Source organism: Bos indicus x Bos taurus, chromosome 18, assembly GCF_003369695.1.
Source record: "Bos indicus x Bos taurus breed Angus x Brahman F1 hybrid chromosome 18, Bos_hybrid_MaternalHap_v2.0, whole genome shotgun sequence".
NCBI lineage: Eukaryota > Metazoa > Chordata > Mammalia > Artiodactyla > Bovidae > Bos > Bos indicus x Bos taurus.
Genome location: NC_040093.1, coordinates 8325489 through 8463458, shown reverse-complemented (window position 1 = coordinate 8463458; position 137970 = coordinate 8325489). Strand labels below are relative to the sequence as shown.

The 137970-nt window shown below is 51.1% G+C and overlaps 9 protein-coding genes and 1 non-coding gene across 15 annotated transcripts; 2 read left to right on the top strand and 8 right to left on the bottom strand.

Annotated features, from left to right (window-relative positions):
• Window positions 1-2576: 2576 nt before the first annotated feature.
• On the top strand, window positions 2577-18636 carry SIGLECL1 (SIGLEC family like 1). Its single transcript, XM_027514513.1, has 8 exons — window positions 2577-2746; window positions 2885-2982; window positions 12312-12377; window positions 12939-13037; window positions 14196-14471; window positions 14586-14691; window positions 16646-16799; window positions 17875-18636. The coding sequence occupies exons 1-8, from the start codon at window positions 2577-2579 to the stop codon at window positions 17914-17916; spliced, it is 1011 nt and encodes a 336-aa protein (XP_027370314.1). The 3' UTR covers window positions 17917-18636.
• Window positions 18637-46745: 28109 nt separating this feature from the next.
• IGLON5 (IgLON family member 5) lies at window positions 46746-61447 on the top strand. The gene is made up of 8 exons (XM_027514977.1): window positions 46746-46858; window positions 54786-54864; window positions 55717-55949; window positions 57503-57622; window positions 58846-58980; window positions 59215-59335; window positions 59896-60050; window positions 61150-61447. The coding sequence occupies exons 1-8, from the start codon at window positions 46780-46782 to the stop codon at window positions 61236-61238; spliced, it is 1011 nt and encodes a 336-aa protein (XP_027370778.1). The 5' UTR covers window positions 46746-46779; the 3' UTR covers window positions 61239-61447.
• A 1869-nt stretch (window positions 61448-63316) lies between these two features.
• Window positions 63317-79833, bottom strand: VSIG10L (V-set and immunoglobulin domain containing 10 like). The gene is made up of 11 exons (XM_027514974.1): window positions 79727-79833; window positions 76979-77112; window positions 76065-76898; window positions 75370-75663; window positions 74937-75221; window positions 73414-73668; window positions 72733-73011; window positions 72026-72319; window positions 65824-65937; window positions 65489-65643; window positions 63317-64979 (listed from the first exon to the last, which is right to left on the bottom strand). The coding sequence occupies exons 2-11, from the start codon at window positions 77016-77018 to the stop codon at window positions 64920-64922; spliced, it is 2610 nt and encodes an 869-aa protein (XP_027370775.1). The 5' UTR covers window positions 77019-77112; window positions 79727-79833; the 3' UTR covers window positions 63317-64919.
• Window positions 79834-79839: 6 nt separating this feature from the next.
• On the bottom strand, window positions 79840-92489 carry ETFB (electron transfer flavoprotein subunit beta). Its single transcript, XM_027514976.1, has 6 exons — window positions 92357-92489; window positions 86616-86774; window positions 86295-86453; window positions 85499-85561; window positions 83694-83852; window positions 79840-80053 (listed from the first exon to the last, which is right to left on the bottom strand). Exons 1-6 carry the CDS (start codon window positions 92411-92413, stop codon window positions 79883-79885), a joined length of 768 nt encoding a protein of 255 aa, XP_027370777.1. The 5' UTR covers window positions 92414-92489; the 3' UTR covers window positions 79840-79882.
• On the bottom strand, window positions 79843-95397 carry CLDND2 (claudin domain containing 2). Its single transcript, XM_027514978.1, has 9 exons — window positions 94343-95397; window positions 93846-93983; window positions 93514-93633; window positions 92357-93301; window positions 86616-86774; window positions 86295-86453; window positions 85499-85561; window positions 83694-83852; window positions 79843-80053 (listed from the first exon to the last, which is right to left on the bottom strand). The coding sequence occupies exons 1-4, from the start codon at window positions 94605-94607 to the stop codon at window positions 93228-93230; spliced, it is 597 nt and encodes a 198-aa protein (XP_027370779.1). The 5' UTR covers window positions 94608-95397; the 3' UTR covers window positions 79843-80053; window positions 83694-83852; window positions 85499-85561; window positions 86295-86453; window positions 86616-86774; window positions 92357-93227.
• Window positions 95398-96634: 1237 nt separating this feature from the next.
• NKG7 (natural killer cell granule protein 7) lies at window positions 96635-99394 on the bottom strand. Its single transcript, XM_027514973.1, has 5 exons — window positions 99097-99394; window positions 97899-98081; window positions 97675-97821; window positions 97438-97572; window positions 96635-97270 (listed from the first exon to the last, which is right to left on the bottom strand). Exons 2-5 carry the CDS (start codon window positions 98053-98055, stop codon window positions 97212-97214), a joined length of 498 nt encoding a protein of 165 aa, XP_027370774.1. The 5' UTR covers window positions 98056-98081; window positions 99097-99394; the 3' UTR covers window positions 96635-97211.
• Window positions 99395-103584: 4190 nt separating this feature from the next.
• LIM2 (lens intrinsic membrane protein 2) lies at window positions 103585-110830 on the bottom strand. Its single transcript, XM_027515320.1, has 5 exons — window positions 110690-110830; window positions 110038-110218; window positions 105623-105772; window positions 104166-104300; window positions 103585-103934 (listed from the first exon to the last, which is right to left on the bottom strand). The coding sequence occupies exons 2-5, from the start codon at window positions 110210-110212 to the stop codon at window positions 103873-103875; spliced, it is 522 nt and encodes a 173-aa protein (XP_027371121.1). The 5' UTR covers window positions 110213-110218; window positions 110690-110830; the 3' UTR covers window positions 103585-103872.
• Window positions 110831-111022: 192 nt separating this feature from the next.
• C18H19orf84 (chromosome 18 C19orf84 homolog) lies at window positions 111023-113097 on the bottom strand. The gene is made up of 2 exons (XM_027514972.1): window positions 112941-113097; window positions 111023-112252 (listed from the first exon to the last, which is right to left on the bottom strand). The coding sequence occupies exons 1-2, from the start codon at window positions 112973-112975 to the stop codon at window positions 111553-111555; spliced, it is 735 nt and encodes a 244-aa protein (XP_027370773.1). The 5' UTR covers window positions 112976-113097; the 3' UTR covers window positions 111023-111552.
• Window positions 113098-114282: 1185 nt separating this feature from the next.
• Window positions 114283-114355, bottom strand: TRNAG-CCC. The gene has a single exon. It is a non-coding gene; the product is annotated as a tRNA-Gly (tRNA).
• A 5018-nt stretch (window positions 114356-119373) lies between these two features.
• LOC113876114 (sialic acid-binding Ig-like lectin 10) lies at window positions 119374-127301 on the bottom strand. Of its 6 annotated transcripts, none has more exons than XM_027514970.1 (11): window positions 126918-127294; window positions 126675-126755; window positions 126208-126582; window positions 125759-126043; window positions 124716-125111; window positions 123321-123368; window positions 122932-123189; window positions 122562-122846; window positions 121960-122053; window positions 121687-121834; window positions 119374-120284 (listed from the first exon to the last, which is right to left on the bottom strand). In XM_027514970.1, the coding sequence occupies exons 2-11, from the start codon at window positions 126709-126711 to the stop codon at window positions 120024-120026; spliced, it is 2187 nt and encodes a 728-aa protein (XP_027370771.1). In that variant the 5' UTR covers window positions 126712-126755; window positions 126918-127294; the 3' UTR covers window positions 119374-120023. The 6 variants fall into 6 exon arrangements, with proteins under 6 accessions (XP_027370771.1, XP_027370772.1, XP_027370770.1 ...); XM_027514971.1 differs by having other exon boundaries at window positions 124716-124979; window positions 125064-125111; window positions 126675-127293; XM_027514969.1 differs by lacking the exon at window positions 126675-126755 and having other exon boundaries at window positions 124716-124979; window positions 125064-125111; window positions 126918-127293.
• Between the last annotated feature and the right edge of the window lie 10669 nt (window positions 127302-137970).

The following is a 137970-nucleotide window of genomic DNA, read 5'->3' as shown; positions in this document are numbered from 1 at the left end:
TCTTCTCTGGGGATGTTATGTAGCAAACACACCTCTGCATCTTGAGAAAATACCTTCAAAGGCATCCGCACAGCTCTATAACCTGCAACCACCGCAACTACAGACAGAAGGACCTTGAAAAGCTGAAAAGACCCACCTCTCCTGTCCTGTCTCAGGAGAGATTCAGCAACAATCACTTCCTACCTGGAAACCAGCCTGTGAACTTATTTCTTGATTGTTCTCTCCTTAGAGAGAGCTCCTCACCCTCAGCTCACACAGACCATGTGAGCTGACTGACTTCCCCAGTCCAAATCCAGCTAAGCCAACCCTGCTGCCTCTCCTCAGATTGAAGCTGGGCCTCAGCTCTCACAAATGGACCAGGAGCCACGTCCTTAACCCAGGCCTCCCCTTAGAAGCCCCTGGAGAACTTCCTACAAACCACACTGATGCTCCCTCAGGACCAACAAAGAAATCTGTAGGGAGGGCACCGGGGAGGTTATCGCTCAACACTGGTCACGTGATCCTGATAGGAAACCAGGTGGAAACCACTTGGATAAAGATTCTTTCTGAACCAGTTCAGTGTATACAATCCCGTGAGGTCAGGTCCCCCTCTAAGAAGTTATGAATCTGCAGGTCTGAAGTGGGGCCATGAAATGAGTCTTTAGCAAATTCCCTGTTTGTTCTGATGTTTCTCCCTCACGGCCCACATTCAGGAGCCCTGAGGTCGAGCCCTTACACTCAGCACACCTGAGACTTCTCTGTGGGGTAGGCTTTAGGGAAGGGATTTCTTAGAAAGTCAAGGTGAGAACCAGGCACAGAAAGAGGCAGTAATTGGGATTCAGGCCTTTCTAAGTGACCCTGAGTGAAGTGCTGTGGGCTCCCAAGGCCAAGCGTGGATGGGTCCATTCAAACCAAAAAGACCAGGATTCTAGTGAGCGCTGTGAGGGTGTCATTGAAGGGGGGACTGTGAAGTAGACCCTGGGGTTCAGCAAGACTGCTGATCTCAAGGAAGGGGGTCACCTAGTGCAGGTGCTCACAGGACTGGCTGGTGTGAGTTCAAGGACCTACAGGCTGTCTGCTCCCCAGATAGATGCTGAGGCAGCAACAGCATGGAGCAGTTCAGGTAGACTCTCAACAGTACTCTGTATGATCCTTCTTATTAGAACCACCACAATGTCCCTTCAGTTACAGAGAGGGAAAAAGATACAGTGTAGAAATGGTGGAAAATATATGACATTATTAGAGATTTAAAGCCAGTAAGGAAACTAATTTCTACAGATGCTATCTCTCTGTGCTACCAAGTAGTTTATTGTTGTTATCTCTTCCCTGAAACCTTTAATAAGGTGGGAGAGGTTAATGGTGGTGGTGGGTTAACACTTCATTAAAATAAAAAATAAAAACCATTCACTTTTTATTAATTAGCATGTCTTAATTTCACACATAGTTGAAATAAAACATTTTACAATTCACTGTGTGATCATTGATTAAAATACAAATTACAAGTGTAGAGAAAGCTATTTATTTTCCTGATATAACAATCCGAGAACTGTGATTTCTGTGGTTGACAAAACAGAAGCTAGTAAACAGACATACACTAATTATATGACTTTTTCAGGAAGGGTTTCCCATACATTTCTAGGTTATCACAGAAGCTGTCTTTATTTCAATGTTGTCAACTAATGTTCATGACTTCTGGTGATATTATAAACATAACATCAATATTTTAGTGAGCTATCATTGTGTTCTCCTCACAAATCAAGTGACATAACTATTGAAAATTTAGAACCAATCTGTCTTACTTTAATACATGAAAAGATTCCATGATTACTTACATCATGGTGACGTCCAAGGATATTTGACAAGAATAACAAACACCTCCAGTTAGATGTTCATTGTACATTTTACATTACGGTATCCATCTCCTAATGGAGAATAGATATAAATGGTTGCAACACAATATAGAAGGGCTTCTCTTCTCTGAAGCACAAACCATCAAAAACCTACATTTGCATACACACTAGAAACGAAGCATAGTATGGATTATTTGAGAGTTGAATGACATTCATTTTGGTTTTCAAATAATTTCACATTATGTCATTATAAACAAGGCTGCTGCTGCTGCTGCTAAGTCGCTTCAGTAGTATCCGACTTTGTGCGACCCCATAGACGGCAGCCCACCAGGCTCCGCCGTCCCTGGGATTCTCCAGGCAAGAACACTGGAGTGGGTTGCCATTTCCTTCTCTAATGCATGAAAAGTGAAAAGTGAAAGTGAAGTCACTCATTCGTGTCCGACTCTTCGCAACCCCACGGATTGCAGCCCACCAGGCTCCTCCGCCCATGGGATTTTCCAGGCAAGAGTACTGGAGTGGGGTGCCATTGCCTTCTCCATAACAAGGGTACATCGCTAATAATTCTCACTTTCTGAGCATCAACCCTACCTCTCAGGAGCCAGACTAAACTACTCAGTCACTGACTGGCTGGGAGGCGGGCCCGTGCAGTCGCTGATTGGCTGCCGGGTATACGCTTACGTCACACGCTCAGGAGGCACGCAGCCAGGATCTAGGGTGGTTTCCACACAGCCTTCTTTCTGTAGATACATGGGTCGTCGTGGGGCCTCACGAGGCCTCACGGGGCTGCACTCCGGCTGTTGGCTCTCCTGTCAGTTGTTGAGTGGAGAACCTGCGCTGGCACTGGCCGAACTGGGCTTCCATGAGAGTCGGGCATCTCTGTCAGTCACTGTGACCCTTGGACAGTTAGGCGGCCGGAGGTGGGTGAGGCCTCCCAAGGTGGCTGTCCGGCCTGAGAGGCCCCCGGGGCCAATTCTGGATCAGGTTGGAAGGCTCCCTGAGAGCCAGCTCACCAGCTAGTCAGTCAGTTCGCCGCAGCCTGTCTCTGTATTCGTCAGCCTGCCACCAAGTGGGTCACCCGGTCAGCCTGAAGAGCAGCCAGAGGATTACCAATCTGCCAATAAGACCGTCAGTCTCTATGTCAACGGAGGATCAGGCTAGTACCCTGATGAGTCTGCAGTGAGTCCCCTCATAAATCATTTAATCGGATAATCCACCCCCTTCACGGCCTGCCCTGTTAATCAGTCCAATTAGGCTCCCTGTAAATCAGCCTCCTAATAAGCTAATCCCCCTACCAGGCACTCAGTCATTAGTCACACAGTTATCCTGCGTGTAAGCCAGCTAATCGGTTTCACTGTTAGTCCTTGATTTCTCTTGAAATTCGTTTTACAGCTCCTAAGTAGGTCAGTCATCCAAAAGTCATTCCCGCCCTTACTAAGTCTGGAAAGGTCGCTGCATCTCTTGCACTCTGCTTCGGAAATATACAGACAGAGGTGTGCTGAGGTCAAAGAACCGTCTGGGGCCCTTGGAACCAGAGACAAAGGTAAAATTGAGAGGTGATGGATGAAGGGAAATAGAAGGAGAGGGGGAAAAGAGGGTGCATGAGGAGTCACTCAACTCACCTCTAAAGGCTGGCAGAGAGGAGCAAGAGGAAATCAGAATTTTAGAGCTTGGCTGATCATTACATCTCAAACAATCAAGCTCACTCATATTATAGATGAAGAAATAAAAGGAGGGACTTCCCTTGTGTTCCAGTGGCTAAGACTCTGTGCTTCTAATGGAGGGAGGCTCCGTTCGGTCCCTGGTCAGGGAACTAGATTCCATGAGCCACAACTAAGATGCCATGGAGTCAAATAGATAAATATAGATTTAAAAAAAAAAAAAAAACAAACCAGAGAGGGTAAAATAGTTGACCAAGGTTCTTTAGTGATTTACTGGCCAAGCCTGGGCCAGGACCCAGACAGGGCTCATCCCAACACCCAAATGCAGTTTTAAATTGGAGAAAGGAAAAGGGAATAAAAATGGCAGTGCAAAAAGGGAATGGCTGTAGGGTGTGAAGAAGAGAAAATACCATCATTTCAGCCCAGAATCTATCCTCAGTACAGTAAAGATCTCCAGAGCTGCCCCCCTGGGCTAGGCCATCATCACACTTTCTGACTGGCTGCGTGGTCTCCCACTGGTCTCTGTGCTTTCGCTCTAGCCCCTGATGTGGTCCATTTTCCACACAGCAGCCAGAGGGAACTCAAAACCAAATTAATCAGTTTACAGTCACGCCTCTTAATACACTCCAGTGGAATTGCATTCATATTCCTCCTTATGCCTTTTAGGAGCTGAGCCCACCTGGTATCTGACCTTGTCTCATGCCAGTCTCCCCCACCCCTCACTGCACTTCAGCAGCTCACTTTTTTTTTTCTCTCTTAACCATGCTAAACTCCTCAAGCTTTGCAGTTGCTCTTCCCTCAACCTGCAATTTTCCTTCCCCCAGCGTGGCCTGGCTTTCCTTCCTCTAGGTTTCTGCTCAAATGTCACTTCCTCCAAGAAGCCTTCTTTGACCACCCTATCTAAACGATTTCCCCATTGTCCCCCATCCCATAATTCCTATCGTGTTGTCCTGGGTTCTTTTTCTTCATTGTATTTACAGTTATCAAGTTATGCTCACCATCAGCTTGATTTTTGAGGACAGGGATTGTGTCATTCTTGCTTACTGCTAAAACCCTAAAATAGTCCCTGGCATAAAGGAGATGCTCAAACATGTTGGTTGACTGAAAGAATGAATGAAGAGTGCCATCACCAAGGCATGTGCTCCTTGGGACTTCTCTGGTGGTCCAGTGGTTAGGACTCTGTGCTGCCGATGTAGGGGGCCCGGGTTTGATCCCTCCTGGGGGAACTAAGATCCCACATGCTGGCTGTGTGTCATGGCCAAAAACAAAAACGGCGTGTGCTTCTTGAGAAAGGTTCCTGAGAAGGGGAAGACTGCTCTTTGATGTAGAGTTTCTGTAGAGTCGTAGGGGATGAGATCAGACAAGGAAAGGGAATGGAGGGAATGGACCATGTTATGCAGAACTTTGCCTTTTACTCTTGAGTGAGATGAGAACCGTTTGGAGAGTTTTGAGAAGAGAAGGGGGCAGGATGATACTGAGGTGTTGATGGAATCCCTCCAGCTGCCATGCAGGGAGTAGCATGTACAGGACACAGATGAAGCAGCCAAGCCAATGAGAAGATCATCCCAGCCATCTGGGTGAGAGGATGGTGGTTTGGGCCAGGGTGGCAGCAGTGAAGCTGATTACAAGTGGCCAGACTTTGAATGTATTTTGGAAAACAATACCAACAGGATTTTCTGACATATAAAAGAGTAGTCAAAGTGGACTCTGAGGTCTTGATTCTTGATTTCTTCCTGAACGTGATTTTATTTGATTTAGAGACATATTTCCTAAATTTTAGGTGATTGACTTTTTCCTTTTTATGAGATGAGGGCTGTGTTGCTGCGTGTGTGCTCAGTCTTGTCCAACTCTTTTCAACCCCGTGTACTGTAGCCCACCAGGCTCCTCTGTCCATGGGATTCTCTGGGCAAGAATACTGGAGTGGCTTGCCATTTCCTTCTCCAGTGGAGCTCCCCGATGCAGGGATCAAATCCACGTCTCCTGCATTGGCAGAAGGATTCTTTACCTCTGGGCACCTGGGAAGCCCTGAGAATAGGGCAGTGCTGTTTAAACATTTAATAGTAATTTGTACAGTACCCATAGTGCCAGTTGGCCAGAGAATTTGGGGGAGCTTATAATCTCTACACTCTTGAAAGTTGGTGTGGAAAAAGAGAAACGAGTTTTAAGTTCATCTCTAACTGTATTTGCTCAGCGACTCTGGGAAAATCACTTATTTGTCTGAGTTTCCATTTTCTCCTCTGTGAAGAGGAAATCATAACACTTAATTCCATAGGGCTTGTGGAAATAAACGAAAACCACCCAAATGAGAACAAACAGGCTGTTGATTCAGACTTGCTGTAGTGAGAGAGCCAGCCACCACCATTTGCATTCGGCAAAGACTACGAAGCCGGGCAGGGCAGTGGGAGTCCTTTAGAGTGGAAAAAAGTGAAGGAGTGTCAGCAGTGTTGGGAGACGATTTTAATCATGAGAAAGATGGAGGGTTAGCAACTTCTGTGGTTGGATTGGAAAGCATATTTGGTTTTCTTTGGTTGGTTCTGAGCTGGAAACAGTAAATAATAAGGAACCTGATACTTACGGGGCAAACTCTGACTGTTCTAGGCTAACTGTCACTGCAGTAGTGGTTTGGTTTCTTGGACTAGTTGATGGTAATTGAGGATCAGAGTCATATATGTCATACGGCTGAGACTTGAGAGTCATACGTAGTCTGGCTATTGTTTCTGTATATTCAATCTCTCAGGTTGTTGACGGGGATGTAAATGAGACTATGTGTATGTGAAATTGACAGATACATAGTAAACAATAAATACTAGTTTAAGTTAAAGGTTTTTAAAATCTCATTATGGCCTAATTAGGTGATTCTTTCTTTTTTTCCACTTACTAATCCATCTTTGCTTTCCAAGTGGCTCAGCCTGCAATGCAGGAGATGCCAGTTGGATCCCTGGTCAGGGAACTAAGATTCCACAGGCCCACGAGGTGCAGCCAAAACAAAAATAAATAAATAAAACTTTTACATAAATGAAATGATTAATTTTTCATTTCTCCTCTGTCCATGGAATTCTCCAGGCAAGAATACTAGAGTGGGTTGCCATTCTTCTCCAGGGGATCTTCTTGACCCAGGGATCGAACCTGGTTCTCCCACATTGCTGGCAGATACTTTACAGAACTGTATAAAAATGGTATATAAAAGAGCATGCACCTACCATCCAGCTTAAAATTTAAAACACTCACCCTTTGTACCCCTTCCCCAACCATATCTCCCACTAAAATCTAGCAATCACTGCTACCTTGAATTCAGCACACATCATTCTATGTAGTAAGGAAGTTAATGGAGCCCAAAGAGAGGTCTGGCCTTTGCCCTTGGATTCCAGGAGGTATAATCTCTAAACCCTGGGAAGTCCTGCCTGATGGAGAGTCTCTGTTTGCCTGAGGTCCTGGCGTCACACTGAAGAGTCTTCAGCTGTGATTAAGGGCAGGAGCTGGCCGCACAAGACAGTTTAACAACGTGATTTCCAGTGGGGGCTTTGGATCCTGTGGTATCAGTTCACCTTCAGAAGGAGCAGGAGAGTAAAATCTGCCACAAGGGCAGATGCCCTCATGATGAAGGTCCAATAAAAACTCTGGTCACAGGGTTTGGGTGAGCTTCTCTGGTTGTCAGTCTTCTGGGCCTGTTGTCAGGCATTAACTCCAGAACAGTTAAGTTGCTCTGTCTCTGACTCCTTGGGGAGAGAACAGGAAGCTGTCTGGCTGGAACTTTCCCAGACTCTGCCCTCTGTGCTCCTTCTCTTGGCAGATTCTAATCTGTGTCCTTAGTTGCAAAAAACAGTAACCTAAAACAGCTTTCAGTGAATTCTGGAAGTGGATTCTTTTTGTTTCCTATTTTTGGCTGAACCCTGCAGCATATGGGATCTTGGTTCCCTGACAAGGGATTGAACTCATGACCCCTGCATCAGAAGGGCTGAGTCTTAACCACTGGACCACCAGGGAAGTCCTTCTGTGAATTCTGGGAGTACTTCCAGTGAATTATCAAATCTGAGGGTAGTCTTGAGGGCCCCCAGACTTTCAATAGATGTCAAAAACGAGGGGCTTTTAGGGACCCCTGCAATCTGCAGTCACTGTCAGGAATGAGGCATCTTGCAGACCGTTCCCTAGCTTTGCTGCTGGCATAGAAATGAAATCCACTAGAGCAAACAGGACCCACTGAAGCACATCATTTGGGAAAAGGAAGGATGAGGACACGAGGTGATGACTCTGATTCCTGGGTGGCCCCAGGGTTACTCAAGGGTTGCTGAAATACAACTGTTCTGTAATTAGTTATAGGAGGTTAAGGGTTACCTTTTTTTAATGATGGATACAACATCCAAGAAGTTGACTCACTGGATGCATAAGAAAATGCAACATAACAAGAACAAGCTAAATGCATGATCCTGGGTTATTTTTATCTGTAATAGCTAACATGAAAGAAGAGGAAAAGGCCGGGCTGGATCCTGACAGCCCAGTTTGGGTTCTGTCCAGCCCAAGATAAAGCTGTTAGCCTCGGGGCTGCTGCTACTAAAGGAAGCGTTCTGTTGAAACCACAGGGAGCACAAAACATTAAAGCAATTTACCAGAGAATGAAGAAAGATGAAGGGGAGAGTCCAAGTCTGACAGGGTGGAAATCTTTAAACAGTCCTTAAGAAATGGGATAAATAGGAACTTCCCTGGTGGTCCAATGGTTAAGAATCCTCCTGACAGTTCAGAGGACACGGGTTCCAGCCCTGGTCCAAGAAGATTCCACATGTCAGAGGGGCAACTCAGCCTGTGCGCTGTAACTACTGAAGCTCGTGCACCTAGAGCCTGTGTTCCACAACCGAGAAGCCACTGCAATGAGAAACCACGTGCTGCAAATAGAGCAAGCCCACGTGCAGCAAGAAGACCCAGCCCAGTCAAAAATTAATACATTAATCTTAAAAAAGAACTGGGATAAAGGGGACATTGATGGGGTCAAAACAAAGGTCTCAGTGCAGCACTCTGGGAGACTGGGTGGACCCGTGGGAACCCTGGATCGTCCCCCAGCATTGAAGGACCTCAATCAAGTCTGCTGTATCTACCTTAGCTTGGGGGAATTTAAAAAGCCACAAGACAGATAGGACAATGAGAAATCTGCCTGCAAATCACCTGAGGTGATGGTCCCATAACCTAATCAAGATAAAGATTCATTAAAGGGCCTGGGTTCCTTGGCCCCACTTCCAGTGGGGCACTCAAAGCCACATGCACATTAGCAATAAAACAGAGACATGTTTCTGAGACTCCTTAACATGGGAGCGTCATGCTCTGTGACTCTAAAACTTGTTCAGTCACTCAGTCATGTCTGACTCTTTGTGAACCCCATGAACTGCAGCATGCCAGGCTCCCCTGTCTTTCACTATCTCTCAGAGTTTGGTCAAATTCATGACCATTGAGTCAATGATTCTATCTAACCATCTCATGCTCTGTTGTCCCCTTTCTCCTTTTGCCTTCAGTCTTTCCCAGCATCAGGGTCTTTTCCAATAAGTCAGCTCTTTGCATCACGTGGCCAAAGCATTGGAGCTTCAGCTTCAGTATCAGTCCTTCCAATGAATATTCAGGGTTGATTTCCTTTAGCCTTGACTAGTTTGAACTCTTTGCTGTCCACGGGACTCTCAAGAGTCCTCTCCAGCACCACAATTTGAAAGCATCAATTCTTTGGTGCTCTGCCTTCTTTATGGTCCAACTCTCCCATCTGTACATGACTACTGGAAAAACCATAGCTTTGACTATACAGACTTTTGTCAGCAAAGTGATGTCTCTGCCTTTTTGATACGCTGTCTAGGTTTGTCATAACTTTCCTTCCAAAAGGCAAGCATCTTTTAATTTCATGACTGCAGTCACCATCTGCAAAGATTTTGGAGCCCAAGAAAATAAAATCTGTCACTGCTTCCACTTTTTCTCCTCCTATTTGCCATGAAGTGATGGGACCAGATGCTAGTCAGTCCTAATAGGAGTTACAGTTGAATGGGGAAGCTATGGAAATTCAAGAATTGATGGGATTACTGTGGGAGTTTAGAGGAAGATTGGAATGTTTAAATAGATTTCATGGAAAGTCATTGAATCTCCTCCTTTACCTCAATGTATTAATAAATAGATACCTTGTATGACTGGGGAACATTTCCCCTTTCTAGTATTATTAAACAGGAGACATATAAATCCTCCCTTCAACCAAAATTGATTGGATATAATAAAAGGGAACCAATAAAACTGCCCAAACCCACACAGGTTGTTAATTTGAAAAGTACAGGATGTCTGGCGGAAAAAAGAAGTTAGAAGCCCAGTGTCTGATTGGCCTATTTGGATTTTGGGGGACACACACATATCCTGCATCAGGGATTGTTGCTAGCCCCTGTCTATAAAATTACTGGAAAGAAGTCTCGGAATCCTTATGCAGACCAGAGTTTATGGCAAAAGCCAACGAGCCCCACAGTGGCGGCTGCTGGAATATTTTACCAGAAATCAATTGAGACCAACCCAATGTCTGAGGACATAAAATAACCCTGGAACCTGAAATACTCATGTCTTTGGTAATGCTTGATTAAAATGCTAATAAGGAAGGTCATGCCCAGACGTATTTCTTCATTCTGCCTCTTTCCCAGGAATTATTGCAGAATTATTGCAGAAATGGCCCAGAGAGGAAAAGCAGTTGTCTGTGGTTTCCCAATGAATCAGTGTCATAGCTGACATAATCGGCACTCAAACCCTGGGCTCCTGCTCTGAAGTCGGTGCTTTTCAAAAAAACAAGTGTGTGTGGGAGCAATAGTTTCAAGGAAGGTGAGATTGATGTGAGCATTGTATCAGTGACTATCAAACAAGTTCATTTCTAAGCTCTGCACAGGGCACAGGGGTCTATTTGATACAGGATTGTCAAGGTTGATATAGGTTGTCGAGAGGGAGCTGGGTGGGGGAGGGATGGATTTGGAGTACAGAATGGATAAACAACAAGGTCCTATATTCAATATCTTGTGATAAACCATAATGGAAAAGAGTCATAAGAGTCGGATACAACTTAGCAACTAAACCACCACTATATATATATATATTGTGTCCATCGCTAAGTAGTATCCGACTCTTGCAACCTCATGGACTGCAGCCCACCAGGGGATTCTCCAGGCAAGAATACTGGAGTGGGTTGCCATTTCCTTCTCCAGATATAAAACTGAATCTCTTTGCTGTACAGCAGAAATGAACATTAAATCAGCTATACATCAATTAAAAAAAGATGTGCAGAGCTAGGCCGCGCAGGATTGGCATAGCAGCTCTCCAAGGCCGTCAGGGAACTAGGCTTCTTGAATTGCTCTGTTAAAGCATCCTTAAGTGAACATCAACCATGAGTGGCTTTCTTCCTCATGGTTACCTCATGGTTGCCAAATTGCTGCTCCACCTCCAGTATCACATCCATATTCAAGGAGGAAGAAGAAGGAAGTGACAGGAAAGAGGAAAGGACAGTATCAAGAAAGCAAAAACTTTCCCGAGAATCCCCAGCTTATTTCCACTAAAACAATGTCACACGGTCCCCTCTTAACAGCAAAGGAGGCCAAAGTATTGCTTTAGCGGGCAATATTGCATCCCTAAACAGGTTGAATTTGTGAGTAATGAAAAGAAGGGTAAGTTACTCTCTGGCATCTAGACAAAAACAAATCACTCTGCCATGAAGAAAAAGTCACTTCTCCAGAAAAGAACAAATAACCCCTACTTGATAGGGGCTTCCCTGGTGGTCCAGTGGTTAAGACTCCACCTCCCAGTGTAGGCAACACAGGTTCCATCCCTTGTCAGGGAACTAAGATCCCACCTGCTGCGGAGCAACTACATGCCCTGTAGCCAGCGTGCTGCAACTAAGACACAATGCAGCCTTTTTTTTTTTTTTAATCACTTGGTAATTCTGGGAGGGGAGAGATTACCTACTTCTGACTGGGTGGGGCAATCAGGAAAGGCTGCATCAAGGAAGCAGCATTGAACTCAGTTATGAAATTGAAGAAGGATTTGAATGTGGACAGAGGAGAACTACAGAAGGAAAAGCTGGGAAACACAAGAGTCCCTGATGACGGGAGAGCTATGTTTAGGGTGAAATTTGGAAAGGGGAGCATTGGGAAAAGGTTGAGAAAGACACAGGGACATAAGACAAGGGTGATGCAAACTTGTGGGGACCCTCATTTACAATGCAAGAAGGTTTGGAACTTTTCCCATCAGCAGTAGGAACCCCCATCCGTTTTTATTCCCCCCAAATGTTAAATCGGTCCCATCCTCTCCATCTCTCACAGCCTGTGCACCAGCTCCAGCCTGCCATTCTTCCCCAGTCACCACCTCTCTCCCCTGACCACCTGGCCTGCGGTCACTCCCCCTCCAGGCTATTTTTCACCAGGGCCCCAGGGGGACATTCCAAACCCCCAGACCTGACCCTGTCTCCCTGTGGCACACAGTTTATGAGGTACTGGTAAACTTGAGAGGAAGCCTGCAGACCTGGGACTAAAGACCCTCCTAAGGGGGCTGGGGAGGGGAGTGAAAGACTGGGGCGGGTGGGGTGCGGAGGGAGACGTGCCTTCGGGGCATCACAGAGCATCACGGTGGTGCCGTCCTGTCTGCAGGCCCTCAGGCATCACATCCCACAGAATTCCTGCTTCTCAGAGGGGACGCGCCTTCAGGATGACAGAAGAGGCCGAAGCCCCCGCTGGCTAAGAGTTCTTTCTGCTCTCCCCACCCCCGCAGCCTCTTCCAGGTATTCATCACATCACCCCTTCTGAACCAGACAGCTCGGGTTTCTGGGCCTGCTGTGGTCTAGGCCCCGGGCCTCTCCTGTGCCGAGAACAACTGCTGCTGCTCATGGCGCCGCCAGGGCTCCGGCTGGGTGAGTGGGAACAGACGCAGTGCTGGAGGGGTCTGAGGAAGCCGAGCCTCCAGAGCCAGGGCTGGGTGGTGACGTGAAACAAGAGGGCTTAAGGGTTTAGGATGGGCCTCCCTGATGGCTCAGCGGCAAAGAATTTTCCTGGAATGCAGGAGACAGCAGGGTTGTTCCCTGGGTCAGGAAGACGCCCTGGAGGAGGAAACGGCAACCCACTCCAGTATTCTTGCCTGGGAAATCCCATGGACAGAGGAGGCTGGTGGGCTACAGTCCATAGGGTCGCAAAAAGTCAGACACGACCAAGCAGGCACGCGAGGGTGTAGGGCACCAAGGAACCAATGTGGGTTAAGCATCTGTGGGCCAGATTCTGGCAGGAGTTGGGGGGGATTGGGGAGGTGGAGGTGGGGGTGGGTGGCCTGGGCCAGGCAGTAGAGTTGAGGGCGAGGGTGGGGTCTGAAGATATTTGAGCACAGGAGCTGTCTGAATATTGCTAGCATGCTCCAAGTTCCAAAGTTAGTAAGTTTTTTTCAGCCTCTTTTGATCACTCTCCATGGCCTGCTTCCCCAGATGGTGAAAATAATGTGGAGGTCAGCAAGGGAAGTGGAGGAGAGGCCTGCAAATTCCTCATCGCCTCAAGTGACCCAAATGGAAAGCCCAAGATCAAGGGCAACTGTTCAGGGGGAAATGACCCCTTTCCTCCAGTAACCCCAAACAACTCCAATGACTAAGTACATGGAAATGCTAAGGACCAATTCCTCATTATTGGAGACCTTGAAGAGCGTGACTATCCCTTATTAACCCACAATCTCACTGGATGGACCACATGTCCGACCTGTTCTACGGAGAGTGAGGTGGTTTCATGGTGTTCTTACTCAGAAATAAGCATAGCAGTCTTTGCTTAAGATGAATGCTCAGTCCATGTCCACCGGGATGGGGAAGAGGAAAATCTAAAAATGTTCATTGAATGGGTGGTAAGTGGTCCTGAATTGGGGCAGGAACACAGTAAACCTCAGGCATTCATTGTATGCCTTTTCCAAGCAATGATTGTGTGAGACGGGCTCAGGAAGTCTCTGTTTTCCAGACTAGGGAAGAGTAGAAGGGGAAATGACTTGCCAGGAGCATCCAGACAGTGATGGAGGGAAAAATCTGACCACAGGTGGAGCTGGAAGGGCCAGAGTTGGGGACCCAAGGAAGAGAGTTACTGAGGTTGGGCAGTTTAGCCTGGTGGCGGTGGATAGATGAGGGATCACAGGCAATGCAGATCCTCAGGAGACTCCTCTGCCATCGGTCTGGAGAGTGTTCGGTTCAGGCCAGACGAGGAGAAAGGGTGAAGGGCAACTGGTCTGTGAGGCCTGACTCCTCTGGACTTCCAAAAAATATGTATATATTTTAATATATAATTTTGTTCACTTATTTATCTTTGACTTTCCTGGGTCTTCATTACTCTGTGGGCTTTTCTCTAGTTGCAGTGAGTGGGCTTCTCACTGCGGTGGCTCCTCTTGCTGCAGAGCACAGCACCTAGGGTGCCTGGCCTTCAGTAGTTCTGGCTTATGGGCTCAGTTGTTGTGGTTCCCGGGCTCTAGAGCACAGGCCCAGAAGTTGTGGCTTAGTTCTTCCATGGCATGTGGGATCTTCCAGGACCAGCAATTGAACCCGTGTCTCCTGCACTGGCAGGCAGATTCTTTACCACTGAGCCACTGGGGAAGACCCAGAAAGTCTCTCTGAAGTTCCTGGTTTATCACAAATAAAGAAAAGGCTGGGTCCTGGAGGAGGCAGACAGGGAATCAGTATGCTTGCTGACTCCTGATCCTCCCTCCCTCACAGCCCCCACCAGGCTGCTCGATTCCTCTTGCTCCTTGAAGAAGACTCTGCAGTGCAGCTGTTCCTTCCGCGGGACCCCCATGCCCTCCGTGCAGTGGTGGGTTGGGGGCACTCCCGTGGCCATGAACCACACAGGCTTTCGGGTGACTTCTACCACGCTTGGCCCCTGGGCCAACAGCACCATCCATCTGACCAAGCTGCCTGAAACGGGCACGAGCCTTCTCTGTGAGGGCAGGAACCCAGAGGGAACCCACGCTCTGACCATCCTGCTGAAGTCAGGTGATGGTGGAGGGGCCCCATGTGGGTGGGGAAGAGGGGGTGGGCCCTGGGGTCTGGGGAGGCAGCTGGGAGGTCCCCGGGGAGAACCCCTTCTCATGAGCTCTCTACCTCCAGGAAGGAGTCCTTTGGTTGCCCAGACTTTCATGAAAGGGCTGATTCGGGGCGTGTTCTACGGAGCCATCGGAGTCACACTGCTCTTCCTCTGCCTTGTCCCACTCATGTGAGTACTGAGGTTAAGATTCACCGTAAGCTTAGTACAGCTTTAGGTAGCCTGTCTGTTGATGGGTGGGTTTGTGTTCCTGTCTTCCTTGTTGTTTGGCATGAGGTCAGGGTGGGGTGAGTTGGGAGAGTAGCGCTGACATACGTACCCTACCGTGTGTAAAATATTTAGCTAATGGGAAGCTGCTGGATAGCACGGGAAGCTCAGCTCCATGCTCTGTGATGACCTGGAAGGGTGGGATGGGGGCGGGAGGGAGGGGGGCTCAAGAGGGAGGGGATATAGGCATACATGCAGCTGATTCACTTTGTTGTACAGCAGAAACTATCACAACATCGTAAAGCAATAGTCCTCCAATTAAAAACATTCACCATTCAGCCTCTCCCAGAGCCTGCTACCCCCAGGCCTGTGGTGCTGGATGGACCCCCCCACCCTTGAGGAACTCAGGGTCTCGCAGCAAACAGGGTCCCCACAAGCCAGGGCCATCGGGACTATACAGGCCACAAAACAGGCCCAAGGGACCGAGGCTTTCAAAGAACTTCATAAAATAGAAAGCGGAGGAGGAAGTGAAACCAGCGGAGTCCCCAGGGAGCTGTCTCAAGTGGCAGCAGGGCTGAGCGTTGCTCATGTGGTGGAAAGTCGTGTACAGAGACCCCGGGAACACATCTGAGGAACTTCCGGTGTCTCTGTGCAACATCAGGTGCATTGAGAGTGCACCTAAGTAACAGCTAAAAACGAAGTTGATAAAGGTTCTTGGGGTTGGTTCATAAAGACTCCTGAGACTTGGCTAAATGTGCTGGCTGGAAGCCTGGAGTAAGAAGGGCAGAGATGCCAGGGCAGGGCAGAGAGCTGGGCAGGGGAGCCTCTGGCCAGTCCAGACATCTTGGAGTTAATCCTTAGAAGAGGATTCACTGGGTTGTCGTTACATGCCCCCCCGCAAAAAAAAACAACCCAGTTTGCCCTGCCACCCCACTCCTCTTCTTCATCCTGATGGACCCTGATGGACAGTTACTCCCAACTCTCTCTGCCCCTCATCACTTACCCAGCTCAGGCCTGGCTTAGATCATGACACCAGCCTCTTGCCTCTCCCTCTCCAGACTGTGCACACCCCAAGTTCACACCTCCCCTCCCAGCTGACTCCTCCATGGTCCTCAACTAAGGATTAACTCCAAGACGTCTGGACTGGCCAGAGGCTCCCCTGCCCAGCTCTCTGCCCTGCCTCTGGCATCTCTGCCCTTCTCACTCCAGGCTTCTAGCCAGCACGTTTAGCCAAATCTTAGGAGTCTTTATGAACCAACCCCAAGAACCTTTATCAACTTCATTTTTAGCTGTTACTTAGGTGCACTCTAAATGCACCTTTTTTTGGGGGGGGGTGGGCCTGCTACATGGCAGACGTCCCTGGTGGCTCAGACGGTAAAGCGTCTGTCTACAATGTGGGAGACCTGGGTTCAATCCCTGGGTCAGGAAGATTCCCGGGAGAAGGAAATGGCAACCCACTCCAGTACTCTTGCCTAGAAAATCCCATGGGCAGAGGAGCCTGGTGTCCATGGTCACAAAGAGTCGGACACGACTGAGCGACTTCACTGTCTATGCTACATGGCATGTAGAATCTAGTTCCCCGACCAGGGATTGAACTGGTGACCCCTGCAGTTGGAGCGCTGAATGCTAACCACTTGACCACCAGGGAAATCCCTGGGGAGCTATGTTTTAAGTATAGCCAGCTGGACTTGAAGACCAACAGAATCAGAGTTTGCAAAGCCCTTTCATAGCTGACCTCATCTGAGCCCCACAGCCTGACAAGCATGCGTCTCCGTTGTCCACGATAGGAAAGCAATCCCCAGAGAGGCTGCATGGCTCACTCCAGACAACCCAGGCTCTAAACCAGCATTTCCCAGCGAGATCAGAGCCCGTATTGTGGGTGGAGAGCCAGAACTGATCAAGAGCATCTTTTCCTTAGAGCGAAACATATCAGAATGAAGCAGGCAAAGAAAATTGCAGCAATGAAGGCAGAAAAGAGCCCTAAAAGAGCCCGCCAAGGACTCGAGACGTCTCTAAGGCTCAAGGAACCAGGAAAATCCAGAGTCACCCCGTCTCCTGAGCAGCAGATATTGGTAGGTACCCCATGTGTCTGGAATCTAGCCTATCAGAATAATGATCACAAGACCCATGAGGAGAGGCACATACAGTGTGTAAAGGCAGCATTAATACCATCCTCGGTCTTACAGGACTTCTAGAATGCCAGAGCATGCTTACACATCATCTTATAGATGGTGACGCTAAGACCCAGGGAGGGGAAGACAGATGAAAATTAAGAGGAGTAACTTGAAGGGTTATTAGAATCAGCAACTCATTCCCCCTACACACACACACACACACACACACACACAGAGTCCCCATTGAGAAGAGGATTAGGAGAACCCAATACAGCAGTTGTAGCATTGGAAGGGAAATCAAAGGGTTTGGTCTCTGAGCGCTTGGCAGGCTGTAGTCAGCACAGCCTGTAGGTGCCACAGGCCTAGGTCAGCCTGAAAGACTTGAAGACCAGGCCATGCCCAGGTTACGCCTTTATTTGTCCTGCACCCCCTATCCTCAGCAGGGCTTACAAGGGTCAGCACCGAGTAGCCGGGTCTCACTGTTCTTAAGTCATTATGATTCTCTAGGGCCAGAAGCACCCTGCTGCTCTCCTTTCACTCTGCACTGGGAGCTGGTGTCCCTCTGTGAGTCAACCAGACATCTGTTAAATTCCACCAGTATTTCCTGCAGTATCTCCTGTTCTCCATGCTGAGGTCTCAGAAGTGGACCGGGCCCAGGCCCCGCCCTCAGAGCAGCCAGGCTGGTGGGGAAGGCAGCATCACACTAGCAGGGCTGGGCTGGGGGTGATGGTCGCCCAGAGGGGTGAGAGACTGAACCTCCCTGGAGAAATCAGACAAAATTTCCCAGGGGAGTCTGGGAACAGCTGGGTGGCTTGTGGTGCTGAGAATGCACAGGGAGGAAGGATCAGTAGGAGAAGACAGGGTGGCAGGCTCCAACTATGGGGATTTTGATGAAAGGTGAAGCCAAGCCCTTGCTCCACACTGCCTTTAATTCAGTGCTCAAAGAAAGGGACAGAATTCTGTCCTTTTCAGATTTGGGTACCTCACGTCTAGACCTGTTCCAACATCCTTCTTTCTTTGCTCTGCCCTGCAGGACCCATCACCCCAAACTTCCAAGAAGAGCAGGATAAACTGAAGCTGACAAAGCCTGTGAAAACAACATTCATACCTGAAGTCCCCATCACCCTTGGAGTCACCAAAGCCCATAGAATCCTTAGAGACCCCAGGAACCCTGGAGTCTACAACAAACTCGGACCCCCCAGAGTATCCTCAGCCCATGAAGCCCTCTCCAGTCCCACCTGCCCCCTCACTGGTTATCCATTGAATAGGGTTACCTTGGACCTGGTCTTTGAACCCCTGAAAGCAAACTATATGATATGTTGTTTGGATTAGCCAGAAGACAGGTGCTCCATCCTGGGAGCTCCTTCAAAAGAAGGAGAAATAAACGTGAGACTGTGAAATATGTCCACCAAGAAATAGTTTTTGAGCCCCTATTATGCACCTAGTACCTGAAATACATACACAAGAGCCATCACACACACGGATTGGATCCTTGCTTGAATGCTTAGTGGTCGTGTCTTTGGATACGATCTTTTGCCAAACCCACCCCTTCTCTTTGCACTTGAGTCTCCTTACTTGAGGTGTACCTGGGTAGAAAGTGAGTCAAAAGTGGTATTGAGAGATGTAGGAGGAGAAACGACATAAAAGCCCTGAATGCCATCACAAGACATTGGGACCTTGTCCCGACTCCCTTAAATGGAAGTTCCATGAAAACAGGGGTCTTGTCTGTCTTGCTTTCTGCTTGTATCACCGGCACCAGAATGGTTCCTGAAATAGGCTTTAAAACATGTTTGTTGAATAACTGAGTGAATGAATAAACTGTTAGAAGTTTTGAAACAAAGAAATAGAGTGACTAGATATACAGTGAGAGACAATCCCAGGAGTGGTTATTGAGGTGTACTTTTTTAAGCTTAATTAATTCATTTTTGGCTGCACTGGGTCTTCATTGCTGCTTGAAGGCTTGTTCTAGTTGCAGTGAGTGGGGCTTCTCTTGTTGCGGAGTACAGGCTCTAGAGCATAGTTCAGTATTTGTGGTGTGCGGGCTTGGTTGCCCCGAGGCATGTGGAACACAATCTTCCCAGACCAGGGCTTGAACCTGTGTCCCCTGCACTGACAGACAGAGTCTTAACCACCAGACCACCACCTCAGCGAAGCCCTGAGGTGTATTTAGAAGAGGTAAGACTGGAGGCAAAGAGCCCAGTTAAATGGAGGTTACTGCAATATTTCTTGACCACAAAGGAATACAAGGAATGAGAACTGGATTCTGGCATGAGAAGGGACCCCAGCTGTGTGTTTCCTTCAGAATGAATGACAACTTCCTTTTTTGGAGCCAGATGCTGGTAATTTTTCAGAGGGCAACGAAGAATTGATGCTTTTGAACTGTGGAGTTGGAGAAGACTCCTGAGAGTCCCTTCGACTGCAAGGAGATCTAACTAGTCCATTCTAAAGGAGCTCAGCCCTGGGTGTTCTTTGGAGGGAATGATGCTAAAGCTGAAGCTCCAGTACTTTGGCCACCTCATGAGAAGAGTTGACTCATTGGAAAAGACTCTGATGCTAGGAGGGATTGGGGGCAGGAGGAAAAGGGGACGACAGAGGATGAGATGGCTGGATGGCATCACTGACTCGATGGATGTGAGTTTGAGTGAACTCCGGGAGTTGGTGATGGACATGGAGGCCTGGCGTGCTGTGATTCATGGGGTCGCAAAGAGTTGGACACGACTGAGAGACTGAACTGAACTGAAGAAAAGTTTCATCTCTCTGCTGGGGCATTGTTTGTAAGTCTGAGGGTTCTCCTATCTGTCATCACCAGTGAGATGGTCATCTTGTGCTCAAGGCAGATTTGACATAAGCCACCCATGTATGCATGCAGTTCACACATCCCACAGAAATACAGGCACCTACCACGCACCATACAATGAGGCAAAGAAGCCAGACACTGGACCTCACAGTCTGCACAAAATTCTAGCTCAAAATGTTGACAATTGCCTGATGTCAAGCTGTTCTGGTGAAAAACTTACTTGAGCATTTAATTTACAAAAGAGGGATTGGACACACTGGCATATATAAGAAGCTATGTTTCAGGTTGAGGTCCCCTAATTGGCATTCCAGAGGTTGTAAGAAAGAACAACTTTACACTTCTCCAGAAACTCCTGTGACCGAGATGGTCTGAGATGTTCTCTGGGCCATCTTGGTGTTTACCAGAGTATGTTGCACTGTATCTATCAGAAAGTCAGCTTGTCCCCACTGTCACAGTTACCTGGGGCTCCTGGGGCATCATCAGAGTCTTCTCTCTCTCTGCCACGTGAGAGGCTCCTATCTGTCTTTTATTGTTTTCCTGTCTTCCGGTTACTCTCTCTCTGGGAATCCACTGCTGCAGCCAGGTGAGTGGCTTTCAGTCTTGTATCCTCTTGCTTCTTCCTCATTGTTCCCTGTTGTTGAACATTGTAAAAGGAACATCTACTACTTACGAAGGGTTCATTCCAAGTGCACCATTTAACTTTTGCGATTTGCTTCTTATATCTGGGGTGCTTGGCCTAATTAAAGTCATGTTTACCATTCTCATATTTTCAGGGGCCTCAGGACCTGTATCAGTGTGGTTTCTCTTTCTAGAAACTCTGATGAATCATCATTGGGTTTTGGTGTATCTCCCAAATTTTATCTAAGCTCTTTTGGCTGGGTACTCCTTTTCAAAGACCTGCTAAGATACACTTTCTATAATGCTCTGCTGCTGAGGCTGCTAAGTCGCTTCAGTTGTGTCCAACTCTGTGCGACCCCATAGACGGCAGCCCACCAGGCTCCGCTGTCCCTGGGATTCTCCAGGCAAGAACACTGGAGTGGGTTGCCATTTCCTTCTCCAATGCAGGAAAGGGAAAAGTGAAAGTGAAGTCGCTCAGTCGTGTCCAACTCTTCACGACCCCATGGTCTGCAGCCTACCAGGCTCCTCTGTCCATGGGATTTTCCAGGCAAGAGTACTGGAGTCAGGTGCCATTGCCTTCTCTAGGTGCGTTCTTTCTCCATTATTAGGATCCCAGTCAGGCTCAGCAGTGGGAACTTCCACCAGATTTGCTCCTGGAGTTCCATCTGGATCCACCAGATGGAGCTGGTGCACTTCCTCTCTAGCCCTGTCAATGACTACCCTCCTTTCATTCCCCCAAAAGTATCATATTCTGCCCAAGAGGGATGGTGAGTGGCAAAGACAGAAGTGAAAAGTTCAGTCATGCAGAGGGGGTCCTCTCGATAAGCAGGGTTATGGTTTTCCCAATTAAACAAATCTGAAGTTGAGAACAGAAACTCAGCTGGTTGACCATTTGCACTGAGACCTCCTACAGGATATCACAGCAAGAGAAATTGCCCTGCTCTAGAAGTGGCTCCAGGTCCAAATGGGCTTCCTCAATGGCTCAGCAGGTAAAGAATCTGCCTGCAATGCAGGAGATATGGGTTTGATCCCTGGGTCAGGAAGATCCCCTGGAGAAGGGAATGACTACCCACTCCAGTATTCTTGCCTAGGAAATCCCATGGACAGAGGAGTCTGGTGGGCTAGCAGTCCCTCGGGCCACAAAGAATCAGACATGACTGAATGAATTAGCATGCACACACGAAAGTGGCTCCCTATCCAAGTGGGGTACGCTGTCCTGTCTTAGATGATGACACAGTACCAGGCCCCTGTGCCCCAAGGGTTAACATAGAAACTTCTATCTGATCCCTATAAGTAGGAGAAACAGAAAGTATTGACAGGAATGAATATGTTGGCAACATGGGGGTGGTTGGAACAACTGTCAGTGCAGTCTATTCAGGCAGTGGAGGAGCCAAGTTGGCCAGAGGGGAGTTTAAGTTTTGAAATAATGTGTCCTCAGTCTCACTTTCTTCCTCTTTCTCTTGTAAAACAGATTTTCCCCTGGTTTTCCTTTCAAACCTCTGTATCGTAAAGCAGCAGCTGTCTGACTTCTTTTCCTTCTGATACAATAGTGTAAGTGCTTCTGCATATGGAATCTCATCATTTTCACTTGTTCTTTCACAAAACAATTCTAAATGCAATATCTTATAATAATGAAGTGAGCCATTCAAGAGTCATCACTCTCTTGATCCTAGTGTATACTGGGGCCACACACTATTACAATAGAATGTCATGTCCTTCTTAGTCACAGACTCACAGCTATATTTTGCCCATTTTTTAAAAAAATATATGCCCCCAAAGGGCTTTCTTTAGGGACAGATGATATTTTCCCCACATTTATAAGTTAAGAAAACAACAGAACACAAAAAGCACAGAATATGCTCCAATACCAAAAGGGCAAGCAGATTCCATCATGAATGAATGCAAACAAAAGCAAACCAACCGGTTCACCAGTCAAGGAGAGGTCAACAATTCCCATCTCCAGCAAAGCACCCCAATCAAATGCAAAACCAGTTGGCTTTTCCCTTAAGGAAAAGTCAGGATTGAGAAGGGAGAATATCCCCGGCTGTACACACCGAAGCCCCTTACCCTACTGTATGGAGCCCGACGACTCCCACATGTCCACTCCTTGCTTCAACCGCCAAGCTGGTGCTGCTTCAGGGAATTTTGAAAGGAAAATTCTCAGGGCAAGTGTTCCTGGCAGCTGCTAGGGCCTTACCTTACCTGAAAATTCCCCAACCAGGGCCGCTGGTCACAGCAGCAAGACTCTTGGGTGGCTTGGTCAGAATTATTACCAAGCCCAAACTTGTTTTGCTCACCACACAGCAGGCCAGCAAGTCTGGAGTTGTTGAGGCAAGGACTAAGGACTTTAATCAGGGAGATATAAGACCAAGAAGATGGCAGATAGTGCGGCAGATAAAAACATCTTCCATCAGTCTGAATTCCAGGTTCCTTCTGTACAGGGAAAGGGGAGGGTGCCACTCCAATTCCAACCAAAACTGACAGGGACCCCTAACTGGTGGCTCACTAACGGTTGCTAACAGTTGCTGGCTTGGGGGAGGGGCCCACTGCAGCTCCAACCAATGGCTAGGCGGGTTGCTCACTTGGGGGCGTGGCTTGTTGCAATGAGGACCAATGGCTGAGCAGGACCGCTACAGTCGTATTTAACGGCTGGCATACCAGATGTGCCCCTATTACAGGAATAGGTCAGTGACGAGTTTGGGCCTGAAACTGGAAATCTGGGTCTTGCTTTGTCACGATAGAGGCCTTGATTACAGGACAGGAAACAAGAGGGTACCAAGATGACTTCTGATTGACCCTAAGGGAAGCACACTAGGCATTTTGATCCTTGATCAGTGGGTTCCAATCTGCCCATCACCTCCTTGTCCACATGTACCGGCTTGAAGGAGGAGTGTCCTTAAAGCTGATTAGACCTGGAGTCTCAAGGTCTAGCAGGGGTCTAGAACCCCTGCTTGAGAAAGAGGATTCTCCTAAGGGCCGCTGGAGCCCAAGGGGCCCAGTAGGGACGATTGTTCAATTGTTTGGGGCTGGCGCAGACAGTGGAGACTCGCCCGGTTCCCCTTCGCGGCTCCTCAGGGTCCCAGCCTCTCTCACAAGCATCATCAGGCCCCACTGGCTCGGGATGGACTCCTGCATGCTCCCTGGCACTCCTGCCGAGCAGAGCTTGGTGAGGACGAGGAGGTGGGGTGGGAATCCCTGGGGGACCTCGACAGTGATGGGGCGTTGGTGAGGCTTGGGAACTTTCAGGCCGCCTGATGAACTGGTTATAGAACAGCTAAGACTTCCTCTACCTTAGTCGTTTTCCCGAGAGTCAGTCTTTGTGTACAAGGTTATCCCATTTGTCAGTTCATCTGGCTCCTTGTGGGCTGTTAAATCAACAAGTCGTCCCTCTGGAAAGTAGGTCCTCCAGTCAGCGTTTCTGTAAGTCAGTCCTTCACTTGATGTACTCAGCAAAGGTCAAGGAGGATACTCAGTTTTCAAGGAAATAGCCAGATGGTGTTGTGCTGAAGAAGCTCCAGGCTGGAACTCTCCCCACCCCTGACAAGGAAGTAAATTTGGAAAAGGAAATGATTGTCTAGAGGGAGGAGAAAGGTTGCCCGTGGAGACAACCCATGGAGGCGCTAAAGTCCAAGGAAGGGAATGAGACTTGGACAAGATCAGAAATTTCAAGCCTGAAGGATCATTATGTGCTGGTCAATAAAACCCACGTTCACACAGTTCTAGAGGCTAGACGTCCAAGATCAGGGTACTGGCAGGGTTGCTTCCTTCTGAGGGAGGATCTGTTCCCTGCTTCTCTTTTAGTTTATGGTGACGACTGGCAATCCTTGGAGTTCCTTCTAGTTCCTTGGCCCTCATCTTCACATGGCCTTATCCATGTGTCCTGGGTGAGTGTGCTGCATTGAAATTTCCCTCTTCTTATAGGGACACTAGTTGTGTTGGACAGTAGTTGTGTAATCACCCTTAACCTGATTACACAGGTAACCTGCAAAGACCTTATTTCAAATTAGGTCACATTCACAGATATGTAGGGATAAGTCTTTAGCATATCTTCTTGGGAACACAATTCAATCCATGGCACAAAAGAAATTAGAAAATATTTAGAATTGAATGTATTTTTAAAACATATTAAAAGCTGTAAGATGCCACTAAAGCTGTGCTTAGACTAGAGAAAAACTCCTCAAATCCATGGTAAGGACTGTCACTTTAAGAAAAGAAGAAGGAGGAAGGTGGGGAGGGAGAGGAGAAAGAGGGCAAATTAAACCTGAAACAAGCAGAAGGAAGGAAATAAGAGAAAGCAGAAATCAATTAAATTAAAAAGAGAGAAGCAATACAGAAAAATCAGTTAAAACCAAAATCTTGGTCTTTAAAAAAACAAAAACTCAGTAAACTTGATAGAGCTTACATAAGCTAATTGAGAAAACGAGAGAAGACACAAATTATAAATACCAGAAATGAAAGAGTGGCTATAAGCACAGATCCTAAAGACATTTCAAGGCTAATAAGGAATATATTTTTCAGAAGGGAACCTTTCTAAGCACTGGGAAGGACACAAAGATGTATCTGATGTTGGGCCTTACCTCAAGGAGCTCATTCTTGGATAGATTTCCTGGTAGGGTGTTTCATCAGTTTGCCACTGAGAGCAGTAACCAAATGAAGAACATGTAGTAAATTATGCAGGGTGGTGTAGTGGCGCCACAAGGCTGTCAGAGAACCAGGATCCCTATGCTATCATCAAGAATATCCTCAGTTTGTGGTTTTGACCTATAACGGTTCCTCATGGTTACCAGGGGGCTGCTCCACCTCCAGCATCTCATCTATATTCCAAGGGAAAAGAAGCAATGAGAAGAAAGTAGTGGCGCTAATATAAAAAACCCAGAACTTCCCAAAAGTCTCCAGCAGATAGCCTCAGATGTTTGGTATTTCAAGCAGGCAACTCTCTCACAATATTTGCTTAACAATAAATATAACAACAGAGTCCATGGTTTTTATTTTGCATTGTCCACTTGGGAGAAGAAGAGAGTACAGATAGGTACAGATAGGTACCTACAGATAGGTACACAATCTAAAAAAACAGAGTTGTCAATTACAACCTACTGTTACCAGAGCAAGAAATTACCAAGTAAGACAACTGGCCCAAATTCCATTTTATTTGGATATCATTTTCAGAAGTCATGTAATAATTTCTAATGTCTTTGGAGTCTCATAAGACCACTTTATTTAAATTGTTCTTCCAAGGGCGGATTTGTAACAGCCTAGAACAAGTCAGTAACAGTCATGAATATTCATATGAAACTGTATATTGTGGAGGAGAAAAATTATGTTCTTATAAACATCCTCAGTTTTGCACAATATCAAATCAGACTCCTTGAACCCTCTTATAACACAATATCTTTTGATTTATAGCTGCAGGGGACTAGGACATCTTAAATTCTATCCTATGTTTCCCTTATCATGAATACTTGTGTTTTTTTAAAACCAGGCTCTCAAATTTCATTAGTTAATATTATATGCAAAAAGCAGAACTTCAGAGTTCAACTGTGATGGCAAAAAAAAAAAAATGGGGTAAATGCTGAATAGGCTTCTATTTGGTGATAATAACTCAATAGCGTTTTTCTTGTACTTGGTTCATTGGCCAGAACTATATCACATGACCAGCCCTAGAAGGAGGAAGGGAAATAAGTGTTTTTATTTTTGAACTGTTAACTTCACCACCATAACAAATCTGAAAGAGTAAGAACATATAGGACTTCCCTAGTAACCCACTGGTTAAGAATCCGCCTGCCAAGGTAGGGGACGCAGATTCGATCCCTGGTCCAGGAAGATCCCACATGCCACGGGGCAACTAAGCCTGTACATCGCAACTCCTGAGCCCCTGTACTCTAGAGCCTGTGCTTTGCAACAAGAAGAGCCTCTGCAATGAGAAGCCTGCACACCGTAACTAGAGAAAGCCCACGCTCAGCAGTGAAAATCCAACACAGCCAAAAATAAATAAAAATTAAAAATAAAACAAAAACATACAGGAGGGTCAGTCAGTTCAGTTTAGTTCACTCAGTCATGTCCGACTCTTTGTGACCCCATGGACTGCAGCACGCCAGACCTCCCTGTCCATCGCCAACTCCCAGAGTTTACTCAAACACATGCCCATTGAGTCGGTGATGCCATCCAACCATCTCATCCTCTGTTGTCCCCTACTCCTCCCACCTTCAATCTTTCCCAGCATCAGGGGCTTTTCCAATGAGTCAGTTCTTCACATCAGGTGGCCAAAGTATTGTAGTTTCAGCTTCAACATCAGTCCTTCCAATGAATATACAGGAGTGATTTTCTTTAGAATGGACTGGTTGGATCTTCTTGCAGTCCAAGGGACTCTCAAGAGTCTTCTCCATCACCACAGTTCAAAAGCATCAATTCTTCAGTACTCAGCTTTCTTTATAGTGCAACTCTCACATCCATACGTGACTACTGGAAAAATCATAGCTTTGACTAGATGGACATTTGTTGGTAAAATAATGTCTCTGCTTGTTAATATGCTGTCTAGGTTGGTCATAGTTTTTCTGCCACAGAGCAAACATCTTTTAATTTCATGGCTGCCGTCACCATCTGCAGTGATTCTGGCGCCCAAAAAAATAAAGTCAGCCACTGTTTCCACTGTTTCCCCATCTATTTGCCATGAAGTGATGGGACTGGATGCTATGATCTTAGTTTTCTTAATGTTGAGTTTTAAGCCAACTTTTTCACTCTCCTCTTTCACTTTCATCAAGAGGCTCTTTAGTTCCTCTTCATTTTCTGCCAGAAGGGTGGTGTCATCTGCATATCTGAGGTTGTTAATATTTCTCCCAGCCATCTTGATTCCAGCTTGTGCTTCATCCAGCCCAGCATTTTGCTTGATGTACTCTGCATATAAGTTAAATAAGCAGGGTGACATTACACAGCCTTGACGTACTCCTTTCCCTATTTGGAACCAGTCTGTTGGTCCATGTCCAGTTCTAACTGTTGCTTCTTGACCTACATACAGATTTCTCAGGAGGCAGGTCAGACGGTCTGGTATTTCCATCTCTTTCAGAATTTTCCACAGTTTGTTGTGATCCACACAGTCAAAGGCTTTGGCATAGTCAATAAAGCAAAAGTAGATATTTTTCTGGAACTCTCTTGCTTTTTCTATGATCAAGCAGATGTTGGCAATTTGATCTCTGGTTCTTCTGCCTTCTCTAAATCCAGCTTGAATATCTGGAGGTTCTCGGTTCACATGCTGTTGAAGCCTGGCTTGGAGAATTTTGTGCATTACTTTGCTAGCGTGTGAGATGAGTGCAATTGTGCAGTAGTTTGAACATTCTTTGGCATTACCTTTGTGATTGGAATAAAAACTGACCTTTTCCAGTCCTGTGGCCACTGCTGACCTTTCCAAATTTGCTGGCATATTGAGTGCAGCACTTTTATAGCATCATCTTTTAGGATTTGAAATAGTGCAGCTGGAATTCCATCACCTCCACTAGCTTTGTTCCTAGTGATGCGTCCTAAGGTCCACTTGACTTCACAGTCCAGGATGTCTGGCTCTAGGTGAGTGATCACACCATCGTGGTTATCTGGGTCATGAAGATCTTTTTTTGTATGGTTCTTCTTCTGTGTATTCTTGCCACCTCTTCTTAATATCATCTGCTTCTGTTAGGTCTATGTAATTTCTGTCCTTTATTGTGCTCATCTTTGCATGGAAAGTTCCCTTGGTATCTCTGATTTTGTTGAAGAGATCTCTAGCCTTTCCAGGAGGGTAGAGAGCAGGCAACTCTGGGGTTCTGCCTGAGACATTCCCCTAAAAGAGGTGAATATATGCAGGTGCTGAAGTCTGAAAATGGAGACTTTTTTGTGCTTGTGGGGATCCTGGAAGGCTCCCAGGAGGAAGTTACATGGGCAGAGAGGAGAGTTGCAGGAGGATGCCATGAGAAGGGAAGCGGCCCAAGGAAACACCCAGAGGTGGGGCTGTATGGACTAGGTGTGCTGTACACATAGACATAGCTCTTGGGCTGGCAAAGTGTGACGGGAAGGTGGGCAGCAGAGAAAGGGCAAGTGCAAGCTCAAGTCACGGACAGCCTGAATGCAAGGCAAGGGAGTTTGGAATTTATCTTGCCAGTCATAGGAATGTCTTTTATGGCAGAAATATCTCTTATATACACCCCATCCTCTCCATCCCCTGTAGGCACAGGGCCAGTTTAGCTCACATCATCATTCTCTTGAGCTATTACTTTGTCCTCAGTGAAGACCAGAGAGACCTTTTTTTTTTTTGCCTGCTCCCAGGAGTTCCTTATTTACTTGTTTATTTTTGGCTGCCCTGAGTCTTTGCTGCTGTGAGCAAACTTTCTTTAGTTGCAGCGAGCGGGGGCTACTCTTCATTGTGGTGTGAAGGCTTCTCACTGTAGTGACTTCTCTTGTTATGGAGTACAGGCGTTGGGAACACGGGCCCTAGAATGCAGGCTCAGTAGTTGGGGAATACAGGCTTACTTGCTCCAAGGCATGTGAAATCTTCCCAGACCAGGAATCGAACCCATGTCCCCTGCTCTGGCAGGTGAATTCCCTACCAGGGAAGTCCCCAGAGAGACCTTTATAGTAATAACTCCCTTACCTGCCCCCTACTCCACGGTTCAAAACTTTTCCGTGATTTCCATGACTTCCGCATAGACTTGGGAAAAAGCCCAAGCTCTTCAGCCTGGGCTGTGAGACCCTTTAAAGGGCTAAGGGACAGGGAGTGAAGACCAGAGGAAAGAAAAGAAAGCGGACGTGGTCTTGGGACTCCACAGAGAGTCACGGGGGCCCTTCCCTGTCCCTGTCCTTGAAGCTGCCCAGCCTCTGGTCCCCTGAGGCCCCTAACACAATGGACAAACCTCAAGGATGATTGCAGATTTGCGAGACCCTAGTAAACAGTGCATTTATACTGCTGCCCCTCTCCTCATTCATTCCAGATCCTGCCCTCTGGGAGGTGTGGGCCTGAGGCCAAAATTTGGCAGCATGTTAGGTCCTGAACCTCTCCTGTCCATGCCATCCTGTTGGTGTTGATGGTACCACCACTGTTATGGCTGGGTAAGTGGAATGAGAGGCAGGGTGGGGGTGTTTGAGAAAGCCCAGGAAGGGCTGGGGTGGGTGTGGGCAGGGGGTGGTGGAAGCTGGGCTGGACTGGGGTAAGGTGAAGAGGTGAGGACCTAAATAATTAACTGCATAATAAATCATACATAACAGACATCTTCCATGTGCATATGCTGGGGTTGCCACTGTGACTCACCACGTGTTCCATTTTCTCTACCCTGACGAATTATAATCCCCAATTCACAGGTGAGGAAACAGGCTTTGAGAGACTAAGCAACTGGCCCCAAGTCACTAGAAATTTAACTAATGGAGCGTCCACATTTGCTGACTCCTAGTTCCTTTTTTTTTTTTTGCCATGCAGCATGTGGAATCTTATTTCCCTGACCAGGGATTGAACCAGCACCCCCTGCACAGACTCTTAACCACTGGACCACCACGGAAGTCCTGCCTACTTTCATTTTAATGGTGTGCCCCAGTAACTCTAGAACCCAAATGAGAAATGTATCCACATCTGTTCTGTCAACATCATCAGCTGTTTGGTGGGTGTCATTAAGTCTAATCTTAGAGGAGAGGAAAGCATGGCGGCCCAGTGGGTCAAGATCCCCTGACCTGGAGACTGGACTTTGCAAGTAGAAAGCCTGGGTCCAGGCCTGAGGCTTCTATTCTATAACCTCAGGCAGGGCCCTTACTCTCTCTGGAGCCTCAGTTTCCTCATATGTCTAGGGGAGTAGTAAAACTAATATAAGTGAAGTTGTTCAGTTGCGTCCGACTCTGCGACCCCATGGACTGTAGCCTACCAGACTCCTTCATCCATGGGTTTTTCCAGGAAAGAATACTGGAGTGGGGTGCCATTTCCTTCTCCAGGAGATCTTCCCGGCCCAGGAACTAAACCCAGGTCTCCTGCATTGTAGGCAGATGCTTTACCATCTGAGCCACCAGGGAAGTCTAGAATGGCTTAAACTGATTCCTGTGAAGGTATTTTGAAATCTATAAAAACTTACACAGAGGGACTTGCCTGGCGGTCCAGTGGTTAGGACTTTAGGCTCCCACTGCAGGGGTCATGGGTTCCGTCCCTGGTCCAGGAACTAAGATCCCACAAGCCACACACACACAAAAAACAGCAGCCAAAAAAAAAAAAAAACCAGAAACTTACACAGGTTAGCATTACTACCATCATTTTAGATGTCATTACTAGAAGTGGTCTCAAGAACCGTGATGTTTACCAGTCCATCCATTTTGTACATGACAGAGCAGTCACCTAGGAAACAGAGAAGAAAGGAGAAGAAGTAATTGTTCAGAGAGTCAATGGCTACATTATAGCCTGCAATTATGACTACAGAGGAGTGCCACGTGCCTCTGTAGCTAATGTCTTTAATTCTCACAATGTTGCAGCATTTGGTATTATTTTACCCTCTTTTCTAATCAAGAAACCAAGATATTGAAATGATGCGATGTGACCAAGGATACGAGATACAGTTGCTACCAAAAAGAAGAGAAATTTTAAACACAGCAGACTAGATTGGGATGGTACAAGATCCCCAAGACCACCCTCAGGCTCAATAACTCACAAGGTCTTGCAGAATTCAGCATAACTGTTATATTCATGGTTACAGCTTATTATAGCAAAAGGACAGAGATTAAAATCAGAGGTGGGGACTTCCCTGGCTAAGAGTGGCTGAGAGTCTGAGCTTCCTTTTCAGGGAGCGAGAGTTCGATCCCTGGTCAGGGAACTAGGATCCCACATGCCAAGCAGCCAAAAAAAAAAAAAAAAAAACCTAATTAAAAAAATGTAAAAATCGGCAGAGGGCAGGATGTAGGACGGACCAGGAGCCAGCTTCCAGTTGTCTTCTCCTTGTTGTTCCAAGTGTGGCAACAAGCAGGCTGTTTCTAAGCAGGGAAACACTGAGACTTGGTGTCCAGGGGTTTTAGTGGGGCTCAGCATGTAAGCATGGCTGACCATCCCCTTGGCTGACCTTCATCTCCAGCCCCGCCAGAGGTCAAATTGATTCTGCATAGCCCAAGGCTCCCTTGTAAATCACTCTGTTAGCATAACTGTCTGGTGTGGCCCCAGGCCCCAAGTAAACCAAGACACTGGTCATCACCAGACAGAACATTACCAGAGCTCAGCGCTTTCCTCGCAGAAGCTGGGCAAGAGCAAAGCCTTCCTAGGATAAGATTGATCCTTTAATGCACAGGTAGGATACTAGAAGGGTTTCCCAGGTGGCGCTAGTGGTAAAAAATCTGCCTGCCAATGCAGGAGACATGGGTTTGATCCCTGGATGGAGGAGATCCCCTGGAGAAGGGCATGGCAACCCACTCCAGTATCCTTGCCTGGGAAATCCCATGAACAGAGGAGACTGGTGGGCTACAGTCCATGGGGTCGCAAAGAGCTGGACACGACTAAAGCAACTTAGCATGCACAGGATACCAGTGGATGGTGAAGTTGCTCAGCTGTGTCCAACTCTGCGATCCCATGTCCATGGGATTCTCCAGGCAAGAATACTGGAGTGGGTTGCCGTTTCCTTCCCCAGAACTAGTGGATGAGATGAGTCTATTTTTCAACTTGAATCTCTCCACACAGGGTTAATTTCTCACATGTCGTTGGAAGTGGAGAAGATATCGGTGGAAGAGAGCTGGTGCTCTGCCGTCTCTTGCGTATTTGAATTTCCTGAAGAATCCCCAAGCAGCTCCACGACCCTGGGCGCCCCGCTCAGTAAAAGTATCAGCTCCTCTGTAGCTACAAATCAACGCAGTGCTGTCCTCGATAATAACACCCAGGACACACCTCACACTGTTTGGAATCTTGAAGAGCCAGAATGTACCCACCTGATCCACAGCATACTCAAAAGAGATAATAGGACATATTCACTCTGTGCCAATCTAGGAGGACGCAGGAGTGCTTTCCTGAGGGACAGTATCGAACTCTTGGTCTCAGGTGAAATTCAGTCTCATGCAGTGGATGGCTTGGAAAGAAGGAACTCCAGACTGCGCTCTGGTTAGTGTGTGGTTTTGTTTCACCTGGTGCCGGGCTTTACAAAACCGTGGGTATTTCATTCTTACAACCATAATACAATGTGACAGACACAACTGATAAGACCTTCTGCTCCCCAAATAGGAATGGCAAAACGGGGGTTAGTGACTTGCCCATAGCATCTAGCCAGTAAGAGTTGGAGGCATAAATTATCATAGATCATCATGGAAGGTGCAGAGCCTAAGGGGAGAGATGGATTGGCCAGGAGGAGACAGAGTAGGAGCTGACCCGAAAAAATCTAGGCTGGGAGACAGGTAGAGAATCATGTTGTTGTTGCTCAGTTGCTAAGTTGTGTCCGAGTCTTTGCAACCCCATAGACTACAGCGCGCCGGGCTCTTCTCAGAGACAATGTAGATTCTCAGAAAATTCGCTCATCCTTAGTCTTGAAAAGTCAGGGTTCTGGTTCAAACTCTGCCACCTGAAGCAACTCTCTTCAGTTTGCTCACCTAGACACTGAGGTGTGCCCCTTCCGTGTAGAGAAGGGAAATAAATTTATGAAAAGCCACCCAGTAATCACAACCCCAGCTTCTAGGGGGTTGTCAGATTAGGGGAACAGAAACAAATCAGCTTCCCTGGTGGCCCAGATAGTAAAGAATCTGCCCGCAATGCAGGAGACCTGGGTTCGACCCTTAGTTCGGGAAGATCCCCAGGAGAAGGGAATGGCTATCCACTCCAGTATTCTTGCCTGGGAAATCCCAGAGGAGCCTGGCAGGCTAAGGTCCATGGAGGTGGCAAGGAGTCAGACACGACTGAGCAACTTTCACTTTTCACCACATCGGCTAATGGGTAGGAAAGCGCTTGGCCACCTGGAACACTGCACATCACTGAGGTGTCCACGAGGGCCCCTTGTCTCCAAGTTTGGGGTCCAACCTGTCTCTCTCTCCTCCAGATCTGACCCAGAAACCAGAGCTCCACGTCCCAGGGACTCCGGCAGCTGGGGGATCTGCGACCTTGGTCTGTAGCTTCAAAGGCACCTGCAAAGAAACCAAAGCCCTCTTCGTCTCCTGGAAAGGGCCTAACGTGTCCACCGGCACAGACCACAGCGGCTCCAGCAACTCCTCCTCCCCGCCCTCCTCCTCCGTTGTGCTGCGCTTCACCCTGAAACCTAAGGACCGCCAACCACCCTCAGACGCCATCTGAACTTCTCCCCGGCTCACCTGCCCGGAAGTAGCATGGTCAGGCTCCAGGTGGCCTGTGAGTGCTGGTGGGCGAGGGACGATTCAGAGTCTGGGAGGGACGCGGACCCAAGAGAAAGACGCGAGTCCCGGGCTGGGGGACAGGAGCGGTGTGGGGAGCACTCACACCTCCTCCTAGCTTCTGGGGCTGTAAGGCCAGAGTAAGCGCTGAGCTCGGGTGTGAAGCGGATGAGGAAAGAGGATCAAAGGGGAACTATTCTGAGTTGCAGCCCCTCGGGGCTTCCTGGGCTTCCAGAAAGCCTTTCTGGAGCCCCATGGGAGTCACAGACAAGGAGAGGGCTGAGTCCTGGAGGAGGCGGAGACGGAGTCACGATGCACGCCGACTCCCTGCCCTCCTTCCCCGCAGCACCGGCCAGGCTGCTCTACTTTTCTTGTTCCTTGGAGAAGACTCTGCAGTGCAGCTGTTCCTTCCGTGGGAGCCCCATGCCCTCCGTGCGGTGGTTGATGGGAGGTGATCCTGTGGATCTGAACAGCATGCATAAGAACTTCCAGGTGACATCCAACATAGCTGCCCCTTGGGCCAACAGCACCATTAGCCTCCTCGGGGAGCCAGAAATAGTCAGGGGCCTCCACTGTGAGGGGCGGAACCAACACGGAATCCATACCTCAAGCATCTTCCTGATACCGCCTGGTAAGTGTGCAGGAGTCTGGTGACTGGGCTAGAACGACAACACGTGGACCAGAACGAGGTCGGGTACGGGACTTCTCTGGTGGCTCAGATGGTAAAGAATCTGCCCAGGTTCGATTCCCGGGTCGGGAAGGTCCCCTGGAGAAGGAAATGGCAACCCACTCCAGTATTCTTGCCTGGAGAATCCCATGGACAGAAGAGCCTGGCGGGCTACAGTCCATGGGGTCGCAAAGAGTCAGACACAACTGAACTTTTTTCACAGAGCCAGAGGAAAGAGTAAGGCTCAGACCTTTTAGCGGTAGGAGAAAAATTACTCTCACTTCTCTTTGATTCCAGATAAGAATTCAGTTTCTAATGCGCTGCTCAAAGGGCTGATCCAGGGCGTTGTGTATGGATCCATTGCGACAGTACTCTTCCTCTTCTTCCTTGTCCTCCTTGTGTGAGTATCAAATTAAAACCCACCAGCAAGCTCTCCCCAAAGTCTGCTACATTTACTTATGTAAGTGTACTTTACAGTAAAGCACATTTGTAGTACTTGTAGTACCACTTTACTACATGTAAAGCACTACATTTACTTTATTTCCTTCCTTATGATTCTTTCAGCTTCATCTTCCCTCTTGATACAGACTCTTACATCAGCCATCTTCTTTTCCTGTTTTCCATTTAAAGGCTATAAATTTCCCTCTATGCATGACTTTAGTTGCATCTCACACATTTTAATATAAAGTCTTTTATTATAATTTAGTTAAATACCTCTAATTTCTGTTAAGATTTTTTTTTCACCCATGAGGTTTTTTTTTTTTAAAGACACACCAGTATTTTCTAAATCCTCTTTTCTTTAGTTCTATTGAAATCCAGTAAGTTCAAAGAATATGCTATGCATGATTTTAGTTCTTTATTGCTTTGTGGCAGAATTTTTGCTTAGTGTTTATAAGTAAATATTCCATGTGGACTTGAATAGAATATGCATTCTACACTTGTTGAATGCAGCATTTATATAAATACAATATATTGTACAGGTATATATCCGTATGGGCTTCCCAGGTGGCTCAGTGGTAAAGAATCTGCCTGCAATGCAGGAGACGTGGGTTTGATCCCTGGGTCGGGAAGATCCCCTGGAGAAGGAAATGGCAACCACTCCAATATTCTTGCCTGGGAAATCCCATGGACAGAGGAGCCTGGTGGGCTACAGTCCATGGGGTCACAAAAGAGTCAGACACGACTGAGCGACTAAATGATAATTATATTTATATGTGTGTGTGTGTGTGTGTGTGTGTGCTGAGGCAAGCCACAAATATCAGAAAGCAAACTAAAGACAGGTGGGCATGAAAAAATTCTGATGGTCATAAGGCAACCAAACATGTTAAATATAAAATGCTGATGCTGAATATAAAAGTTAATTTTTGGGAACTCTGGGGTTTCATGTTGTTGTTCAGTGGCTAAATCATGTCCAGCTCTTTTCGATGCTATCTAACCATCTCATCCTCTGCTGCCCCTTTCTCCTTTTGCTTTCAATTTTTCCCAGCACCAGGGTCTTTTCCAGTGAGTTGGCTCTTCGGGTCAGGTGGCCTAACTATTGAAGCCTCAGCTTCAGCATTTCAGTCCTTCCAAGGAATAGTCAGGCTTGATTACCCTTAGGATTGACTGGTTCGATCTCCTTGCAGTCCGAGTTTGCTTTGGTGTCTTTTATCAATTCTGGAAAATTCTCAAACCTCTTTCACAGATTGCTTCTGCCATTTCCTTTCAGATTGGGGTTCTCATTTTGTTTGGGGGGTTTTAAATATATACATATTTATTTATTTATCTGGCGGTGTCGGGTCTTCGTTGCAGCATGCAGGGTCTTTTATTGAGGCGTACAAACTCTCCGTAGAAGCTACTGGCTCGGGCTCAGCAGTTACAGGATATGGGCTAAATTTCTCTGCAGCATGTAGGATCTTATGTTCCCGCGTCAGGGATTGAATCTGCATCCCCTGCATTGCAGAGCAGATTCTTAACCACTGGACCACCAGGGCAGTCCCAGTGTTCTCATTTAATATGTGTTAAACCTCTTTCTCTCTTTTTTCCCCCTCTTACCCTGTCTCCTGTATTGTGTAAGTAAAGTAAACACGTGCTAGGTTAGAGCAACATGCACAAGTAAGATACTAAGGGAACCCTGCCCCTTCAGTATCTCCTTATCCCTCGGGAGGGAGCATCAGTACAGCCCAGAAATCCCTCAGCCTACCTGAGTCAGCCCTTTCTTTGTCAGTACTACAAAGGATTTCCTTCCCCCTCCTAAGTTTCCTATCTCCTCCCTTCTCACTCTTAGCAATAAGGCTTTCCCTAACTTCAGAGGAAAAAAGCAACTCCCCAAACCTGCGGCGTTATTACCATCGGCACCGATGATTTACTCCTCGCCTTTTTCAGAGAAAGGCATCTCTCTTCTTGTCCAGGGTTAGCCCTGCCTCCTCCGCCTTGGGAATCCATCTCCTGCACACTCCATTGATCATGCCTTCTGTCTCTCAAACGCTCAATCACTCTTCCTTCGTTGGCTCTTTCTCTGAGTTATATAAGCGTGTCCAAATCCCTCCCACCTCAGCCCCACAAACTCCTTCTATGGACCATCCAGTGTTTTTCTTTTTTTGAGAGAGAGAGACTAGCTTACGCCCACTTCCTGATTCACATCACTCCTACATTCTTCAGTCCACTTCAATCTGCTCTCCAGCGCCACGCCACTGAAATGACACTGTCTAAGCCAACCAGTTATCCTTACTCTTGAGACCCAAGAGCAGCCCTTCTTTTTCTTGTTCATCTTGAGGTGACATTTTGATTGGGTAGCCATTTGTGATTGCCTTCTACCCAATGGCTCCTTGTTAGAGAGAAGGAATACCGCAAAGCCATCTGCTGGAAATGATGTGGGTGGAAGCAGGAACGGGGGCGGGGTAGAGAATTGAGAGGAGTGATGGTGTTAGGTGTGGTTAGAACAGCCGTTGAGAAGAATACTTGGGGTCTGTACAAGGACAAGGAAAACACTTGGTAAGCAGCTGCAAAGGCCCAGCGATGACTGGAGACTCTTCATTGTTATTGGCACCAGGCGCCATTGCCCTGTGATATTTCCTCCCAGCAGTGATCATAGGAAAGAAAAAGTAGATGGTGGCATTGATCTAGGTTTTGGTCTTTGCAGGCAGGGTGCTGTGGAAGGGTGATGGAGGGGAGAGGCAGGGGAGGCAAGGGGGCTGGAGGGAAAGAGCCCATCAAGAAGGCTGGTAAGAGGGTCCAGGCTAAGCGAATAGGAACTTGTATCCCCATTTGACGAGGGGAGGAGAGTGCCGGTCACAGAACCAGCAAACAGAGGGAAACATGGTCCTCTAACCCCAGCCCAGGCCTCCTTCTGGGAACCAGTGGGTACTCAGCACAGCATTAACCGTGGGGCTCACTGCCTTAGAATGAAGATGCTTAAGTGGTGGGAGGAGAGTCACATTCCTAAGGCCAGCGAGGCCCTGATCCCCGAGAAACCAGAGCTGCTGGAGGAGCCAAAAACACCCCAGGAGTCTGCAGCTGAGCCCTCACCTGCTTCTGTAGCAGGTAAGTCCCTGGGCTGGGCTGCTGCACTCGGAGGCCCCCGGAGGGTGATGGTTAGAAAGGAGGACTTCCAGGACCCCTGGAGTTGGAAACCACATCACTAGCACTGGAGCCCAGAGGGTCTACACTCAGGAAGAACAGGCCAGCTCATTTTGACGTGTGGGCACCAGCAGGGAGAACCAGGGCTCAGCCTTGTCTGAGCATCTGTCTGCTTCTTCAAGCCGAGGTCCCCTTCCAGCAGCTGAGCCCCCTGTGCCACAGATGGTGATGACCCTGGAGGGTGCCAGCCCAGCCCCAGACCCGTGGAGGAAGCAGGCTCACCCACTAGCAGCCACCGCCCTGCCAGGAAAGGACAGTAAAATCTAGAAGGGGGGTGTGAGCCTGCTTGCACGGCCAGAACAAAGCACCACAGCCTGGTGAGCTTAAACAATAGAAAATTTTTTTACACCATCCGGGAAACTACGAGTCCAAGATCAAGGCGTGGGCAGAGCTGAGTCCTCCTGAGGTCTCTCTTCTGGCTTGCAGACAGCCATCCTCCCCGCTGCGTCCTCACGTGGCCATCTCTCTGTGTATGTCTGTGTCCTAATCTCCTCTTAATGAGGACACCAGTCCTACTGGACGAGGGCCCACCCATGTGGCCTCATTTTACCTTAATTATCTCTTTAAAGGCCCTGTCTCCAAAAGCAACTCTGAGGCGCTGAGGGTTAGTGCTTCAACATACCGATCGGGGTGGGGAGAAGGGACACAGTTCAGCCAGTGAAGGAGGCTTCAAGGAGCCAGTTGGGTCCCTCTGTTTGTGGGAGACCTTGAGAGGGAAAGGGGCTTGCCCACAGCAGAAGGACCCCAGGATCTGGGTCTCACACAGTCTAGGGCTCGTGAGAGAGAAAGAAGAAGACCGAGGATACACAAACTCCAGGGCAGATGAAGACCATGGCTCACTGCTGCCAAGACCCAGCAGCCACAGGGCAGGAACAGCGGCTGCATCTCAGGTCCTGTGAGCAGAGGTCACGCTCCGTATTCGCGTTCACTGGACAGACATACCCGAGGCCTCCTGTCAGGCCCTGGGGACAAGCCTTCTCCCTGCCCTGGAGGAGCGAGGTCTGGGCCAGCCTCTGTCACCCAGGGGGCACCCAGGAGCACAGGAGAAACACTGGAGCCCTGGACCGTTACTGTGGCAGTGACCACATGCCGCCCCGTGAACCGGACTGACAGTGACCACTGCAACCAAGTCCAGCCCCAGCATTCTGCAGAGACACAGACCCGCAGAAGTGAGACCCTAAAGGTCTCTGTCTGCAGGGACACTGGGGATCCTCCCCACCCCCTACATGGCAAACGAGGAAACTGAGACTCACAGCTCCCCAGGCCACACAGCAAGACCGTGCCCTGATCAGGACGCCTGGGTCCCAGGGCCCTGGGGCTCCGGAGCAGCTGTCCAAGCCCCTGGTCACTTTCTCCTGAGCTAACGAGGCTCCAGTGCAGAGGTGGCAAACTCAAGGCTGCAAGAACCAGACAGGTAACAAAACCAACAAAACCAGTGCCTGGGGCCCTGCAGGGGGGCGGGGAGGAGGGGGCACGCGGCGGGCAGGCAAGCCGGTGCCCTCCGCCAAAAGGGGCGCCTTGCAGCAGACGTCTCTCCCCCATGCCTCCCCCCATCCTCCCACACAGAGCAGGAATGACATCTCTATCGCCAGATCTCCTGATTTTTTCCCCCCAGAGGAATCCAGAGATCCAGGTTTCAGAGAGACATTTCTGGATTCTGGATTCAAATATGTTAGTAGTCAAAAAACCAGCGTGGGGACTTCCCTGGCTGTTCAATGGTTAAGATTCTGGGCTTCCACTGCCAGGGGCACTGGTTTGATCCCTCCTCAGGGAACTAAGATCTCACATGCTACTCGACCAAATAATAATCATTAATAAAATTAAATATAAATAAATAGATTAAAAAAACAAACAAACAAACAATGCAGGCCCAAGAGAAGCCATACGTGGGACTCTCATTTGTCAATTTGATCAGAAGCACAGACGTGGAGGGGTGGGACTCCTTTCTCTAAACCCACCGCCTGCCCCCAGAATGCCAATGCCTGCCAAGCGCAAACAGAAGCCCCAGGCGCCAGGAAGAAGCTCAGGGCTGGTGGGATGAGGACGGGCTTCCGGTGGAGATCCAGGAGGTCATTCACTCGTTCTTCCGCAAACGTCCCCGGAGGCCTCCTATGTGCCAGGCCCTGGAGTGGGGACACAGAGATGGGTCAGATCCAGGTCCTGCCACTGGACCTGAAAGAGGTGATGGCTCTCCAGGCATGGGAAGCCATAGGATCATCGTAAATGGGAGGCGCTGGGGGCTGGTGCACTCCAGCCAGGGCAAGGCAAGCAATGTGTCTTGGCAGGGGGCAGTTGACAGGGAGAAATGAGCCAGGCAAAGTGCCACCGCCTGGGCCTGGGTGAGGCTCCCTGCACACAGACCTCCACCTTCCCCCAACCCACTCTTGGGAGAATCAAGAGGGGCTGAGGCCTGGCTGACTCCGCCCACCCTCCAGGAACAACAGGGTGCAGAAGCCAGAGCTGGGGTATTGCGCTGAGCATATACAGCTTCTAACCTGCTGAATGAAGAGGCAGGAGCCACAGAAGCGCGTGGGGCTGGCAGGCGGCTCGCTCAGCATCCAGCTCCCACTTTGGGGAAGGGGCGGTTTCAGTATCACCGGCACACAGTGAGTAGCGACTCGGGATTTATGGTAACTTACAGATCCAAAACTTGAGGCGGTGCGGTTGAGCTGGGAGGGGCAGTCCCTGTCCCAGGGCACCTGCAAGCCCCAGATGGCAAGGTAGGAGCGCCTATTACTCCCAAGGCGATTGGGGCCAGGTCACTAGGTCACTAACTGGTTCTGGCCCGACTCTATGTGGTTATTTTAAAAGGTGTCCAGGGAAAAACAAAGCGTGAACTTACAGCGAGCAGCCTACACTCAAGTCCTTATCTAATGTTCAGACTCCGGATGTGAGCAGGGTTATCATACTGTAAAATGGCCAAGCGGCAGCTGGGGAAAATAAAATTGTTTTCCTCAAAAGTTGTTTTTCTCATCGTAAGAACACATGTGGCAACACCCTTGAGTTGGACTTCACAGACCCCATACCCCACCAGTAGGGCATTGTGGAGACATGGAGATAAGTTCAGGAAAAGTGGGATGTTCCCATGGGTGGGTGGCATGGTGAGGAGGGCCGTAGCAGTTCCATGAATCAAGACAAGGTTAGAAAGTGGATCATCTTCCAAGAAGAGGTTACAAGGTGGACCTCTTCCTCCAGAGTCAAGGGAGAGACACGAGAGGATGCTAAGGGGTCAGACAGATAGGGCTCCAATCCCATGCTGCGTGCCATGGGGCCAGGCACAGCCTCTCTGAACCAGGATGAGAATCAAGTGCTTGGACTGCTCTGGTGGTCCAGTGGCTAGGACTCCACGCTCCCAATGCAGGGGGACCAGGTTCAGTCCCCGGTCAGGAAACTAGATCCCACATGGTGCAACTAAGACCCTGAGCAGCCAAATAAATGTTTAAAAAAAAAATTAGAAGCTTGAAGTGTAGTCATGAAGTTCATGGGGTTGGGGGCCACGAAGAGGGCCCCCGGGAGCCTACTGCTCACCACCTTCTGAGCAGACATTTGTGGATGTTCACTGGGTTTCAAGATTCACTGAAAGGATTTGGCAAGGCTGTTTTACTCATAGTTATGGTTTATTGCAGCCAAAAGATAGAGATTAAAACTAACCACGGGAAAAAAAGCACCCAAGGCAGAGTCCCAAAGAGGCAGGAGCCCCCAGTGGTCCTGTCCCAGCAGAGTTGGGAGTCTGCATGATCTCCCAGCAGCAATATGTAATAACACGCACAGAGTGTCATCAACCAGGGGCTCACCTGAGCCTTGATGTCCAGGGTTTTATTGGAGGTTGGTTATGTAGCCCTTAGTTTCCAGCATCACCACCCTTCCCAGGAGGTCAAGCTGACAGCACATGACCCAAGGTGTCCTCCATAAATCACACTGTTAACACAGACTATCTGGTGTGACCCGAGGCCCCCAGATAAACAAAGACACTCCTATCCAGACATTCCAAGGGCTTAGAGGTTCCCTCCCAGGAGCCAATAAAGAGCCAGTCCTCTGTTCGGGGTGGGCAGGGTTTGGACAACTCAGGCCTGCTGAGTTAACCCTTCACTGCACACCTGTCCTGAGGCCAGCTGCGAGTGTAGGACATGCAGGTGAGTCTGCCCAGACGGGGACTAGAGCATCTTCCTCTGAGGGATAATGGGTTTTGGTGGTGCAGGCTGTTCAGTGCCCACCTCTGAGCCCCAGCCATGCCCTGCCCTGCCCCCACCCCATGCCCCGGGTTGATTTGGGTCCCCGTCTGGACTGGGAGAGGCCTGTCTCATCTCCAGATTCCTGCAGTGCTCAGCATGGAGTGTAGCACCCAGGGGGCTTGGGAAAACATTTGCTAGATGAGTGGCAGAAGGAAGGACTGAGAAACAGTGAGGGAGAGACAGAAGGGGAGGAGGAGAGAGAGAGCCGATGGTGACCGTGGTGGAGGAGGACAAGGAGGCGGAGACAGGGACATGAACCAGAGACAGAAGGGTGAAGGGGAGATGCCCAGAGGGAGAGAAAGAGGAGAACACGGGGAGGCAGGTTTGCATGAACCTCCTCTGTCCCTTCAGGAGGTGATGGCAGCAACTGTGACAATGACACCAGCCAGGGCGGAGTGCCTTCCACGCCCTCAGCTGTCATTCATTCAACCCAGCAGCCCTGTGCCCCAGTCATTGTGCCCCTTTCCCAGAGGAGTGAACTGCGGACCAGAGAGGTTCAGAAGCCTCCCTGCCATCACACAGCAGTCTTGTGAGATGGGAGCTGGTCCCCCACCCTTACCCTTGAGATGAGGATGCTCAGGTTCAGAAAAGGGGAGGGTCCTTCCCAGGGGCTCACAGCCCGAGGGACATCTGTCTTCTCCTGGCTGCCCTGGGAGCAGACCCCATCAGGGTCCCTTCTCTTCATCTGGAGTGCAGCCCCGCCCCCAACCCTCTCCACCCCTAACCCCGCCATAGACAAATGCTGTTTTGGTGCCTGGTGTTTCCTCCCAGAGGGATGGATCTCAACTGGGAGCCAGGTTACCCTTCTCTGGGTTGTCATGACTTCGGCAGAAGGCGTGTTACCCACATCTAGAGGGTGGAGTCCCTACATGCTCCTCACCACCCTGAAACACACAGGGAGGCCCCCACCATGAAGACTCACCTAGCCCCCAAATATCAGTGATACCAAGATTAAGAGAGCCTGTATTCTAGGGACTTCCTCCCTGGTAGACCAGTGGTTAAGACTTTTCCTTCCCATGCAGGGGACTCAGGTTTGATCCCTGGTCAGGGAGCTAAAATCCTACATGCTTCATGGCCCAAAAAAACAAAACATAAAAACCAACAGAAGTAATATTGTAACAAATTCAATAAAGACTTTTTAAAAATGATCCACATTAAAAAAAAAAAAAAAGCCTATTCTAGAGGAATAGGATGGACATACAAACTTGTGTGTGTTACATTTTTGCATCATGTACTTTGTTTCCCTTCCCTTACAGAATTCCACAGTCTGTGTCATCAGCCTCAGTCTTTTAACAGCTGCCCATCAATGCAGCAATGTATCAAACCAGTCTCTCATGGAGGATTTAGTTTGTCCTCTGAGCACTGCAGACAACACTACATTGATGATCCAGTCCCTTAGCTGTGGGGCGTTTACAAGAGTACTTTTGCAGGAGAAAATTCTGGATGTGGACTTTCAAGGTCAAGGGTCATGGATGTAGTTTTCAAGGGTAATGCCAACTTGCCCTCCATAGAAAGGGGACTGATTTCACTCTTGTCAACAACTGTCATCGCCAACCTGGTGCGTTCCTGGGTCCTTTGAACTTTGCCCATTTGATGGATGAAAAGGTGATACCTGAGGCCATCATCATTTTTATTTCGCTTGTTAGGGCTGAAATGGAGCATCTTCCATATCCCTGGGCCTTCTAAGCATCACCTTCAGGGAGCTTCACATCTTAACTGTGAAACCCCTAGCACAAGAGTGACACTCCATGAATAATAATAAAAGTCAGTAGTCAGAATGACCATCATTAAAAAAAAAAAATCTACAAATAATAAATGCTGAAGAGGGTGTGGAGAAAAGAGAACCCTTTCACAGTATTGGGGGGAATGTAAACTGGGGCAGCCACCATGGAAAACAGTCTGGAGGTGCCTCAAAAAAGTAAAGATAGAACAACCATATATATATATATATATATATATATATATATATATATATATGAATACTACTCAGCCATAAAGAAAGAATGAAATTTTGCCTATTGCAACAACATGGATGGACCTGGAGGGTATTGCACTTAGCAAAATAAGTCAGACAGAGAAAGACAAATACTTTATGTTATCACTTATATGTGAAGCCTAAAAAATAAAACAAACAGATGAATATAACAAAACAGAAACAGACTCACAGATATAGAGAACAAGTGGTTCTCTAGTGGTTTCTTGTGGGAAGTAGGGGAGGGAAGAGGGGAGGTGGAGGATAGGGGTGGAGGATTAAGAGATATAAACTACTGTGTATAAAAGAAATAAGCCGCAAGATTATATTGTTCAGCACAGGGAATATAACCAATATTTTATAACTTTAAATGGAGTATAATCTATAAAAACTTTGAATCACTATGTTGTACACTTGAAACTAACATAATATTGTAAATCAACTATACCTCAATGAAACAAAACCACACAACCCTGCCTTAGCAAAGCTTACATTCTGGAACTGGGAGACGGGAGTGGGGAAGAGAAGTGACTGGAAATAAACAAGTGAACACACGACATAAAGGAATGGCAAAGGCCAGGGAGAAAAACAAAACCAGTGTGGCAGAGAGTGGTTGCATTGGGAGCAGGGGTTACTTTGGATAGCAGGATCAACCAAGGCTTCTTAAGGGTGAGACCTGAACGATAAGAAAGAGTCTTGTGCCAATTTGATGAGAAGAGCCTTTCAGCAGAGGAAGCAGCAAGTGCAAAGGCCCTGGGGTTGGTAGGAGATGGTTGGACTTGTTCAAGCAGCAGAATGAATGGCAGAGCAGCTGGAGCTGAGTGAGCGAGTGAGGCAGGGCAGTAGCATCAGGTGGTGTGCGTATTCTGGTGGAGACAGAAGCGGAGGCCAGGAGACCGGGGCATTGGCTGCTGCCGTCAGAGCAGCCATCCAGGGGAGAGGTGACAGCTCAGAGCAGGGCAGAGTGGGGAGAAGAGGACACAGCAGAGATCCATTTTGGAGGCTGAGCCAACTGCTCCTGCAAACAGATTGGATGTGGAGGGATCAGGGAGGAATAGAGGATTGGAAGGTTCCCCAGAGAAGAGAATGGCAACCCACTCCAGTATTCTTCCCTTGAGAACTTCATAGGCAGAGGAGCCTGGTGGGCTACAATCCATGGGATCGCAAGGGAATGGACACGACTGAGCGACTTACACTTTCACTTTTCCTGCTTTTGCGGTAAAACAGCCTCTAGAGAGTGACTTCAGTAACTCCTGCCTCCAAGTGCCCTGGACAGGCAGTAGGCTCAGGGGTAGTTCTCTTGCCTCAGAGCCTGTAGGGAGGTCAGGGACCGGGAGGACAGGGACCGGGACACCTCATCTGGCAGTCCTCATCCAGAGGACTGTACCTAGTAAATGGACGCATAGTGGAACCAGGAGGAAAGCACCAACTACAGGCTGCTGGGGTGCCAGGGAGAGCTGGCACCCTCCCAGGGTTGCTATTGTTCTTCTCAGTAACCTTGAGATATAGAGATGATTCCATCTCACAGGGAAGACACCGAGATTCTGGGAAGAGAAGGGACTGGTCCAAGGTCATACAGCCAAGGAAGTGAAAAAATGAGCAGTGGGGCTTTTTCATCCCTAAACCCTGAATCACCACCTCCGAAGATCAGGTCCCCCAGTCTCTCCCCATTTCCTTGTTATCCTGGGGATGAGGGATGGGGAGAAGGGCGGGGAACCAAAGGAAATTTCACCCCAGAGTCACTGTTATTCATGAAAGTAGACAGAGAAGTAGAACTCTGTCCCACAAGAAGATGGGGACATGGGGTCCAATTCCTGGGTCTGGGGGCCCTGAGGACTAGGGGACCAGATTCCAGGGTCTGAGGGGCCTGGGATCCCAGACTGCTGAGGGGCTAGGAGAGAAAGGGGCTGGGGACCAGGATTCCTGGGTCTGGGTGGGGGAGGGCACTGGGAGCTCTGGTTCCTGGGTCTAGGGGAGGGGAGACTGGGGGAGCAGACTCCTGGGTCTGGAGGGGTTGGGTGCTGGCACTCCTGGGGCTGGGGCCAGGATTTCTGGGTCTGGGTGCGGGAGGGGGTTGGGGGGCTCTGGTTCCTGGCTCTGGGGGGCAGTGAAGACTGGGGAACCAGACTCCAGGGTCTGGGGGTGCTGGGAGCCCGGACTCCTGGGGCTAGGGGAGAAGGAGGCTGGGGACCAGGATTCCTGGGTCTGGGTGCGGGAGGGCACTGGGGACTCTGGTTCCTGGGTTTGGGGGCAGCGAGGACCGGGGGACCAATCTCCAGGGTCTGGGGAGCCGGGATTTCTGGGTCTGCGGGAGGAGGAGGCTGGGGCCTGAAGCAGGAGGAAGGTAGCTTCCAGGGACAGTGTCCCGGCCCGGGGTCCTAGGGATCCGAGGCGGGGAAGCCGCGGGGACGGCCGTGGCGGGAGGGGGTAGGGGCCGGGCCGCAGTAACAAAGGCCTCTCCCTCCAACAAGCGCCCCCCCTCAGCCCCGCCTCCCCGGCCCCCTGCCTGCCCTGATTGGTCGGCCTTCCTGCCCGTCAGCGCCGCCCCCTCCCCGGGTCTGCAGCAGCTCCGGCCGCCTCGTCGCGCCCCCCCAGCCCCCTCCCCCCGCCCCCGCCGCCCCCCGGGCCGGTGCAGCCGCAGGCGGGGTCCCCCTCCCCCTTCCCCCTCTCCCCCCAGGCCTCGCGCGCCCCGGACCGGCCCCCCCTTTCCCCTCCCCCTTCGCGCCGCCGCTGCCGCGATGCCCCCCCCTGCGCCCGGGGCCCGGCTCCGGCTTCTCGCCGCCGCCGCCCTGGCCGGCCTGGCAGTCATCAGCCGAGGTACCGCAGCGCCGGGGGCGGGGGGCTCGGCCGGGACTCCAGGGTCCCGAGCGGGGATTGGGGGCGGGGGACAGAGCATCTCCGGGCGGGGAGGAGGAGGCCCCCGGACGCCGAGGTCTGGGCCTGGGGGGGCGGGGGCAGCATCCTCTGGTTGGGAGAGGGGTCCTCGGACGTCTGGCTCCATGCCCGGGGGCAGGGGTCCGCGTCCTGGGGCCCGAGCCTGGGCCTAGGGGCGGGGGTCTGCTTCTCCGGGTCGGTGAGAGGGTCGCGGACACCTGGTCCCGGCCTGGGGGCGGGAGTCTGCGGCTCGGGATCGTCGTGGGGAGATCTGACGCTAAGTAAGGGTCCCCGGGCAGGATCTCTGAACTGAGTTGGTGGGGGTTAGGCAGAGGGATGCCCCGTCGGGGGTCTTCATCTCTGCCTGGGAGGGTCCCCAGAGGGTCCCGGCCTGCGGGCTGGGGTCGGCGTTTCTGGGGGAAGGTTGGGGGTCTTCCCAGGTTCCCAGGGTCAGTAAGAGATGGGGGCAGGGGTGTCCAGAGACCTCCGTCCCGGGGCGGCAAAAGAAGGGGGTGGGGCTGGGCTCTCAGCTGGGAAGGGACTGAAATTCCCCAGCTGGGTCGTCTAGGTTGGGAGAAAGTGTTAGTATGTGGAGGATTGCATTTATGTGTAAGGGGAGATGGGGCTGAAGATCCAAGAAGTTGGGGTGCTGGGCTGGGGACTCCAGATGTGGAAAGCCCTGGCTGAATATTTGGGTTCGGGGCAGGACAGAGGGTGACTGAGGACCGCGGGAAGGGAAGGGTTAACCCGGGGTCAAAGGGTTAATATCAGTCTTCCTAGTTGAGGGGGGAGCTGGGGGCTGGTCTTTTGTAGAGCTGGAAGGGAAGAATGGTAGGGGAGAGGCTGGGGGGTGGTGAACTTGGCAGTCTCTGTTTAGAAGATGTATGGCTGGACCTTGTATCTCCCAGCAGGCAGGCGACCTGGGGGTGGTCCAAGAGATGACCCCCTAAGGAGGGGAGGGGAGAGCTAGGAGGCTGGAGGCAGGGGCTGGGGTTCATTTAGTGCTTCTGAAGAATCACCCCAGAATGACCCAGAATCACAGAGGCAGGGACACACAGTCAGGAACATCCTAGAACCCCCGACAGTCTCCGCGAGACAGCGGCTCTCAGCCTCCCACCCACACAACGCCGGTCAGGCACAGCCACATAAACACCGTCGCCCGGTCCGACCCAGAGCCGCACCTGCAGACAGCCAGAGTCACAAGGGATGCTGGCGGGCGGCGCCGGGGGCGGGGGTGATCACCCCCTCCCTGGTGCAAAGCGTCTGGGTGCCCCTCCCACCTGGCCCGTCTGAATCCCTGTCTGACTTTCTGCCTGCCTGTCTGTGTCTCTCTGTCTCTATCGCTTGTCTCTCTCGATCTCTCTCACGTCTCGGCCATTTCCGGAGGCTCCCTGTCTCGGGGTAACATCCCCTTGGTCTCCGTGGCTGGGTCGCTGGCTCTCCATCGCTGCTGGGTTCAGCACAATTCCATACCTGGCCCGTTCAGCCTCTGGAACTGCTTGTCCCCGTCACACCCTGTGTGTGTGTGTCTGTCTCTTTCCAGCCCCTCACACGGTGCCTTGATCCTCATCCACTTCTGGGAACTCATGTCCCACCCCGGGTCACTCATTCTCCTCCTTGTCCTTTGAAATGTCTCTGGCCTTCTCCCTTCACCTCTCCACTTTCTTCTCTCTCTTCCTTTACTCTCAAGATCACTTCCCACTTGCCTTCTACTTTGACTCTTCAGAACCCTAGAAATCACTGTTGTTCACACATGCAGGGCTGGGAGCTTGGTGGAACCAGGAGACGGTCTGTGACCTGGGTCAAGTGCATTCCCACCTCTGGGCCGTTTGTCCCCTACTAGAGGACTGCGACCAGAGGGACAGAGGGCAGAGTGGCTGGCGGGTGAGCTGAGACAGGATTAGACGGTTGGAAAGACAGCCCCACCTACCCGCCACCGCTTGACGGCTGAGGCTGAGAAAAAGCCGGTTGAAGTCATACCAGATTGCATTTCCTCCTCTCTTTTATTCATTTGATGGTTTCCAGATTACGGGAGGAGAGCATACGAGTGAACCATCCACTACAAGAATGCATAAAAGCAAACCCCGCCACGTCCCGCCCCCACGTTCCAGTCTCAAGAGAGAGCCAGGGTCCTCAGCCTCCCCAGGAGCCTCTCACTTGCACCGTCAGACAGGCAGAGTTCAGCGTCTGTAAAGGATTGGTTAGTTTGTTGATGTTTCTCCCAAGATAGAAACAAAGTAAAGCCATTTCTCTGCAACTGGCTTTTTTCCACTCAACTCTACCTCCCTGGCATCTGTAGATATTGCTCTGTCTTTACTTTTTTCCCCTCTAAATTCTTTATGCCAACACACATCCACACATCCACTTAGAAAAGTAGCTGCAGCTGGTGATTTGGGGGTGGTTCCTTTGCCATATTACATGAAGCAGGGGAAGGGTGAATTCAGGCATAGGGACCCTTCTCTAGGGGGTCCCCCAAGCACCTAGCTTGTCTAGACTGTGGGCGCTGCCTTGTTAGCTCATTTAACACATATTTACTAGGTACACAGTCGCTGTTCTAAACACTGGGGATCTATAAACACAGCAGTGGAGTCCCTGACCTCCTGGAGCTTACATCCTAGTGAGATGGAGAGAGATCCACCAACTAAAACCAAACCTAGAAAGTAAACAGGTGATATTAGAGAGTGATGAGCACAGAGGAAATGAGAATGACTCGGCAGGCAGGCGAGTTGGCCTTGGGAGCTCAGGTAACATCTGAGCCGCTGAGTGGAGTTCAGACTGAAAGGAGGGGAGGAGTCAGCCTTGGAAAGATCCCCTGGGGACAGCAGAAGCAAAGGCTCTGCAGTGGGAAAGGGAAAGGGAAAGTCGCTCAGTCGCGTCTAACTCTTTGCGACCCCATGGAATTCTCCAGGCCAGAATACTGGAGTGGATAGCCTTTCCCTTCTCCAGGGAGTCTTCCCAACCCAGGGTTCGAACCCAGGTCTCCTGCATCGCAGGCGGATTCTTTACCAGCTGAGCCACAAGGGACCAGTGGAAAGGAACGGCCAGCACGTGGAGAGTTCCAGGGCTCTAGGCTCAGCATACAGACACTGGACATCAGTGATAAGGAGTATATGGGAGGTCAGCCAAGAGGGAGAGGGGTCTGGGGGCTCTGCAGTGGCAGTTAGACTAGCCTTTTCTTGGGCTTCCCAGGTGGCTCAGTGGGTAAAGAACCCACCTGGCAATGCGGGAGACTTAAGAGACACTGGTTCAATCCCTGGTTTGGGAAGATTCCCTGGAGGAAGGCATGGCTATCCATTCCATTATTCTTGCCTGGAGAATCCCATGGACAGAGAAGCCTGGCGGGCTACAGTCCCTAGGGTTGCAAAGAGTTGGACATGACTTAAGCGACCTAGCACAGCACAGCACAGCACAGCATATGAGAGTCACTCGTCTGGAATGGCAGAGACCCACATGGTCCCTCCCATCACAATTGGATCCACCACCAGGCTGCTCCCTGCCCCATAACCATCCCACCAGCCAACACAAGTAGAGCTGTTTGCAGGCACTTAACTAGCAGGAGCCTGCTTGGGTGACCTTCTTTCATCCTCTCCCCCTCAAGCCAGTGACTGAGGCATGATGGGCCCTGATGGGCCCCATTTAGAGGTGGGAAAACTGAGTCTCTGTTGTAGGAAGTAACTTGTGCAGCTCGGTGGTGCAGCTGGGATTTGAACCTAGGCAGCCAGGCTCCCCAGTCCATTCATTTAGCAGGCTGGTTATGCTTGCTTAGTAGTAGCAGAACAGATGCTGAGTCCTGGACTCAGGGGTGGGTGCTGGGCATAGAGCAACCTACAACCCAGACCCGCCCTGCCCTTCCCCCACCCCCAGGGGACCGACACCGAACCTGCGATAACAATAGATGTTTCTTTAAAAAGAAGGTGCTGTTAAGAGCAGCAAGCATTTCTGCCTGCTAAGCACTGAGTTAAGCATTATGCTTGCATGTTCTCATGGAATCCCTGACAAAAAGCCTGCTGAGGGAAGAAATACCATTTTTATCCTTTCTACAGTTGAGGAAACTGAGGCTCAGACTGGCCAGGGGTCACCCAGTCAGGAAATGATGGGACAGACATTTGATCTATCAGCCCAGGCTCCTCAGGGCTTTCTTATCCAATCTCTAGAGATATCCAGCCCCTCTACCAACAGTTCTCTAAGTCCAACTTGGGGGGCACAACCAAGTTTCAGGCCTTCAGAGAACTCCTGGTCAGGAAGGGAAAACACACCTGGATGCTGTCACAGCTGAATCAGAGGGTACTCAGTAGAGACAGTGGGAACTGTCCACCTTGTACAGTCAGGGAAGTACTTCTGGAGGAGGGGGCATTTGAGCTGGGGTTTTGAGGAATGCATAGGAGTTCAAAAGTTGGCACAGCATGTTGCAGGCATCCATTTACATTTACTCATTCAGCAAATTTTTCCCAAGGCCTTCCAGACCAGGCCTGGTGCTGGGAGATCCTGGGGACACAAACCTGAGTCAGACTCAGGCTCTGCCCTCAAGAAACTTATAATCTGATAGGGGAGAGAGACACAGACAGTCACCACAGTGTGATCTGAGCTCTAAGGGAGGTACTGCAGGCATTGCGGGAAAACAAAAGAGGACGAGAAAGAGTAAGGATTCAGCGTTTTCCAAGCAGAATTCCTACAGAGGGGACCTCATGTGCATTAGCTTGTTTATTTAGCTATTAAACATGTCTGAGGCTGCCTATGGGATAGACTGTGGGTAGGGTGATGCTGCAGATGAGGAGACCCAGGCCCCACCCTGAGAGGCTCCCATCTGGTGAGGAAAGCAGACCTAGACAGTCCAGGTGATTGAGACTAAGAGGGAGGGACGGCGACTGTGACTCAGACAGATGGTGGGGCCCGGCCCAGCGACAGACAGGGTGGTGGGATGGCTAACCTGACCCTCTCCTCCATTTACTGACACCCAGAGAGGGGAAGGGACTTACCCAAGGTCACACAGCACACAGGGTCCTCCTGAGCCTGGAGTCTGGGAACTGGAAGAGACCGACAGGCAGACATCCGAATTTATAGACACACAGACCAGGCATCCAAGACCCACTTGAGATAACTTCATCACTCATCTCCCGAGACTGCCCTCAGCCAGGGCCCAGCTGGGCGTGCTGGGGACGCAGATGGTCTGAGCCGGGCCCTGCCCTGGAGGAGCAGGTGGGGGAGGCAGACGCTTCTGATCCACGGAGCCCTGGGAAAAGAGCGAGAGGCTGTGTGGGCTCGGATGGGCCATCTCTCCTCCGAGAGGCCCCATATACCAGGTGCCTGGAGAAGGAGAAGCGTTTTGATGGGGAATAGTGGGAGGGAGAGAGGGGGAAGAAAAATGGGGAATGTGGGGTTGGGTCGCACTAGGGGAGAGGAGGCAGGAGACAGATGTCAGGGCCCTAGATGCCAGGCTGAGGGGCGGGAACTTCTCGCTGGAGGCCGCTCTGAGTGTTGGAAAGATCCCTCTGGCAAACAGTGTGTGTGTGTGTGTCTGTCTGTCTGTCTGTCTGTCTGTCTGTTTCTCTGTCTCCTGGGACATGTGATTAAGATCCTGCCCTCTTCTGTGAGGTCCGCACCCTACCCCAGGGCCCGAGGCTGAGCTCAGGAGCCCTTGGTTCTACCCTGAGGCTTTGGGGGCACCTTGGACAGCTCCTTCTTCAACCCCCGCCATGGGGTGGGCCTCCTTGAACCTGGGACAGTTGCTGTCAGAGGGCTGGGGAAGTTGGGGGTTGCGGGGAGGGCAGGGTGATTTTGGCTCCCAGGAGGCATCTGGTGATGCCGGCATTTTTGGTTGGGGTGGGGGAGCTCCTGGCATCTGGGGAGTCAAATCCGGGATGCTCTCAAACATTCTACACTGCACAGGGTGGCCCCACCATGAAGAATCATCCAGCTCCCGATGTCAACGGTGCTGAGATGGTGCAAGCTTGGTCTGGGATGTGTGTGACCAGTATGACAGATCTATGGGGTGTGCGTGTGTGTGTGTGCATGGCTGTGTGTGATCTGATTGTAGGTGACAGCATGGCTGCATGTGCCCGACTCTTGGCCCAGGGCGGTCGCTTTGTATTTGAGAGCCTCCGTCCATGTGTCAGGCTGTAGCTTCATGCACGACTGTCTGCGGTGGGGATGAGCGTAGCCCTCAGGCTGGGAGGTCACTGTGACCGATGAAGCCTGTGTGTGTGTGTGTGTGAGAGAGAGAGAGTCTTTGTGCAGGGCTGTAACTGTGTGTAGACTTTGCACCTGCGTGTGTGGGGCTGCATGTGTGTAACCGTGTGCATCTGGTTATGTCGGGGGGCTGGTCAGGGTGTCGTGGCTGGTGGCCGACCCGTGTGCTTCTGGGAAAGAGCTGTCTCTTCTAACTGACCTTCTCCCGGGGGTGTGTCCCAGGCTGTGTGCCTCAGCCTAAGTGTGTACGCCTCTGTCCCTCAGTGGGACCCGCTTGTTGTGGATGGGACTGTTTCCTGTCCCCAGGGCTGACTCTTTCCCGGGCCCTGGTGACTGTGTGTGTGTGTCTGTCTGTCCCCTGGCTGCCCCCTCCTCTTCCTAGGGCTGTCCTGGCACATCCTCTCTGCCAGGCTCAGGGCTGGCGAGTCCCTTCCCTCTCTCCAGGGCTCACCAAATGACCAGAGCAACTCCGGCGCGGGTGAACCGGGGGTGAGGGCTGCAGGCCCCAGGCCCCAAATCCTGGGGCCTGGTGAGCCCACCACCCTGGCTCTGCCCCAGCCGCGTCCAGAGGGGCTGCTGATGGAGAGGGCCTCCGGGAGTCATTGGGGCGGCGTGGGCAATTAATTCATCAGATTAATCAGTTCCTCATTCCGGGGTGGGGGGCCAGGGCAGCCCTGAGCGGGGCCAAGCCTCCGCAGGCGTCCAAGGTCACCCGGCCTCTTCCTCTCCCCCGCCCGGTGCTGTCTCCATCCGCCGCCTCCGCGGGCCCAGCCCCCCCTCCCTGGCCCCTGTCCAGCCTCTGGCCACGGTCCACGGAGAGATGAATGGGTGGGGGCGGGGGTTCTGCCAGGCGCAGGGGCACTGGAGTGGTCAGGCAGGAGTGGGCATGCGCCTGCCAGAGCATGGGATCGGGCACAGGGGTCTCTACACCACGCCAGAGGGCGTCCTGGGCATCTGTGATACATGTGTGTCCGTGGATATTCGCACACATCCGTGTTTGTGTATGTGCTGGTGTTTGCATGTCTGGGTGTCTGTGTGCACACATGTGAGTGTTGAGTATCTGCCTGCAGCCTGTCTTTCCATGTATTTCTGAATTAATGTGTGTACATGTGTGTACCTGTCTGTTACATCTGTACATACATCTGTGTATATGAGTGTACTTGTGGGTCTTTGAATATGTGTATGTGCCCCCGTGTATGTGGATATGTGTGTGTGTGTACTCTTGAATCTGTGTGTGTTCACTGTGAACATGTATGTGTGTGCCATGTTTACACATGTCTGTGTGTGTATGTGTGTGCACAGCTTTGTGTGTCTGTATCTGCACATGTGCATTTCTGTGTTTATGAGTGTGCGTGTGCACACATCTGTACACAGCATCTGTGAGTGTATGCTTGAGCTTTGATGTACGTGTGTCTTTGTGCATATACACGTGTTTATGTGCTGTGACTGTGTTGTCTCAGTGTCTCGGGAGGTGTTTGGTTTGTGTGTCCCAGCCTGTCTGGGTCAGCATGGGCTTGTGGGAAGATACATTGCGTGTGTCTGCGGTGAGTGTCTTTGGAAACATCAGTGAATGTGTGTGCCAGTGGGTGTGGGAAGTGTGTGTCTGCCAGGGTGTGTGTGTGTGTGTGTGTGTGTGTACACATGAGCATGGTCCTGCCCAGCTGAGCTACCCTCCCTTCCACAGGACTGCTGTCTCAGAGCCTGGAGTTCAGCTCCCCTGCCGACAACTACACGGTGTGTGAAGGCGACAACGCCACACTCAGGTAGGGGGACGCAGAAGTGCTGACCCTTCGTCCTCCTTAAGTGGGGAACTGCCCTGACCCGCAGGCCCCACCCATACCTCCCCCATCATCGGGACAGAGGCCATCAGGGCCCAGACTCTGGGCCCGGCCCCACCCTGGGCCTCAGTGTGCCCATCTGTCAAATGGGTGGAGGAACGACAACCACCATCTAGGTTGTTAGGAGGATGCAAGAGCCTGTACATATACCCCGGGGGCTTCCCTGGTGGCCCAGTGGTAAAGAACCCACCTGCCAACGCAGGAGACCCGGGTTCAATGCCTGGGTCTGGAAGATCCCCTGGAGAAGGGAATGGCAACTTGCTCCAGTATTCTTGCCTGGGAAATTCCATGGATGGAAGAGCCTTGGCAGGCTCCAGTCCATGAGGTGACGAAAAAGTCAGACACCACTTAGGAACTAAACGACAACAACACACGCTGACCTTAGAGAGCTTGGCACACTGACTGTTTAATGAGAACCGGTGTTACCCTCCCCCAGCTCTCTGCTCTCCTGGGTCGCTTGTCATTCTGTATCTCTGTCCCTCTCCCCCGGGGTGTCTGTCCCCCTCTTTTTGGTTCTCTGACACACAGCAGTCACTCAGTAATCATCAGCTGTCATACCATTGTACACTTGGGCTTACAACTATCCCTCTCTGAAGCTCAGTTTGCCCACCTGTAAAGTGGGCACAGTCACAGCTGCCTCCCAGGACTGCCGTGGGAACTGGAGATGCAGTGAGCCTTCCTCTTTCCCCCTCCAAGCCCCCTTGACAGGGGTCACCCTGGAGGGCCAGGCGGGGGTAGGGGAGAGAAGAACTGCCCTCCCCTCATCCTCCCCTCCAGCTGCTTCATTGATGAGCATGTGACCCGAGTAGCCTGGCTGAACCGCTCCAACATCCTGTACGCGGGCAACGACCGCTGGACCAGCGACCCGAGGGTGCGGCTGCTCACCAACACTCCCGAGGAGTTCTCCATCCTCATCACCCAGGTGGGGCTGGGCGACGAGGGCCTCTACACCTGCTCCTTCCAGACCCGCCACCAGCCGTACACCACTCAGGTCTACCTCATCGTCCATGGTGAGCCCTCTGCTGGGGCCCTGGCGGGGAAGGGGGGAGCCAGGGATGCGCGCTGGGGAGAGGAGACACTCGCGTCCTTGTCAATCCCAGGGACACCCGTGAGAAGACAGACACACTCCCTGCCCTCACAGATTCCAGCCAGGCAGAGGGAGAGAAAGTCAGAGACAACCTCCAGGGCAGGAGAGATACGCAAGCGGGGGGGCACTTGGAGGAAGACCCCGAGTTCATTGGCTCAGCCCTGTTTCTTGAGCGCCTGCTGAGTGCAGGCACTGCTCCACAGGCCAGGGACAGAGATGAGCCAGGCAGGCTGGCCCTGCCTGTCTGGAGGTGTCTTTCCGAGGAGAGGCAGTTTCCCAGACATCACGTCTGAGCTGAGACCTTCAGGAAAAAGAACAGCACGTGCGGAGGCTGGATGCTCAGAGCGGGAGAGGTGGGGCTGGAGAGACCCATGGCGGGGGGGGGGGGGGGGGGGGGGGGGGCGGGAGGCTGGCATCAGAGGTAGTTTGGAGGGCAGCGAGCACGTGGAGAGACAGGAAGCCAGGGACGGCTCAGCCCTGCTCTAGACAAGCCCCGACCTGCGAGCCAAATCCTCCGGTTCCAACCTTGCCGCTGCCACCCAGGGGCTGAGGCACCCAAAGCGAGCCGGACGATCAGACTCCTCATCTGCAAAATGGAGATGACGCTGTCATATATCAAATTCAAGACGTCATCCGTTGGAAGGGACACCTTTACTTTATTCTGCTTGCTAGAAACGGGGTGGGAGTGTAACCTGCCAGTTAAACACTGGCGTCCTCATAAGGCCACTCTGATTGGAGAAATGTTCAGAGGGGGCGGGGTCGAGGCGGGGAACACCCCCATGTGTTAGAATTGATGAAAAGAGCAACATCTCGCTTCCCCGGTGGCTCAGTTGGTAAAGAATCGGACTGCGATGAATGAGCCAAGAGTTCCATCCCTGGGTCAGAAAGATACCCTGGAGGAGGGCATGGCAACCTACTTCAGCATTCTTGCGTGGACAATCCCATGGGCAGAGGAGCCTGGCGGGCTACAGTCCACGGGGTCACAAAGAGTCAGACAGGACTGAAGCGACTGAGCAAGCATGCATGCACCCCAGAGGGAAGTAGTGAGGGTTTCATGGGTTCATTTTTGTGAAATACTTAAAACAGGGTAAGCTTACACTCAGTAAGTACCATACAAGCATTAGCTAAACAAATTAACTGAAAATAATAATATTAATCAATACAAATAGAGATGGGAAGGGAGGAATTCAGACCCAAAGATAGAAAATAGAAACCGTGTGAGAAGGAAGGTGGAGAGAGACTGAGAAAGAGTGAGGAAGACACAAGACCAGCAACTGGAGAAGGAGCCAGATCCAGAGGGAAGGGGAAACACAGAGGAATTCTTACAGAGAGACAGGAATGTCAGCTGAACCCCTGGGTCTGAGAGAGGAGGAGCTGGGGGTCTGGACTCCTGGTCTGAGGGAGGAGGGACCAGGCCTAGATCCTGGGTCCTGGGAACCCACAGCACCTCTCACTGACCTTCCCTCCGGCCTGCAGTCCCTGCCCGCATCGTGAATATCTCTTCGCCTGTGACAGTGAATGAGGGGAGCAACGTGAACCTGCTTTGCCTGGCTGTAGGGCGGCCGGAGCCCACGGTCACCTGGAGGCAGCTCCGAGGTGAGGACCCCACCCCTGGCTGAAAGTCCCTTCCCCCACTCCACAGGCTGGGCCCAAAGCTCCCCATGTTCCTAGCTAGATACCCAGAACCTCCCACTCCTGCCTCCTTTGATCCCCCTAGAAGCCTTGTCATGACCGGATTTCCCCCTACCTGGTCCTGTTATTTTACCAACAGACCCCAGAGCCTTAGAGCCTACCCATGCGCCCTCCCAGACTGGGGCTGTTTCCTCCACCCACCTGCTAGATCCCAGCTTGCTCCCCATCCCTAACTCTAGCAGCCCCAGTCTCTTCCCCACCAGCTCACAGGATTCTCCTGGACTCAGACCCCCACCCACTAGATGGCCGGAGCCAGGTTAGCGCCACGGCCCCTGCCCATGTTCCCATCTCCTGTTCACGTTACTGCATCTCTGGCAGATCCCTCAGGCCATGGGTTCTCTTAGTATGGTCCCCAGACTCACAGAAGGAGCATCACCTGGAGACTTGCCAGAAAGGCATGAGTCAGAACCACCCCTCCTCCCATCACCACCACAGTCTGTCCTAACAAGCCCTTCAAGTAATCCCAAGGTAGAGCTGAGAAGCACGGCGGCCCCCAAACAGAGGGACCTGAATGGGAAATTCCAGATCCTAAACATTCCGCACTGTCCCCTTTATCTGGATCTCCACCACCATTTCCCAGACCCCTGGATCCTCACTCACTGGGTCTTGGGAGACCAAATGTGCCAGCCCCTAGATCTCTTGGGACCCCAGAACGCAATAACTAGGTCTCGGATCCCTGGATCCTCCCCTACCACTTCATCTGAGCCCCACAGTCCTGGTCTTCAGTTCCTGGCTCCCCCAATGCTGTGAGTCCCAAAGGGTCTTCTGAGCGGGCACACTGTTCTAAGACCCCCGATACCTGGATTGCTGATTCCAGTCACCGGCTCCTGATTCCCTGGGCCCCAAGGGCTAGATCCCAGAATCCTGGATCCTCCCTCGCCGGGTCTATGCTTTCTGGATCTTTCTGAGCCCCAGGAGCTTCTGGCACCCTCTCCACTGGGTTCTAGTTACTAAGTCCCAGCTCCTCATTCCCTGTCCCACCCCAGCAACCCCCACCCCCCACCGACCCCGGCACTCCAGGCCTTGCGCCTGTCCGCCCCGCTGATGTTTGTCCGTGTTGTGCCCGTGTTGTCCCGTGTTAAGTGTTTGTGTCCGGCCCCGCCCCCTCCCCTCCCCTCCCCCCACAGACGGCTTCACCTCAGAAGGCGAGATTCTGGAGATTTCCGACATCCAGCGGGGCCAGGCTGGGGAATACGAGTGCGTGACTCACAACGGGGTTAACTCTGCACCGGACAGCCGCCGCGTGTTGGTCACAGTCAACTGTGAGCCGACCCCCCTCTCCCCACCCCGCCCCCGCACGGGCACGAAAGCGGGGCAGGCCCTGGGTCCCTAGGGATGAAGAGTGTGTGAGAGGAGGAAGGGGGTGGGTCTGCGGGAGGAAGGGGTCTAAGAGGAGGGGGCTCGAGGACTCCCAGGAAGGAGGAAGGAGGGGCTGGGGGTGAGACCCTTTCGTCGGCACTGGGCAAGGAAAATTCGCTGACCCTGTCCTTCACCAGATCCTCCAACCATCACCGACGTGACCAGCGCCCGCACGGCCGTGGGCCGGGCCGCCCTCCTGCGCTGCGAAGCCATGGCGGTGCCCCCTGCGGATTTCCAGTGGTACAAGGATGACAGACTGTGAGGATGGCACTGGGGCGGGCCGTGGTGGTGGGGTCCTCGGTCCTTCGGGACTCGGGGAGGGGGCAGAGGGAGCAGAGTTCTGAGTCCTGGGAACTAGGGCGTGGGGGCGGTGTCCGGGTTCTAGGTGTTGGGGTCCACTGGCCCCAGGGCAACTGCGGTGGCTTACTGGAAATTTGGGTCCTGGGATAATGAATGCTGGAGGCTGGCCGCCTCTGACTATTCAGGAAGAAGGTCTGGGGTGGGGGTGATGCTGAGACTTGTCGGAGAAGCTTTAGCTTTAGGGGACCACTGGATCTGAGGTTTAGCAGAATCCTAAACCTGGGATTTGGGGAATCCCTAAAGGTCGGAGTTGAGGGTCTGGGTGCCCGGAGAGGGGCATCGGTGGGAGTGGCCCGAGTTCCATGGAGAGTTAGAACCAGAGGCTAGGGGTCGCTGGGATGGGGGAACAGAATGTAGGGTCTCCAGGGAATCTGGGAGTCAGGGGGCTGGGCTTTTTGTCCGGAGCGGGTCCCGGGCCAGGGTCCTGCGGTCTGGTCCCTGACCCGGATCCCCGGCAGGCTGAGCAGTGGCACGGCCGAGGGCCTGAAGGTGCAGACGGAGCGCACCCGCTCGATGCTTCTCTTCGCCAACGTGAGCGCCCGGCATTACGGCAACTACACGTGCCGCGCAGCCAACCGGCTGGGAACATCCAGCGCCTCCATGCGGCTCCTGCGTGCGTCCCCCGAGGAGCGGAAGGGGCGGGGCCGGGGCTTGGGCGGGGCCGACCTGAATGGGCATGGCCAGGGAGGTGGAGCTGCAGAACTGCCCCTCGACTGACCCCCGAGCTTAGGAGAGAGCCCAAGACCCGTGTTCATTGAGCGCCTACTAAGGGAGGGAATTGGATGCTGGGGACACAGCAAGGCACAAAAGAGGCAAGGTCTGGTGGCTCAGACGATAAAGAATATGCCTGCAATGCAGGAGACCTGGGTTCAATTCCTGGGTTGGGAAGATTCCCCTGGAGAAGGGAATGGTTACCCACTCCAGTGTTCTTGGCTAGGAAATCCCATGTACAGAGGAGCCTGGCGGGCTGCAGTCCATGAGTCGCAAAGAGTCGGACACAACTGAGCTACTAACACTTTCACTTTTGTCTAGGGACTCATACAGCTAGTAGCAGTAGTAGAAAAGCAATAAAGTAGACAAATAAAATGAAAAGTCAACAAATACATACATAAGCAAAAAACAATTTTGTATATCGATAAGGACTATCAAGAAAATAAACAATAGAATTGGGGATGGTAGCAGTAGACACGACTGAGCGACTTCACTTTCACTTTTTACTTTCATGCATTGGAGAAGGAAATGGCAACTCATTCCAGTGTTCTTGCCTGGAGAATCCCAGGGACGGGGGAGCCTGGTGGGCTGCTGTCTATGGGGTCGCACAGAGTCGGACACAACTGAAGTGACTTAGCAGTAGCAGTAGACAAACGCATCAGAGAAGGCTTCCTGAAGGAAGCAACGTTTGAAATGAGACCTGAATGGTCAAAAGAATCCAGCCCTGCCAAGATCTACCAAAGAGCTTTGCAGCGCAGTGGGCTGGGCGAGGGGGGGGGGGGGGGGGGCGCGGGGGGCCGGGAGGGGTTGGAGGGACAGAGATGAGCCAGATGATTAGATTAAAACAGAGTGTGGCGAGGGGGCAGGGTCCCTGAGTGAAAACCTGGAAAGGCCCTTAGGAGGAGGCCTCAGACAAGACCCCAGAAACAAGACACGCGGAGACACACGCATGGGTTCTCTCCACTCCGGGCCTCCTCCATTGACCTTCTCTCTTTCCCCAGGCCCAGGATCCCTGGAAAACTCGGCCCCAAGGCCCCCAGGGCCCCTGACCCTCCTCTCCGCCCTGGGCTGGCTGTGGTGGAGGATGTAGGAAGAACCCAGTGCTGCTGGTGTCCCCCTGCGAGGGGGGGCTGAGGCCGAGAGCGAGAGGAGCAGGGGGAGCAAGCGCCGTGGGTCTCGAGGGGCGGAGGAGCTCTCGGCCGCTGAGGAAGAAGAGGAAAAGGAAGAGGAGGAGGGAAGATCTATAGAGAACCCATCACTGTGAGGGATAACGCAAAATTATGCATCTTTCTACAGCCATTCTCGCCGCCGTTCACCTTTCTGATTGTGACCCACCCCTGGCCACCCCCACACCCCTCTCTTAGCTCAGGCTGTCAACTGGATCGTGCGTGTGTGGTGGGTGTGAGCATAAGCGTGTGAGTGTGTGTGCATGTGTGTGTGTGTGTGTATGGATGGGGGGGTGGGGAAGGGGGCTCAGCACTCTTCCCTCCTGGACACCCCCCACATCCACTGCCCCCATCCCCGCTGTCTCTCACCTCTGGCTGGAGGTAGGTATGGGGTCTTCGTGCTGGAAGCTGTGAGGGGAGGTTTTCCAGGTTCCCGCTTTCCCAGTATATGCACGCACCCCGCCCCCTCCCCTCCCTGCTGAAAGGCTGTCTCCCGGGCAGGTTGGAAGTGGGAGGGGCATCAGACTTGCCTGGCAAGCTGTCACTCAACCTCTGCGAGCAGGTGCGGGATCTCCACCTTGGCTCTGGGCCTCCCTGCTGTCAACCAACCACCTGCCTGGAGCCAGAGGCCCCATCACCGGCTCAGCGGCCTGAGACCTTCCCGCTTTCCCTGTCCCTCCCAGCCCTGGACTTTCTGGCCCTCTCCCGGGCCGATCGGTGCTTCCGTCCAATTGTCAGGCCGGTGCCTGCTGTCACCTGTCTCAGTGCTTTGCCCTAGCCCGCCCCCACTCCCTTCGGCCGCCTGCAGCGCCCGCCAGCTGCCCTCAGCGCCCCTACGGCCGGCCAAGTGTGAGCTTGCTGGTCCACCACTGCCTGGCCTCTCCACCAACTGACCCTCCCAAAGGCTGACCTGACCACCCACACACACACACTTAGACACACACACACACACACACACACACCAGCGACTGTGACCAGCAATAGCCCCCTGGCTCCAGCTGTCCTGTAGCCGGTGACCAGCTGTGGTTCCCCCGAGGATGAGCAACTATGTCAGAAAGGCGCTCCGAGGCTGTAACTTCAGCTCGGATTGTAGGTATACCCCATGCTGGCACACCACATCCCACAAAATGGGGGAAGAGAGGGGCATCACACAGACGTTCCCAGTCCAGACCAAGATGTTACCAACTCCAGCTCTCGGGAGACCCTCTTATAAGCACCCACCCCAAACTATACCACCCAGAGCTTGGGAGGGCGAGAGAGGGCAGAGCAGGGGCAGGGGGGCAAGGGGCAGTGACTGTACCTCAGATGGGGGCCCCATCCCACATTGTCTTCCATTCCCAGGGTCCAGGGGACAGGGAGGGGAGGGGGAGGGGTGCCAGGGAGGGGGGGGGGGGGCCCTGGGGGCCGTGTGTTCCGATTCATGGGGAGTGTTGAGACCGCCACACCAATAAACGCCTTTTTCCAAAGTCTCCGCCTGCCAGTGTCAACGTCAGTAAGCATATGGGTGAGTGGAGCGCAGACTCCTGGTCATTGGTGGTGCCTCCCCAGCTTCACTTCTGCCCTCCCCTTTCTCTTTGGTAGATTTGGAATTGACCTATTTACAGAGGTGGCCCCTGATTGGCTGAAGCTACTCGGCATAGCCCGTTTCCCACTGTGACTGGTTCAGAGGTGGGCACATGGCTCAACCAGACTAATGAGAGAACGAACACCAGAGCCGTGTGGATTTCCCGGGAAGAGCTGCTCTTCTGTTGGGATAATGTGGCTCAGTAATATGAAGTCAAGATCTGCAGGATGTCTATTCTCCATCGCATGGAGAGATCTTGGGTCTATGGGGATAGCACTGGTGGGGAGGACAATACATAGAGCCTGCGAGTGATAGAAACACCATGGGATGCAGAGTGAAAAGTCTAGAGAAACTGAGTCCATGATGACATCATTTGAGCAACTGGATCAAAACTTACCTGATGCCTACCTTCACTTACATAAGCAATAAAGTCCCATGTATGTTTAAACCAACTCATGTTAGGTTTTCAATTTCTAGTGATTACAAAAGAAATGAAAATTCTCACTGACATAGAAGAGATGTAGAGGTTCCAGGACTCCAGCCATCACCTTTCTAAAAAGATCCAAGGTCTCTATTTTCCAAAGGCCTCTTTCACACCAAACTTTAGCCAGAATGGCTCACATCCTTGCCTCTCCGAGACAGATATTGTTGCCTATGCTTTAGTTATTTGTTTACACTTTCATCTTTGCCCACCTTCCATGACACAGACTGAGATATTTGGTTTCCCAGCCTCCCTCACAGTGATATGGCCAGCTTTTGGTCAGTGAGACTTAAGGGAAGTTTGCTATCAGGCTTCCAGGAAAATTTCCCCTCATTCATGTGAGGAAAGGAACCCTGCTCCCTTCCTTTTGTCATTAGATATAATTGTGTGAAGATGTGATGCCTGGAGCTGCAGCAGCCATCTTGTTACTTGAGACAATATGCCAACACATAGGGTGGCAAAGCAGGACACAAAGAACCCAAATACTTGATGGTGTCACTAAGTTGTTGAGCCACACTGAAACTGCCTACCTCCATATTTCTTTCCATCATTTACTTTATTACTTATAGCCAAACTAACCTTCATTGATGCACTCCTTACATTTCCAGTGAGAAACTCAATTGGAAAAGGAAGTCATCCTGCTCGGGAGAGCAGTAGCAAGTCCTGAATTTCACTGGCCCCAGACATTTGATCAGATGACAAATACTTAGGGATGTTTTTATGCCAAACTCTGTGTTAAATGCTGGTGATAATGACATGGTCTCTACCTTCGTATAACTCTCAGTTTAGAGAGGAAGTCAGAGGTTAAACAAGTAATTACATATTTACATACAAGAAGCAGGAAGTCCAGAGCCTCTAGGACTCAATTCATAGCCAAGGCAGGTTTGGGTCATGGGTTAGAGAAGAGTCCTTTAAGATGGTAACAGTTCCCTTTGTACTTGAAATATTAACGATGTAGAGCAAAGAATCCTGCTCCAGGTGCAGTAAACTCTAGAAGTAAAGGCCTGGAGGCAAACTAAAGTATGGAGAAGAGAAGCAGGGGTGAAATTTCTGGAAGGAGAGGTTAGAGAGGCCAACAGAGGCCAAACCACAAAGCTTCAACAAAGGTCTCAATGAGGAGCTTGGATAATATCTGAAGGGCAATGGGCAACCCTAGAAGGGCTTAAAGAGAAGAGGTATGTGATCTGATTTAAGATGAAGATTCTGGGAGCTGGATGGGGCGTAGCCTGGAAGAGGCAAACATGGATATAGGAAGACCTTTTCAGAGAATGAGGCAGGGCACCCTCTCCAGCTCCCGGCCGCACAAACCCTTGCCCGCTTGAAGGCTGTACAAACCACACTGTTCGGTTAGCAGGAGTCTCTCCCAGCCGTGGAGCCCTATCTCCTTAGTTGCATGAATACAGGGAGAATCTTCCTGGGCGCTGAGAGAGGGAGACGGGAAGTCCCACTTTCCAGGTCGAACCATCAATCACAGTGGGACAGGAAGTTCCTGACTGCTACGAAGGCGAAACAGGAAGTCCCACCCCCAAAGTCCTGCACAGAGCGAGCCACTCGCCTGGCTCACACCTGTGTAGCTGCCCGAACGGTTTTGGGGCCCCCACCTGGAGGCATGCCAGTGGCCTAGAAGAGAGAAGAGGGACGGGGAACAACCACAAGAGTTACCCTGGATGTGACATAACTCACCCTTTCCCAGTGCTAGCTCGCACCATTCCAAAATTAGCTGAGGGGAATTTCCCCATTTACAAAGGGGAAAAAAGGTCTAGTCACCCTTGGGAGAAACAAGGCATGCAACAACTCAAATTTTATGGGGAAGAGATGTTCTGTCCTACTTCAGAGAGAAAATGAAAGCTTTCCCAATTTTTATTGAAATGAATGAAGGCATTTTGGGGAAATTGGAATTTCACGCATATATATATATATATATATATATATATATATATATATACACACGATGGAAAGTCCTGTCCAACTTCTGTGTATCAAAAAAAAAAAAAAAGAGGGGGAAAATCTATCAACTTTCTGAACCAACAAAAAAAGCTGGAGGAAGAGAACTCTGACCATCTCCTCTGCCTGACTAAAACACAAAAATTTCCACCCCCATTCCAGGACCCTGGGGCACCCATACTCACTGGGTGGGCCCTGATTGGGCTAGGGTTCTCCAGCGGTACTTTGAGGGGCAGAGGCTGTGGGGTGTGCACTGGGGTCAAGCTCTGCACCTTCTTTTCCGGTTGGGGGACTACAGGGGTCCACGTGCCAGGTTGCTTCTTTTTCTTATGCGCCTCTCCTGGGAAAGGGAAGAGGAAGAGAAATAGGAATGCTTGATTGGCTGTACTCACATGCCCATTCAGTCAATGGCAAAGGAAGCTGGGCTGAAGGTGGATTAGATGGACTGGAGGTAACTGCTGCTGATTGGTTCAGAGGCTGAACCAGTGGGACTCTTTCCAGGAGTGGGTTCCCCACGTACTTCGAGAGCGGCACAGACAGCAGATGCACAGGAGGAGAAGAGCTGCCAGGAGTGCCAGGCCTAGTAGGGACCCCAGAACGATGCCAGCGATGGCCCCGGGGCCCAGGGTGGGACCTGGAAGAAACCAAGAGAAAGGGAATAAGGGGAACGGAACCAAAGCCGGACCTGTTTCCTGAGCCTTCTGCCTCAACCCTCCATTCGTCAGAACCCAGGAATCTGAGACCCCTTACACCTCAGTTCATTAAATGTTTCCTGAATGACTGTGGTGTGTCTGGCATTCTGTCAGGCGGTGAAGATCCATTGGTGAGCAAACCAAGATACCCACTATCCTGTGGGTTGATATTAATATTAGGAGGGAAATCAGAAACGAATGGGGAAATATATAACATAATTACAGATTGTGTTCAGAAGAAAAAATAAATGAGCTATGAGAGAAATTTGCTTTTGATGTCTCTGCTTTCAGGAGCAAAATCAGACACATCACTTTGCTGGCAAAGGTCCCCACAGTCAAAGTTTTGGTTTTTCTAGTTGTCATGTACAGATGTGAGAATTGGACCAGAAAGAAGGCTGAGTGCCAAAGGATTGATGCTTCTAAATTGTGCTAGAGAAGATTCTTGAGGGTCCCTTGCACTTCAAGGAGATCAAACCAGTCAATCCTAAAGGAAATCAACACTGAATATGCATTGGAAGGACTGCTGCTGAAGCTGAAGTGCTAATACTTTGGCCACCTGCTGTGAAGAACCTACTCCTCGGGAAAGACCCTGATGCTGGGAAAGACTGAAGGCAAAAGGAGAAGGGGGTGGCAGAGGATGAGATGGATGGATGGCATCAACCAGTGCAATGGACATGAACTTGAGCAAACTCCTGGGGATAGTGAAGAACGGGAGTCTGGCATGCTAGCAGCATGGATGGGAGTCCATGCTGTTGCCTTAGACACGACTTAGCCACTGAACAACAACAAATGACAAAAATAACGGAAGAGGAGGTGACATTTAGAAAAGTTGGTGAGGGAAGGTCCTCAAGGAAGTAACATTTGAGCAGAGACCTGGGGAATAGGGAGCCAGGCATGCTAAACAGGGAGACAAGGGTGTGCCAAGCAGAGGGAACAGAATATGCAAAGACTCAGAGGCAGGAAAGAGTTATCTGTGTTCAATGAAGGCCAGTGTGGGTGGAGGATATGGAATGAAGGTGGAAGAGGTAAGGGTTGAGGTTAGAGGGATTAAGAGGGGCCAGAGCCTGGGCATGAAAGGCTTTTTAAGCAAGGTAGCAGCAACATGGTCTGATTTGCATAACTTTGGCGTCTACTTGGAGGATGGATTGTAAGCTGGCAAGAGGGGTCATAAAGACACCAGGAAAATGGCTACTGCAGTCCAGGCAAGAGAGGACTGTGGTGTCTGACCAGAGTGTAGAAGTGAAGATGGAAAGAAGCAGATGATTAAGAAAGCATCTTGGAATGGAATTTGTACCCTGCTCTTGTGTGAAAATTGTATAAATTTTAATTATGTTGGATTGGCTCATAGTGCTTTTCAGATCTACTATATCCTTCTACTTTTCTGTCTATACATTCTATTAATTTTTGAGTGTGATATTGAAAGTACAGCTAAATATCTTAATTTATCTACTTAAAAAATAATTACAATATATAGTTGAACTACGTGTAACTTTCTTCTGTATTTTCCAAGTCTCCTGTAAATGTATTATCATACTTTCATAGTTTAAAAAATAAAAAATTTAAAACAAAAAAAAAAAAGCATTTTGGAAGGAAGTGATGGGACTCTGGAGATATTTGGGATGTTACAGGTGATGTCAGCATGTGGGTGGTACCATTTTCCAGGATAGAAAGACTGGGGAGTTGACAGGAGAGGGGTGGGCAGGGTAGAGTTTGGAGAAATATCAAGAGGTTTATTTTGGACATGTAAAGTCTGAAATGTCAGTTGGACATTAAAAGTGAAGATGTCAAGTAGGGAAGTGGCTTTTCAAGTCTGGAGTTCAGAGGTCTGGGCTGGAGATCAGACATTTGAGCATCATCTGAGTATTGATGATATTTAAGGCAGTGAGAGTGGAAAGGCCACACTGGGGAGAAATATAGGTGGAGAAGAGAGCTAAGGAAGGACACATCCAGTACTTAGAAGTGGGAATATTCGAAACTACTGAAACCCCCGCGCTTCACAACTAGAGAGTGTGCGCTGCCACGAAAGATCTTGCGCAATGCAATGAAGGTCCCATGTGTTGCAACTAAGACCAATGCAGCTAACTAAATCAATAAAAATTTTGAAAAGGAAGTTGGAGAGTGTTACTAATTGTCTCCTCCCCCAAAAGATACAGTACCAGTGAAGGTGACTTTACTTGGAAATACAGTCTTTGCAGATGTAATCAAGTCAAGATGATATGCAAAGACTTCATTTCCAAATAAGGTCACACAGGGACCTATGTATCTACATTTCCCCTAGCATCACTACTCGGGCCCTTTGGGGTCATTAATAAGTGAAATAAGGGTTTCTTGAACATAAGCCCTGACATACCATGACAGTTGATCTGACAACTGGAACAGTTTCAAAGTAACTAACAGGCAAGATATGCTGGACAAAGGGATGACTCACTTCCCAGGTGAGATGGAGTGGACGACGTGAGATCTCATCGCGCTACTCAGGCATGCAATTTAAAACTTCAGCTCAGTTCAGTCCTTCAGTCATGTCCAACTCTTTGAGACGCCATGAATTGCAGCACGCCAGGCCTCCCTGTCCATCACCAACTCCCAGAGTTCACTCAAACTCATGTCCATCCAGTCGGTGATGCCATCCAGCTATCTCAACCTCTGTTGTCCCCTTCTCCTCCTGCCCCCAATCCCTCCCAGCATCAGAGTCTTTTCCAGTGAGTCAACTCTTCCCATGAGGTGGCCAATGTACTGGAGTTTCAGCTTTAGCATCAGTTCTTCCAAAGAAATCCCAGGGCTGATCTCCTTTAGAATGGACTGGTTGGATCTCCTTGCAGTCCAAGGGACTCTCAAGAGTCTTCTCCAACACCACAGTTCAAAAGCATCAATTCTTCGGCACTCAGCCTTCTTCACGGTCCAACTCTCACATCCATACATGACCACTGGAAAAACCATAGCCTTGACTAGACAGACCTTTGTTGGCAAAGTAATGTTTCTGCTTTTGAATATGCTATCTAGGTTGGTCATAACTTTCCTTCCAAGAGTAAGTGTCTTTTAATTTCATGGCTGCAGTCACCATCTGCAGTGATTCTGGAGCCCAAAAAGATAAAGTCTGACACTGTTTCCACTGTTTCCCCATTTTTTCCTGTGAAGTGATGGGACCAAATGCCATGATCTTTGTTTTCTGAATGTTGAGCTTTAAGCCAAATTTTTCACTCTACATTTTCACTTTCATCAAGAGGCTTTTTAGTTCCTCTTCACTTTCTGCCATAAGGGTGGTGTCATCTGCATATCTGAGGTTATTGAATATTTCTCCCAACAATCTTGATTCCAGCTTGTGCTTCTTCCAGCCCAGCATTTCTCATGATGTACTCTGCATAGAAGTTAAATAAGCAGGGTGACAATATACAGCCTTGACTCCTTTTCCTATTTGGAACCAGTCTGTTGTTCCATGTCCAGTTCTAACTGTTGCTTCCTGACCTGCATATAGGTTTCTCAAGAGGCAGGTCAGGTGGTCTGGTATTCCCATCTCTTTCAGAATCCAAGACACACCGAGGGTAACAGGCAAATTTGGCCTGTTACGGAATGAAGCAGGGCACAGGCTAATAGAGTTTTGCCAAGAGAACACACTGGTCACAGCAAACACCCTCTTCCAACAACACAAGAGAAGACTCTACACATGGACATCACCAGATGGTCAATACCGAAATCAGATTGATTCTATTCTTTGCAGCCAAAGATGGAGAAGCTCTATACAGTCAGTAAAAATAAGACTGGGAGCTGACTGTGGCTCAGATCATGAACTCCTTATTGCCAAATTCAGACTTAAATTGAAGAAAGTAGGGAAAACCACTAGACCATTCAGGTATGACCTAAATCAAATCCCTTATGATTATACAGTGGAAGCGAGAAATAGATTTAAGGGCCTAGATCTGATAGATAGAGTGCCTGATGAACTATGGACGGAGGTTTGTGATACTGTACAAGAGACAGGGATCAAGACCATCCCCATGGAAAGAAATGCAAAAAAGCAAAATGGCTGTCTGAGGAGGCCTTACAAATAGCTGTGAAAAGGAGAGAAGTGAAAAGCAAAGGAGAAAAGGAAAGATATAAGCATCTGAATGCAAAGTTCCAAAGAATAGCAAGAAGAGATAAGAAAGCCTTCCTCAGGGATCAATGCAAAGAAATAGAGGAAAACAACAGAATGGGAAAGACTAGAGATCTCTTCAAGAAAATTAGAGATACCAAGGGAACATTTCATGCAAAGATGGGCTCGATAAAGGACAGAAATGGTATGGACCTAACAGAAGCAGAAGATATTAAGAAGAGGTGGCAAGAATACACAGAACTGTACAAAAAGATCTTCACGACCCAGATAATCATGATGGTGTGATCACTCACCTAGAGTCAGATATCCTGGAATGTGAAGTCAAGTGGGCCTTAGAAAGCATCACTACGAACAAAGCTAGTGGAGGTGATGGAATTCCAGTTGAACTATTTCAAATCCTGGAAGACGATGCTGTGAAAGGGCTGCACTCAATATGCCAGCAAATTTGGAAAACTCAGCAGTGGCCACAGGACTGGAAAAGGTCAGTTTTCATTCCAATCCCAAAGAAAGGCAATGCCAAAGAATGCTCAAGCTACCGCACAACTGCACTCATCTCACACGCTAGTAAAAGTAATGCTCAATATTTTCCAAGCCAGGCTCTAGCAATATGTGAACCGTGAACTTCCAGATGTTCAAGCTGGTTTTAGAAAAGGCAGAGGAACCAGAGATCAAATTGCCAACATCCGCTGGATCATGGAAAAAGCAAGAGAGTTCCAGAAAAACATCTACTTTTGCTTTATTGACAAGGCCAAAGCCTTTGACTGTGTGGATCACAATAAACTGTGGAAAATTCTGAAAGAGATGGGAATACCAGACCACCTGAACTGCCTCTTGAGAAACCTATTATAAATCGTTTATATCTGAGATTTTCCATTTAATATTTTCAGACTGCGGCTGACCCCTCGTAACTGAAACCTCGGAAATCAAAACCGAGGATAAAGGGGCTACTGTATCTTTTGCAGGGGGGAGCACAATTCAACCAATCAAGTCAAGATAAGATCATTAGGGTGGTTCCTCATCGGATATGACTTGTGTCCTTATAGGAAGACAGAGACACATACAGGGAGGAGGAGGAGACTGTGAGAGGCTGAAGGCAGAGGCTGGAGTAATGCCAAGGATTGACAGTCACTATCAGATGATAGAGAGCTTCCCTGGTGGTTCAGCTGGTAAAGAATCTGCCTGCAATACGGGAGACCTGGGTTTGATCCCTGGATTGGGAAGATCCCCTGGAGAAGGGAACAGCTACCCACTCCAGTATTCTGGCCTGGAGAATTCCATGGAGTATATAGTCCATGGGGTTGCAAAGAGTCGGACACAACTGAGTGACTTTCACTTTCGCTTTATCAGAAGCTAGAAGGAGGCAAGTGAGGATTCTTCGCAGAATCTCAGAGGCAGGGACTTCCCTGGGGTCCTGCGGTTAAGAATTTGCCTACAATGCATGGGATGAGATCGGGGGAACTAAGACAATGTGCTTTGGGGCAACTAAGCCTGTGGGCTGCAATGAAGTCCCAGTGCAGTCAAAATTTTTAAATTAATTAAAAAAAAGAATCTACCTTATTCAGATGGGATGTGCAGTTCGATCCCTGGTCAGGGGAGCTAAGATCCTACAGGCCACAGGCAGCTAAGCTCCGTGGGTCACAACTAAAGAAAAGCGCACACGCTCTGGAGCCCAGGTTCCACAAGAGAAGCCTGTGCACCACAAGGAACACACAGTACACGGAAAACAGAAACAAAAAACAACTCAACAGTCTCAGAGGCAGCGTGACCCTGCACAGACTCCTGGCTTCCAGAGTTGGCAGAGAATACATTTCTGTTGTTTCTAGCCACACAGTTCAAGGTATCTAATTACGGCAACCCCAGGAAACTAATGCAGAGAAAGAAGGAAGATCCAACTAAAGAGTCTTGAGAGGGGGAAGTCCAGGAGAAAGGCTCCAACTCACCGACCCGGTAGATCTGGCTTTGGGAGGGCGTCCCTGGCTGGTCCCCCAGGGTGGGCAGGATACGAAAGACCCAGGTCCTGGGATTCTGAAGAGGGAGGGGCACCACAGCTGAACGCTCCCGAGGCCCCAGGATGAGCAGGGAGACCCAGTCCGAGGCGATGGCTCTGCCCGGGTCAGGGGCCTCCACCCGTGCCTGGATCTGGAAACGGCTGACCAGGGCTCCGCGCTCCACATCCCAAGTCAGCACTGCTGCATCCCGGGTTCTCTGCAGCCTCCACGAGGAGATGGATGGTCCTGGAGGGGTGAGGCGGGAGGTCAAGGTGGAAGCTGGATTCACTGGTCCAAGAGGGAGAGGAACAGGGGTCACAGACCTAGACTTCTAAGTCCTAGGAGCAGAGGGTCTGGAGACCCCAACTCCTGGATCTAAGACAGGAAGAGAATGGGGGCCTGGACTCTTGGGTCTGAGTGAGCAAGGGTCTGAGGGTTCCCTGGAAAAAGTGACTGAGGTCCAGGATTCCCTGAGGGATCAGGGATCTGGGGGTGGGAGTCCTAGGGTCTGGGGTTGGAGGAGGCCCAGGACAAAGATTTCTGTGTCTGAAGGATGAGGGGCTGGGGGTCTGGAGCCCTAGGTCTGAGGGAGGAACTGGCTGGAATCCCAGTCTCCTGGGTTTCGGAGAAGAGAGATTCTGGGAAAAGGTGGGACTCACCAATGAGGGTGATCTTGTCGACCCCAGCACCCAGCGCCCCACTGCACAACACGGAGTAATTTCCCAGGTCCCAGTCCAGGCTGAAGTTGCCAATGAGAAGTCTCCGCCCATCCTCAGTGAGCTGCAGGCGTCCCCCACCTCCTGGGGCTATGGGCCTCCCTTCCCTGGCCCAGGATGCTCTGGAAGGTGGGGGACAGCCAGACGCCTGCAGGGCTACCTCTGCCTCTCCAGACCGTGTCTCCTCTACGATTGGGTGAAGCAGGACCTCTTGGGGGGCCTCTGTAGCCGGAAGAAACCCGAGCAAGAAAGTCAAAGAAGGAGTCCTGTGCCCTTTGGTGAATCTAATAGGGCACCTTAGCCACAAGAGGAAGATCTGCCCTTTCACTCTCTCCCTCATTCATTCGTCTGATTTCCTTAACGAGGACTTATGAAATACATGCAGCAGACCAGGTCATATTATTCTCAACCATTTGTTGCTCTGAACACTTGGGAAAGTGTCAGTTCTCTTGGTGGGTCCAGGAAAGAAATTTTGGACCGGCCCCTGCTTGAGGTATAGAGAAAACCTCCGAACATCTGTAGGGTTGAAAACAGAGGAAATCCTCCTCCCTCGAGTCCTGAAGGAGCAAAGCAGTACCAGCTCCTCCTCGAGGGAAACAGTAAGGAAATCCCACAGGCTCTCACCCGGGATGACAGTGCACGTGCGCGTGGTCACCAGGTGGCGAGCAAGGCAGGTGACGGGGACGCCGCTGAGCCGGGGGTGGGCGGGGACCACTGCCTGGAGCACAGGGGACGCCAGTCCCTCCTGGACGCCTTCGGGGAGACCCTGGAACTTCAGGGAGGCGGCAGGGGCCCCGCCGGGCCACGAGCAGCGGAAGCGGAGGCTGCGATCCCCAGGACCCCCTTCGACTGAGCACTGAGGGGACCCGGGGGGCAAATCTGTAGAGGAAAGGGAGAGATCAAGGGGTCAGTCGGCTCTGTGTCCGTTCCCCCCCCCAGCCCCTTTACTCTTCTTCTTCACCTGACCCCGCCCCGTAGGCACTGACCCCGCCCATTCTCGTGTAAACCCCTCTCGCTTTCCGGCAACCCCAGGGCTAAGTGGACAGCCCCACTGCCTGTCGCCGATTTCCTAAGGAAGCTTCATCTTGCCACTCTGATTCTTTTCCTTCCGCTCGTAGCCCCGCCCCCTTTTCTAGCTCCACCCCTTCCACCAGGGTCTCGGGCCCCCTCTTTGATTACTCTGAGTAGCCTCTTCTTATTGACCCCTTCCCTTTTGTTGACACCCCTGCCCTTCCTACTGGGCCTGCCCCCTTTCTAAGATGACCCTGTCCCTTTCTAGAATGAATCCGCCCCTTCCTCTGTGACTCCGTCCCCTTTCCCAGGTAACTTCTTTTCCTGATCCCAGTTACTGGCCCAAGCAACTTAGGCCCTTTCCTATCTCCTGCTGCTGCTGCTGCTGCTGCTGCTGCTAAGTCGCTTCAGTCGTGTCCGACTCTGTGCGACCCCATAGACGGCAGCCCACCAGGCTCCCCTGTCCCTGGGATTCTCCAAGCAAGAACACTGGAGTGGGTTGCCATTTCCTTCTCCAATACATGAAAGTGAAAAGTTAAAGTGAAGTCGCTCAGTCGTGTCTGACTCTTAGCGACCCCATGGACTGCAGCCTACCAGGCTCCTCTGTCCATGGGATTTTCCAGGCAAGAGTACTACTTTTTGTCATTTACTTTGTTGTTCAGTCGTTCAGTCATGTCCGACTCTTTGCGGGCACATGGACCGCGGCTCACCAGGCTTTCCTGTCCTTCACTATCTCCCGGAGTTTGTTCAAACTCCTGTCCATTGAGTCAGTGATGCCATCCAACCATCTCATCCTCTGTTGCTCCCTCCTCCTCCTACCTTCAACCTTTCCCAGCATCAGGGTCTTTTGCGATTTACGTCCGCTGCTTGATTTGTTGAGACTGCCCCTTGCCCAGGAGTCCCCGCCCTCTCGGTGCTGACCCAGGCCCTTCTCCTCGCCATCCTTGCTCCTCGCCTTCTCCTGGGCATCCCTGTTCCTCTACAGAGATCTCCGCCCCTCCCTGTCGGCCCCGCCCCTCCATGCTGGCCCCGCCCCCTCCAGGAGTCCCAGACGCTCGCTGGTACCGCCCCTTCTCCCGGGCATCCCCGCCCCTCCTTGGTGGCCCCGCCCCTGCATCCTGCCCAGCCACACTCACCAGCCACCGTGAGGTTGAGCAGTGAGCGGCGGCGGCTGCCGGTTCGCGGGTTCCTGGCGATACAGGCGTAGGCGCCAGCGTGGCCGGGCCGGACCGCGGGCAGCAGGAGGCGTGGGCCGGTGGGCACGGCGGCCTCGGCGGGGTCGGCCAGACTCCAGGTGATGTCGGCCAGTGGCCGAGAGGCGGCGGTGCAGCTCAGGGTCACGTTGCTGCCCGCGGTGACATACAGGGCGGGGTTGGCATCGCGGTTCGAGGAGACAGTGATGACCGGCAGATCCGGGCCATCTAGGCAGAGGAAGGGGGTTGAAACCGCGAAGGTCGGGGTCATCTGGGGCCGCCCCAGGATTTACGAAGACTAGACATCCTCCCTAGGGACTACAGGAGCCTGAGCCCTCAGATCCGTGTCCCCGACCGGAGGCTTCCCCCCACTCACAAAAAACGCTGACGTCGGCCGCGGCCTCTGTGTGGCCGAAGGGGCTGTGGACGCGGCAGGTGTACCGGGCGTGGTCGCTGCGCACCGGACGCGCGATGAGAAGCTGGTCGCCCTCTGCGCGGATCCGCGGTGGCTCCGCTCCCGCAGACCCCACTGTATCCAGGGCGCGTCCGTCCCGCGTCCAGCTTAGCTCCCCGCGACCCGGCCCCCACCCCATGCAGCGCAGCCGGAGCTCTGCTGCTCCTTCCTGGGTCTCCGGAGCCTTGGGCTGCATGGACAGCTCGGGCAGGGGCTCTGGGGGAGGGGGCATGGGCTCAGGACTAGGCTCTCAGGCCCTGCTGCCCTTAGGTCCGAGACCCAGTCCCTGCCACCTCTTACACCCAGGACCTGGCCCAGCTGAGTCCCCGTCTTAGCCCTCCTCTTAGCCCCAGGAATCCTCTTCTCGCAGACTGAGTCCCCAACTCTCTCCTCTCCGGGACTCAGGAGTCAGTGCCCCCAGGAGTTTTGGTCCCCAGGTCCAACTTCCCTCAAGCATTGGCCTTGACCCCCAGCTCCTCTTCAGCCTCTTCCCAACCCAGGAGTCCTCTCCCTTGTCTAGAACCCTTGCTCTGGGGAGGACACAGCTGCAGAACAGCGGTAACCTGCCCACCAGCAGGCCCCTGCAGTCAGCAATCTGGAGCTCAGAGCCCACTTACCATACACACCCACCGTGAACTCCCGGATCTGCCGCGAGACCCCGGCCTGGATGACCTCCACTGTGTAGACCCCAGCATCCTTCAGCTGAGCAGAGGTGAGCTCCAGGCCCCCTCGGGCCTGGTCAAATCGTAGGCGGTCTCGATAAGTGGGGTCCAGGCTAGTCAGAGGGGCCCCTGGCCCTAGGCCCCCCGCTGCTAATACCTTGGAACCTCGGCGCCAAACCACCAGAGGGGGTGGGGAGCCAGGGCTGGGGACTGGAACCAGCCGGAGCTGGATGGTGGTCCCCACCAGGACTGCAAGAGGCTCCCCCGCCTGCAGGGGGAAGCTTGTCCCTGCATGAGTCTCTGAGGACACTTTAGAACCCAGGCTCTGTGCAGAGAACTCAAGATCCCTGTCCTCAGGGGAGTATTTTGAAGCTGGGGCCTCCACAGAGACTTTAGTATCAGGGAAGTGAGCAGAAATGCTGGAAGCTGGGGTCCTAAGAGACAAGGAAGGCTCCCAGCTTGGGGCAGCAACTTGTGAACCCAAGGTGTCAGGAGATACATTGGAACTGGGGATTCCAGAGAAGGGTTCCAGATTCAGATTTTCACTCTGAGCAGAAATATTGGACCCAAAGGAATCGTTCAAATCCAGCCCCTTGGGAGACCATTCGGAAAGTGGGGTATCCGTGGAGACTTTTGAGCCTGCCGTCTGATCTGGGAATTTCCAGCTGGGGAGATTGTTGGAGGGAATTTTCGCACCCGGGCCCTGGGAAGAGCTTTCTAGGTCCGAGGAGAGACTGGTTCTCTGAATTTCAGAAGAGGCTTGGAAGGCGAGGACCTCTACTCCAGAGGCTGCAGAGGAGAGAAGGGGAGGGTGGTGCTGGGCTGCAGAAAAGGGGGCTGGTGGGGAACCAGCTGAGCCGGGGGCTTACCCAGGAGCAGGAGGAGCCGCAGAGCCTGTGAGGTGTCCATGGTGCTGGCCGCACCCGCGAGGATACTGGAGCAAGACCCAGGGCCTGCACTGATCCCTCTGGGGTTGGACAGGTCTGACAGGACTGGTAGCTTCCTGGGCGGGGAAGAAAGACAGATGTAGTGGGAGGTGCCAGGATCCCCCACCCGGATCTGGTGGCTGAGCCACCGACCCCACCCAATTTGTCCTCATCAGCTGGTCCCAGCTTGGGGTGGGGTGCCTAACCTGACCCCTGCACTCCCCACTTGCCCAGGGTTGGGAGCGGGGTGGGGGGGGGGTGGAGGGGAGATGGTGAGAGTGGAGTCCCAGCTGGAAACTTAGTAGCAAGCTTGTGGAGAGGAGCAGTGGAGGTGAAGCCAGGAAGACTGCCTGGAGGAGGGTGAGGCGTGCTTTCAGAAAGCCCCGCCTCTTAATGGCTGTGGTCTCGTTCCTCTGCAGCCTCCTGGCCTCCGGTCCACTCCGTCCTGCCAGGCCTCAAATACTCCTGTCTGATCCTGCTCCTCCTCTGCTCTCTATGGTCCCTTTTTGCCCTCAGGGCTGTTTTGAGTGGCTGTCTTCCACCCAATCAAATCTCCTGAGACCCAGAGCTGTGTCTCCTTGACCCCTAGAACGGCATACACCCTCTGTCCCACTAAACTTAGGATCTTTCCTCTAACCCCACCCTCAGGCATTCTCCATCTCCAATCAGCTCCACCTTCTAGAGGGATGCTGGAAGCCTTTCTCCTGCCTCTCTTCCCCTCACTGCTGTCAATCTCCAGATCCCATACCACCTCCTTGGCCCCCTGAATCTCTCTGCTCCATCTCTTCCTCTCTTTCTACTGGTATGACCCCAGCACAGGCCCTGACTCCTCTCTCTATCCCCTTGCCTAGCCTCCTCCCTCCAGGCCATGGATCCCCAGATGGTCCAAGAGTCTTTCTAACCCCAGAGCTGCTCCCCCACCCGGCCAACCCACACAGCCCTCTATGGCTCCCCAGCACCTGCCCTGGGAAGACAACCAAGTTCCTCATCCGAACATCCAGGTCCTGCATCACGTAGAGCCAGTCCTTTTCCCCTCCAGCACTTACTCTTTGAACACCCCACCATTCTTCAGCCCATCTCTCCCCTCCCAGCCTTGGCCGGGACAGTTTCCTCTGCCTGGAATGTTCTGGCTCACTCCCCTACCCGCTCCCACCTAGCTAAACCACAACTTGTCCTTCAAGTCTCACCTTATTAGGAACCAAAATAATAATTACCCACTTATCATGGACCAGGAACTGTGCAAAATGCTTCTCTGGCATTACCGGCCAGAGCCCCTTCTAAACGCTCTATGAGCTGAGTGTTTACGAACCAGGATACTGTGGCTCAGAGATGTCAAGGGACCTGCTGGAGATTGCCCAGGCAGAGGGAAGAGCTTAGTCTGTGACAGTCAGGCTGCTCACTCCTCCTGAGAGCTTCCCCCCAACCCCATGCTGATGATAATAATGGTCATAATACAGAGTGAGCATTTTCTGCATATCAGGTATGGTTCTGAAGGTGCTATTGTAATTAACCCTTCAAAATCCCATGGGGTAGGTTTTGTAGCTTTAAAATGGCAACAAATGCCACACTTCTTCTATTAAGAAATAGGGTCTATGCCCCGTTTCCTTGGATCTGGGTGGGCTCTGGGACTGTTGGACCAAGAAGGGGTGCAGCACAAGTGGCCCTGTGCGTTTCTGTATCTAGGCCTTGAGAGACTGGCACTGTCCACTCTCTGTACTGTGGGGCACTCCCTCTTGGGAGCCAGCCGCCATGCTGAGAGGAAGCTCAATCACCCCCATAGAGAGGTATGGTGGCCCCTGGCCAACAGCCAGCTCAAGTCAACAGCCCCAGCCAGCTTGCCAGGCATGTGACTGGGGCATCTAGGAGTTCCCATTAGAGCCACCCAAACAAATGCTGCGTGAAGAGGCAAGCTGTCCCTGCTAAACCCTGCCCAAACTTCAGATTTATGAGCAAAGTAATTGTAGGTTTACACCACCACGTTTTAGAGAGGTTTGCTATGCTGTGATGGGTTTCCCTGGTGTCTCAGTGGCAAAGAATCCGCCTGCAATGCAGGAAACTTGGGTTCAATCCCTGGGTCGAGATCCCCTGGAGGAGGGCATGGCAACCCACGCTAGTATTCTTGCCTGGGAAATCCCATGGACAGAGGAGCCTGGCGGGCTACAGTCCATGGGGTTGCAAAGAGTCAGACAATACTGAAGCGACTTAGCACGCACCTTATACCATAACAAACAAGCAGAAAACAGGTATCATTACTGACTCCACTTGATGGAGGAAGAAGCCCAGGCTCAGAGAATAGGAGTCTGCCAAAGGTCCTCCCAGAGCCAGGGACTGGCCAGGCTGGGAGCTGAACCTGGGTTAACCAGGCCCTTAACCACTGTACCAAGCTCTTCCTGTTTCGATCCTCCACATGAAGAAACTGAACATCAGAGACAGGAAGTAACTCACTCAAGATCTCACAACTGGTAAGTATGAGAGTGAGGCTCTAAAATCACTGTCTCTGACTCCAGGGCCCAGCTCTTCATACCCACCCTAGGTTTGGATTGTCTGTTGCTTGTCTGTCTGCCCAACCAGGACCAGAGCTTCCGGCATCATTCCCTCTTGTGTCCCAAGTCTCAGCAAAGGCCGGGCACCCATGTCTGTCCCTCCTTCAACACGGAAGGTCCTCATAGGCAGGGACCTGACATGACTCACTTGGGTCCCCAGTGTCGCCCAGCACAGGACCTGGTACATGGGAGACTTGAGTAAATGTTCGTTGAATGAATCAAAGAATGGATTCCCGGGGAATGAGTTAATGGAGACAGACGTCAGAAGAGTCATGGCTTTATTGCTGGGTTTCAGGGAAGGGGCTCAGATGCGCCCAATCTCCTTCAGTTTGGCCACCAGGTCCTCTGTGGTCTCCACCTTGACACCGGCTGTGCGCTGGGGCGGGTCTTCCACGCTAATCACGGAGAGCTTGGAGGTCAGGTCCACGCCCAGGTCCCCTGCCTTAATCACCTCGATCTTCTTCTTCTTGGCTTTCTGCGCTCGGGAGGCCACGATTTCACAGGGCTGCCCCAGCCCCTGCCCACCCTCTTGCAGCCCCTTTCCATGCGAGCCACACCTGCAGAACCACTCCCGTTGGCTGAACCCTTTTGGATCTGCCCACTGGCCAGGGTACATGTGACCTCTTACAGGGCCACACTTGGTGTGGACAATTCCTGCTGGCTGGGGTGCCCTGGGGAGCCCTCCTATTGTGGAAGCCCCCCTTTAGTTAACCACCGTGGGAAGTCCTTCACTGGCTGGAAAGGGCTGGAAAAGTCATCCTCTGGCAATAATAACTCAATGGACCTTTGGCCAAGATGACCAATTGTACTCTCCTTGTTGGGATGACTCAGTGAACCCTCCCTGTTACATGAAATGACCTACTAAACACTCCCTATTGGCTGGGATGACACATTAAAATTCTATTGGCTGAGATGACTCACTGAACCTTCCCTAGTGGCTGGGATGACACACTGATACCTTCCTATTGGCTGAGATAACTCACTGAACTCACCCATTGGCTATGATGACTCAATGAACTTTCCTTGTTGGATAAATGACAAACTGAATGCTCCTTATGACTTGAAATGACATGCTAAATTCTCCTGTTTGGCTGAGAAAACACAATGAACTCTCCCTATTGGCTGAGATGGTTCACTGAACGTACCCTATTGGCTGAGATGGCCCATGATGTTCTCCATATTGTCTGAGACAACACACTAAACCCTCCCTATTGGCTGAGATGATACACTGAACTCTTCCTGTTGGCTGAGATGACAGAATGAACCCATGCTAGAATCTAGATGAACAGTGATTTCACCATGTTTGCCAAGAGACCCCATGAACTCTTCCTAGTTAGGCCTAGATGGCCTAAATGATTCTTTCCTGTTGGTAATGATTACCAGCGGAGCCCTCCCTGATGAACCAAGATGATCTAATTGGCTAAGATTACACAATCAACTTTTCCCATATGTTGGAATGACGGGTAACCCTTCCTATTGGCCAGTGAAGCCTTTCTGTTGGCTGAGGTGACCAGAAAACCTGACCCATTCACCAAAACAGTACCCTCTCCCGGAACTCTCACTATTGGCAGAAATGATTCAGTGAACCCTCTGTCTAAGGGCAGGAATCCCTTAGAAGAAATGGAGTAGCCATCATGGTCAACAAAGAAATGCAGTACTTGGATGCAATCTCAAAAATGACAGAATGATCTCTGTTCGTTTCCAAGGCAAACCATTCAATATCACAGTAATCTAAGTCTATGCCCCAACCAGTAACGCTGAAGAAGCTGAAGTTGAATGGTTCTATGAAGACCTACAAGACCTTTTAGAACTAACACCCAAAAAAGATGTCCTTTTCATTATAGGGGACTGGAATGCAAAAGTAGGAAGTCAAGAAACACCTGGAGTTTCAAACTCCAAACTTCAAACAGGCAAATTTGGCCTTGGAATACGGAATGAAGCAGGGCAAAGGCTAATAGAGTTTTGCCAAGAGAACACACTGGTCACAGCAAACACCATCTTCCAAAAACACAAGAGAAGACTCTACACATGGACATCACCAGATGGTCAATACCGAAATCAGATTGATTCTATTCTTTGCAGCCAAAGATGGAGAAGCTCTATACAGTTAGCAAAAACAAGACCGGGAGCTGACTGTGGCTCAGATCATGAACTCCTTATTGCCAAATTCAGACTTAAATTGAAGAAAGTAGGGAAAACCACTAGACCATTCAGGTATGACCTAAATCAAATCCCTTATGATTATACAGTGGAAGTGAGAAATAGATTTAAGGGCCTAGATCTGATAGATAGAGTGCCTGATGAACTATGGAATGAGGTTTGTGACATTGTACTGGAGACAGGGATCAAGACCATCCCCATGGAAAAGAAATGCAAAAAAGCAAAATGGCTGTCTGGGGAGGCCTTGCAAATGGCTGTGAAAAGAAGAGAAGCGAAAAGCAAAGGAGCAAAGTAAAGATATAAGCATCTGAATGCAGAGTTCCAAAGAATAGCAAGAAGAGATAAGAAAGCCTTCCTCAGGGATCAATGCAAAGAAATAGGGGAAAACAACAGAATGGGAAAGACTAGAGATCTCTTCAAGAAAATTAGAGATACCAAGGGAACATTTCATGCAAAGATGGGCTCGATAAAGGACAGAAATGGTATGGACCTAACAGAAGCAGAAGATATTAAGAAGAGGTGGCAAGAATACACAGAACTGTACAAAAAAGATCTTCACGACCCAGATAATCATGATGGTGTGATCACTTACCTAGAGCCAGACATCCTGGAATGTGAAGTCAAGTGGGCCTTAGAAAGCATCACTACGAACAAAGCTAGTGGAGGTGATGGAATTCCAGTTGAGCTATTTCAAATCCTGGAAGATGATGCTGTGAAAGGGCTGCACTCAATATGCCAGCAAATTTGGAAAACTCAGCAGTGGCCACAGGACTGGAAAAGGTCAGTTTTCATTCCAATCCCAAAGAAAGGCAATGCCAAAGAATGCTCAAGCTACCGCACAATTGCACTCATCTCACACGCTAGTAAAAGTAATGCTCAATATTTTCCAAGCCAGGCTCCAGCAATATGTGAACCGTGAACTTCCAGATGTTCAAGCTGGTTTTAGAAAAGGCAGAGGAACCAGAGATCAAATTGCCAACATCCGCTGGATCATGGAAAAAGCAAGAGAGTTCCAGAAAAACATCTACTTTTGCTTTATTGACAAGGCCAAAGCCTTTGACTGTGTGGATCACAATAAACTGTGGAAAATTCTGAAAGAGATGGGAATACCAGACCACCTGACCTGCCTCTTGAGAAACCTGTATACAGGTCAGGAAGCAACAGTTAGAACTGGACATGGAACAACAGATTGGTTCCAAATCAGGAAAGGAGTGTCTCAAGGCTGTATACTGTCACCCTGCTTATTTAACTTCTATGCAGAGTACATCATGAGAAACGCTGGGCTGGAAGAAGCACAAGCTGGAATCAAGATTGCAGAGACATTACTTTGCCAACAAAGGTCCGTCTACTCAAGGCTATGGTTTTTTCAGTGGTCATGTATGGATGTGAGAGTTGGACTGTGAAGAAAGCTGAGAGCCGAAGAATTGATGCTTTTGAACTGTGGTGTTGGAGAAGACTCTTGAGAGTCCCTTGGACTGCAAGGAGATCCAACCAGTCCATTCTAAAGGAGATCAGTCCTCGGTGTTCTTTGGAAGGAATGATGCTAAAGCTGAAACTCCAGTACTTTGGCCACCTCATGTGAAGAGTTGACTCACTGGAAAAGACTCTGATGCTGGGAGGGATTGGGGGCAGGAGGAAGAGGGGACAACAGAGGATGAGATGGCTGGATGGCATCACCGACTCGATGGACATGAGTTTGAGTGAACTCTGGGAGTTGGTGATGGAGAGGGAGGCCTGGCGTGCTGCAATTCATGGGGTCGCAAAGAGTCGGACACAACTGAGCAACTGAACTGAACTGAACTGAACCCTCTGTCAGCCAGACTCACCAGGTGGCCCCTTCCTTTGGAGACATCCCTTGGGTCTGCTCTCCTCCCACCTGACCACCAGTAAGGCATTGGGGCCTGCAGCACCCGCCCCTTCCCAGCCCCTCAGTGGCCCCTCTGCCAAGTACTCACCATGATATTGGGCAACGTTGCATAGCGGGGCTCATTGAGCCGCAGGTCAGCGGTCACCACAGCAGGCAGCTTCAGGCGCAGAGTCTCCAGGCCCCCATCAATCTCCCGTTCCACTTTGATCTTGTCCCCTTCCAGTGTCACCTGGGAGGCGAATGTGCCCTGGGGAGGGACAGCATGGGGGGACACAGGGGAGATTAACTAAGGAAGTCCCAGAGGAATCTCAAAAATCCAGGGGAGGGTGTCTTTCTTGGGACTCAGGGTATACAGTTCCTAATATCCTAAACCTACCCACTGGATCTCCCTTTCTTAATGATAATGAACACGTGTTGAGTATGGGACACTGTTCCAAGTGACTGAAATGTACCAAGTCACCATATCCTCCTAGGAACTCTATGAGGGAAGTGCTATTATCCCACTTTACAGATGAGGAAAACTGAGGCAGAGAGAGGCTCAAAAAGATGTCCAGGCTGGTTCAAGGCTCGTGTCATGGCTCATTTACCCATCTTTCTGTCCCCAAGAGCTCCTTTGAGGCCTCTTGACAACAGAACCTCAAGTGTACCTGGATCCTCAAAACATCGTCTGGGGCCCCACCTTCTTCATATAGTGCCCACCCTCTGGCCCAAGGCTCTTGGGTCCTTCAGTCCTGAATCAGCATTTCCAGATGTGACCTACACCCTCTGTCTAAGCAATCTGTTCTCTCTATTGTGTCACTTATTCACTGGACACATCTTTCAGGTCTCACCCAGAATGCCCCATGAGCCTGCTCTTGGATATACACTGTGAACACAACTGATAAGGTTCCAGCTTTGGGGCATTTATCCCGCAGTGAAGACCGCCAATAACCAAGTAAATGCACAGTGGCCACTGGCCACAGGTGGCTTCCGAGCCCATGAAATGTGGTTAGTTCCACTGAGGTGTGGATGGAATTTTTCATTTTATTTCGTTAATTTAGATTTTAAAACCAATAAGCAAGATCCATTATCATAACTGTGGGGATGATTTCACGGGTGTGTAATATATGTGTAACACGTATCAAAGTTCACTTAACTATACACTTTATGTATGTGCAGGATATTTGATGGTTATTTAAGCCTGTTTGGAACAACTTGGGCGTGTGAATCTACTTTTTCAACAATGAGTTTTAGGAATCTAAATATTTCTGATAGAAACTGAGCATCTGAATTGAAATACTCTGTAAAAATAAAATACACACTGGATTTCAAAAACCTCATACAAAAAACCAAAAGAATGTAAAATAGCCCAATATTTTTTCTCTGTGACATGTTAAAATAATATTTTTGATATATTATGTGAACTAAAATAAGATTGAAATAAATTTGGCCTTTTTTACTTTTTGAAAGTGGCTGTGAAAAATTTTAAATGACTCCTGTCATTTGCATTTCAGTTAGGCAGGAATGGGGCTCATGGGGTTGGAGAGGGGACGTATTTCATAGACTGTGGGCAAGGTAGGCCTCTCTGAAGAGGTGAAACCTGAGGAGAAACCTGGAGGTAAGTGAAAAGCCTTGAGGTGATCTGAGAGAACCCTGTTCCAGGCTGAGGAAATAGCAGGTGCAAAGGCCCTGGGGCAGGGCTGAGCTGGGTGTGGCTGAGGGGCAGCAGGATGGGGAAGGGGCACGTGAAGGCCCAGAGGAGGCCTGGAGTCTTGCATATGCGACCCCACTTCTGCCCACTGGAGCAGGCGTCCAGCTTCACACCTGCCTCCCTCCAGAAGGGCAGAGATTGGGTGGCTGTGTTCTGAGCACCCAGGCCTGGCCTTCAGCAGATGGTCCCCACTCTGGCCTCACCTGTGGCCAGTCCAGAAATCCAGCTGTCATCTGCCCTGTTTGGTTACAATCATCATCGATGGCCTGAGTGGAGAAGAGAGAAGATTGTACAATGATGGGGTTTCTCAGGTACCATTTGGGCTTTTGTTCTAGAAAGGAGGCTGGCAGACGTTTCTATAACAGGCCAGGTAAAAAATAAAAACACTCTTACGATCACTCAGCTTTGCTCCTATAGAGGACAAGCAGGCATAGACAATAGGTGTCTACATAAACAAATGTGGTAGCATTTCAGTAAAACTTTATTTATAAAATCAGTGGTGGCCATGGACCAATTTGCTGACTCCTGGTCCACAATGCTCCCGTCCCCTCACTTAGGCCCCGAGAGAGGCAGTCACTTTTTGAGGAGCACATGAGGGGCCCTGGTATGTCTTTGCCCCTTCTCTAATATTCCAGCGATGTCACTCTAGGCATACCCGTTCTGGTCACACAGAGCAACCACATGGATGGCATCTGGGCCAGTGGGAACGCTTTATCTCTGACCCCAGTGATTAATTCAAGGATGGGCATGTGACTCCAGCTGGACCAATGAAGAGTCAGCTCTGAAAGTTTTGCTGGAGTCCTTGTGATAGAGGTTCCTGTCTTTCTGCTGGGGCTCTCAGGCTGCTGGGATGTGAGCCTGGAGCTACAGAGAGTAAAGCCAACACAGAGTTACCGACGGTATAGCATGTGGGTCAAGCTGTGCCTGAAGCTTCCTTACATGAACTAATAAATTTGCTTTTTGGCTTCAGCCAGTTTGAATCATGATTCTGCCACCTACCTGCTTTCCCAGCAGCACCAGGTCCACCTTCTCCTTCTCTGCCAGCTTGGCCAGGACCCGAGCCACCTGCAGGGGACCCAGGTGATTCGCTTCTGCAGCAGGCACCTCCACGTGGATGCCCCGGTCTGCACCCATGGCCAGAGCGGTGCGGATTGTCTCCTGTCGGGCAAAGAAGGGGCTTGACTTGGCTTCTAGCCTGAGGGGGACCCAGGAGCACAGGCCCCCAGCCCCTCCTCCCTCAGACCCGGGGGTCCAGCCCCCGGCCCCTCCTCCCTCTGACGCAGGATGTGGGAACCCAGCCCCTCCGCAGGCCCAGAGCACCTGGCACTGGGCAGGCCCACAGCTGACGGCAATGATTTCCTTCACCAACTTCTTCTCCTTGAGTCGCACGGCCTCCTCCACGGCGATCTCACAGAAGGGGTTCATGGAATGCTTCACGCCATCCGTGACCACACCCGTCTTGTCGGGCTTCACCCGGATCTGCTCAGCCAGGAGGAGAAGGGGCAAAGTCAGCAGGTAAGGAGGCAGGGGCTGAGACACCAAGCTCTACCCAGGCTGGATGGGGACCTCGTGTGTGTGTGCTAAGTCGCTTCGGTCTTGTCCAACTCTTTTCGACCCTATGGCCTGTAGCCCACCAGGCTCCTTTGTCCGTGGGATTCTCCAGGCAAGAATACTGGAGGGGGCTGCCGTTTCCTTCTCCAGGGGATCTTCCCAATCCAGGGATTGAACCTGTGTCTCCTGCTTGGCAGGCGGATTCTTTACCCTGAGCCACCAGCGAAGGCCCCGAATGGAAGTAACTGTCCCACAGTCACATGGTCAGTCGGCAGTGCCCTGGGCCCCAAGCACTCTAGTCTCCTTCGGTACCACCTGACAATCCTAGAGGAGGAGTCAGGAGCTATAAGACAGGATGAGGGGGGCCCCGCCCAGTCTGATGTTGGAGGCTATCAGAGGAGGATTCCCTGAGGCAGTGGCAGTTAAGCTGAACCTGAAAGGGAACTGGCATTGAGGAAGTAAAGTGTGTGGGAAAGTGTCAGGGGTGGGGGGAGCAAGTGCAAAGGCCCTGGGGTTTGAGGAGTCCCAGGGGGCTGGTGCGGCCAGGGGAACGCAGTGTGCTGTTGCAGAGGCTGGCAAGGCCTGGACTGGCGTGATCCTCAAGATGCCCACATCCTAACGCTTGGAAACTGTGACTGTCGCCTGCATGGTGACTGTAGCCTACGTAGTAAAAGGGACTTATGCAAAAGTGCTTACATTCAGGATTCTGAGAGAGGTTACCTGGGATGAACCAGGTGGGCCCAAACGAGTCACAACGTTCCTTATAAGTGAAAGAGGGAGGGGAGAGAGTGTCAGGGTCCAAGAGAGAGACTGAAAATGCTACACTGCTGACTGAAGACAGAGGAAGGGGCCACAAGCCAAGGGATGCAGGGGGCCTCCAGGAGCTGGCAAAGCCAAGAGACAGATTCTCTCCTGGAGCCTCTGGAAGGCACACAGCCCTGCTGACACCTTGAAATTAATCCAGTAGACTCACTGCAGACATCTGACCTCCAGAACTGGAAGAGAAGGAATCTGGGTTGTTGGGAGTCACACAAGTTTATGGTAACTAGTTTCAGAAGCAACAGGAAAGTAATACGACTGTCCAGGGCCCAGCAGGTAGAAGGGCCTTGATCCAAAGAACAGCATAAAGAGGTGAGTGCATCCAACTTGAGTTTGCACAAGGTCATTCTGGATCCTTGGTGGAGAAAACTGGAAAAATGGCAAGAGCAGAAGTGGGGACTGCGTGGCTGTCGGTCACTGAAATCTGAAATGACTGCTTTGGACAGCCGTGACAGTGGTGATGGGGAACTGGATGGACTGGAGGTCTTTGGAGGTGAAACTGACGGGGTGCTGGGGTTGGGGAGGGGGAGCGGTGAGAGGGAAGAGTCGAGTGGACTCTTGGGTTTCCAGTGGGTACATTAGCACAGAGAGGGGGACGCTGAATTGGGCTCCAGCCTGAGAGAGAGATGCCCAGAGGAGCTTGGCTTGGGAGCCGACATAACCTGGCTCAGGACCTCCCTCTCTTTTCCTTGAACAGAGCAGATCCAGGGTGACAGCATGGCCCAGCGGGGGACACTGGGATTCTCTCTCTTACTATTTCCCTGCACCGGTTTCTCTGGGCCTGGGGGGTGGGGGAGATGTGGCTGTTCCTCCCATCCACAGGACAGAACTGAGATGGGAGTGTGGGATTTGGGGAGGGGTCTCCCAGTCTGCCTGTGCCTCAGGGACTGGTAACATTAAGAGGAGGAGGGGGAGAAAGAGAAAAAGAACAACCCTATCCCAGTTCTGGAAAAGTCATCTTGGCACCAACAATAGGGCACAGACTCTAGAACTTACTCAATTAACTTTACAGAAAAAGCCATGGAGCAAACACCATGCACTGAGTCCATGTTTTGCTTTTCTTTTCCTACTAGAACCTCTACAGGGTGGATCACACAGGATTTCCCCAGACATACCCTTGGCTCCATCCCTCACCTCCTTCTGCCTTCCCTGGCCTCTTCCTCAAACTGCAATCCTCTCAACTCTGTCTCATCTTTCTCTGTCTCTTTCCATCACAATGCCCAACCATCTGCCACATGACATATGTCAGAACTGTCTTCTCCCCAGCAAAATGTCAACTCCACGAAGACAGGAATTTATGTGCGTTTTGGTCATGACCACATCCCCTGGGCCTAGCACAGCGCCTGGCACGTGGTGGGCGCATTGTAAGTATTTGTCGGATGACTAAATGACAGCCTGCTCACAAGGGCGCCTGTCCGCTGATCAGTCACTTACTAAACAGCATGGAGACGAAAACACCAAAGCCCTTTCCTTCATTAAAAACAAACAAACAAAATTCAACATAGGAGCCTCCCCTTTATAAACAGGAAAGTGGCCCCCCTAATCAGTACAAGGCCTCACTGGGGGCAGTCAGCGGAGGCCAAGGGAGCGTCCCAGCCTGTTCCAGCCCTGGCAGGACGCCCAGCCACGGACTCCTGACTCCCAGGGAGAAAGAGATGAGTTCTCTGGTAGCGAGGACCCGTGCCAGCTCATCTCCAGGGAAGACCTTTGAAGCTTGAGTTGTTTCCAGGCTTCAGAAACACAGCTTACTTAAATTACTTAAGTCAGGAAACAATGGTTGGCCTGCAAACTCAGTATGGTCTTTTTTTGAATAAAGATGTTTTTATAAATTGAGGGAGATGATTCAATGAAGCTTCCAGGCTTTCTTTTTAAGGTGCAACAAATTAACCCTCAACAGAAACAGGCAGGGAAAGCCTCCAAGGGCTTTATAAGCCTTAACTCGTTTAACTATCCAAAGAACGCAGGAGGCTGGTTACTGCCACTGCCATCCCCACTTGCTAGATGGGGCAACCAAAGCACACAGAGGCGGAGCAGGTGACCACGGAAGGCCTCAGAGGCTAGGTGACGCTGAGTTGAGTCTGGACAGAAGTGAGGAAGCGATGCTGGAAACACAGAGTTGGGTCAGGCCTTGCACACGCCCCGCCACCCACCCCCCGGCAAAAGCTGCCAATCTGGGGGCAGGGGGTGGACATCTGGGCAAACAGAGGATCTTAATTAATCCAGTGTGGGAAGGGCTGAGACCAAGCCCAAGGGGCTGCGGGAGGGCCCAAGGACACATCAGAGTAGCCTAAAGGGATGAGGCGGTGGGGGAGGGGGATTTCCGGGAGGTGGTGATGTCATAGAATCCCTTAGCCCTATTGCAATCCATGAGATGGGAATCAGGCAGGACAAGGGAGGGATAAGAAGCAGAGGTGGGAGGGTGGAGCTGGAAAGGCACCCAAGCAGAAGGCACAGCAGGGGCAAAGGCACAAGGCAAGCAGCAGTCTGGTCTGTTGGGAAAGTCTGAGCAGCTTGGAGCTGCAGAGGCACCGAGGAGGGGTGATGGAAGGCCAGGGAGCCAGGGCTGGACCACAGAGAGGCCTGAGCACTAGGCTGAGGGACTGGGACTTTGTCCTGCGGGAGCTGGGGAAAAACAGGATGATGGTGGGGGCACAGGGTCAGCCCTGGGTGTAGGAAGCCCCCTCCAACTCCAAGGCTGGGAAGGGATGAACTGGAAGGGAGAGACTGGGGAACTGGGGAGGAGACGACACTGAGGGTTCAGGTAGAAGAGGAGGCCTGAACCGCTGGAGAAGAGGGAGCAGGGCAGAGAGATGGAGAGGGCAGAAGGCACTGGGCTGAGAAATGACAGGCTGCGGAGGTGAAGGAAGGAAGCTGGGGTGGTGCTCCAGGTTTGGCCGGGTGCTTAGGGAGCTGGCACTGTTTGAATCACTTTTTTTCTGAACAAGTAACAGTAACAAACACATCCAGGGAGACACCCTGGGGCACTGTGGGAGGGGCAAGCAGCGCCAACACTTCCGGAAAAGGACAGGAATTCATATAAGGAGGAATTCATACTTCCGCATTCGGCATGAACACCAAAGGCCCCCATGTGTCAGGTCCTGTGCTGGGCAATGCTAGGACCTAAGAAAACATTAGTCACTCAGTCGTGTCCGACTCTTTGCAACCGCATGGACTGTAGCCTGCCAGGCTCCTCTGTCCATGGAATTCTCCAGGCAAGAATACTGGAGAGGTAGCCATTCCCTTCTCCAGGGGATCTTCCCAACTCAGGGATCGAAAACGGGTCTCTAGCACTGCAGACAGATTCTTCACCACCTGAGCCACCAGGGAAGCCCAAGCTGAAACCTAGAGCTGAGTCAAATGTGAGCCTGTCCGATTGGTGAGACAGGCATCTCAGGCCAGGTTCTAGGACTAGCACTGAGGAAGGCTATGGGAGCCCAAAGGGACAGTCAGAGGGGAGAGGACACCAGGAGAACTGGGTTGTAGGACCCCAAAACAAGCTTGCCCCCCAAATGTTGGAGGCAACTCCCCTGTCACATGGTGCCAGAGCTGTTATTAGGCCAAATGGCTGTCAGGTAGAAATGAGAGGAGGCCCTGGCTACCTTTTGATCCTGACTGCTGCTGCCCTGACGGGTGATCCGACAACCAACAGAACCTCCAAGGGCCTCAGTGTCCTTACCTGTCCAATGGGATTCATATCTAGATGGTATTGAAAGGACTGAATCAATTCATCTCTGTCAAGAACTAAGAACCCTGTCTAGTGCATAGCAAGGACCCACTTAACATGAGCTGTCAACAATCAATGAGGTTTTCATGTGCGGACAGGCTTCCAGGCCCTGTGTTGGGCAATGCTGGGGACACAGAGGTGTACTCAGGTGTACTGACAGGGGTGGGGAGGTGGGGACAGACATGGACGGACAGTCACTGCCTTCAGTCTGGTTCAAGCCAACTATTGAGACAAAGTGGCTTTTGTCTGAGGGAGTCTGTCTGATTTACCTCTGTCCAGACCAGCTTCCCTGCGGACAAGCCCGGTCCTCAGGGACCCTGCCCTCCACCCCATCTCGTGGAGGCTGTAAGCTATTTCCATCAGCTTGTCAGACTGGCTTTCATCTTTAGCAAACCTTTCTCCTTCCGAGCTAGAGCCTCCTCGCTCTCCCTGGGGCTGGATAGCTTCTGGGTTCCCAGAGGACTTCCATTATAGCACATTGCCTGTGCCCAACAGTCCTTTGAGTGTGCAACGCAGCCGAGTGAGTGAAATCCTGGTTCATGTTCAAAGGCACTAATTGGGGTGAGGAGTCAGCGGGACCTGGCTAGGAATCCCGGCTCAGCCCCTTCTCAGCCGAGTGGCCTCTCTGTGACTCGGTTTCTTCGTGCGTTAGAGGCCACGGCTCTTCCAGCAGGTAAGAAACAGAGACGTTAACTCGGCCCACACGCAGTTCTCAAGACACTGAGTATAGAACTGGCGGAAGGGGGACGGAGTCATGACCCCAGAAAGGCTGGCTTTAAATGAACCAGGACGGGAACCTCAGAACCTCTCCGTTCGGTGATCTCCGCCCTCAGATGTGACTCGGACGTTTGGGAGAGCGGCAGACACGAGAGGTACCAGAAGACCCTTATACGGTGGGCGCTCGTGACCCCGGAAGTACACGACCGCAGGGTTCAGGGAGGAGGGAGAGGAGAGGGGAGCCGGTCACCTTCACTGCGAAGTCGATGACCCTCTTGACAGCCACGAGCGCGCGCAGCTCCGCCATCTTCCTGCCGCGGCGACCCGCCGGGTCCGAACTCACCTTCTGCTTCCCTGACCGCTCGCCCCGCCCCCCCTGCCCTCCTCTGCGCCTGCGCCCCGCGCCGCCAGTCAGCCAACCGCTGCGGCGCCCGCCTCCCCGCCCCGACAGAGGACCAATCGGGAGGCCGGGAGGCAGAGTCACCAGCAGACGCGGGCCAGTGGGAAGCGGCCCCTGAGGAGGGAGGCGGAACCCGGAGAAGAAGGGACAGGAGCTTTGGGAAGGGGGCGTGGCCGGGAACTGGGGGAAAGGTCTTGCAGGGGCGGGACGCATCCCAAACTTTTTTCCCCCGAAGCCTTCGGGGGTCGGTCCCTTCCCCGAGATCCCCACCTCTTACTCTCCCTCTCGAGAGTGGTGAGAGCGGAAGTGCTTGTGTCTCCGAGCTCTGAGTCCGCAGGCCCCTCCGTTCTCTCCACGCTCGTATTCCTCATCCCCTGCACGATCGCACCTCTGCGTACCCTCCGGTCCGTCCTCCCCCTCCTCCGCCTCCACTTTCCCCGCAAGTCTGCGTCCCTACCTCCTCTCCACGCGCCCCCTTGTCCCCTTCTGATTCCACAAGCTCCGTGTCCCTGTTCTCATCAAAACCCATGTCCTTGGTCCAACCCACATCGGAATCTCTCTGCGTCCCCCATGTCTCCACTTCCCCTGTAGTTTCGCGTCCTTAGTTCCTCCCTGAGCTTCCAAGTACCCCCGTGTGCGCATCCTCGGGTCCCCCAGAAAGTCATGTGAGGCCGGCTGGCAGTGGGAGCCAATCCTTTATTCTGCCCCCAGGCAGCTGCGGTCATAAGCACACGGGGAATCCACTGATGGCATCCGTGCTCTGCATGATCATGTCCGCCAGCAGAAAGCAGAAGCCTGGTGGGAAGGGGAACGGAAGGCGGGTGGAGCAGGGTGGGTCCTGGCGCAGATGACAAGGAGGGCCCCGGGGACTGGGGTTTGGGGTTCCAAGGGCCCAGAGTGGAGGGTGTTAGGAAGTCCCTGGGAGGGCAGCTGGGAAGTCTCTGCAAGGAGCGGGGTGGGGCCCTCGGGGAAGTCTCCTCTCCACCCTCTTCCGCTGTCCAGGTTACCCGCGAGAATAGAGAAGGGTAAAGCCAGCCACCCCAAAAAATAGGACCAGGAATAGAAGACATCGTCTTTCCATGCATTCTTCACTGTGTAGACTGTCAGGGCGATCAGCAGAAGCAGGCCTGGGCCCCACCCGGCCGCTAGGTGAGCGTGGCCGGGGGGCACCCAGGCCCCACCCTGACCGCGCCCACCGCCCTGGCCACGCCCTTCTCGCCCACCTTCAGGCCCCCTTCTTCCCGCCCCCGCCCCTGACCCCTCCCCCTCGAAGCCTGTCCTCCGGAGCCCCGCCCCGCTCCTGGGCTCTCTCTTCCAGGCCCACCTTATGCCATCTCACCCGAGATAAAGAATACGGCACACGTGGTCTGACCCCGCGAGTAGCCCTCGCTGCACAGAAGCCGCAGCCCCATCACCAAGCCCATGATGCCGCAACCCGCCGCCAGCACCATGCACGCCCCGGTCACCGCCAGCGTGCCTGGGGAAAGCGGACCGCGTCAACAACCTCTGCTGGCGCCGCTCCTGCCCATCACCCCAACCCGTCGGTTCCGGGCTGGGAGCAGAGTCAGGGGTTTGGATGGGGACTCGGAAGTTACATCATGAGGGGAGGTTAATGTTGCAACTGGGAAGCAGGTCCCAGAGTGGGGGTTCGTGGTGGCCTCGGTCACGGAGGGGCCGAAGTGGAAAGAGCAGGGGGGTGGGGGCGCTGCAGGATGTGGTGTCAGGTGAGGGGGCAGCTGTGGTCAGTGCTGGGGGCTGTCTGTTCACGGGGAGGTGGGGGGACGGGGGGGGGGGGACGGGGGGCGGGGATCTGAAAGCTGGGCCGCAGGGCCTCACTATCGCAGGGGATGTTGGAGCAGATGCCCTCGTTACACTCCTGCCAAAGGCCACTGTGGCCCCCGGAGTAGCGGATCCAGTAGTTGGAGGCAGTGGACAGAACGATGAAGGAGTTGGCCAAGAAGCCCAGCATGGTGCCCCCGCTCTGAAGGCTCCGCTTCACCCCCATGCCAGGGGGACTGCTGCCAAGGATCACGCCTGCAAGACTGACCCATGCCCTGCTCAACCCCAGGTCCCTGGGACCCCCTCCTGCATGCCCCTCCATATCCCAGATGACTACTCCTTCACCCCTGCCTGGGGCTTCTACTTCTGGGGACCCCTCTCAGGCCCCACCCAGACCTAAGACTGACCACCTTCCCCTCAGGCACCACAGCTTAGGAACCTCCCTTCTGTCCAGAGACCTGTGTCCCCTAGTGGGTGTGCCTTCCTAACACCCCACCTCTGTGCACACTCACCTATATGACTCACCCCCAGTTCCCCAGGGTTCTTGGACAGGGCCCAGAGGTGTGAGAGAAGGGAGACTATGTCTCTATGAGGCAGAATTCCAGAACCCCCCCCTCTCCTAGCAGCCATTTAAAGAGATAACCACTCACCCAGATATACACACACACACAGGGGCAGCTCTTCTGGCAAAGTGACAGAGTCAGTGTTAGGTGGCAAGTCCGGGGGAGTCTGAGGGCCTTGACACAGTAGCCCATGTCCTTCTAGAAACTTCCCTTCCCTTGACCCCCATAAGCTCTCCTGGTCCCCAGCTCTTTGTGCCCTCCCAAGCCCCCAGGCAGCCTCCTGCCCCTCCTCCTCCCTCTGCTTCTCCTGGAGAACTCCATTCTGCATCTTCTTACCAGGTGAGCTCCAGGGACGTCTGATGCTTTGAGAGCATCCCAAACCCTATCTCCAGTCTAGGTCCTCATCTGCTTCCAACCATCTCTCAGACCCTGACCCTCAACCACATCCCCACTGAGCTTGGCGTGTGACCATGCTGTGGCTCAGTCCTATCTGACTCTCTCTGACTGTGTGGACTCTAGCCCATCAGGCTCCTTTGTCCGTGGGACTTTCCAGGCAAGAATACTGGAGTGGGTTGCCATTTCCTCCTCCAGGGGATCTTCCCCACCCAGGGATAGAACCAGAGTGTCCTGCATGTCCTGCACTGGCAGGCAGATTTTATTTTATTTTATGTTTTTTTTTTTTTACCACTGAGCAACCTGGGAAGCCCCATTGAGCTCAGCATCTTCCACCAAACCAGGGAGGCCCCTGGGATCCCACCCAGTTAGTTGGACCACACCCTTGGGCACTCTCCTTGTCCCCTTCCTGCTCCTTGCCCTACAAAGTCCTTGGGTCCCTGAGTCCAGTTCCTCCTGCCCCCCCTCCGAATCTTTTTTTTAATAATTTTATTTATTTATTTACTTCTCTGTTGCACTGGGTCTTTGTTGCTGTGCTTAGGCTTTCTCTAGTTGCCGCAAGCAGGGGCTACTCTTTGATGCAGTGTCCTGGCTTCTCATTGCGGTGATTTCTCTTGTAGCAGAGCACAGATTCTAAGCACACGGCTTCAGTAGTTACAGAGTGTAGGCTCAGTAGTTGTGGCTCGTGGGCCCAGTTGCTCCAAAGCACGTAGAATCTTCCTGGACCAGGGATCGAACCTGTGTCCCCTGTATTGGCAGGCGGGTTCCTGTCCACTTCTCCACCAGGGAAGTCCCTCCCCCCGCCCCGAATCTTTCTGGCTCCTCCTTTCCTTCTTGTGCCCTGGCCCCAGTGCAACCTTGTCCTGTCTCATGTCCCTCCTGTTGGATTGCCAGTCTTTTTTCTCTCCCCTTCTGGCCTCCAGAGTTGGGGGGAAGGGTGCAGAGTAGGGGGCTTTCTGGCACCCAGACCAGATGCTGTCCCTCCCCTGCTCCACCCTTAGCTCCCCATCACCCTCAAGAGAGTCAACTGTGGGGTTAAAGGTGCTACTTCTCACCCATCCTCATTTCCTGTCACCCCCTCACATTCGACAGTGGACCACAAAGTGCTGTTGCCCATCTTCTGAAAACTCCCAGCCTCTCCATGCCTCCACTTTGGGGTCCCTCTGCCTGCATTACCTTCCCTCGGCCCTGGAGAAGTTCCTAAACACAGTCTCCCCAGAAAGCTCACCCCCACACCCCACCTCTCCCCTAAACACAGCCAGTCCTCCTGCCATACCGGCCCTGGGCTCTGCCTGCCCCCGTGGGACTTGGAGCCCCTGGCAGGCAGGGCCCAGTCTGAGTCACCTCGGCATCCACGGTGGAAGGCGCAGCAGAAAGGATGCGCTCAGGAAAAGCCAGCTGAAGGAGTGAATTTATTAATGAAATGAACAAGGACTAAGGATGAACGGCAGGGTGACTAAATCAGAGAGGGAACCGAAAGAAAAGAACTAAAAAGAGGAAGATACAGGAAAGACTTCCCTGTTGGCCCAGGGGTTAAGACTCTGTGCTTCCACTCCAGGGGGAGCAGGTTCAATCCCTGGTCCAGGAAGTTTGCATGCCATGCAGCCAAAAAGAAAAAAAAAAAGACACAGGGAAGAAAAGAGATGGAAGGACAAAGAAGAGAGACAGCAAGGGCCCTGGGGCCATGCCCGAGCCTAGACTGGTCCCCACACTGGGTAGGAGCTCCTGGAGGGCAGGGCAGGTGGCAGGACTGACTCCCCTCTGGGTGCCCGGCGTCACCCACCATGGAGCTGGCATGTCATCGGTTTATGTCGCAGCTGCATGACCCTTTGAATAACCAGATCCCGGCAAATTTTTGTTGAATGAATGAAGCCACAAAGGAAGAAGCCTGTGCAGGCTGGGAGTCAGGGCAGGCTGGCTGGAAGGAGAGCCAGCTGTTGCTTAACAGAGCTCTAAGGCCATCCTTCGGTTCACACGGCCTCGTAGTCGGGCCGGTGGGTCGTGCAGTGAGCGCCCAGACTCAGGCCACCTGGGGTAGCAGAGAAAAGTTAGATACTTGCTCCTCGCCTGCTCCCTCAGAGCCCCCAGCCAGCCCCATCCCCAGCCTGCCCTCCCCACCCCCCAGCCAGCCCCCACTCCACCCCAGCCAGCCCCTCAAGCCAGCCCCAGAACTCCCCAGGCAGCAATCACAATCACCTGTACAGAGAAAGAGGAGAGTTGAAACCCAGCCCAGGTAGAAGGACCATGAGAAGAAGCTCTGGACCTGGGGGTTTGCAGGCTGGTTCCACCGCTCAATGGTGTAGACCGTCATGGCCACTATCAAGGACAGGGCTGGGGATGGAGACATGAAGGTCGGCTCAGCCCCCCTGCAGCAGCTCCCCCTCCTCAGCACCCCTACCTCCCCGTCCCCCAAGCCCAGCACTGAGTCCTCACCTCCAGCAAAGCCCATGAAGGTGGAGACAATGGGGCCGCGTCCAGGGGCAGACAGTGAAGGGATGCAAGACATGACCAGAAAGGCCGTGGAGATCAGGCCCCACAGGACGGCCAGGATGCAGAAGCTCTGCGTCACGTGGATGTAGCCTGTTCGGAGATGGCACCCCTGACTGCCCGTCCCCGCAGGCCTTTCCCTGCACCAAGACCACCCCGCCAGCCCTTACCTGCTACTGAGACTTGATCCTTGCTGGGCCAGAGGCCCGAGTGAGATGAAAACCCGGGCCCCCGGGCCGCAAACCAGAAATTCGTGCTCACGGCCACTAAGAGGGACACCAGGCCCAGGGAGCTGGTGAGGAGGGCCAAGGACCGGCAGGGCTCCATGGGGGTGAAGTCTGGGTTCCTGGGTCCTGGGTGAGAACGACGAAGCTGGTGATCTAGCCTCCTGGGTGTCTGAGAGAGGAGGAAGTCTGTTCCCCCTCCGCCCCAGACTCCTGGGTCCTCTGGTCTCAAGAAAGAGAAACCAGCAAGCGCTAGGGGTGGCTGGGGGGTGGTCTTTGCTCCTCAACGTCAGGCCCGTCCGGTCTCAGCCTGTCCCAGGCAGCTGCTCTGTGTGATACACCCTGCCTTCCTGGCTTGCATCGACACCCGTCCCCCCAACCCCGCCCCTCTCTGAGGTTTCCCTTGCCCTGGACGGTGGTGGCAGGGGTTGGCCTTGAAGATATCGCATTGTCACTGGTTTGGAACTTGTCTGTCTCCACAGAAGCCTCTCTACCTGCTGCCCTTGGGGGCCTCCACACCAGAGGGGCTTCCTGGAAAAGGTGAGAGAGAGAGATGGGGGGTGGGTAGAGGGGTGAGCAGAGGGGGCATGCGGTGAGTGAGGCTGGGGTGTGAGTTAGATGGGAGGGGAGGTGTGACTAGAGGGAGACAGTTGGGGGAATGCATCATGCTTTCCTGTGATTCTGCAATTTTCCGTTCTGGGAGGTGGGGGCCCCCAATTCTAGGGTCTCTGCAAAAAGAGAGGGGGCAGTTGGCAAGGATGCTGGGAGCTGTAGGAGGAAGGTGCTAGAAGCCTAGACTCTAGGTGCTGAACTCAGACTCCCGGCTTCTTGCTTGGAGCTTGTGCTGTGGGGGAAGATAGACAGTGACCACAGTCTGAAAGTTCGCAGAGGGGAAGACATGCCCACATCCTGATACAAATGAGTTCACAAACAGCTCGGCCAAGAGTAAGGCGTTCAGCCTGGTGGGCTTCGTCACCGGGATCGGGGTTTCTGTGGTCCGGGGGAGGAGGGGGGATGGGTAAAGGATGTCAGGGCAAGACTTTCCGGCCCTCCCTGCCTCAACCAGCGTCAGGCCCTGGGCCCCACCTCAGGCATAAGGGGAAGGTGTCATGGCCCCGGGGGGTGGGGAGGCGTAGACCCTAACCTTATCTCTGTGAAGCAGGAGTGACCTGGAACAGGACTGCTGTCCTGAAGAGGAACTGAGCCGACAGTCCCAGGACAGCTATCGAAGGGGAGAATGAGAGTGACTGCAGGAGGCCGGTCCTCTTCCTTAGCTGGAGGGTCCAGTTTGCAGAGTTTGGCCCCCATCTAGATCCTCACCACCTGGGCAACTGGTCACTCCTGAGAACACGCTCCGGAGGCTCCTGGAAGGAGATCCCGGTCATGGGCAGCTGCGGCACCATCTCGAAAGCGGTGATGGACCCGGCTTCTGTGAGGAGCAGCTGGACAGGCTTCAGGAAGTCTGGCCTGAGGGCATGTGATGATCACATGCTCAGAACCCATCTGTGATCTTCTGTTTTTCCTCTTTTTCTCCCCACCACGTCTCTCCCATTTTCTCTTTTGGCCTTACTCAGTGGTTTGTGGGATCTTAGTTCCCCAATCAGGGACTGAACCCGGGCTCCTGGCAGCGAGAGCAGAGTCCTAACCACTGGACCACCAGGGAAATATCCTCCTCTGTGATCTCGACCCCATCCCAAGCCCAACCTCATCCTAACCCCAGCTCCAATCCCATTTTGAGCCCCATTCCTATCCTCCAACCCCATTCTCATTCCCAAACCCAACCCCAAACTCAATCCCATCTTTTCTTTTTGGCTGCACCCTGAGGTTTGCAGGATCTTAGTTCCCTCACCAGGGACTGAACCCAGGTCCCCAAATCCTAACCACTGGACCACCAGGAAATTCTGTCAATCCCATCCTTAACCCCAGTTTCAATCCCAAACTTCCACTCCAACCCCAAACTCAACCCCATCTCAAACCCCAAACATAACCCCATTCTCATTCCCAAACCCAACTCTATCCTCAGCCTGATGCCCAAACACAACCCATATAAAACTCCTGAGTTTAACCCCAACCCTCTCCTCCCACCTAACTGCTTTCTTAATCCCAACCCAACCCCAATCTAAACCCCATCCCCAAACCCAAATCCATCCTCACATTTAACCCTCTTCTCATTTCTATACCTACACCAGTTCTACCCCTACTTCCTTCTTCATGCCTCTCCCCACCCCAGTAATTCCTACCTCAATCCACACACCTCTCCATTTTTACCTTCATCCTACCTCCAGGTCCAAGCCACTGGAGGACTTAGAGCAGAAGGGGGACAAGATATGAATCATGTTTTAATAAAAATTCTTTTAAAAGTCTAAAAACAAAGCGGCAGAAGGTGCAGAGAAAAAGGAACCCTCTTACACTGTTGGTGGGAATGTAAATTGGTACACCCACTATGGAGAACAGTGGAGGTTCCTCAAAAGACTAAAAATAGGACTTCCCTGGTGGCACAGTGAATGGGAATCCACCTGCCACTGGTGGGTGGTGGGGGATGTGAGTTCCATCCCTGGTCTGGGAAGATCCCACATGCCACGGACCAACTAAGTCCATGTGTATTGAGCCTGCACTCATTTAGGAAGATGTTGGTAAGAGCAGATGTGGGGTGTGAGAGAGATCAGGAGCTCAGCTTTAGACTGACATGTGAAAATTGAGATGCTTCTTCGAGTGGGAATGTTGAGCAACTAGTAGTTGAAGCTGTAAGTCTGAAATTATAACATTATTGTTATTACTAGAGTCGTTGTTCAGTTGCTAACTCATGTCCAGCTCTTTGTGACCCCATGAACTGCTGCACACCAGGCTTCCCTGTCCATCGCCAACTCCCGGAGTTTACTCAAACTCATGTCCATTGAGTCAGTGATGCCATTTAACCATCTCATCCACTGTTTCCCCCCTTCTCCTTTTGCCCTCAATCTTTCCCAGCATCAGGATCTTTTCCAATAAGTCAGCTCTTCGAATTAGGTGGCCAGAGTATTGGAGCTTCAGCTTCATCATCAGTCCTTTGAATGAATATTCAGGGTTGATTTCCTTTAGGATGGACTGATTTGATCTTGCAGTCCAAGGGACTCTCAAGAGCCTTTTCCAGCTCCACAGTGGGAAAGCATCAATTCTTTGGCGCTTATTCTTCTTTCTGGTCCAGCTCTCACATCCGTACACAACTATTGGAAAAACCATAGCTTTCAGCCCCTATAAATTCCTGGAGTAAGTCTCAGTAAATATTTCTACTTAAATAGGCTTCAATAAATTATAATTAAAGAAGACTTTGTGCTTGCTTTGGCAGCATATATTCTAAAGAGGAAAAGAGGAAGACTTCAATTGCTATAATTACTAGAGGAAGCCTCTATAAATACAGTATTATTGTTATTTGAGGAGGGCCTAATAAATATGTCTAGAGAGTAAGCCTCTATTAATATAACAGTTCCTAACATAGGCTGCAATAAATATTCTTATTATTGGAACTAGCTTTCTAAACAGTCTTATTGTTTTATGATAAGCATTAGTAAATCTCATGGCAGTAGGCATGAGTTTGTTGAATGAACTAACAAATGAGTGAATGAAGAGAAGGTCAAGGTCATGAATGATGGATGAAGAGGCAGCTGCAGGAGGAGGTGCAGGTCAGACTTCTAGTGTTTATTCTTGGAGGGGCTCATCCATGGAGGGACAGGAAGTTGGGAGAACCAACTGGAGATGGCATGAGTAGGCAAGGAAATTGTTTTTTTCACAGATTTTTTTTTTTTCCGGCTATGCTATGCAGCACGTGGGATCTTAATTCCCCCACCAGGGATTGAACTCAGGCCCCCTGCATTGGAAGCTCAGAGTCTTAACCATTGGACCACCAGGAAAGTCCCACAGATGTTGTCATCTATCCTATTATCCTCTTGTGATATTGTGATGTATAATAAGTATATTTTGGTCTTTGTCCCCACTTCCGGCATCTAGAAAAAAGAAGTAAGTTCTGGTGGCTCAGATGGTAAAGAATCTGCCTGCAAGGCGGGAGACCTGGGTTCAACCTCTGGGTTGGGAAGATTCCCTGGAGAAGCAAATGGCTACCCACTCCTGTATTCTTGCCTGGGAAATCCCATGGATAGAGGAGTCTGGCTAGCTACAGTCCATGGGATCACAAAGAGTCGAACACCACTGAGTGACTAACATTTTCACTTTCAACTTTCTGGCATTCAGATCCTTAAAGCCTAAAATTTCCTAAATTGTGAGGGCAATCAAGGTGTCTCGTGTTATATTAGTGTGCTGACTGGGACCACCCCTCCTTAACCAAAGGGAGGGGGCTGGTTGCCAGGGGGACCAAGCACTCCATTAGAGGGTCAGAACTTGCAGTCCCAACACCTGGCCTCCTGGGAGGAAAGAGAAGTTGGAAATTGAACTCAGTCACCAATGACCAATGATGTTCTCAATCATAATTGAGTAATGCAGCCTCCATAGCGGCCCAAAAGGAGAGGGTTCAGAGAGCTTCTGAGGTTGGTGAACTTGTGCTTTCGGTGGGAAGAGTGACCTACTTGGAGAGAGCATGGAAGTTGCAGGCCCCTTCCTGCTTACCTTACCCTGGGCATCCCTTCCATCTGGATGTTCTGAGTTAGATTCTTTTATAACACACTGGTGACCTAGTAAGTACAACGTTTCTCTGAGTTCTGTGAGCTGCAAATGAATCGAACCCCCTCAGGGGGTCGTGGGGATCTCTCATCTCTTGCTAGCCCTTCAGAAGCACAGGTGGCAACCTGGACGTGTGACAGGTGTCTGTAGTGGGGGGTGGTCTTACAGGGCTGTCTTTAACCTGTGTGATCTGTCAGTTTCTTCAGGTAGATTGTATCTGAATTGAGTTAATTGCTTGGTGATGTGGGGAAAACACACACACAGAACATACGGGGACCTCTCTAGTGGTCCAGTGGCGAAGACTCCATGCTCCCAATGCAGGGAGCCCAGGTTCCATCCCTGGGGAGGGAACTAGACCCAGCATGCCGCCGCAACTAAGACCTGGTGCAGCCAAAAAAAAAAAAAAAGAATTGGACTTACATACATCAGCTTCCTAGCAGTTGTGAGTGAGCCTAGGAAATTCCCTGGCAGTCACCCTGTGGTTAGAACTCCATGCTTCCACTGCAGGGGGCCTGGGTTCCATGCCTGGTTGGGGAACTAAGACCCACAAGCTGCACTCGTGCATATGTGCTAAGTCATTTCAGTCGTGTCCTACTCTTTTCGACCCTATGGACTGTAGCCCACCAGACTCCTCTGTCTGTGGGATTTTCCAGACAAGAATACTGGCATGGGTTGCCATGCCCTCCTCCAGGGGATCTTCCCAACCCAGGGATCAAACCTGCGTCTCCTAGGTCTCCTGCATTGGCAGGTGGATTCTTTCCCACTAATGCCACCTGGGAAGCTACTACAAGCTGCATGATGTGGCCCAAAAAAAAAATAAAGAAGAAGTGGAACCTAGTAGCAGGGGCCTGTGTGGTTTATTCTGGTGCCCACCCCTACAGGAATCAAACAGCTTGGGCTACTATAATACAACCACTCCTGCCCCATTCACCACAATCACCCCTCTTTCTCTCTACCCCAAGCCCTCAGGGACCACATTTCAGTAGTTTCAACCAGTTTTATTAGACTCCAAAAAGCCGCTCTAATGGATATCCCATTTCTCTAACAACCCCCCAGCGGGTGGGGTTGTAGGTCTTCTCAACTGCCTCCCCCAGGCCCCAGTCTTGCTCCCTTCCCCTTGGGACACAGGAGTCAGGGGTCCCCACCCAGCGTCCGGGACCAAGCCCCCTCACGCCCCCTAGGAACCAGGACTTCAGGCCTCTAGGCCCTTCCCCTCCTCTTCAGTGACCAGACTTCTACTTCCAGGTGCAGTCGGGGCACACATTTGGGCTCAGCGGGGAGTGGACAGGCGCCGACATTCATGCATCCGGTAGGCACACATGTAGAAAATTCCTGCATGAGAAGAGACCCCAGTGGACCCCGCCCTAAGCCCTCCCAACCCTCCATCTCCCCAGCCAGCCCAAGATCCCAACACAGTATTCCCTTTCTCCCTGATTGTCTGCAGGGATTGGAGTCTGCTTTCTGGCTCAGTGCTGGGCGCCCTGTCTGGGACTCCCCATCATTTTGCCCTCCTGGGTGCTGCTGGCTGGGACACAGACACTGACCCACCCCCAAACCTGGTACCTGCAAAGAAGGTCATGAGCAGGGCTACCCAGCCCAGGATGTAGGACCAGGAAAAGCGCCAGTCCCCGAAGCGGCGACCCAGAAAGCTGACGGTGACTCCAGTGTAAATGGCCAAGGCCAGCAGGACGAAAAAGGCTGGAGAGGGCGGGAGATGGGGGTGTGTGTGGGAATGGGGTTGAGTTTAGAGATGGGGCTTCCCTGGTGACTCAGAAGACAAAGAATCTGCCTGCCATGCAGGAGACCCAGGTTCGATTCCTGGGTCAGGAAGATCCCCCAGAGGAGGGAATGGCTACCCACTCCAGTATTCTTGCCAGGAGAATCCCATGGACACAGGAGCCTGGCAGGCTACAGTTCCATGGAGTCACAAAGAGTCGGACATAACTTTTTGCTTTTAGAGATGGGAGTTGGAATGAGATTGAGAAGGGGGTATGGATGCAGAGAGGGATAAGGATGAGGATGGGGGCTGAGTTGAAAGTAGGAGTAAAAATGAATGGGGAGTAGGGTTAAGGGCAGGCATGGGGTGGGGTCATGTTGCGTCATAAAGAGTCTGACTAGTCTTCGTCTCTGGTTTCTGGGAGGGAAACTCTAAATCCTTGGAACTTTCTGAGTAATAGGAGTGTCTTTGTTTCTCTTGAGCCTCTCGAATCACACCTGAGTTTATATTGACGAGCAGAGATGACTCAGGGTGAGAGCTGGTCACCAGAAAAACCAACCGTAGGATGGAGGGTTGGGACTTGGAGCCACCTGGGATCACTCCAACCTCTGGGGAGGAGAAAGGAGCTGGAGACTGAGCTCAATCAGGTGGCCCATGATGCAATGAAACCAAAAGAAATGTAGGCCACTGCTGCTCACTGGGGCTTCCTGGTTGGTGAACATATGGATGTGCTGGGGTTGGAGGGTAGGGTGATGAGCCCCAACTCTGTAGGGAGAGGGCATGGGAACTGTGTCTTCAGGACTCTCTCCAGCTTCACCCTATGCATTTCTTTAGTTGGCTGGTCTTGAGCTGTATTCTTGGTAATAAAACTGAAATGTTTAAGTATTATGCTTTCCTGGGTTCTGTGAGTTGTTCCAGCAAATTTTTGAACCTGAGTGGATCCTGGGAACCCCTGAATCTGTAGCTGAAGATCAAAAGTGCAAGTGGGCTGGGAACCCCACTTGCAGCTGAAGTAGGGGCAGTCTTGTTGGGAACTGTGCCTTTAAGCCTGTGGGGTCTGAGGCCAGCTCCAGGTGACGAGTGCCAGAATGGAATGGCAGTACACTTAGGTGGTATAGGAATCAACGAGCGTTAGAAATAGTCATGAAGTTGTTGTTCGGAGTGGAGGTGGGATTCCGGTGCAGGTGGAGTTGAGAGTGAGGAGCAGTGGGGAATGGAAGCAGTGTTGGGGTGGGCATGGGTGGGGGTTGGAGCTGGGCAGGGAGTCAGGGAGAGGGGTAGGTGTAGGGTGCGGTTCACTCACTGGAGGCGAAAAACATGATGCCTGCAGAGAAGGGCCGGGAGAGGCGGGTGAAGGTGGGCTGCTGAGCGAAGGCCACGATGCCCATGATGATGCCAGAGGTGGCACAGAGGGAGGACAGGATCATGAAGGCCCGGGTGGCATTCCAGTATGCTGTAAGAGCACCCCACGGTCATTGCTGTGCTGCCCCTGCCCTCAGAGGGAAGGCTGCTACCTCTGAGGGCAGGAATGCCTTCCCCCTCTCCATATCCCTGACCCAACTCTTCCTTCACTGCTCTTCAAATGGCCCCCTCTTCACCTGGCAAACTCCTATTCATCCTCCAAAGCCCACCTCCCAGATCCCCTCCTCTAGGAAGCACTCCCTCACCCCTCAGGCACCATCGACACTCCCTCCTCTGGTTTGAGACTCTCTTTGTCTATCTCCCTCTCCAGCCTGATTGCTCCCTGAAGACAAGTACCTGGTTGATTCCACATCACAAACATGCCCAGCAGAGGCTTGTTTAAACAGGAGTCTGGAGAAATGTTTGTTGGATGAATGAGTGAGTAAATGAATGAATACCAATTTCCCATATCCCCCTGCTACTCACTGTCTACCCTCTCTCTCATGTTCCCTTTCCCTTCCCTCATACCACTTGCCCATATCTAAAAATGTCCCACTTGTTTATTTCTAACTTGTTTATGATGTCTAACTCTCTGCACTGAGTTTTCGGCTCTGTAGGGACAAGGGTCTGGCTTTCTCATTCACTGCTGTATCCCCAGCATCTAGTGCCTGGCATGTAGTAGGTGTTCAGTAAACATGTTGAATGAATGGAGATCCCTGAGAACAGTCTTCATGATCTCAACTTCCACTTGGCAACTATCAAGTATGGACCAGGCTCTCTTTTCCTGTATGACCCTATTTATTCCTTTCAAGAGTCCTATGCTGTGTTTTCCTGCCCATTTTTTCAAGTGAAGGAAGGAATAGAGGCTCAGAGAGGCTCAGTGTTTTGCCCAAGGTCCCACCATTAGCAGAGAGACTAGAGTTGAAAGTCAAGCTCAAAACTCTCAGTCTTAACTACTTGGGGCCACCTGCTGGTCATACCCAGCTGACCATGAATCCAGAGAAGGCTTGAAAACCGGAATTTTCAACAAGAGCTGGAGGTCCAGATTTTAATGTAAAATCTCCAGATTTTTTAACACTGGCGTATTATAAAACAAAGACATCTCTTTGCCAACAAAGGTCTATATAGTCAAAGCTATGGTTTTTCCAGTAGTTGTATGTGGATGTGAGAACTGGACCATAAAGAAGGTTGAGCGCTGAAGAATTGATGCCTTTGAATTGTGGTGTTGGAGAAGACTCTTGAGAGTCCCTTGGACTGCAAGGAGATTAAACCAGTCAGTCCTGAAGGAAATCAACCCTGAATATTCACTGGAAGGACTGATGCCAAAGCTGAAGCTCCAATACTTCGGCCACCTGATGCAAAAAGCCAACTCACTGGAAAAGACCCTGAGGCTGGGAAAGACTGAAGGCAAAAGAAGGGGGTGGCAGAGGATGAGATGGTTATATAGCGTCACTGCACTGACTCAGTGGACATGAATCTGAGCAAACTCCAGGAGATAGTGAAGGACAAGGAAGTCTAGTGTGCTGCAGTCCACGGGGTCACAAAGAGTCAGACACGACTTAGCGACTGAACAATGACGACGACTTTGGAAACTTTAAAAATGTTATGAACACACGTCTAAGGTTGGGTTTGGCCCTGAGGAAGCACGCTCAGAACTCCTGCTCTAATTTTGGTGATTGGAGTACATCAGTCATACAATGAATGAACAAGTTAAACCAGTTGTTTGGGCAAATACTCAAAAATCTATTGGGGTGAGGTTGTCCCTGAGCCCCTCAGTCTCAGGGTCATGAAGGTGTCAAATGAACCGAAGACCTCCATCCAGCCTCCCTCTCTCCCTTCCCCGGCAAAGATAAGACAGAGAAGAAACTCAGAGCATCCCAGGGCGGGGGGTGGGGTGGGGTGGTTCCCAGTCTGAATCAGGAGGAATTGTAGAAGTGTGACAATGGATGCAGCCAGAAATGAAAAAGATACATGAGCCTTTTTCCCATGAGATACATGTCCCATGAGCCATCTCCCATGAGATACATGGGATCCTAAAAAGACACATGATTGGCAGATGGGGCTCTGAAACCAGTAGCCCAGGGCAAGTTTTTCCACTCCTCCCGCCTCAGTTTGCCGCTCTAGTGAATGGGCAGGTTTGGTGAGATGGGGTAGATGAAATCTCCTGCCACAAGCCTGTCACATCACAGGGCTCAGGGAAGGTGGGCTCCTCCTCCCAACCCCCTCCCCTTGCAAAAGAATTGGTTTTTCAAGGTCATGTATTCCGTCTTATTCATAGACACAAAGGAACTGCCTTCTTAGTGTTGTTGGGACAACTAAGGGAGTTAATCCAGGCAAAGTACTTAGTATAGCATGTAAGGCACAGTAACAATATGTGCCAGTTATTATCCAGTACTGCCATCACTGGATACATATAATATAGAACATTTGATACACTGTATATCATTAATATATTACATAACACATATTATATAATATATGTGAGGTAATATAGTATATATCTCTATGTATCTCTCTCTCCAGGTATGAGATTCCCAGGTGGCGCAGTGGTAGAGAGCCAGCCTGCCAATGCAGGCGATGCAAGAGATTCCGGTTCAATCCCTGGGTTGGGAAGATCCCCTGGAGAAGGCAATGGCAACCCACTGCAGTATTCTTGCCTGGAGAATCCCTGGGACAGAGGAGCCTGGTGGGCTGCAGTCCACGGGGTCCTAAAGAGTTGAACATGACTGAGCACTCACAACTTCCATATATATGTGTATATATACACTTGACCCTTGAACAGCACAGGTTTGAACTGTGCAGGTCCACTTACACACAGATTTTTTTCCAATAAATACATACAGTACTACACGATCTGGGGTTGAATCCGCAGATGCAGAATTGTGGCTATGGACCCATGGCTGTGGAACAGTAGATACAGAGAGCTGACTATGTGACTTGAGTATCCAGGGGTTTGGGTATCTACTACGGGTCCTGGAACCAATTCTCTGAGTATGCTGAGGGACTGAGGGATGACTGTACATACATACAAATATATACAGATAGGGAAAGAGGTACACAGAGATACATAGTACATTATAATAATTTATCAGAGAAGGCAATGGCACCCCACTCCAGTACTCTTGCCTGGAAAATCCCATGGATGGAGGAGCCTGGTAGGCTGCAGTCCATGGGGTCTCGAAGAGTCGGACATGACTGAGCAACTTCACTTTCACTTTTCACTTTCATGCATTGGAGAAGGAAATGGCAACCTACTCCAGTGTTTTTGCCTGGGGAATCCCAGGGACGGGGGAGCCTGGTGGGCTGCTGTCTATGGGGCTGCACAGAGTCGGACACAACTGAAGTGACTTAGCAGTAGCAGCAGCAGCAGCAGCAGTGCTTGAGACTGGGTTCAGTCCATGAGCCAGGAAGATCCCCTGGAGAAAGGAATGGCTACCCACCCCAGTATTCTTGCCTGGGAAATCTCACGGACAGAGGAGCCTGTTGGGCTATGGTCCATGGGGTAGCAAAGAGTTGGACCCAACTGAACAACTGAGCACGCATGCACATTAGTCCATCTACTGTAAGAACTATTTTTATCCCATTTTTGCAATATATAGTGTAATACATACACTATATGGGCTTCCCAGGTGCCACTAGTGGTAAAGAACCTGCTGCCAATGCAGGAGACATAAGAAATGCAGGTTCTGTCTCTGGGTTGGGAAGATTCCCTGGAGAAGGGCATGGCAACCCACGCCAGTATTCTTGCCTGGGAAATCCCATGGACGAGGAGCCTGGTGGGCTACAGACCATAGGGTCACAAAGAGTCAGACATGACTGAAGTGACTTAGCAGCAACATATACACTATATATCTATATACACATATATACACACACGTATACATATACACGTATGTATTACATGGCTTGGCTCATAACAAATATTAAAAAATACCTCATCTAGCATAGCAAATTTAGGGTCTCTATTGCTTCTGCATCCTCCTAGTACTGAACAGAGTTCTTGACACATAATATTTGGAAAATGCTCTTTTGTCAGCCCCAGCCCCAACTGCTGTTACCTGACCTCTATTTCATGCCAGAAAATGTCACCTTTCTCCTTAACTTCTAAATCAGTACATCCTGTAATTGTACCAGAAAAAAAATACTGGAATCCCAACTCTGTCCCTTCCCTGCTGTGTGACCCTTGGGCTGGACCCTTTCCCTCTCTGAACCACAAGGTTCTCCATCTGCAAAACGGGGGGCCCTTCTGCTATAAGGTTCTGCCCTGAGGGAGGCTCTGGTCCCAGGCAGAGCCCAGACCCCATCCCGGAGCCTCACCAATGCTCTCCGTTTGCAGATAGCACTTGGTACCCAGGCAGTATCGCCACAGGCCCTGGTGGGCAAAGGCCCCTGACAGCCGGTACTGCATCCAGTGGTCTGTTGCCGTGGCCACCACCAGGAGGATGGTCCCCACCCAGGCACAGAAGAGGCCGCCTCCCATGAAGCTGTACATGGTGACCTGTGGGTGAGGGGAGAAATAGGGTCACGAGCTGGACTCCCGGGTCCTGGGGGAGGTGAGGGCTGGGGGATCTGAGTCCTGGTTTGAAGGAGGAGGACCTGGGGACCTAGACTTCCAAATCCTAGGGTGGGGAGAGGGGGTGGGGGCTGGGACATCAGGTCCCAGTGGGAGCAAAGAACTGGGCACCTGGACCCCTGGCTCTGGGGGAGGAGAGCTTGAGGACTTAGACCTATGTGTCCTAGGGGAGACCAAGGCTCGGGGCCTAGACATCCCAGTCCTAAACTGGGAAGGGGCTAGACACTCCCTGCCCCTTGGGGCACCAAGTCTCTGGGGGGAAGGAGAGGGCTGGGGCCTGAACTCCCAGATTCGAGGTAGAAGGGGGCTAGGCTAGGACCCACCAAGTCCCAGGGAAAGAAAGGAGTCCCAGCCACCTATGTTTGGGGGGAGGAGGGGGCCACGCCTAGTCCTTACCTGAGTAGCAGATTCTGCCGAGCCCTCCGTCTGCCTCGGCCCCTCTGAGCAGACTGAGCCTGGCCAGGTCGCTAGCCTCTCGGCTCCCCGGGTCCCCCCAAATCCCTTAAGCCTCCCCACACAATGGCCCCGCAGCCCAGCAGCTTCCAGCAGGCAGAGGCCCCCAGATGGAATTCGCTGAGGCAGGAATCCAGGCCCTGCCTCTCCGCAGCCCCTGGCCCCACTGGCCTCTCTCCGTGACCCTCCCAGCCACCCTGGCAGCCTTTCACAGGCCTGGCTCCCGGCACCCACTGGGTTAGCCCGAGCTGCGTAAGCACACACAGACACAAGACATAGGGACACTCAGCCATTTATTGTGCAAGCCAGTCCCCCTCTCCCGAGGGCAGAAAATGGGGTGGGAGCCGCAGGTGCCTGGATATGTTGGGACAACAGGGTTTTCTGCAAGTGGGGTCACAGAGCATGTCACTTGGGGGCTGGGACAGGAAGGGGGTTGAGGATGAGGCGGCGCTGGCTGGGGTTGAGGACACGGCTGCGTTGGGGGCTGGAGCTTCAGTGAAATGAAGGATGACTGGGTCGGGCTGGCCTTTAGGAAGAAGGGGATGAGGGAGCTGGGAATGAGACTACGAGGGTGGGTCAGGGCAGAGATGGGAGCAGGAAGGGGGATGAATGGCTGGGGCCATGGGGTGGGGCTGGCGAGAATGGCTCTGGGGTTAGGAAGGGGGCTGGAGATGTCCGGGGGAGCCCCGGGGGGGTTGGGAGAGAAGTGCAGGTTGGCACTGTAGTTAGGGATACTGTCAGAGATGGGAAAGGGCTTGGGTTTGGGCATGAGGTTCAGGGTTGTTTCCCTGGCTTGGGATCCGAAGTCAGGTCCCGGTGTCACCAGCTGACTCGCAGGAGCCCCTCCTGAGGCTGTGGTTTTCAGGGAAGAGGGATGGGAGTGCGATGTTCCCTGGGTATTCTCTAGCAGGGCTGGGGTCACCCCGGGCTCCAAGAAAACTCTCCTGGTGACCTCCAAGGCTCTCTCCAGAATCTGGGATTGCGGGATCCTCAGGGTCCTGGTACTCGGCCTCCCAGTCCTCAGCAGGTGGCGGCTCCACGGGTGGCTCCGGACCCTGGGTGTCCTTCTTCCCATCCTCAGCAGGAGGTGCTGGTAATGGTGGCGTCACCGGCGGGGTCTTGGGGCCAGCCCCACGGCCCCTGGCCCAGCCCCTCTCTGCCTGTTGAGCCCTCCCAAGTCCCCATCTCCGGTGGCCCCGGCCTGGCCTGCGCGGGAGGTCCCAGCCCCCGCGTCCCTTGGGTGGCCTCTTGGCAGTGCCCGGCTGGGTGCAGCATGCCTGGGGGACACAGGGGCAGGAGGGCAAGGACTGCTGAAGCGAGTAGGCCCCCATCAGGGCGCTATGCAGGAGGTAGGAGAGGGCATCCAGGCGGACGGGGACGGTCACAGAGGCCAGGCTCTTGGGGAGCCCCAGGTGGGCTGGATCTGGGGTACCCAGGAAAGAAGTGGGCAGAGCTGGGAAAGATGGAGGCGGCCACGACCCAGTCCCGGGGGATGGCAGATTGTTCCTAGAACGACAAGAGGACAGGTCAGGCGGGGGATGTCCCCGGTCTACACATGCCTTTCCTTTCCGCAGCCTCGCTGCTTCCTGACTTCTCCCAGGCTTTCATTTCTCACCCTCAGGACGGTTTGCCTCTGACTTCTGGCCCCTTACTTTCTCTCTTTCTCTGTTCCTTCCTCTCTCTCTTTACAGACAGGCGGATCGCTCAGCTGGAGCTTCAGCGTCCCATCGAGCATGGTTCCCATTCCAGGCTGCCCTCCTCACCCATGTGTCTGGGAGAAACATTTCCCGCTTCCGAAACTTAAGTTTTCATACCAAGAGAGAACTTCTGGTGGTATCAAAGGTGCCTCTGAAAGGGCTGGGTCTGGGAAGTGTTCAATATCTGGGGTCAATTATTCTTATTATTTCTCCAGACAATTATTAGTATCTTCAATTCTCCTGGTTCCCGCTAGAAACTTCTCTTTCTTCCATTAATATCTGCTTCTAGCTCTCTCCCTATTTATCAGTAATCTCGCTCAGCTCTGTCGCTAAGATCCTCAAAGATTCTGTTTGTGTGAGATGATACCATAGGCTTCCCCCGCCCCCGCCCCGCTCCCGGTACCCTCTCTGGGTCTGCTCAACTCTCTCTCCGATTTTCTCTGTCCCTCCTCATTCTGGGTCACTGTCCTTCCCGCGGGGAGTCTCGTGTCTCTCACCCCTCAGGCCCAGTCTCTTCCTTTCGCTGTTCCATCTTTACGAGGGTGTTTCAAGCCTTTTCTAGCACCTTCACCTCGATTTCTCCAGCGCTCAGAGAAAGGGGAAGGGTCTGGGAGAAGGTGGACGGGACTTTGTTGGGAAGGGGCGTGGCTTGCGGGCGTGCGGGCGAGGCGTGCGGGCGTGCGGGGTCGCGGCTTGCGGGGCGTGCGGGGGCGAGGCGTGCGGGCGTGACTTGCGGGCGGGCGGGGGCCGGTCGCGCGGGTAGTGCTGAGCAGCGCGGAAGCGTGCGAGGTTTGGATTCTGCCGGTTCTAGATGCTTCCAACCGCACGTCTCTCAGGTCTCAGTTCCCACCTCCCAAGTGCAGGCCCCAGCCCCTTCCTTCCTCAGGTCTAGAAGACTCTAGCCTCCTCTTCATCTGTATTCCTGGACCGCGTCCTGGAGGGAGTTGGGGTGGGGCCAATGGTGTTCTCTAGGACTAAAGGGGCATTTAAGGGAATCTGAACATTGGATGTTCCCAGGGGCAGAGGGGTTAGTAGCTGGACTGCGAATCTTCGAGGCTGGATTTCGTTCTAAGCTCTGTCTCTGACTTACTGTGTGATCATAAACCCTTCTAGTCGCTGTTTTTTGAGAAACGGAGTTAATACTACCTTCTAGGATCTCGTGAGGTTTAAAGGCTATATCGCATGTGTAAAGTAGTCAACACGCGATCCGGACTAAAATTCATCTCAACCAATGAGCCTTTCTTATTGTTATTGCTGGTGACCATGGTAGTATTTTATTGAGAAGCAATGGGATTCTTGTATCTATTTATCTAAGAAATATTATTCAGTGCCTGCTATACTCTAGGCGCCAGGTTGGGCGCCCGACAAAACAGATGCACGCTTATGAAACTTACATGCTGGGCGAGCAACACACAAGGCACAGATGGTACATTTCGTACATGAAAGAGGGCTTTGGAAGTGTAAAGACAGGACAAGGGATACGAAGGCACAGGGGATTATTTTAGATAAGATGGTTAGAGAAGACTACTTGTGGGATGGTAGAGAGACCAGCAGGTGCAGAGGTCCTTCAGGGTGAAACAAACAGTGATTGAGGGACTGGGAAGCAATAAGCTAGGAGATGAACAGGTCTATTTTTCAAAAAACATTTTTTAAAATTTGGGAATACCTTCACATTTACAGAAAAGTTACAAAGATAACTTTGTAACTCACCCTGCTTCCACTCTTGTTATTTCCTTACGTGGTCGTGGAACATTTGTTACAGCTAAGAAATCAGCATAGCTCTTAAAAAAGTATTTATTTTAGTTATTTATTTGACTGCGCTGGGTCTTAGGGATCTAGTTCCCTGACCAGGGATCGAACCAGGGTCCCCTGCATTGGGAGTTCAGAGTCCTAGCCACTGGACCACAAGGGAAATTCCCTTACATGACTCTTAACTAAAACTCCAGACTTGATTTGGATTTCCCCAGTTTTTACACGAACATCTCTTTTTTTACTGTTCAGAATCCAGTGCAGGGTCTCACTGAATCATCACATCTCAGTCGCCTCTGATCTGCAGCCATTTCTGTCTTTCCTTGTTTTTCACAACTTTGACAGCTTGGAGGTTTTTTCCTTTTAATAAAACAGAAAGTGAAAGTGAAGTCGCTCAGTCATGTCCAACTCTGCGACCCCATGGACGGTAGCCTACCACGCTCCTCTGTCCATGGGATTTTCCAGGCGAGAGTACTGGAGTAGGTTGCCATTTCCTTCTCCAGAGGATCTTCCCAATCCTGGGATTGAGCCTGGGTCTCCCGCATTGTAGGTAGACGCTTTACTGTCCGAGCTGCTGCTACCAGGGAAGTAATAACACAGGTCTCTTTTAATTAATAATTCCAACTTATTAGTCTTCATTTCACAGAGGTTCAAACTGGGCCTCAGAGAGGCTAAGTAAGTTACTCAAGGTCACAGAGCAGGTAAATAGCACAACTGGGATTTGAACCCTACCTCCAGAGTCTGCTTTTAATGGAGACACAAGTAGAAGCTAAATTGTATAATACCTTATAGGCTGCATTGAAGACTATGGAATTTTTAAAATTTAATTCTGGAACATTGAGATGACTTTGAACTTGTGCAGGCAGAGGTGTGACATAATTTATGTTTTAAGAAGAGCTCTATGCCTGCAGTTTGGGGAGTAGATTGTGGTGGGGCATAAGACTGGAAGCAGGAAGCCTAGGGAGAATGCTGTTATCCTCTAGGCAAGGGTGGTGATGACCCCAAGGAGGGTGCGGTTAATGGGAAGGGGAAGATGTGAGTGTATTTACAATGTATTTTGGAAGGAGAACCATCAGGATTTGCTGTAGGGCTGCTGGAGGTGAGGAATGGGGAATCAAGGATGATGCAAAGTTTTCAACCTGAGTGGCTTTCAATATGAATTTTCTTATAAAAGCTCACAACATCCCACTATAAGGATGAGAAATCGGAGAGTAACTCACTTTCCGAGTTCTCTTGAGCTAACTCTACACCATGCTGGGGACTCAGAGTAGATGCAGAACCAATAGCTGCTCTTCAAGGGCTCTCAAGGTTTGGGGGGATGAAATCCATGGTAGCATTCTGGGGCGATGGAAGCTGGGACACTGGCAGGGACAGGACAGTGAGAGCCGGAAGTGGGTTAAATGTAGCCTGGAGGCCAGGAGGTGGAGGGTCAAGTCGGGGGCCAGGAAAACAGTTGCTCGCTCGCTAGAGGCTGGAGAAGAAGGTAGGAGAGGGTTTTTTGTTTGCTTGTTTTTACAGGAGGGGCCTTTGGGCTAGGTCTGGGGTGAATGGATGTAGAAAAAATGGTGCGAGCAAAGGCCAAGTGGCTGGAATCAAAAAGATTTTATCAAGAAACCTGGGTTTCTTTTCTGGCAGCTATGATTAGCATTCAGGTCTCATTAATCCGGTTACTGTCTATCCCAAAGAAGAAGCTTTTGTTGAACAGGGCTCCGAAATGATGGTTTGAATTCTCACTCTGCTTCTTACTAGCTCTTGCCCTAGAACAGGCTAAGTCTGTTTTTTTTTGCAACATAAAACTCAATCCCAGCATAACGGCACTGCTTCTAGTTTTGTTCCGTAACGGGTCCTCCTATTTCTGCGATCAGGGTCCGACCTTGTCACTTATCAAGTTAGTCAGTTCATTCGCTCAGTTGTTTCCAACTCTTCGTGACCCCATGAACCACAGCACGCCAGGCCTCCTTGTCCACCACCAACTCCTGGAGTTTACTCAAACTCATGTCCACTGAGTCAGTGATGCCATCCAACCATCTCATCCTCTGTCGTCCACTTCTCCTCCCGCCTTCAATCTTTGCCAGCATCAGGGTCTTTTCAAATGAGTCAGCTCTTCACATCAGGTGGCCAAAGTATTGGAGTTTCAGCTTCAATATCAATCCTTCCAATGAATATTCAGGACTAATTTCCTTTAGGATTGACTGGTTGGATCTCCTTGCAGTCCAAGGGACTCTCAAGAGTTCTCCAACACCATAGTTCAAAAGCGTCAATTCTTCGGCTCTGAGCTTTCTTTATAGTCCAACTGTCACATCCATACATGACTACTGGAAAAACCATTGCCTTGACTAGACGGACCTTTGTTGGCAAAGTAATGTCTCTGCTTTGTACTCTTGCCTGGAAAATTCCATGGACGGAGGAGCCTGGTAGGCTGCAGTCCATGGGGTCCAGAAGACTTGGACACGACTGAGCGACTTCACTTTCACTTTTCCCTTTCATGCATTGGAGAAGGAAATGGCAACCCACTCCAGTGTTCTTGCCTGGAGAATCCCAGGGACGGGGGAGCCTGGTGGGCTGCCGTCTATGGGGTCGCAGAGAGTCGGACACGACTGAAGTGACTTAGCCGCAGCAGCAGCAGTTTGGTCATAACGTCTCTCCCAAGGAGTAAGCGTCTTCTAATTTCATGGCTGCAATCACCATCTGCAGTGATTTTGGAGCCCAAGAAAATAAAGTCTACCACTGTTTCCACTGTTTCTCCATCTATTTGCCATGAAGTGATGGGACCAGATGCCATGATCTTAGTTTTCTGAATGTTGAGCTTTAAGCCAACTTTTTCACTCTCCTCTTTCACTTTCATCAAGAGGCTCTTCAGTTCTTCTTCAGTTTCTGCCATAAGGGTGGTGTCATCTGCATATCTGAGGTTATTGATAGTTCTCCCGGCAATCTTACCAAGTATCTGGCCCTTTAAGGCCCTCCCCCGGAGCTAGGAGGGCGGAGGCGGGCTTTTGAGTTTCTAAGGAAATGCGCTTCGCCCAGCTTCCAAAATTGACAGGCAAGTTCTGAAAAGTGACCAATCAACTCCTGCATCGGGTGGGAAGGACGTTTCCGATTTGTTGGGGGAAAGGGCAGTCATCGGCTTGAGCTCCGTCCACTCCTGGTTGCATAGGACAGCGCGAGGCGCCATCCTCAGCTCTGATTGGCGGGTGAACTCGCATTGCTTCCGGGCCCGCTCCCTCCAGCTGTCAGATCCAGGTGGGGCTCGGAAGCAGTGCGAGGCTAGCACCCCAGGAGGGTAGCACCCTCATTCTTTGATTGGCTACGTTTCTGAGCACAAGTCTCTCTCTCGCCCTCTGATTGGCTGTTTCCTTTCAGCGCCAGGGCTGTAACTGAAAGTTTTTCCCTAGTCTTTAGCGGTGTCTCTTGTCTGCTTCTCGGCGCGGTGGCAGCCTAGACCAGGAGATGCTGAGCGAAGCTAGAAAGAGAGAGGGGTCTTCAGGCTGAGGGGAGTCTTGGTCTTCTAGAGAAGCTCATTGGACTTTCCTGATGGCTCAAGTGGGTTAGCACACTTGCCAACACAGGAGCCATGGATTCAATCCCTGGCTCCAGAAGATCCCCTGGAGGAGGAACTGGCAACCCACTCCAGTATTCTTGCCTGAAAAATCCCTTGGATAGTGGAGCATGGCGGGCTAGTGCTTGGGGTCGCAAAGAGTCGGACAGGACTGGGCAACTAAGCACGCTTCCAGTCTTAGGACGAATCTCTTCCTTCTACTGCCCCCTAGAGGCCTCCGACTGTCAAAGTCCCAAGATTCGATCTTCAGAGACTTCTGGCCCACAGGACTCAAGGATTCCCTTAAATTCCTTCAGTCCCCTTCCCTGCAGGAGACCCTTGGGTGCCTTCTTCTCTCCCTTGAGCCTTACCCACTCGTTCAACACCTCCAGCTTAAGAGCCCTTCCGGTCTTGGGGTTTTCCACTATTCTCAGAAATGGTCGGGATGCTTTGGCAAGAGGTTACTGGAGACTGAGTTTAAAAGTTCAGATTTGTGGGCTGAAGTCTGTGCTGGAATGAGTGCCCCTGGGTTTACGTGGCTCTCATGATTGCTTTTTTGCCCCCTAAGATTTTTAAATATTGTTATTTTAAAAAATTATTTGGCTGTGCTGGGTCTTAGTTGTGGTGTTTGGGATCTTTGGTGCAGCATATGGGTTCTAGTTCTCTGACCAGGGATGGAACCTAGGCCCCTTGCATTGGGAGGGTGGAGGTTTAGCCACTGGACCACCAGATAAATCTCCATGATTGCTTTTTAGAGTGCTTGGTAGTCAGGGTTTGCTAGAAAAGTCCGCTAAAATGGCAGTGGGAGTCTGGAGGTGAAGGGCCCCAGAAAGGGAGATCACTGAGATACTTGCATTAAATCATTTAAATTCTCACAATCTTTTAAAAAGTGCTCAAAATATTTTGCATTTGTATTATTTACCTTCTTTCAAGTACAGTAAAATTCACTCTTTTTGGTGTGCAGTTCCGAGTTTTGACAGATGTATAGAGCTGTGTAACTGTCACTGCTAACAAGATCCAGGGTGTTTTTATCATTCCTCCAAATTCTCTTGTGCTGCCTCTTTGTCATAATAACCTTTTTTAAAAAAGTTTTCATCAGTTATTTATTGAAAATTCACTAAAAACTTAACACCAGAATCATACTCTATGTTGGAGGAGTTTATTTTATATAGGTTATAATCATGCTTACTTGAAGGTCTATATGAACTTGACCTTATAGATTTCATGTAAAAGTTTAGTTACTCCAAGTCCTCTTATTGTCTTTAGAAAGTCTTTTTTTAATTTTATTCAAATATAGTTCATTTATAATGTTGTGTTTAATTTCTGCTGTACAACAAAGTGACTCATACATATATGTATCCTTTTTCATATTCTTTTCCATATATATATATATATATGACTGAATCACTGTGATCTACACCTGAAACTAACACAACATTGTAAACCAACTATACTGTAATTTTTTAAATATTTGTTTAAAGGTGCCTACCATTCCAAAAGAAGAAGCAGAAGAACCAGGAAAGCTACTAAACAACAACAACAAACTTTTCCTAACTGAAGGCTAGCTTTCTTAGGCTTAGCAAGGCAACAACTCCATTCTTCCTGAAATCAGTCATAGGCAATACAGAAAAAAAAATGGGCATGACTGCGCTTCAATAAAGCTTTAATTAGGGACACTGAAATTTGAATCTCAAGTCATTTCCATGCATCATAAAACATCCTTCTTTTGATTTTTTTTTCCCCCGAACCATTTAAAATGTAAAAAACACTCTCGGCTCACAGGTGCCATCAAAGCTGACAGCTTGACCCGTGAGGTTGTCTGGGTGACCTCACAAACAGGCATGCTTCATCCTCTCTAAAGGCTCCCCCAACCGTTGAGAAACTGAGACTGTGAGTAATCAGCTGGGCCGGGGCCTGGGTTTCTCCGAGAAAAAGCTTTTCCTTGCTCAGAAGAGTGTATTTGGAGAAATGAGGGCAGGAGGAGAAGGGGGCAACAGAGGATGAGATGATTGGATGGCATCACCGACTCAATGGACATGAGTCCGAGAAAACTCCAGGAGATGGTGAAGGACAAGGAAGCCTGGAGGGCTACAGTTCACGGGGTCGCAAAGAGTCGGACACGACTGAGCAACTGAACAACTCTGGAGACATTCATCAAGCTGCTCCAGGGTCTGGGATGGGATGACCCATCCTCGGAGGATTAAAAAGAGAGAGAGACAGACCACACTCTGTTCTCATCCCAATTGCTCTGCCTCTCTCCCTGGCTTGCATCCGAGTCCTGTGGCCCAGCAGACCCTCAGTGGAACTGGATTTCAGCGTACTCTGGGTGCGTGCCCTCGGGTCTTTGGGTCTCCCATGGTCTAAGGCCTGGGAAGTTGAGGACAGCGTAATGGAGCTCCTCTTGGTTGTTCTCTGCTTCTGAGGCTTGTAGGGATGACTTGGGTCCTGGACAGTTGTGGGAGACGGGATGGAGCTCCTTCTGATTCTTTCTGGCTTCCAGGGAGTGACCATCTGCAGGAGGAGGCTGGGAAGGACTGCTTGGTTTGGCTTTCTGTTTCTGAGCATAAGAGGGGGGAAAAAACTGACCATCCTGCCTTCCTTCATTCAACAAATACTTGAGCGCCTGCCCAGTAAGTGCCAGGTACTAAGTAAGGAACTGGAGTTACATTAGGCAGTGAAACAAAGACTCTGCCCTCCCTGAGCTCGCCTCTTGTCTCGGGACAGGAACAAACTGTAAACAGAAGTCTGTTGTTTAAGCCTCCATCCTGTGGCTCTTTGCTATGGCCGCCCTAGTGAACTGACTAATGCAGGTAGATTGGTGTGAGGACCACCACAAAACACAGAAGGGCTCCATCAACACATACATCTCCCTCCCATATCCATAACCTCCCTTCTCATCTCCTCCCATCCCGGAGCCCTCACAACTACTAACCTGTCCTCTATCTCTACAATCGTAACATTGGGGAGTGTTTTACACAGGGGATCCCGTGTAGGTGATCATTTGAAATTGGCTTTTTTTTTTTTTTCTTGGTCTCTAAGCTCTATCCAACCGAAGTGGGGAGAAGTGGTTTGGATGGATTTGGGAAGAGATGTGCTGATGGATTGATTGTGGGAGGATAAAAAAGAGAAGAGTAAGAAGTGACTTTAAGGCTGGAGGCTTGAGCAGTTGGGCCAATGTGGGCTCTTTGCTGAGATGCAGAGGGTGGAGGAGAAGGGATTTAAGTGGTACTTAGTCACAAGTTTGATTTTGGACAGGCAAAGTTTGAGATGACTGTTAGACATCCTAATAGAGATGCAGCTTAGAGAGTTGGCTGTGAGTCTAGAGTTGAGGAATGAGTCTGGGAAATGTAAATTTTGGAGTCATCAGCATCTACATGTTCACTCCTGAAAATATCCAGCATTTAACCCAACACTTATTAGGTGCCTGGTACTCAATGTTTTATGGGTAGAAAATGAGCCTATCAAATACCCAGAATGAGCCTACATGGTCTGTACTACTATTATCCCCTTTTTAACAGTTAAATCGAGGTACAGAGAAGTTAAGTGACTCATCCCAGAATACACAGCATGGAAAGCAGGAAGGAACCCCACAGCCTGACTTCAAAGCCCTGCCCTTAATCATTACTAGGACATACGGACCCTCAGTGATATTAATCATTGTGGCATCATTAATTATACATAGTCATGTCGTTGGTAGCCGTGATGGTGAAATAGCTGCCATCTATTAAGCAATAACAGGTGCTGTAATCCTCAAACCGGCTCTCAAGGAGGAAGCAACAGAGGCTCAGCAGGAAGGAGGGATATGGTCAAGGTCTCCTAGAAGCTATGTGTCAGAATCAGGGTTTGAATCCAATACCCGGGCCTTTTCCACTGTGAGGAAAATCGGGGACGGGGCTGAAGAGGAGCGCATACAGGAGTCAGAGAAGGGGACCAAGAGGCAGCGGGTTGGGAGCACTCACCAGGGGGCCGGCCTTAGGGATCACGTTGATGTAATCCAGGATCGTGCTCCTGCGTGAGAACCTGGACCGCGGAGCCTCTCCGGGGGCCGGGGCCGGGGCCGGCGCCGGGACCTTTGCCTGGGTCCACTTCTTCCTCAGAGTCCTCACTCTGAGGAAACACCCCACCGCCGCCTTGGTGTGCGCCCGGGTCCCGCCTCCTTTCCCGGGGTGCCCCCAGATTCCACGCCCCATCCCTCGCTGCCCCACCCCCACACACCCCCGCTCCTAACTCACAAGATAAAGATGAAGCAGAGGAAGAGGAGGGTGGTGACGCCAATCCCTAGAGAGATTCCGCTGGCGAAAGCCCCGGAGGCGAGTCCCTTCTCGTCTGCACGGAAAAGGTCAGCCGTCTCTGAGCCCGTCCCATTAACGTGGGTCCTCACGTCCGCCCGCCACTAGGCGCTCAGTCTTCCGGCTCCCATGCCAGAGGTTTTCCCCTGCAGCCCCTTCCCATCGACTTCTTGGAAATTCCACTACACCCCAAGCCCAGATATCAGGCTTTCCGATTTAAATTTCCCCTCTGCATCCCAAGGGGCTTCCCTGGTGGCTCAGACGGTAAAGAATCCGCCTGCAATGCTGGAGACCTGGGTTCGATCTCTGGGTAGGGAAGATCCCCTGGAGAAATGGCAACCCACTCCAGTATTCGTGCCTGGAGAATCCCATGGACAGACGAGCCTGGTGGGCTATACATTCCATGGGGTTGCAGAGTTGGACGGGACTGAGGGGCTAACGCGCCGGCGTGTCCCCGCCCTCCCCCAGCTCCTGATCCAACCACAAGACCCAGTCCCGGTCCCTCTCAGCCCCCGCCTCCACGGGGTGTCCAGTTGACCCCTGACCTGGCAGCAGCAGGACAGACCCGCTCTGGGCCCCGTGGCCGTTCAGGGCCTCGCAGCTGAGTCTGAGGCCGGAGCTGAGCCCCTCGCGGAGGCTCAGCGAACTGTTGGCCCAGGGCCCGGCGGAGCTGGAGGCGACCTCAAAGGAGGCGTTGCTGAGCTCCCCCTCCAGCAGCCTCTCCCCGAGCCGCCAGCGCAGGGAGGGGGCCGGCCGGGCTCTGGAGGAGCAGCTGCAGCGCAGACCCTCGTCCTCCTGGGAGCAGGAGGGGCCCAGCAGCTGCGGGGGCGCTGTGGGGAGAGATGGGAGGGATCAGGGGTGCCCCTCCCCTCCCTGGAACCCCGGCCTCCTGTCCCCAGGAGACCCCACACTCACAGACCACGAAGAGGCTCAGGGAGTTATTTTGGGAGCCCAGCGGGTTCTGAGCCCGGCAGGTGAACTCCCCTTCCTGCTCTGTTTGTATCTGAGGCAGCTCCAGGACCCCGGGATCTGAGGGCTGGGAGGGGCTCACAGTCCGTCCCAGTCGGGCCCAGCTCAGCTGGGCAGGGGGGTTGCTGTGAGCGACACAGAGGAGACGCAGGCTTTGGCCCTCCAGGACCCGAAGAGATGCGCCACTCTCCAGGTTTTCCAGGGCTAGGGGGAGAAGAGGCAGGATGGATGAAGAGAGGAGGAGGGCACAGGAACCCTCCTGCCTGCTGATATGCCAGACGTCCGTGCCGCAGTGTGGGACCCAGAAGCCTGGCTCCTCTGATGCCCTTCCCTACCTGTGCGGTTTGCTTGCGAGACCATCACTTTCAGGTTCTCCGGGGCATCTGAAACAGAGACGGGGCGCTTGGCTGTAAACAAGGCAGGGGTTTCCTTCTGGGCCAAGTGAACGTCCCCAGGGATGAAGGGCTCGGAGGGGGAGGAGGGTTGAATCACCCTCTGAGTGATTCTCCGAAGAGGAACCCAAGGGAACTGACTGGTAAGAAGGGCCGGTCCCTAAGATACAGTGCTACGTAACAGAAATAGGTCTCTGGTCTTCGTCCCTACTCCACACACAGAGCTTCTAAAACTCCTGGATTTCCTGGATGGTAAGCATAATAAAGGTGCCTTGTTATTTATAACAAACCCCTTTCCACCATCCCTGAGTATACCATTATTGAAGTGACTTTTGGAAGTGCCAGAGGCTGAGGGCTTGTTGCCTGGGGAACCGACCACTTGATTTGAGGGTTGAAACTTCCAGTCCCACCCCCTGACCTCTGAGGAGGGGAAAGAAAGGGGACTGGAGATTGAGTTTAATCACGAATGGCTGATTTAATCAAAAGTGACTATGTAACAAGGGCTTCCCAGGTGACTCAGTGGTAAAGAATCTGTCTGCTAATGCAGGAGACCCAAGTTCGATCCCTGGGTCGGGAAGATCCCCTGGAGGAGAAAGTGGCAACTCACCCTAGTATTCTTGCCTGAGAAATCCCAGGGACAGAGGAGCCTGGCCAGTTACTGTCCATGGGGTCGCAAAGAGTCAGATGCGACTGAGCACACACACATGCATATGTAACGAAGCCTCCGTAACCACCTCCCCAAATGGGTGAACAGATGGAGATTTGGGGAACATGGTGCCCAGGAAGAGGGCATGGAAGGTAGGTGCCGCTTCCCCATACCTTGCCCTAAGCATCGCTTTCATCTGGCTGTTGGTGAGTTAGAGTCTGTTATAATAAACTGGTAATCTAGTGAGCAAACTATTTCTCTGGGCAGCTCAAGCAAATTCATGGAACCCAAGGAGGAGATCATGGGACCCTGCAATCTATTACTGGTGGGTCGGAAGCACAGGTGACACCCTGGACTTGTCATTGGCAGCTGAGGTGGGGGTGGGGCCAGCCTGGTGGGCCCCATCCCTTAACCTGCGGGGATCTGACAGACGCTCTCTCCAGGTAGACAGGATCAGAACCGAGTTGAGCTGTAGGACAGCCCGCTGATGTGGGAGAATTGCTTGGTGGTGTGGGGAAAATCCCGCCCCCTCCACTCACCCCCCACCCCACTCCTCCCATTAGAGCTAGAAGCAGAATCTTTGGTTCCGTTGGCCTGGGGTTCCAGGTCCCCGTGGAGCTCTAGGACTCTGCCCCCAGCCCCCTTGCCTCCTCCCCAGCCCCCCAACCCAGGCCCCTACCAGTCACACTCACACTGCACTGAGAGGTCCAGGCTGCGGCTCAAGAAGCCAAGCCTGTTCTCAGCCCGGCAGGTATAGCGACCCGCGTCCTCGGCCTTCACCCTGGGCAGCGCCAGCTCCAGAGCTGTGGAGCCCAAGGGGTGGGACCAAGAGAGGACTCTGTCCTGCAGGGTCCAGCTCAGCGTGGCCAGCGGCAAACTGTCCGCGGTACAGAGCAGCCGCAGGGACTGGCCTTTCTGGACTTCCAGGTGTGGGCTGTCTCCCCTGGGCTCCAGAGCTGCAGAGAGAGAAAGAGAGACAGCAAGAGAAGGACCGCAGTGGGAAACGCCACTCCCCCTGCCCTCCTGACACCCCCAAGTACCTGGCTCATCGGTGTAGGAGATGCTGATAACCAGGTCTTTGGGGGCATCTGTTAACAGGATTGGGAGTTGGCTTTGGGGAAAGTGAAAGTTGCTCAGTCGTGTCCGACTCTTTGCAATCCCATGGACTATACAGTCCGTGGAATTCTCCAGGCCACAATACTGGAGTGGGTAGCCTTTCCCTTCTCTGGAGAATCTTCCCAACCCAGGGATCAAACCCAGGACTCCCGCATCGCAGGCGGATTCTATCCCAGCTGAGCCACAAGGGAAGCCGAAGAATATTGGTGTGGTTAGCCTATCTATCCCTTCTCCAGCGGATCCTCCGGACCCAGGAATCCAACCGTCCAACCGGGGTCTCCTGCATTGCAGGTGGATTCTTTACCAGCTGAGCTGTCAGGGAAGCCCGGCTTTGGAGAGGAATGATACATTCCCCACCGCCAGAGAGCACTTCCTCAGGGAAAAGAAAGTGTGACAGTCCCCCGGGAAGACAGGCGACGCATGAGTGCCCAAGATGCGCTTGCGGATAGAGGACCATATGTCAGCCGCGTTCCCCTCCCAGGGCCGAGCCCAGCATCGCGAGACTCCTCGCCTTCCTCCCCGAGGGCCGCCAAGAGCTGTCGGTCATCGCCCAGCTGCCTCTCTCCACCTCCCCATCCCTCGAGCCTGGAGCCACAGTCCTTCCCGCCCCCAGACTCACACGCCACGCTAAGCCGGACAGTGTTCTCCGTGCTCACACCCTCTCTGGAGAAGTCCACTCTGCAGGTGAGCTCAGTGTTGTGGTCCTGGGGTCTGGGTGTGAAGGTGAGCTCTGAGAAGTAGGAAGTTCTCGAGCTGGCCTCGTTGGGGGAGACGGTGTTCCCGATCCAGGAGAGAGTAGGGACAGGACATTCGTCAAAGATCCAGTTAAATGCACAGAAGAGTGTCACCTGGTGCCCGGGCTGCAGGATCTCAGGGACGTAGATCTCCGGCTTCTGTGTCAGGGCTGGGATGGACCGAGAGAGGGTGGGATGCCAGCCCCGGATTGGGGGGTACCCTAGTGGGGGTCACACATGGTCCATTCTTTACAGCCCCTCCCCAGTATGAGAAGGTGGGGGAGGGGGTCCCCCCCACCCCCGCGCCCCATTCCGGCTCCAGCCAGTTCCATACCTGTCACTTCCAAATAGAACTTGTATTCCATGAAATTATATTTCACATAATCGCCTCTCTCGAACCGGAAGAAGTACACTGCGCTGTCCTCCAGGTGTGCCTCTCTGATGAGCAAGGAGCAGCTCTCACTGGGATCGCCAAGGAGCTGGAATCGGCCCTGGGTGCTTGTGTCCACGTCCTGATCTGGCTTGTTGGTGGCCACTGGCAGACTGGGCTTGGGAGTCTGGTCTCTGAACCAGAAGCCGTAAGCTGGGGTGGTGGGACTCCATCCTCTGGAGGGGTAGAAGATGGAGCAGGGCACGACCATGCACAGGCCTTCTTGCACCATCACGAACTCCTGCACCTGCAGCTTGAATGAGTCCAGAGCCTGCGACCCTATGGGGGAGACAGAGGTTCAAGCTGCAAGCCCAGCCCGGACCCCAACACCCTAGCCCCCGGGCTCCTCCTGGACACCCCCATCCACTCACCGCCCCACAGCATGGCCAAGAACAGCGGCAGGAACATCTCAGGCACTTGGACCTTCCTGGGACACACTCATTCCCCAGACGCTTTGAAGGGCAGTGGGTAAGGGCAGAAGGCGGAAGCTGAGCCCTGGGGGACTGATGCATGAAATGTGCTTCTGGTGCACAGACCCGCACGACTCTTTTTCCTTTTCTGGACTCTCCCCACCACCACCTGGCACCCACTTGAACTCACTCTGGGGAGCTCACCTGGTGTCTGGGCTCCCTGAGCTGGTCGCCTTTCCCAGTCATCTCTGGGGGAGGGGCTGGAGAACATGTGTCTAACCTTGGGGCCTGGCTTTGGGTGGGTGTAAGCTAGGGGCTCTCCCATTTGACCCTGAGTCGTTAGGGAAGCAGAAGTGAAAGTCCCCAGTAAGCCCTTTCAGGGTGACCGTGGTGATTTCTGGGGCAGAGGGTGGTGGTGGTGCAGGGCTGGTCTTGCCAGATAAAAGGTAGAATGCCCAGTTAAAATTGGCTTTCAGATAAATAATATTTTTCTTTAGTATAAGTATGTCTCAGAAGTATAAGCATGAGATATTCATGCGTGCGTGCTCAGTCGCTTCAGTCGTGCCTGACTCTTTGCGACCCTACGGACTGTGGCCCACCAGGCTCCTCCGTCCGTGGGATTTCCCAGGCAAGAACACTGGAGTGGGTTGCCATGCCCTCCTCCAGAGGATCTTCCCAACACAGGGATCAAACCCCGAGTCTCTTATGTCTCCTGCATTGCAGGCAGATTCTTTACCGCTGAGCTACCGGGGAAGCCCATGCATGAGATACGCTTCTACTAAAATTATTCACTGTTTAGATCTGAAATTCACCTTTAACTGAGCACTTTGCATTTTTCTTGGCTATATCTGGCAATCCCAGGCTGGTCTCTGTCCCTACCCCTTCACCCTCCCTGATGGGCTCACTGGAGCCTGTCCCCTAAGATCTCTGTCTGCTTCCCAATCTTCCCTTCTGTCCCACAGTTGGATGACATACATTTGTAACACCTGCTGTGAAAAAAAACTCAGGATCCCTGGTGGCTCAGTGGTAAAGAATCTGCTTGCAAGGCAGAAGACTCAGGTTCAATCCCTGTGTTGGGAAGATCCCCTGGAAAAGGAAATGGCAACCCACCCCAGTATTCTTGCCTGGAGAATTCCATGGACAGAGGAGCCTGGCGGGCTATAGCCCATGGGACTACAAGAGTTGAATTTGACTTAGAGACTAAACCACCACCCCAGCCATGGTGATGCCAATGGTGGCATCTTTGGCAGTGTAAGAGGCATGGGAGCTGTGCAATGAGTCAGTGTAACTGCCCCAGATCTTGACTGTTGTTCCCTTCACCTTGAAACTGATTCTCTGTTTTGGTCACATAGAGATGCCATGTTTGTCCTCTTGACCTCCACTCCCTGGGACCTTGTGTGTGGCAGGTGCCCTGCTGTGAAGGGGGGAGGGGGAACACACATAGGTAAATCAGATAGTGTCTGACCTCGGGGGATCCCAGCTTGGTAAACGAAGAGCCTTAGAAACGGAAAAGCATGCTGAAGTGTTCATAAAGGCTCCGCCCCACACGCTGAGACAGATGTCCCAGCCTGGCCCTGGGGAGAGGGTGTTCACTTCCTCCTGGCAGAGTCAGGAGGGGCTTCCTGGAGAGAGTGACATGTTAGCTATCCCTGTCTTTGGATCCGCTTAATCGGCCATGATAAAACCACACAGAATGAGTGGCTTAAACAACAGAGATGTATTTCCTCACTGTTCTGGAGGCTGCAAGTTCAAGGCCAAGGTGTCAGTAGGGTTGATTTCTTCCAAGGTCTCTTTCCTTGACTTGGAGACGGCCATCTTCTCTTCGAGTCTTCAGCTGGTCTTTCTTCTGTGTGTGTCCTTCATAAGGACAGCAGTCATATTGGACTGGGACTCTGCCCTGTGACTTCATTTCAACTGAATTAGTTATTTAAAGATTCTATCTCCAGTTGTATATTCTGAGACACTGGGGGTTAAGGCGTCAACGTATGGACTTGGAGGCCGAGGGAGCGCAATTCAGCTCATAACATCCACCCTCCTCTTCATCTGCTTCCAAGTCCCCACTGCCCATCCTGGGCTTTCTCTAGGGATGCCCTTGCGTCCAGGGACAGAGGGGGAAGGGCCTCCCAGAGGGAGGAGTGAGAAGGAGAGAAGAAGCCTGGGTCCTGCTGGGGGCTTGCCCTGAAGGAGCCGAGAACTGAAGTGCCCCACCCTCAAAGCTTAGATCCAGTCTTGCCCCCGCCTTGGAGCATCTCCATGCCTCTCTGAGGCTAATGGGAGCAGGAACCAGGAGGGTGGCAACATCTCAGGCCTTCCGTGGGTTTCTCCACACTATTCCGTGCTGCTCCGTCAGCCCGAAAAGGGAGAGAGAGAGGACCCTCTGCTACCCTGGAGCCAAAAAGATACCAATCTGTGGCTACCCTGTTCCTCTGAACCAACCCAGAGGTCTCCCATTCTCCCGTCAATGAACATGGGCCATCCATGGGGTTACATATGCCTTCGAACCTCAGCGCTGATCCCTGAGATATGGAGGTGAGGAGGCCTCCTGTACCAGGCTAGGTAATCTGGGCAGCTTTTCATCTGTAGCCAGGTGGGCAGAGGCAGGTGGAAACTGAGAGGGGCCAAGGGACCCTTCAGTGACTCTGCTTGCGGACTAACCCATCCCCTTCTGCAGGCAGCTGCCAAGAGGTTCCTGGAGGCGGTTCTGAGACCTCAGCTCCCCTCCTCCGCTTTCCTGGAAACACCGAGGGTCCACTCTTCTCATCACAGGAAAAGTATTTCCATCACAGGCCCTGCCCTTTCTTTCCTGCCCATCCTGCTTTTCCTGGTCCCATCTTGCCTCCATCCTCACGTCACTCAAACTCTTCCTCTCAAGATCACCGAAGACCTCAAACACTTAAAAGCCCTAGGTAAATTATGTTCTCATCTCACTTGGATGCTGCCCACCCAGCAGCATTTGATGTGCTCGGTGGCCCCCTGCCCGCCTGCTTCTTGAAGCACTGGCTCAGTCTGGCCTCTGTGTCCCCTGGAGCTGTCATCTGAAGGTACCCGCTGGAGCTGGGCTGCATGTAGCAAGCAGAAAACACCATTGTTGTTGTTGTGTTAGTTGCTCAGTTGTGTCTGACTCTTTGTGACCCCGTGGACTGTATGCCCCTCTGTCCATGGAATTCTCCTGGGAAGAATACTGGAGTGGGGTGCCGTTTCCTTCTCCTGGGGGATCTTCCCAACCCTGGGATCGAGCCCAGGTCCATACTTCCCAGGTTTTCCTCCGACCTTTCTAGACACTCTTCCTCATCTTTAATAGTTCTGCCTCTTCCCCTGACTCCTAAATCTTAGAATGTATCAGGATCGCTCTCCCAAGATGTCCTATTTCCTCCATGACCTTAAAAACCTTTGCTATGTGTTTTGTGACTTGCAGTAAATACATATTTTGGTCTTTGTTCATGGTTCCTGGCCCACAGTTCCCCAAACTCTTGGAATTTCCTGAGTGAGAAGAGCAATAGGAGCATCTTTTGTTAAAAAAAAAATTTGGTCTCTTGTCCTCAATTCCTGAAAACACTTTGGAGCTAGAAATGGGTGTCTTGTTATTCTTAACAAACCCCTATCCACCATACCAGAGTTTTTGTTAATGGCGTGACTTTTGGAAACCACAAACAGATGAGGGCTGGTTGTCAGGGGAATGAACCCTGTGATTAGAAGGTTAGAATTTTCCGTTCAACCCCTGACCTAGCAGGAGGGGAGAGGAGCTGGAAATTGAATCAGTCCCCATGGCCACTTATCTAATCAACTGTGCCTATGGAATAAAGCCTCCACTGGGGGAAAAAAACAAATGAAGTATGGGGTTCAGAAGGCTTTCAGGTCAGGGAATATGTGAAGACTCTGGGAGAGTGGTACATGTCCCCAAAGAGAAGGCATGGAAGCCCTGAGCCCTCTCCCCATACTTTGCCCTGTGCACCTTTTCCATCTGACTATTCTGAGTTACATGTCCTTTTATAATAAGCCAGTAATCTCGAAATAGCCTGCTTCTCTTAGCTCTTCTGCTTTTCAGGGGTCCAAAGGTCATGGTTTCTGGTACCAACATCTGCCCATATCCTAGCATCATCCTGATGTCTTTGCCTCAGCCCCATGCACGATCTATCTGCATGACCTATCAGTTCAACTTAAGAAAAATAATAATTTTGTTTATTTTTGGCTGCACTGGGCCTTCGTTGCTGCGTGGGCTTTTCTCTAGCTGCAGTGAGCGGGGCCTACCCTCTAGTTGCAGCGTGCGGGCTTCTCATTGCAGCGGCTTCTCTAGACACAGAGCACAGGCTCTCGGGCACCTAGGCTTCAGTAGTGGCGTCTCCCGGCTCTAGAGCACAGGCTCAATAGTTTGGCGCTCAGTCTTAGTTGCTTCAAAGCATGTGGGATTTTCCCAGACCAGGGATCGAACCTGTGTCTCCTGCGTTGCCAAGTGAATTCTTTACCACTGAGCCCCACCAGGGAAGCCCTCAACTTTGTAAATATTAAAAAAAAAAATGTACTCCCTTATCCCCCTCCCCACTTTCATTCGTTACCCTAGTCTTAGGGGAACACAATTGACATTTTGAGTCAGATAGTCCTTGGTGAGTAGAAGCTGCCCTGCACGTTGTATAGAGTATTGAGGAGCATTCCTGGCCTCCCTACTCACTACTCTTTACTCCCCGCCTTCCCATCCCAGGTTCGACAATAAAAACGTCTCCATGCATTGTCACCTGTCGACAAAATCACCCTTGATTGAGAATGACTATCTAGGTCCTAGTCACCACTACCACTCATCTGCAGGACAAAAATCTATCAATGATTCTCCTTGCTTCCTTTTAAAAAAATTATTGACGTATAGTCGATTTATAATGTGTTAATTTCTGCTGTGTGGCAAAGTGAGTCTGTCGTACACATATGCGCATTCTTTTTTCAGATTATTTTCCGTTATGGTTTATCACCGGATACTGACTATGGTTCCCTGCTTCCATTTTTACTCCCTCCCTAATGCTGTTTCAACACAGCAACCAGAGTTACTGTTAAAATAGAGATTAGGTCATGTCACCCTCTTACTCAAACATTTCAATGGCATTTCATTCTATTTAGGAGAAAAATCTAATCACCTCAACCCACCGAACTTGACCAGGTGTAACCCCCAGTGATCCCTACAAACTCGTTTTGAATCCACTTCACTTTACATCCCGCATTCTCTCCAATGATACCTACCCCTTTGTTTCTCACATTTACCAAATTTGTTTCCACCTCAACAACATGATGCTAGCTGTCCCCTCTTCCAGGAATGCTCTTCCTGCGGCTGGCGCCCTTTTTCACCATTTTCAGCTCAGAGGCCATCTCTTCCGAAATGTTTTTCCTGAACTTACAATGAAGTTGCCCCAACATTTCCCCACCCATACGCTTTTTTTCCCCCACCCGCATATTTCTGGTGATTCCTTGGACCTCCTCTGAGCTTTCCACCTCTCCTCTGTGTGACCAGAGCATCTCCCCTCTCTACTTTGCAGTTGCCTTCTCATCCAAGCCACCCTTCCCCAACCCTTGGCCAGACAGCAGATGAAGGGTTACCCAAGTCTGGAAGAACCTTTTTTCAGTCATCCTTGTATCTGTCTTCTCTGCCTAAGAATGTTCAGATTGTCTCTGAGTCTAGTCCTTAAAAAAAACAAAAAACACTCTGCAAGCTTCTGGTTTCCTTCTCAAATTCAATAGATGTTGAGCACCTGCTGTCTGCCCCTGAGGTCACAAGGGCAAAGACAGATACTGAGGGGAAGTGAGAGGTGGGTGGGTGGGTAGGTATGGGGTTGGGGAGGTTGAGGAGGAAGAAGAGAGGTCCGTAGGTGTGTGTGTACATGTGGGTAGGTGGGTAGGCAGCTTAAGATTCTGTCCTAGGAAGGATGCTGTGTGTGGGTCTGAGGACTGGACTCAGGATGGATGAATGAAACGGATGTAGGGAAGCATTCCAGGGTGAATGGAGAATCCAAGTCTGGCTATATTTTGAGTTCCTGGGGGTGCTGAGGAGCCTTGGTTGGGAGAAAGGGACTATCTTAGGCAACCCTTTTGTGATCAGTTGGGTCAGACTCTTTGCGGCTCCGTGGACTGTAGTCCACCAGGCTCCTCTGCCCATGGAATTTCCAGACAAGAATACTGAAGCGGGTTGCCATTTCCTCCTCCAGGGGATCTTCCCGACCCAGGGATTGAACCAGCGTCTCTGGCATCTCCTGCATCAACAGGCAGATTGTTTACCTACTGCACCACCTGGGAAGCTGTTGTTGTGCTTAGTCATGCAGTCGTTTCCCACTCTTTGCGACCCTGTGGACTGTAGCCTGCCAGGCTTCTGTGTTCATGTGGGATTCTTCAGGCAAGAATACTGGACTGGGTTGCCATGCCCTTCTTCAGGGGATCTTCCCAACCCAGGGATCAAACCGAGGTCTCCTGCACTGCAGGCAGATTCTTTACCGTCTGAGCCACCAGAGAAGCCCGCACCAGGGAAGCTAGCCCAGGGAAGCTAGACACCCCCTACCTGGTATCTTGGTCTCATTCGGATACACCTGTCTGTCTCAGTTCCCACCCATAGCGCTTGTGCTGCAGTTCATAATGCTGTCCCCAGAGGGCGCTCCACTTCCCCTGGCGCAGAGGAACCCCGTGCCCCAGTCACCAGGATCTGTGCTGTCCAGAGTCCTGAAGAACTGCAGCGCCCTCGGGAATGTTTCCCAGGTTCTGGACACATTCGCAAATGATGCTTGTCCAAAAAGGCTGCATTCAAACTCACTGAACCCAGGAACAAGGAGTCTGCTCCTCTCACTGTGCCTCAGTACAGCCGAGTCTCTGCTGAAAGGAGCATATCAAAGCAAGCACTTAGTTAGCACAACCACCCCACTACCCTTCCTGAAATTTAAAATACCTCAATATCTACCCACACACACTTTCACAGTGTCATTCTCAAATGACTTCCACTGAGACACATCAAACCTGTGATGTCTACACAAGAAAATGTTCCTGTGGTGTTTCAGTCTGTTCCTGCTGCTGTATTAGACATACCAAAAGCAAGATCTGAAACCACGAAACTCTTAGAAGAAAATATAGGCAGTAGTCTCTTTGACATTGGTCTTAAAGACATCTCTTTGTCTCCTCAGGCAAGGGAAACAAAAGCAAGAATAAATCAATGAGTTTCTAAATCTTAGAAACTCTAAGAAACTAAAAAGCTTTTCCACAGTGAAGGACAAAACAAAAACACAGCCTACTACATGGGAGAAGATATTTGCAAACAGTATATCTGATAAGAGGTTAATATTCAAAATATACAAAAGCCTCATGTGACTCAACATCAAGAAGAAAAAAAAAAGCACTCTGAATAAACATAGGCAGAGGACATGAGTAGACATTTTTCCAAAGAAGACAAACACATGGCCAAGAGACACAAGAAAAGATGCTCTGTACCACTCATCTTTGAGGAATGCACATCAAAACCAGAATGAGCTACCACCTCACACCTGTCAGAATAGCTGTTATAAAAAAAGACAACAAATAACAAAGATGTGGACAAAAGGGAACCTTTGTGCATTTTGTTGGAATTGTAAATTGGTGCAGCTGTTGTGGGGAACAATACAGAGGTCCCTCAAAAAATTAAAAATAGAATTGCCATATGATCCAGCAATTTCACTTTGGGGTATTTACTCAAAGAAAACAAAAACAATAAGTTGACAATATATATGCACACCAATGTTCACTGCAGCATTATTTACAATAGTCAAGATATGAAAGCAGCCTAATGGTCCATGGACAGATGAATGAGTACATAATATACGTATGACATTACAATATACTCAGATATAAAAAATGAAATCTTGCCATTTTTGACAATTTGGATGAATCTACAGAATATTAAGGGGGCTTCTCTGGTGGCTCAGAGGGTAAAGAGTCTGCCTTCAATGCAGGAGACTCAGGTTTGATCCCTGAATCAGGAAGACCCCCTAGAGAAGGGTATGGCAACTCAGTGCAGTATTCTTGCCTGGAGAATCCCATGGACAGAGGAGCCCGGTGGGTGATGATCCATAGGACTGCAAAGAGTTGGACATGACTGAAGTGACTTAGCACACATGCATGCAGGGCATATTATGCTAAGTGGAATAAGTCAGGTACAGAAATACAAATACCATATGATCCTGTACATGGAATCTAAAAAATAAAGCATACAGACAAAACAAAATGAAAACAGACTCATAGAAAACAAATGGGTGGTTGCTGGAGGGGAGGAAGTGGTGGTGGTGAGGCCAAACAGGCAAAGGAGATTAAGTGCAAACCACCACTTATAAAAACAATAAGCCATAAGGATGCAATAAACAACATAAGGAATATGGTCAATGATACTGTCCTAACTTTGTGTTGGGACCAGTGGTTACTAGACTCGCCATGGTGATCAGTTCATAATGTATGCAAATGTCAAATCACTATGTAGTACACCTGAAACTAACACAATATTGTACATCAATGCTATTTCAATAAAAATTAAAGAGCCCTTAAAATATTGACCCAACATGCAAATAACTTAACTGCCATCAAGAAAAAGACTAGTATTATTTAAAGAAATACAAGACCACGTCATCAACCACATAAAATTGACAATGTCCAGCAATCAGTGAAAAATTACTAGACATAAAGAAGTAGGAGCATATGACACTTAATGAAAGAAAAATGACTCAGTGAGACATGACAGAGGAAACAGATGTAGCAGACAGATACATTAAAGCATTTATTACAAATATGATCCACATACTCAAGGACATAAAGGAAAACATTAACACAATAAAAGAAGAAATATGAGATTAAAAACTAAGGAACTTCTGGAGATGAAAATAAATGATCTGAGATGAGAGTTTCACTGAATGAGACTAAGAGCTGATTCAACATTGTGGAAGAATAAGCAGTAAACTTGAAGATATAGAACAGATCCTATTCAAACTGAAGAGTATAGAGAAAAAAGACTGGAAATGGTGAACAGATGCTCAGGGCCAATAATGAGATCGTATTGGGCAATACCACATATGTAAAATTGGAGATGCACAGGAGAATAGGAGAATAGAGACAGGAAGACTAGAAATACATACATATATATATAAAATAATAGAAATATATGTATAATAAAATATATATAAACATTGACTTCAATTTCACAAATTTGATCACAAGTATAAAATTTCATATTCAAGATACTTAACACACTCCAAATAGGATAATCTCTGTCTGTCTCCCTCTCACTCACACACAGATACATACACATTTACACACCAAGGCACATATTAATTAAATTATTTAATTTATTTTTAAACCATGCCTCATGGCTTGTGGGATCTTAGTTCCCCAACTAGGGATTGAACCCATGCCCTTGGCAATGAAAGTGGAGAGTCCTAACCCCTGGATGGCCAGAGAACTCCCTTAATCAAATTTTTTAAACCCAATGAAAAAGAGAAAATGTTAAAACCAGCCAGAGAAAGATATAAACTACAAAGAAAGATGAAAGTAACAGCAGAATTCTCATAAGAAACTAAGCAAGCCAAAATAATTTGAACAACAGAAAGGAGGAAAATTTAACCTAGAATTCCTAATCCAATAAAAGTGTCTTAGGCAAAAACTGATAGGCAAACAATGGCTGAGAGAATTCATTACCAACATACCTACACTACAAAAATATAGGAAAAGACCTTCAGGTAAAAGGAAAATGATACTATAGAGAAAATATTTGGTTTTTGTTTAGTTGCTAAGTCGTGTTTGACTCTTTTGTGACCCCATGAACTGTAGCCCGTCAGGCTCCTCTGTCCATGGGGATTCTTCAGGCAAGAATACTGGAGTGGGTTGCCATTTCCTTCTCCAGAGCCTCTTCCTGACCCAGGAATCAAACCCACATCTCCTGTGTCGGGCAGGAGGACTCTTTATCACTGAACCACCTGGGAAGCCCAGAGAAACCATACTCTTGTCTTAAATTACAAATAAATCTGAGAAACGAGGCTGCTGCTGCTGCTGCTAAGTCGCTTCAGTCGTGTCCAACTCTGTGCGACCCCATGGACTGCAGCCTACCAGGCTTCTCCGTCCATGGGATTCTCCAGGCAAGAACACTGGAGCGGGTTGCCATTTCCTTCTCCAATGCATGAAAGTGGAAAGTGAAAGTGAAGTCGCTCAGTCGTGTCTGACTCTTAGCGACCCCATGGACTGCAGCCCATCAAGCTCCTCCATCCATGGGATTTTCCGGGCAACAGTACTGGAGTGGGGTGCCATTGCCTTCTCCAGAGCCTCTTCCTGACCCAGGAATCAAACCCGCATCTCCTGTGTCAGGCAGGAGGATTCTTTACCACTGAGCCACCTGGGAAGCCCAGAGAAACTATACTCTCGTCTTAAATTACAAATAAATCTGAGAAACGAGGCAGGGTTACCTTAAAGCGAAAGGGCAGCTTTATTGTTCACAAGGTTTGCAAACCAGGGATAAGAAGCCTTTGGCTGTTACCAAAAGTATGTTCCTTGGAGGTGAAGAGGTGAGGGACTCCGAAAAGCACAAACCATGGAAGCAATAGGACTTGCAAAAAGAGACCGGATGGCCCCGGCAGACGGACCACAAGTCCTTGCTGGCTGACCTGTAGTTTCCGATGATGGCTGTCATCAGAGCATGTCCTGAGCGGTTTTTCTAGTAAAAATCTTAGCACAATCAGAAATTCTTACAGTTTTTGTTTGTGGTTTTTCTAAGAACACAGTGTACGTGATTGAACCCTATGTCTGTCATGACTGCCTGGCTCCAGTTTATTTGGGGTCCCTGTTAGCCACAGTGGGTCCATTTTCCATGTTCTCTCCACAGGAAAAGCCTCTTATGTTTTTCCTTGTGTGAAAGTGTTAGTGGCTCGATCGTGTCCAACTCTTTGCGACCCCATGGACTGTAGCCTGCCAGGCTCCTCTGTCCACTGGATTCTCCAGGCAAAAATACTGCAGTGGGTTGCTATTCCCTTCTCCAGGGGACCTGCCTGACCCAGAGGTCAAACCTGCACCTCTTGTGTCTCCTGCATTGGTAGGTGGATTCTTTACCACTGAGCCACCTGGGAAGCCCCCTTAGGGCATGTTGTTTTTACAATAAAATAATGAAGAGCAGCTGAAATTATTCATATATGCCTAAACATATAATAGTTAAATTTTCTAATTAAAAAAAAATCTCCTTTGGGACTTCCTTCATGGGCTAGTGGTTAAGAGTTCACCTTCCAATGCAGAGGGT

Coding starts and splice junctions, on each gene's coding strand:
- SIGLECL1 (XM_027514513.1), top strand. CDS start 2,577: ATGGGTCGTCGTGGGGCCTCACGAGGCCTCACGGGGCTGCACTCCGGC. Junction 12,378..12,938: donor GCCGCCAGGGCTCCGGCTGG/GTGAGTGGGAAC, acceptor CTGCTTCCCCAG/ATGGTGAAAATAATGTGGAG. Junction 14,472..14,585: donor GACCATCCTGCTGAAGTCAG/GTGATGGTGGAG, acceptor CTCTACCTCCAG/GAAGGAGTCCTTTGGTTGCC.
- IGLON5 (XM_027514977.1), top strand. CDS start 46,780: ATGCCCCCCCCTGCGCCCGGGGCCCGGCTCCGGCTTCTCGCCGCCGCC. Junction 55,950..57,502: donor GGTCTACCTCATCGTCCATG/GTGAGCCCTCTG, acceptor TCCGGCCTGCAG/TCCCTGCCCGCATCGTGAAT. Junction 58,981..59,214: donor CGTGTTGGTCACAGTCAACT/GTGAGCCGACCC, acceptor GTCCTTCACCAG/ATCCTCCAACCATCACCGAC.
- VSIG10L (XM_027514974.1), bottom strand. CDS start 77,018: ATGGACACCTCACAGGCTCTGCGGCTCCTCCTGCTCCTGG. Junction 72,320..72,732: donor CGACAAGATCACCCTCATTG/GTGAGTCCCACC, acceptor TCACCCCTCCAG/GACCATCCATCTCCTCGTGG. Junction 65,938..72,025: donor AAGCCAGATCTACCGGGTCG/GTGAGTTGGAGC, acceptor GGTTTCTTCCAG/GTCCCACCCTGGGCCCCGGG.
- ETFB (XM_027514976.1), bottom strand. CDS start 92,413: ATGGCGGAGCTGCGCGCGCTCGTGGCTGTCAAGAGGGTCATCGACTTC. Junction 86,775..92,356: donor TCATCGACTTCGCAGTGAAG/GTGACCGGCTCC, acceptor CTGGCTGAGCAG/ATCCGGGTGAAGCCCGACAA. Junction 86,454..86,615: donor GTGGGCCTGCCCAGTGCCAG/GTGCTCTGGGCC, acceptor TTTGCCCGACAG/GAGACAATCCGCACCGCTCT.
- CLDND2 (XM_027514978.1), bottom strand. CDS start 94,607: ATGGAGGGGCATGCAGGAGGGGGTCCCAGGGACCTGGGGTTGAGCAGG. Junction 93,984..94,342: donor CTCCAACATCCCCTGCGATA/GTGAGGCCCTGC, acceptor CGCTTTCCCCAG/GCACGCTGGCGGTGACCGGG. Junction 93,634..93,845: donor TGCCGTATTCTTTATCTCGG/GTGAGATGGCAT, acceptor GGTGGGGCCCAG/GCCTGCTTCTGCTGATCGCC.
- NKG7 (XM_027514973.1), bottom strand. CDS start 98,055: ATGGAGCCCTGCCGGTCCTTGGCCCTCCTCACCAGCTCCCTGGGCCTG. Junction 97,573..97,674: donor CTTCATGGGCTTTGCTGGAG/GTGAGGACTCAG, acceptor CTCCATCCCCAG/CCCTGTCCTTGATAGTGGCC. Junction 97,271..97,437: donor TCTCCTCTTTCTCTGTACAG/GTGATTGTGATT, acceptor CTGCTACCCCAG/GTGGCCTGAGTCTGGGCGCT.
- LIM2 (XM_027515320.1), bottom strand. CDS start 110,212: ATGTACAGCTTCATGGGAGGCGGCCTCTTCTGTGCCTGGGTGGGGACC. Junction 105,773..110,037: donor TCTGCAAACGGAGAGCATTG/GTGAGGCTCCGG, acceptor GTGCTCTTACAG/CATACTGGAATGCCACCCGG. Junction 103,935..104,165: donor GCTCATGACCTTCTTTGCAG/GTACCAGGTTTG, acceptor CTTCTCATGCAG/GAATTTTCTACATGTGTGCC.
- C18H19orf84 (XM_027514972.1), bottom strand. CDS start 112,975: ATGGAACAGCGAAAGGAAGAGACTGGGCCTGAGGG. Junction 112,253..112,940: donor GAAGAGACTGGGCCTGAGGG/GTGAGAGACACG, acceptor TTGTCGTTCTAG/GAACAATCTGCCATCCCCCG.
- LOC113876114 (XM_027514965.1), bottom strand. CDS start 127,038: ATGGGAGAGCCCCTAGCTTACACCCACCCAAAGCCAGGCCCCAAGGTT. Junction 123,190..123,320: donor CTCGCAAGCAAACCGCACAG/GTAGGGAAGGGC, acceptor TTCTCCCCCTAG/CCCTGGAAAACCTGGAGAGT. Junction 121,835..121,959: donor CTCTGCTTCATCTTTATCTT/GTGAGTTAGGAG, acceptor GTGTTTCCTCAG/AGTGAGGACTCTGAGGAAGA.